The following is a 121,896-nucleotide window of genomic DNA, read 5'->3' on the forward strand; positions in this document are numbered from 1 at the left end:
CATTAAATTCAACTCTATTTCCCGACCATTTCTAATCTCTTCAAGAATATAATTAGTTAACTTTATTATCCTCAACTTCGCACTTATAAACGTCATCTCATGTATCAATCTTACATTACTGAACTGCTTAATCAACTTCAAAATTCTAATCGCTTCTCTCTGACTCATATTCAACTCTACTTAATCAACAGATACTTCAAACTCTTGAGATCACTTGAACACTTCAAATCTCGTCTCATATAAAATATTGCTCCCGAATCAACAACAATTCCAAATCATGAATCAGATACTTTTTCCCATGAATCTTCCACTTCGTTGACGCATAGACCACCACTTGTCCGTCTGTAAAAGCACACTACTCAAACTCATTCTAGAAGAAACTTCCAATAAGCTTTCGATAACAATCAGTTAATCCTAGAAAAATTATAATCTTAGCAACTGATTTAGGCTTTCTATTGCAACACGACATCCACCTTCGACGAATGCACAACTATTCCACCACTCTATAACACATGATTACAAAACTCACTTCATGTAACCAAAACTCACTCTTCGACGACTTCACATACAACATCCTCTTCATATAAGTTATACCAAACGACATTACTTGCATCTGATGACAACTCGATTCCAAATTTCATCTTACTTATCACACTAGCATTCAATACACTGACACCGGCTAACTAATCCATAAAACCATCAAATTGTATCCTCATCCAATTGCTGATAATCACTATAGGTTTTATGTTGTCATCCTTCTTCTTACACAATTACACTGACGTCGTCCACGGCGAAACAATTGGTCCGACAGACTTCTTCTGTAACAGATCTTTCATCTGCTCTCCCAATTCATCCATCTCCAAAATAAACTTTACAATCGTCTCCACTTTACACTTGAACACTTTCCTTCGGCGACGTCTCCACTTGGCTTGATTACTCACTCTCAAGACATCCAAGAAGGGTATAATCTTCTCCCCTACTTATCTTAAACCCACCTACAATCGTCTACTAAAACTCCTGATTCTCACAAATAACTGTAGGTTTCTACGGTTCTAACTTATCTTCCCAAGAAGAAATTAGTATCGACGGTGTTCGCACACATGTCGCATACAAGGGTAACTACGAACTACTACACATGAACATCTACATAAAAAAAATTGCACACAAGCGAACATAACATTTCACATAGATATTCAAGTAACATACATCTTCTATAAATCTTAAAATTAAAAATCGAATCAAATTAAGAAAAGATGAATATTACATAACAACAGTTTCAAATAGTTCAACAATTCATATTCATATACACATGTCATGCAAGAAAATAATTAGCTTAACATGAGAATTATCATGGTAACATAAAGTAGTCAAAACATGTGCAACACATTTACCAAGTGTAACGACCCGATTTTTAGTAAATCGATATTTTATATATTTGCATATATTTTGGGTTAGTGTTAAATATTTATTTACGCGACCTATAATTATTTATCGCGAACATAAGTTTGTGAGCGAAACCTTTGTCGTGTTAGTGGGCTTGGGCGTGTGATAGAAGCTTAGTGGGCTTAGGCAAGTTGGGCTTGAACCAAGAGAATTGGAGAGTAGTATAAGTACCAAGTCAAACCAAGGAATAGTATCATAACTTGTTTTTCATGAGAAGTTGAAGGTTGTGAGCTTAGAAGCAAGAACCCTAGGAGAGCTAGAAGAACTCGAGCAAGGAGAAGAGATTTAGAAGCCAAGAATCATCCTTCAATCTAAGGTGAGAGTGGTTAAGCATAAGCTTGGGTGATCCAAGAGAGGGGAGGTGTCTAGCCTCCATTCCTAAACTCTCTCATCCAATTTCTTTGGGGTTTGGGTGAAGTTTCTTTATCATAAACATGTCTTTTCATCTTAGTATGCTTAATGAACATCTAGGAGGGAATATGTATATGTTTGATGATGTTTTTGCATGTTTATGCAACTTTGCTTATTTTGCAAGAAATTGACATGATTTTGTATGTGTGATGTGTTTTGGTGTTTTTGAATGTTGATTCATGTATATATGTATGGTATATACCTGATTGATCACTTGTTATGCATTTATAACATGTTATAATGTATTTTGGATGGATTTGAATGTTAAACCGCCTTTGGAAAACTCAAGAACAGATATTTTTCTGGTGTAGTTCGCTAAGCGACCAGGAGTTCGCTGTAGCGAACCTGTTCGCCGAAGCTCGCCAAAGCTCGCTATGAGCAGGTGACTTCCTGGTGAGGTTCGCCAAGTCTCGCTAAGGCTTCGCTTAGCGAAGGCCTCAGTGACAGCAATTTTTGCTAATGTTTGTAAAGTGTGTGTATCCATGTATTTGGTTTCGTTTTGGTTTGGAATTATTATATGTTTAATAATTGTGTTGTGTAATGGCATTTATATAAAATGTCAAAGAAGTATATGTATTTTTGTATATCGGATTGTCCGATAAAGAAGAATATCAGTTTGTCTGATAAAGAAGTTTAATGGATTATGTTATCCATGTTGTGAGCAGTAGCTTCGTGCTAAGTGATTATCATATGTTTGGTAAATGCATGGCATTCATAAATTCATGCATTATTTAGGGATATCAGACTTGTCTGATAAAGAAGGATATTGGACTTGTCCAATAAAGAAGAATATCAATGGTAAGTTCCTTGATAAAGAAGATGGTACCACATGCATTAGTCGTGTCTAGGTTGGCATGACATTGAATGTTTGGCATTAGTCGCATTTGAGTAAATGTGCAATTATGTGTTATGTGTTATGTGAGTTCGTTGTGTTGTCCGAAACGACGTGAAACTATCTGGTTGTGTATTTGTGAGTATGTGTTATTTGGTGTATTGCTTATTGAGGCATGTGTGTGAGTTAGTGATACGTGATAGGTTGAATATAGGTGCGTTTCTATATTCGTATGTATGTGATTATGTTTACTAACTCTCTACCTATTTGTTATGTGCTGGACCTTTGGGGGTTCAGGTATTCAGGTCGAGGTTTTCGATCGAGCTTTAGCTGTAGATCGTTTTGGTGTGGAGCACTTTTGGTGAGGAGCTAGTGTAGGCTACCTTTGTATAGTTTGTTAAGTTAGTTTGGTTGTGATGTATATTAGTGCTCTGGTATTTTGTAACATCGAGTCGGGGATGGTTTGTATTCCGTCGTATATCGATGCGAACATCTTAACTTATGTTTTATGTAGATAAATTATCTTTTGAACTATTTTGTTCATTGCTTTGAAAATCCTTTATGTTATGTTTTCCGCTGCGACGTTTCGTGTCGTGTGCACGATCGTTTTATAAAATGTTTTTCCGTAGCGCTCCGGCTACTTATCTTTAAAGAGTTTTTAAGATCACGTTTTTAAGGGTAGCTAGCTGAGGGTGTTACAATAGTTGGTATCAGAGCAGGTCGGTTCATGTGAGCCATTAGGATTTTCTTTCTCTTGTATGAAGCATGTGTTGGGTACACTGTTAATACATTCTAACGTCGAGTTGTGATTCGTTCAGGAATCATGGCTGCTGCTAGGACCAACGCTCAGATTGCACAAGCTTTGACTGCTTTGACTACATTGGTGGTAAGGGATAATGACCCGGGAAGGGATAGTGAGAAAAGATTGGAAAGGTTTATGTCGCATAAACCAACTCTGTTTACCGGAGGCTATAACCCGGAGGGAGCTATCAAGTGGTTAGATGAGGTTGAGATCATCTTTGAAGCAATGTGTTGTTCTGAGGAGAACAAGACTACTTTGGGAACTTATGCCCTTAGAGAGGAGGCAATCGTTTGGTGGAGGAATGTGAGACTCAAGATAGGAGTGGACGGTGTTGCTATCGTTTGGGAAACTTTCAAAAGGGAATTTTTAAGGAAGTACTTTCCGGCTGATGTGAAGAACAAGAAAGTGATCGAGTTCATGGAGCTCAAGCAAGGAAATTTATCGGTCGCCGAGTATTCGGCTAAGTTTGAAGCTTTGTGTGTGTTTAGTCCACACTACAACACGGTGGAAGCCGAAGAGGATAAGTGTGTCAAGTTCGAGAGTGGACTTCGTCCGGATATCAAGCTTTTGATTGGATTTTCTGAAATCAGGGATTTTCCGACCCTTATGACCAAGGCAAGAATTTGTGATGAAGATAGCAAAGCCAAGACCAACTACTATAAGGTTCTGAATGATAGGAAAGGAAAAGTGTTGGCGTTGTATGGTTGGCCTCATTTTGCTAAAACATATGATCTTTCCTGATGTGGAACTACATGCTTCCACCATCCAGTATAAGCAAGATGTTCGGTGCAATGCTTCAACATTGGATACCACATCCAGTAGGCCGGGCATGTGTATGTTGAGATCTCGCGCCTAAGTTCTATTTATGGAATCCACAATAAATGGTCGTTTGTGATAAGGAGCGTTGTCACGCATAATTATTAATGGATCTCGTGATCAAGTGTTGCTTGTTAATCAGATCTTCAAGTTAAGGAAACAAAACATTTGAATTAAAGATTATTTCCTGAAAGGAACCATTAATTATGCTGAGCTATTGAAGCCTAAATTGAAGACTTACCCTGAGCTCGTGAAGGTTATTTAAAGAAGGTTGACTCCATTGTTCAAATCACTGAAACCAGAATTGAGTCTTACAAAGCGTGAGTTTAGGTTTGAGTATTGTGTTTTATTGTGTTCTAAGTCTTGTGTTGATTTCCCACTAGACTAGGAACTGTGTGTTTGTGCATTGTAATATCTCTGGAGCTTCTAAGCAAGGAGATAGTGTGTGTATACCATTCCAAAGCTTTTAAGCACGGAAGTGGCGTGAGTGTTTTATGAAGTGTGTCTTCGCATATTAAATCTAGTATTGTACGATCACAGTGGCTGTGGTCAAGAGGAGGTGAGCGGAGGTTCTCATACCTAGGTGTGTCTTAGGTAGGATATAGCACGGGTGGTGATTAGGTGAGAAGTCATAAACGGGAGGTTTATTGAGGGCTTCAAACTAATACTATCATAGTGGATTCTCTCCTGGATTGGTATCCCCCAGAGTAGGCTTATGCTGAACTGGGTTAACAAATTACTGTGTTAATTTACTTTCAGTTTTGTTTAGTTTATTATTCCTTGTGTATGCGCTGTTGGATGTTGGATCATTGATTCACGCATTAAAAGTGAAATATAGTGGTGAAGCGTTGAGTACAACATCTTAATACTAGTGTGCCAGAATTTCAATTGGCATCAGAGCAGGCACCCTGCTCGAAACTCAGGGTGAGCTTCAGGGACGGAAAATTCTGGTGAGATGGACAAGGAAGGAGGAACGGTTTCTAAACCACCATTGCTAACTGGGCCTGAGAACTATGACTACTGGAAAGCTAAGATGATGGTGTTTCTTAAATCCATTGATAGCAGAACATGGAAAGCTGTAGAAAATGGATGGGAACCCCCTATGGTCATTGATAAGGATGGAAAACTAACAGGTGAAATCAAGCCTAATAAAGACTATTCCAAAGACGAGGATGACCTAGCTCTGGGAAATTCAAAAGCCTTGAATGCCATATTCAATGGGGTGGACATCAACATGTTCAGACTTGTTAAACGATGCACTGTAGCCAAACAGGCGTGGGAAATACTCAGGAAAGCACATGAAGGAACCAACAAGGTAAAGCTGTCCAAACTTCAGATGCTTCGCACAAATTTTGAAAATCTGAGTATGAAGGAAGAAGAGACTATTCATGACTTTCACATGAATATTTTAGAATTTGCAAATTCATTTGATGCCTTGGGAGAACCCATATCAGATGAAAAACTGGTGAGCAAAATTCTCAGATCTCTACCTAAGAGGTTTGACATGAAAGTAACAGCAATAGAAGAATCTCAGGATCTGGCCAACATTCAAGTGGATGAACTAATAGGCTCACTTCAAACCTATGAGATGAGCATAAATCAAAGAAAAGAGAAGAAAAACAAAAGTTTGGCTTTTACTTCTAATACTACAGAAGATGATGAGATAGATATGGAGAGTGATGAAAGTTTATCTGAAGCCATGGTGTTACTTGGTAGACAGTTCAATCGTATCATGAAGAGGATGGATAAAAGAAATAAATTCAATGGTCCAAACACCAAATCTGACTTCAACAATAAGTTCAATGGTCCAAGCACCAAATCTGACTCCAACAAACCTGTATCTACTCAAAGGAGGACCAGAAGTGATGACAAAGGTACTTCATCTAGAGGAGTTCAGTGTCATGAGTGCGAAGGATTTGGCCATATCAAATCTGAATGTCCTACTTTTCTGAAGAAGAAGAAGAGTCTTGCTGTTACTTGGTCAGATGAGGATGATTCAGAAGAAGATGAAGGTGAATCTGCTAAACTTGTCAATGCATTGACAGGTGTCTATGAATCTGATGCTGAATCATGCGATGAAACATCATATGAAGAACTGCTGGCTACCTATAAAGACTTATTCATCAGGAGCAATGAATTCTGCAAAGCCTTGGAAAAACAAAAGGTGACAAATTGTCAACTTCAGGCCGAGAAGAATGAATGTCTGGATATAATTAAGACTCTCAACAAAGAGATTGAAAAGCTGAATGAAGACTTGGAGCATGCTAGAAAACAAGTTAGAGTTTTTGCATCAGGAGAAGAAAAATTTCAAGCCATGCTGCTAAAACAAAGTGCTGGTAAGAAACCTATTGGCTTTGATTACGAGATAGTGGATCAAGAAATGGGTTACAACAAAGCTACAATTACTACCCCCATTGATAAAACTTTTCCTGTTAGTGGTGGGTTACTACCTCCTCACCCTCCCACACATCAGGGAACTGACACATGGTTAAAACCCAAGCAGCATGTCCAGACTAACTCGATGCCTCAACACCCGCCTCACCATCAATACAACAGGTCAAGATCTAGGACTAAAAGAAGGAATTGGAGGTGTCATTATTGTGGTAGGAAAGGGCACATTAGACCTTATTGCTACAAACTGTACGGCTATCCACAGAATTCAAGGCCACTTGAACCCAAATCTGTGAACGTGAATGTCAAGAAAGAATGGAAGAAGAAGGAGGATGGTGTAAGCTTGATAGCTCATACATCACTGCGGGCATCATCTAGACAAGATTGGTATTTTGACAGTGGATGCTCTAGACACATGACTGGAGTGGAAGGGTATCTAGCCAACCTAAGGTCCTATGCCACAAGCTTTGTAACATTTGGAGATGGAGCCAAGGGAGAAATAAAAGGAATTGGAAACCTAATTGATAATGGGTTACCAAATTTAGACAATGTTCTGTTAGTAAAAGGACTTACAGCAAATTTGATTAGCATCAGTCAACTATGTGACCAAGGCATGAAGGTGAACTTCACACAATCTGAATGTCTTGTTACAGATGAAGAAGGAAAACTGATAATGAAAGGAGTAAGGTCCAAAGACAATTGTTACTTGTGGGTGTCTGAAGAAGGAAATTATATGTCTACCTGCCTCATAAGCAAAAATGAGGAAGTCAAACTCTGGCATCAAAAGTTGGGTCATCTACACCTGAGAGGAATGAAAAAGGCCATAGCTGAAGAAGCAATCAGAGGATTACCCAAGCTAAAGATAGACGAAGGAACAATATGTGGAGAATGTCAGATAGGCAAACAAACCAAGGTGGCGCACCCAAGGCTTCAACATCAATCTACTACCAGAACACTTGAATTGTTACACATGGATTTGATGGGACCTATGCAGACTGAAAGTCTTGGAGGAAAAAGGTATGCTTTTGTTATGGTGGATGATTTCTCTAGATTTACATGGATAGACTTCCTTAGAGAAAAATCAGATAGTTTTGAAACATTTAGAAACTTATGTGTGCAACTTCAAAGAGAAAAGGGGTCTGTCATCATAAGGATCAGAAGTGATCATGGAAAGGAATTTGAGAATAGCAAATTCTATGATTTCTGTGCAGCAGAAGGTATCCAACATGAATTCTCTGCTCCCATAACACCACAACAAAATGGTGTAGTAGAGAGAAAGAATAGAACCATTCAAGAGTCTGCTAGGGTAATGCTTCATGCCAAGGGTCTTCCATATCAGTTCTGGGCAGAGGCTATGAGTACAGCCTGCTACATACACAACCGTGTAACACTCAAAAAGGGAACATCTGCAACCTTGTATGAATTATGGAAGGGAAGAAAGCCAACTGTGAAACACTTTCACATTTTTGGGAGTAAATGCTACATTCTTGCTGACAGAGAACCAAGACGAAAACTTGATCCTAAAAGTGAAGAAGGTATATTTCTGGGATATTCCTTGAATAGCAAAGCCTACAGGGTCTATAACACAAAAACCAAAGTCATTATGGAAACAATCAATGTTGTGATTGATGATGCACCATCCACTCAACCATCGGATGTGGAAACTGATGTTGAACCATCTCCTGACAACTCTGATGAGACGACACAAAGTGAAAAGTCTGAATTAAAAGATGATGAATCTGATCAAGACTCTGCACCTGCCCCAGCAAAAGCACCATCTATTAGGACACAGAAGAATCACCCTAAAGATCTAATCATAGGTGATCCAGACCAGGGCATTGCTACCAGAAGAAAGATTGATGCTATCTCAAACACTTGTTTTGTATCAAAATTTGAGCCTAAAAACATAAAAGAGGCTCTTACTGATGAGTTCTGGATTGAAGCAATGCAAGAGGAATTGAATCAATTCAAGAGAAATGAAGTCTGGGACCTTGTTCCAAGACCACATGGAGTAAATGTCATAGGCACTAAATGGATATACAAGAATAAGTCTGATGAGAAGGGTACAGTAACAAGGAATAAGGCAAGACTGGTAGCTCAAGGATACACTCAGGTGGAGGGAATTGACTTTGATGAGACCTTTGCTCCTGTGGCAAGACTAGAATCCATAAGGCTGCTTCTTGGTGTAGCTTGCATCCTCAAACTCAAACTCTACCAAATGGATGTCAAGAGCGCCTTTCTAAATGGATATCTTCATGAAGAAGTATTTGTTGAACAGCCCAAAGGTTTCATAGATCCAAATCATCCGGATCATGTCTACAAACTGAAAAAGGCTTTGTATGGCTTGAAACAAGCACCAAGGGCTTGGTATGAAAGGTTAACTGAATTCCTGATTAACCAAGGATACAAGAAAGGTGGAAATGACAAGACCTTATTTGTCAAAGAAATGAATGGAAACTTGCTGATAGCACAGATATATGTTGATGACATAGTCTTTGGAGGGATGGCGGAACCGATGGTCCAACACTTTGTGAGACAGATGCAGTCTGAATTTGAGATGAGCTTGGTAGGAGAATTAACCTATTTTCTTGGATTACAGGTGAAACAGATGGAAGACACAATATTTGTGTCTCAAAGCAAGTATGCTAAAAATATCATAAAGAAATTTGGCATGGAAAATGCTGCACACAAAAGAACACCTGCTGCCACACATCTAAAATTAACCAAGGATGAGAAAGGTGTAGATGTAGACCAAAGCCTGTATAGAAGCATGATAGGGAGCCTACTGTACCTCACAGCAAGCAGGCCTGACATCACCTTTGCTGTTGGTGTATGTGCTAGGTACCAAGCTGAGCCAAAGATGAGCCATCTTACACAAGTAAAAAGAATCTTGAAGTATGTCAATGCAACCTCTGATTATGGAATAATGTATTCCCACACCAACAATGCTAGGTTGATGGGATATTGTGATGCAGATTGGGCTGGATGTGCAGATGACAGAAAAAGCACCTCTGGTGGATGCTTTTATCTAGGAGAAAATCTTATTTCATGGTTTAGCAAGAAACAAAACTGTGTTTCTCTATCCACTGCAGAAGCTGAGTACATTGCAGCTGGGAGTAGTTGCTCTCAATTATTGTGGATGAAGCAGATGCTTAAGGAATACAATGTTGAACAAGATGCTCTAACATTGTACTGTGACAATTTAAGCGCCATAAATATTTCAAAAAATCCTATTCAGCACAGTAGAACAAAGCATATTGACATTCGTCATCACTTCATCAGGGATTTGGTGGAAGAGAATATTGTGAAATTGGAGCATGTTGCAACTGAAGAACAGGTAGCTGATATTTTTACCAAAGCTTTAGATGCAAATCAGTTTGAAAGGCTTAGGGGCAAATTAGGAATTTGCCTATATGAGGAATTATAGCAGTTAAGGCATTATGTGCGCGCAACCGTTTTTTTCTCCAAATTTTGTCTATTGGCGCACGTAAATCAAGGGAAGACAAAAATAACTTTCCATAACTTCTCTATTACACGCTATCAACTCTCATATCATCATTATTCTTTTCCAAAACCTTCAACTTCCTCTGAACTCCTTGCTGCGACCTGCAAACACAAACCATCATCTCAAATCATCAAAAACTTCAAAAACTTCAACAAATTCTTTGAGAAAATGTCTCAATCTTCCGGTTCCGCTCAGATCAAAAACAAAATTGCTGATACTGTGAAAACGAGATCAAAGTCTAAGAAGGAAGGAACAACTGTTGTGGTAGATGCGATGCCTTTATCAAGTATTCCTGCAACTACTTCTAAGAAGAAGAAATCTGCAAAATCGTCTAAGAAAGTAAGTGAATCGTCTCCCTCTATTAAGTCTGATTCTATTAAGTCTAAGAAGAAGAAACCCCAATCTCCTGTAAAAAGGGGTTTAAGCATGTCTGATCTGTACTTAAGTAAGAACTTTTCTGAAACGGCGAATGTGGAATCGCATGATGTTGCCTCCGGCAAAAATGCGAATGTTGAATCGTCTGTTAAGTCTGTGTCTGACAAAGTGAATCAAGAAAACCCTACTGTAGAGGAAAACCCTAGTTCTGTTGAAACCCTAGGAAAAACCCAAAATATTGCTGAGAATGTTGGTGTGACCAATCATCCGAGTGTTCCTGAGAATATGACAGTTCCCACGAATGTCATAACTGATGTTACTGAAAAATCTCAAGAAAAGGCTGTTGTAACCGATGCTCCAACCGGTGATGAACCATCCTCTATACCAACTGATGCTGAGAAGGATGTTGAAGCATCCAAAGGAGGATCTAGCCCACATGCTAACACTGCCACTGGGTCGTTTGGCAGTAGATCTAATACTGAAGCTTCCACTGAAGAGGAAGTAAACAAAGAAAGTACCCCTGAGGATGTGGCTGATTCTGAGCCAGAGAATGAAGCTGGTGAGGACTCTGAGAAAACCACAAATGAAGAACAGGACATAGTGGATGTTGATGAAGTCCCCTCAGAAGAAGATCTGCAACCTCCACCTACTCAGAAAGGAATTGGGAGAAGACTGAGAAGCAGGACCACTACACCTGCACCTGTTGTTACCACTACCCCTGTTGTCACCAAGAACTCAAAGGACACTACTCTGAAGCCTGTCAAGTATGGTCCTAAGAAAGGATGGAGCAAGCCTATACCTCCTCCTGAAAAGAATAAGGGTGTGCTGAAAAGGAAGAGTGCACCATCAAGTGACTCTGAATTTGCAGCTGAAAAGGATGCCTCAAGCATCAAGCCTCCTGCTAAGAAGGCTATGTCTGCTAAGAAGGCCATGCCTCAATTTGTTGCTCCTGACATTGAAGACTTTCCTTGTGACAATGTTTCATTTCATCTTCCATCTTATGCTCAACGATGGGGAATCATTTGCAAAAGAAGATTGGCTCTGGAAAGGGAACTGGGCAAAGATATTCTGGAATGTGAAGAAATTGTAAGTTTGATCAATGATGCTGGATTGATCAAAACTGTGTGGGGCTTAGGCTCCTGCTATGAAAAGCTGGTTAGGGAGTTTGTTGTCAACATTCCTATAGGTTGTGACAATCCCTTGGATAAGGAGTTTCAGAAAGTCTTTGTTCGAGGAAAATGTGTTACTTTCTCCCCAAGTGTGATAAACAGGTTCCTGGGTAACTCTGATGAGCCACACCCTGATATAGATGTGTCTGATAATGTGGTCTGCAGAACCATCACAGCTGATAAAGTGAAAACCTGGCCCAAGAAGAAGAAGGTACCAGCTGTCAAGCTAACCCAAAAGTATGCCATCTTGAATCGCATTGCTTCTGTCAACTGGGTCCCTACCACACATGCATCCGACATTGCAACAAATCTGGGTAAGCTCATTTATATGATTGGTACTGGTACTAAGTTTAATGCTGGTCTATATATTTTCAATCAAGTTGTGCAGCATGCCAAGACCTCTGTCACCAAGCAACCCATTGCATTTCCAACCCTAATCTGTGACATCATCTTGTCCCAACATCCGAATATAAGGCATGAGGATGAGTCTGCTAAGAAAAGGGCAACTCCTCTGGCCATTCATCAGAAGCTGTTCAGTAAACAGCATGCTCCAGATATTGCTGGACCATCAAATGCTGCTGCTGACATTCCTATGACAAGGAAGGAGATGATTGCTATGCTGGAAGCAAACTGTAAAGAGCTAGATGAAAAGAAGTTACAGTTTGAAAGGATGATACATGCTCTCAGGGTTGAAGAGGCTGCAGCTCAAGCAGCTGATGCAGATGATGATGATTCTAGTGGTGGAGAAGAAGCTGACTCAGATACTGAAGGAGAAGAAAGTGATTCCTCCCCAAGTGCTTCTGTGTAATTCTGATGGTTTCTTATTTGGATTTTGTTTCTTTGTTTTTGCATGTCTGTGGGCTGAGCCCTGAATTTAGCACCTAGTGTGCATGGTTTGTAATATTTTGTCTGCACTTTATGTTCTGCTACTATCTGCACTGCGTTTGGACATTTTTATGCAGTTCCCATTTTGTCTATTTTGTGGCTAAAAAGGGGGAGTAGTTATTGTATGTATGCCATAATCGGTGCTGAGCCCTTGATGTGCCACCAGATGCTGGACCATCTGAATAATCTATGCATGAATTAAGGGGGAGTAAGATTAACTTTGTACTCGACTCTACCTTTGAGGGGGAGCAATATTTAGCACACAATGTGCTACTTCATGTTGAAGCATCATCTGTTCCTGAGAATTTATTTTTCTCAGCTTTGAGGGAATTTATTTTTCCCCAGTGTTTCTTTTATGAGAATCTTATACTCTCTACTGGCAAATTCCTGTGAGGCGAGTTGTGTTCACTATTCCGCTGTTGCATGCCTCTGAAGTTCTAAATTGATACATATTAAAAATGCTATTTTTATATGAGGGGTTATTAAAACAAGCATGTTAAACTATTCTAATTTACTTCATGACTGTGTGCCTACGTTGAGTTGAAGAAAAGGTAGCTTGTGTATCTCTCTAGAACGGTTGAAATAATCTTAGGATGTTTTAGCCAAAAATTGCCAAAGGGGGAGATTGTTGGCGTTGTATGGTTGGCCTCATTTTGCTAAAACATATGATCTTTCCTGATGTGGAACTACATGCTTCCACCATCCAGTATAAGCAAGATGTTCGGTGCAATGCTTCAACATTGGATACCACATCCAGTAGGCCGGGCATGTGTATGTTGAGATCTCGCGCCTAAGTTCTATTTATGGAATCCACAATAAATGGTCGTTTGTGATAAGGAGCGTTGTCACGCATAATTATTAATGGATCTCGTGATCAAGTGTTGCTTGTTAATCAGATCTTCAAGTTAAGGAAACAAAACATTTGAATTAAAGATTATTTCCTGAAAGGAACCATTAATTATGCTGAGCTATTGAAGCCTAAATTGAAGACTTACCCTGAGCTCGTGAAGGTTATTTAAAGAAGGTTGACTCCATTGTTCAAATCACTGAAACCAGAATTGAGTCTTACAAAGCGTGAGTTTAGGTTTGAGTATTGTGTTTTATTGTGTTCTAAGTCTTGTGTTGATTTCCCACTAGACTAGGAACTGTGTGTTTGTGCATTGTAATATCTCTGGAGCTTCTAAGCAAGGAGATAGTGTGTGTATACCATTCCAAAGCTTTTAAGCACGGAAGTGGCGTGAGTGTTTTATGAAGTGTGTCTTCGCATATTAAATCTAGTATTGTACGATCACAGTGGCTGTGGTCAAGAGGAGGTGAGCGGAGGTTCTCATACCTAGGTGTGTCTTAGGTAGGATATAGCACGGGTGGTGATTAGGTGAGAAGTCATAAACGGGAGGTTTATTGAGGGCTTCAAACTAATACTATCATAGTGGATTCTCTCCTGGATTGGTATCCCCCAGAGTAGGCTTATGCTGAACTGGGTTAACAAATTACTGTGTTAATTTACTTTCAGTTTTGTTTAGTTTATTATTCCTTGTGTATGCGCTGTTGGATGTTGGATCATTGATTCACGCATTAAAAGTGAAATATAGTGGTGAAGCGTTGAGTACAACATCTTAATACTAGTGTGCCAGAATTTCAAAAAGGTTTGGATCGCGGTAAGCCGTATGAGAACAAGGGCAATGGAAGTGGAAAGAATAAGCAAGGAAGTGGAAGTTGTTACAAATGTGGAGAGCGGGGTCATATGTCATATGATTGCCCGAGGAGAAGCGACAAGTGTTTCAATTGTGGACAGTTTGGGCACAAGGCCGATGCTTGTCGGGTGAAAGTGTTTTGTTTCAATTGTGGCGAGGAAGGTCACAAGAGTCCGGTATGCAAGAAACCGAAGATGCCGCGTTGAGGGTTCGTTCTTCGCTTTATCTCTTAGGTAATTTCGAGGGCGAAATTCTTTTAAGGGGGGTAGAGTTGTAACGACCCGATTTTTAGTAAATCGATATTTTATATATTTGCATATATTTTGGGTTAGTGTTAAATATTTATTTACGCGACCTATAATTATTTATCGCGAACATAAGTTTGTGAGCGAAACCTTTGTCGTGTTAGTGGGCTTGGGCGTGTGATAGAAGCTTAGTGGGCTTAGGCAAGTTGGGCTTGAACCAAGAGAATTGGAGAGTAGTATAAGTACCAAGTCAAACCAAGGAATAGTATCATAACTTGTTTTTCATGAGAAGTTGAAGGTTGTGAGCTTAGAAGCAAGAACCCTAGGAGAGCTAGAAGAACTCGAGCAAGGAGAAGAGATTTAGAAGCCAAGAATCATCCTTCAATCTAAGGTGAGAGTGGTTAAGCATAAGCTTGGGTGATCCAAGAGAGGGGAGGTGTCTAGCCTCCATTCCTAAACTCTCTCATCCAATTTCTTTGGGGTTTGGGTGAAGTTTCTTTATCATAAACATGTCTTTTCATCTTAGTATGCTTAATGAACATCTAGGAGGGAATATGTATATGTTTGATGATGTTTTTGCATGTTTATGCAACTTTGCTTATTTTGCAAGAAATTGACATGATTTTGTATGTGTGATGTGTTTTGGTGTTTTTGAATGTTGATTCATGTATATATGTATGGTATATACCTGATTGATCACTTGTTATGCATTTATAACATGTTATAATGTATTTTGGATGGATTTGAATGTTAAACCGCCTTTGGAAAACTCAAGAACAGATATTTTTCTGGTGTAGTTCGCTAAGCGACCAGGAGTTCGCTGTAGCGAACCTGTTCGCCGAAGCTCGCCAAAGCTCGCTATGAGCAGGTGACTTCCTGGTGAGGTTCGCCAAGTCTCGCTAAGGCTTCGCTTAGCGAAGGCCTCAGTGACAACAATTTTTGCTAATGTTTGTAAAGTGTGTGTATCCATGTATTTGGTTTCGTTTTGGTTTGGAATTATTATATGTTTAATAATTGTGTTGTGTAATGGCATTTATATAAAATGTCAAAGAAGTATATGTATTTTTGTATATCGGATTGTCCGATAAAGAAGAATATCAGTTTGTCTGATAAAGAAGTTTAATGGATTATGTTATCCATGTTGTGAGCAGTAGCTTCGTGCTAAGTGATTATCATATGTTTGGTAAATGCATGGCATTCATAAATTCATGCATTATTTAGGGATATCAGACTTGTCTGATAAAGAAGGATATTGGACTTGTCCAATAAAGAAGAATATCAATGGTAAGTTCCTTGATAAAGAAGATGGTACCACATGCATTAGTCGTGTCTAGGTTGGCATGACATTGAATGTTTGGCATTAGTCGCATTTGAGTAAATGTGTTATGTGTTATGTGAGTTCTTTGTGTTGTCCGAAACGACGCGAAACTATCTGGTTGTGTATTTGTGAGTATGTGTTATTTGGTGTATTGCTTATGGAGGCATGTGTGTGAGTTAGTAATACGTGATAGGTTGAATATAGGTGCGTTTCTATATTCGTATGTATGTGATTATGTTTACTAACTCTCTACCTATTTGTTATGTGCTGGACCTTTGGGGGTTCAGGTATTCAGGTCGAGGTTTTCGATCGAGCTTTAGCTGTAGATCGTTTTGGTGTGGAGCACTTTTGGTGAGGAGCTAGTGTAGGCTACCTTTGTATAGTTTGTTAAGTTAGTTTGGTTGTGATGTATATTAGTGCTCTAGTATTTTGTAACATCGAGTCGGGGATCGTTTGTATTCCGTCGTATATCGATGCGAACATCTTAACTTATGTTTTATGTAGATAAATTATCTTTTGAACTATTTTGTTCATTGCTTTGAAAATCCTTTATGTTATGTTTTCCGCTGCGACGTTTCGTGTCGTGTGCACGATCGTTTTATAAAATGTTTTTCCGTAGCGCTCCGGCTACTTATCTTTAAAGAGTTTTTAAGATCACGTTTTTAAGGGTAGCTAGCTGAGGGTGTTACACCAAGTTCATCTTAAAGAACCTAACATAGTTATTCACTATATCGCATAGTTAGCAAAACAACAAATCAATATTTCATGGCAATTAATCTAGCACATATCATATAAAATAAAACACAGTTCAAACATATTTTAGAATCCACTTTTACTACCAATTTCTATCCTTATAAAAATAGCATAACCACTTATTATACCTCACAAGGAACAAATCAAGTTTCATGGTAATTATCTAGTGCATGATATAAACAAAACATATATCAAACACATACTAGAATCCACTTAACTTTATTACCAATTATACTCTTCTTATTTATATAAAATTAATTTCATTTATTCAAAAAGAAAATAATTTAGATTTTCGACAAGATTCACATCATAAAGAATTACTACTAGTTCGAAATTTATTTCGTGTCATAAAGAACTACACACAAAGATACACATAAGGACATGCATAAGAATACACATAAACTCTACTACAATAGTTTAATTAAACCTTTAATGTCATTAACTCATTCAAGTCCTATTTGAACCTACGTTGCATAAAATAAATTTCAATATCTCATACAAGTTAGAATAACAAAACCATTACTATCTTTGCATTTAATTTACTCACAATAAAATACAAAGAAAACAAAAAGTCTCATATTCAAGCAACTAAAGCAAAACATCATCTATTATTAATCAATAGGAATCACATCATCATGTCATAACTTTAAGCATATTAAGTTATATCAAGCATAGAAGCATAATAATAAACATGAATTAACTTTCAAACATGTGAAATTAGATAATCATCGCATTTTTCTCATAAGACTCATAGCAATTCAAGTATTAACGAATTAGCATTTAAACAATCATCATTTTAGCAATCAAACATGAAGCGAGAATTATAAGTGCTAAATTCAATATCAATTAAAATACTAGTCTCAAGAATCAAGTAAAACACATGCCAATAACAACAAGATTCAACAAACTAATCACACATATTTGAAAAATAATTAAATAGTGACTAATGTGCAAGTGTAACTACAAAATTACATCACAAGAAGACACAAGAGATACACAAACGCGACTGACACTACGCACACTCAGTCTGACGGCACAGACTTGCTCTGATTGACACACATAACCCACGCAGTCCGAAGACAACGGGGCTCTGATACCAACTTTGTAACACCCAAACCCAATATTAGCCTTATTCTACCTTTAGAATCTTATTTTCAAAAACTACGCAGCGGATCAAATAAGGTCAAAGACTTAAATCAAAAAGATTAATAAAATATTGGTTCGAGATATTACAAATTACTTCAAAACCTTACTAATAACATTAATTGGTAGAATACGAGTTTAAACAAATCTTTGAATTAAATAAATTATTATTAATTATACAAAATAATTAAGACTAGAGGACTCTACATATATAAAACCCCATTTTCCCGTGTCATAATCAGAGCGGAGCTTCATCAATACTCGAACACACGACCTGAGAACCTGGACTCCCAAAGGTCCAACACATACACAAAACAGAGAGTTAGCAAAATATCCGACTAAGTGCAAGTAACTCGATTACTATCCACACTTGAGTAAATAAAAGTAAGGCATAAGCATATATGTTCCTACACAATTCTATCTAATAAGCATACTCATTAACAATATAGCATAGCGAATTAGATAACAAATACACACATAATTATCAAAGAAACACTTATGTTAAATCAATGACAATTATCAAGTACAAATGACACATAATTCCTAAATGCACACTAATGTCAATTAGAAATGTATGTCTCCTAATGCATATCTAATGCATGTGGTACCATTCCTTTTTGGATAAACTTATATCCCTCTGCATCTCTCATTTGCTTACCAAAGCAGTTATGCATTTGACCAATTACATTGGATTTCCAACCTTACCAAAGGCCAATCATACAACATGAGTGCATGAAATGTTCACATAGCAATTATATGATATTTACATCTACACATATACCAATATGTATGTACACTATCAATCATAATTACTATTCCAATTAACTATCAACTCCATGATCAATTAACAATTCATATTATGATTCAATCACAAACATCATTGTCACACATAATGCATTTATTCCATCAATCAACAATCCAATTATCATTGAATAGAATACTAGCATATATTCCTAATTATTCAATCATTTGAATTCACAAACCTCATTTTATTTCCAAATAATGTTTCTAACATAAGAAATTATTAACAAGCAAGCATTATTCCAGAAAACTAACTTCAGATTCGGAATCTACACAAAAAAACTGTGAAAAATAGGTTCGGGGTGCATGAACCATTGGAAAGTCAACACTCAGTCAACAGTCAACGCAGTCTGGTCAAAGTCAAGGGTCAACAGTCAAACTGTCAAACCAACAGTTGCGTCGGTCATAGCGTCGATATATTTCGACGCAAATACCAGTTCATACTGCATAATTATTATGCAGAAAAATTAGCGACGCCATAGCGTCCAACTATTCGACGCAAATACTATATTGCAGATTTTCATAAAAACGGGTTTTGAAGGTGGGTTTGATCCAAAAGTGCTTATTTTCACCAAAATCACTTATTTGAACTTAGGAAAAGTACATACAATTAATACCCAACATATAACTCATAAAACAACTTAAACATAAGTTAAAAACATCAAATCATCAAGATTAATCATTTATCTTCAAGTTATTAGATTTTATCATAAATCTCAAAACCCACCATTTTTGCAAAGCTTGAGCAATCAATCAAAAGCAATGACATCATATATGCATCAACAAGGAATATAAACACATTCTCAATTCCCAAATTAACCACAACCCATAGAGATGAAAGAGTTTGGGTATGAAGAAGAAAGGTTTTTCTCCCCTCTTTATGAACCATCTCAAAATGAATAAATTACTACTCTCATACCTTATTGATGTTGGATTCTCTAGTCCTTCATCTCCTAGCTCTTCTTCAATCTTCCCCTCTACTTAGCTTTCCTCTTCATTCTTTCTCTTCTTTTCTCTAACTTTCTCTTTATCTTTCTTTCTTGAGAGCTTCTCTCTCTACCTCCATCAAAATCATAATTTATGACAACCTCTCTCTAACTTGGTCCTTATATAGTTAGGTTTACCACCTTCTTCTTTTACCAAAATACCCCGCTACTAAATGGGCCTAAAACATATTCTAACACATCACTTCCCTCATTCTATTTTTAACGAGTTATTTCTATTGAAAACACATAAACCAACAATTAACACATAATTAATTAATTACATTAAAAACCACAAATAAAATAAATGCAAATAATCAATTAATTATTAATAATTAAATTTGGGTCGTTACAAAAACCATTGTATTTTCTTCTGTATATGCAATCTTCTTTTTTACTTGAATCCATATTATTTTCTTCTTTTTTATGTTTATAAACCGTACATATATTTTTTAATTATAGAATTATATATCTATTTTCTTTCATGCCATTTAAAATACATTTATATTATTTGTAGGAAAAATATGGAAAATGATGGCTTAAAGAAGATTTTCTTGGTCAAGTTGTGAATAATAAGGATGATGCATACAACTTGTATGAAGAACATGCATTCAAAATGAGTTTTAGACTTTTAGTGTAGGCACTTTTAGAGTAGTTGTAAATATTTTATATATATATATATATATATATATATATATATATATATATATATATATATATATATATATATTTCTTTTTTATTTCATTTAATTCAACCGTAAATTAATTCAATTTCCTTGTGTCACCCACAACTAACACGAGAAATTCTTAGGTGAATCTTCACCTAAGCATTAATGATTAGGCACAACCAATTAAACAAATATAACTCATGAATGTATTAAATAATTACAAATAATTAATAGAGTAGTAATTAATACCAAATCTCAATAAATAAGGAAATGAAAAAGAAATTTTTTTTGTCAAGAAACATGTGTTGTGCACTTTATTAAAAAAAACTTCTAATAGCTCACATATATTTTTGTTCCAACTAAGCTCTGTCTTTTTGTTTTTTTTTATTTTTAATTTCTTTGTTTCAATTATTTTTATGTGAACACTTTGATATTTAATAATATTCTTGAATACTTGTTAAGTTAAGTATAATATCATATCATATTTTGATATTAACTTATATTTACACAATTCATATTTCAAAGAATTTTATGTATGAAATAGTGATAAGCTAATTGATAAACAAACTTATATTGTATAAATTATAACGTAGCTTATAGCTGATAAGCTAGATAATTCAATTTGTATTATTTAGTAAAATTAACGCTAAATTATCTTATTAATATAAAGTACCATACAAAATATTTAATTAATATTTAATTATTTTAAAGTAAGATGATAGGAATAAAATAAGAGAAAAAAATAAAATATAAACTTAGGTGAAATATAAAATATAAACTATAAACTAATTAAATTAGCTTATTAATATAAATACAAGGTTTCAATTAGTAAAAAATAAAATAAAAAAATAAAAAGAAAGCTTAGTATGAAAAAAAAAACAATATCATGAGGGTATTATAAATAAATCTCTATATAAATATAAAGTGAACATGTAATTTTTTTTCCTTTCCTTATTTATAAAGATTTGGTTTTATTAATTACTTGTAATTATTTAATAAATTAATGATTTGTAATTATATGATTGGTTGTGCCTAATTATTAATGCTTAGGTGTGAACTCACCTAAGAATTTCTCCAACTAACACATACAAATTGTTGAGAAATTCTTAGGTGAGTTCTCACCTAAGCATTAATGATTAGGCACAACCAATCATATAATTACAACTAATTATTATATTAAATAATTACAAATAATTAATAGTGTAGTAATTAATAAAACCAAATCTCTTTAACCAAAAAAAATAAATTAAAAAAAACCAAATCTCTAAAAGAAAAGAAAAACATACATGTACACTTTATAATTTATTTTCACACGCTCATTTTTTTTTTCATACTAAGCTTTCTTTTTTTTTTTTTTTTATAATTTGTTTTACTAATTGAATCTTGTATTTATATTAGTAATAAGCTACTAATTCAATTAGTTTATATTTTATTATTTTTTCTCTCATTTTATTCTTGTTATCTTACTTGAAAATAATTAAATACAACTGTTAATTAAACATTTTTTTATGGCACTTTATATTAATAAGATAATTCAACCGTTAATTTAACTACATAATATAAACTGAATTATCTAGCTTATCGACTATAAGCTACCTTATAATTTATACGACATAAGTTTTTTTTATCAACTATCAAATATTTTTTTATCCAACAAATTCATAATAGTTTGGACAGTCCCTAAGTTTTCAAAAAGTACAAAAATAATAATGATGTATATTCTTTGATACACAACTTGTATTATTGGTCACCGCTATTCCATACGCAAAATTCTTTGAAATATGATAAGTTAGTATCAAAATATGATAAGACATTTACTTTAACATGTATTCAGCAATGTATTGACCATCGAAGTGTTTACATAAAAATAATTGAAACAAGGAAATTAAAAACAAAATAGAGAGCTTAGTTGGAGAAAAGAAAATATGAGCAATTAGAAAAAAAAAAATTAATAAAGTGCACAACACATGTTTTTTGATAACTCATTTTTTTTCCTTTCCTTAATTATAGAGATTTGGTTTTAATTATTTATCTACTAATTATATTTTTTTTTGAAGAAGTTATCTACTAATTATATGTAATTATTTAATATAATAATGAGTTGTAATTATGTGATTGTGCCTAATCATTAATGCTTAAGTGAGGACTCACCTAAGAATTTCTCAAAATTGAGATGAATATATGGTACTAAAAATCTGGGGCAAAAACAAGTTACTCACAATATGGGGAAAAAACAAATAATCTGGCACATGAGTTTCATTATTATTTATTTCCCTATTTTCCAAGATTTGGTTAATATTTGTTTTTATTAATACTCTATTATTTACTTATAATTATTTAAAATTATTATTGATTTGTCAAAAAAACCATTAATGTTTAGGCGAATACTCACCTAAGAATTTCTCTGGTCTAAATATATTTTTTCCTTATTTTCCAGATTTGGTCCATATTTGATTTTATTAATACTCTATTAATTATTTTTAATTATTTAATATTTAATTAGTTGTAAAATTTTTATTGGATGTGCCTAATCATAAATGCTTAGGCAAGTACTCACCTAATACAAAATGAGAAACTTAAAAAACTCTAAAAGTATTTGACATGCTTTATTTTTTTTTTGGTAGAAATTTGACACGCTTTATTTATTTTTTAATAAATAAACAATTTGACCGTGGGTTTAACTAATTGAACTATTTGAACCTTGTTCCGGAAGTCTCGTCGGTTCAACTATCAGTCCAATTCTTAAAAGATTGTTTGCACTTCAACCTTATTCAATTATGCAAGAATCTGACTAGTGTATTAATTAAAGTAGTAATTTTACAAGTGTGTAATTTCACTAAGGTGACTATCCTGTTGTCATTAGTTTATATTAACTAATATCCAGACCTGTGTCAAGCACGGGTAAAAATGCGTTTATAGAAATATTGACTTATAAATAATAAATTTTAATAAATTTTACTTTAAATTGAAAAATTAAAATTTTAATTGCTAATGGAAGATTGACAATTACATAAGCCACTATATTTGGTCTAGTAGTGAGGGAGTTGGGTAGTATGCATGAGGTCTTAGGTTCGGTTCTCATTGCCAACATTGTAAACCAAAAAGAAGATTTACAATTACATAAATATTTATATTTATAATCTTATATAATATAATAATTAAAATAACTATGTAAACGGAACAGAGAGCAATTTGATTGACATTTTATAATTTTAGGGGGTATTTGCCTATTTCCAAATTTCAGAGGTGTATTTGACAAATTTTAAAATTTTAGAAGGGTATTTGACAATTTACCCATTAGGAATTATTTAGGATTGAACAAAAAATAAAATAACAATTATAATTGAACTTGCATGTTTCTTTCACAAAGCTCCTCAACTTCAACACATGTAACCATGCCCATTAGATCTAAGTACACAAAAACAAACACACAAAAAAAAGATTAATAATTCATTTAAGAATTCAATGACAAATAAAATAAATAATTTCAAAATGTGGATCCTTGCTTGAAGGAAGAAAAAGAGGAAATTAAATAAAATACACACCAAAGTTTGAAGATAGCACAATTATAAGAAATCTTTTATATTATAAGCTTGTATACACATGCAAATCCTAAACCCTAATTTGTTTTCTCCGTTTTCCCTCCATTTTATCTTGCAATTTTTATTAAAAAATAATACAATTTTGTCTTGACTAGGATTCAAACTTGCAACCCTTCAGTGCAAGACAATATTTCCAACCACTATTATACCAATTGTGATTAAAAGTATGTGCAATAATTGATAAGCACCATCAATTTTAAAAGTATATCATATCAAAATTATTGTTGACTATATTATTCATCACGAAATATTTTTATGTCTTTCCTGCTATGATTTTTTTCTAACGGATCATAAATTTAGAGAATAATTATCATGTGAGATTTGGAAAGTTATCATCATGTGTGATTTGGAAAATTATATATATATATTCTCACACTATAACACCTTCAATAATATTGAAATCTATTAAAAAAAATCTTTCACATTTCAATGTCTCATGTTAACAACTTCACCACAATTCGACTTAATTTACTCAGAGGTGTGTATAAACGTTCATTCTGTTTTGTGATTTATTATCTTTATTCTTGAAATCGATATTGTTTTAAAACTTTATGCTAACTTTATATATATATATATATATATATATATATATATATATATATTTAAACAGGTCCTTTGAATCCCAATCCTTTATCTGATCGGGAGAAGTTGGTTAATGAATTGCAAATTAGATATCAGACCTACTACGTTGAGTTTTGCGTAACCTAAGTTAGTATAGTTCCAAATTTTTTAATAGATTGTTTTTTACACCAAAATTCTCAATTATTTATATTTAATTTTATTTTATATGTTATTTCTATTAAAACTATGATACCGAGTTTGATATTAAGATTTTCACACACGATACAATTCTGCATTTAGTGACAAGTCACAATGATTGTGTTACAACAAATTTCTATACATCTGATAATGAAAGCGACAAGTCACAATGTTTTGATGAAATAAAGATGTATTATGACTGTAGGTATTTGTCGGCATGTGAAGCTGCTTGGAGGATATTTTCTTTTGATATACACTATAGAGAGAGCCTACGGTTGAGCGGCTTAATTATCATCTTGAAGATGAGCAAACTGTTTTATTTGAAGATAACGAGCATATTGAAGACGTTCTAAACAAACCATGGAGTAGCACATCAAATTTTTTGGCATGGATGGATGCAAACAAGAAATTTCTAGATGCAAAAAATTTAACATATAGTCAATTCCCAACTAAGTTTGTGTGGAAAGAAAATTTGCATCAGTGGGATCCAAGACAAAGAGGTTTTTCAATTGGAAGAGTTCACTTTGCATCACCTGGTGCGGGTGAAAGGTTTTATTTGAGGACGTTGTTAAACTACGTCAAAAGTCCTACTTCTTTTGATGAATTAAAAACAGTGGATAATTTCAAATATGATAGTTTCAAGGAAGCCTGTTTTGCAAGGAGTTTGCTGGATGATGATAAGGAGTATATAGAGGCAATAAAAGAGACAAGCCACTAGGGTTCATGGACTTTTTTAAGGATAATGTTTGCAACATTATTGGTGTCAGATCAGCTAACCAGACCAAAAATAGTTTGGACAAGTACTTCACATCTTTTGATTGATGACATTTTGCACAAACAGAGACGCTTGCTTGGTGCTCCAGGTATAAAATATTTTCACCTATTTCTATAAAACCATATTTATTGGTTGTTTATTTTTTTACTCATGTAACCTTGCTTATATCACTTTTTAAATTATTTATTATGCAGTTTGTTAAATTGTCATTTTTTAAAATTGGAAAAAGAATTTTGTCAAAAAAAATGGAAAAAGAATTGATATTTTTTTATAAATACTCTTTATTTTTACGTTAATGTATCCAAACATAAATCAATTCTGTTTAAGTCACTTTTAACAGAAATCAAACCTATCAAACTCAATTATGCTAAATCAATTTTTTTTGCAATACAACCAAACACAACCATTAGGGGTGTACATGGATTGGGCAAATCCGGTCAATCCGGTCAAACCCACCCATTCCAACCTAAAAAATTGGGTTGGGTCAGACAATTTGGTGGATATGAATTTCAAAAGTGAAAAACCCATAAAAAAAATTGGGTTCCGGGTAAAACCGGACCCAACCCAAAAAACCACTAACCCACTAGTGTTATGGTTTTTGGAAATATTTTTTATGAAAATACTAAAAGTTTTGTCATTTGATCGTTAAATATTTTTATAGTTAAAATAATTTATACAATTTTTTAAGAAAATAAAAAGATTGAATAATTTTTATAAACAAATATGATAATTTGTCGCACTATTTTAAAAAATAAAAAGATTGAATAATTTTTATAAATAAATATGACAATTCATTGCACTATTTTTAATAGTGAAATAAAGTTACATTATTTTTCAAGAAAATACAATGAGTGAGTTATTTTTATGAAAAAATATGATGATTCTTTATTTAGATATTTAATATTAAAAAAATAGAAAAATAATTTGGGTAACCCATGATCCAACCCAATCCAACCCGGAAATTAGTGGGTTTACCCAACCCGGCCCAATGTTATAACGGGTGGTTATTTTACTGAACTCAATCCGGAGTAGCTTATATGGTTCGGGTTTTGGTTTTGGCCAAACTCAACCCAAACCGGCCCACGTACACCCCTAACAACCATAGTCATGTCACTAATCACATTCATTATTTGGATTTTAACATTGCAGATTTAATATTAACCGATGATCAATTGATACACTATGCACTAGCAGATATTGAGATGATGTTACGTAGTTGTGGGAAGAGTTTAAAAGATTATCCTCCAATGCCTAGAGAAGACACATCATTAGTTCCTGATATATACAAAATAGTTTAATACACGACGAATTGAATTATAACAGACTATCATTAGCTGAGGAACATGTTAGATTGATGTAAACTATGACTTCAGAGCAACGTAAAGTATATGACACAATCATGACAAGAGTTAATGAAAACAAACCCGGTGTGTTTTTTCTTTGTGGTTATGGCGGTACAGGGAAGACATTTATCTGGAGGGCCATGTCAGTCGCATTATGCTCAAAAGGTGAGTTAGTTTTAACAGTTGCCTCAAGTGGGATTGCTGCATTGCTTATACCTGGCGGTATAACATCACATTCAAGGTTTTGTATTTCTCTAAATGTTGACGAGTTTTCAACATGTACTATAGTTCCTAAAATCCCTTTGGCGCTATTAATACAAAAAGCAAATCTCATTATATAGGATGAAGCACCAATATTGATGCACAAACACTGTTTCGAAGCTGTTGATCGAACTTTAAAAGATATTCTCAAGTTTGTTGATGAAAAAAAATAAACACATTCCCTTCGGTGGAAAAGTTGTTGTTTTTGTCGGAGATTTTAGACAAATTCTACCAGTAATATCCAAAGGTACAAGGCCAAAAGTTGTTCATGCTACTATTAATTATTCGGTTCTTTGGAATTTTTGTGAAGTTTTAACATTGAGTAAAAACATGAGGCTTCTCGGTGGTGCTTCGAGTGCAGACGTTGAACAAACAAGATTGTTTTCTGAATGAGTTTTGGGTGTTGGCGATGGAGAAATTTGAGATGACAACGACGATGATTTAGAACTTGATATTCCATCAGATTTATTGATTCCAAATTCAGGTGATCCTCTTGCTACTATCGTTGAAATCACCTATCCCAAACTTTTACAAAACATGAACGATATAACGTATTTCCAAAATAGAGCTATACTACCTCTTAACAATTCAATAGTCGACACAATAAATGATTATATCTTGGATTTAATTCCTGGTGAAGAAAAAACATATTTGAGTTATGATACTCCACTCACACAAAATGTAGACGGTCAAACAATGGATGATGTTCATACTCCCGAATTTTTGAACACGATTTCTACGTCGGGACTTCCAAATCACAAGTTGAGACTTAAAGTTGGAGTTCCAGTTATGCTATTAAGGAATTTGAATCAAAAATTAGGATTATGCAATGGAACAAGACTTATTATTACGAGATTGATAAAACGTGCCCTTGAAGGAAAAATTATTTCAGGAAGTAATATTGATGAGAAAGTTTTCATACCTAGATTTTCTCTGACACCATCTGACGTGAGAATTCCTTTTAAATTTGAACGGAGACAATTTCTTATAATGATTTCTTTTGCGATGACTATTAATAAGAGTCAGAGACAATCTTTAAAGCATGTTGGGATATATATTTCGTCGCCAGTGATTTCACATGGTTAGTTGTATGTTGCAATTTCAAGAGTTACTTCTAGAAAATGATTAAAAATATTGATTATCGATGACGACGATGAAGATACGACTAAGACTTCGAATGTGGTCTATAAGGAAGTCTTCCGTAATATAACATAATTTTCTTTGTATGAATATTTTTCCAAATTTATTGTTGAACTATCGTTTAATCTTACTCAACTTTTTCATATACCTTACATTATTGGAATTATCATATCTTATTTAATCATTATATATCTTACAGCTAATCAGATCCGTGCACCGCACGGGTCGATGTTCTAGTTATAAGAAATTGTTAGACCATATAATATATATATATATATATATATATATATATATATAACAGAAAATTGAGTTAAGAGGAATTAACAACATTAATTGTCCGTTAAAACTTACCAATTGGAGCCTAAAGGAATAAGAGAAATATTCTTAATTTATGCATTAATTTTCGTTCAAAAAGAATAGACTTTTTGTTTAATAACTTGAATTTGTTTCAATAATACTGTATATGTTTTTCTTTTTTACTAAATAATTAAATGCATTTAATTATTTAGTAAAAAGAAAAACATTAAATGCATTAAATGCATTTAAATAATTAGAAAACAAAAAAAAAGAAAAAGAAAAAAACATTAAATGCATTGATTATCAAATGAATGAGAGAAGAGAATGAATGAGAGGCAAGTTATTTTGAGGAAAGAGAAAGATAAATAAGTTTGGTTTTTTCATGTTTAAGATTAATATTAATCGCTGCAAAAAATCCCACTAACAAAGTCTTGAGAATCGTATTTAGTAAAAAAAAAAAAAGGTTTTGAGAATCGTATAATCATTCTAACTATGTTGGGCCTATTCCATTCTAACTAAGTCGGGCCTTCAACTAATGGGCCTATTCCTTTTTCTTCTTCACGCCGTCGTGAAACTCGCCCTCCACAGCCATGCCGTCGTGAAAATATCCCAAAAATACAAACCCCTACCGCTCCGATTCGTATCGCGCTTCTGACTCGTTATCTCCGAAACTCAATCCTCAAATTATCAATTTCAGATTCCGGTGTGTTTCTTCTGCATTCTCAGTCGGTAGTTCCACCTGCAAACCTCGTGTCATTCAGGTTTGCCTTTTGTTTTGTTTTCCTTTGATTTTTAATTGGTGATTTTGTTTGCATATGATTCTTGATTGTAGCAAAACTATTACTAAAAATAATGTTGTGAACTAATGACTGTGTATGAATGAATTACTTGATTTTTATGGATTTTATTATGAATGTTTACTCTATTAAGCAAGTGAGTACCTTTAATTAAGATTAAATTTATAGTTTTGGGGCTGAATTGATTATTAGGGTAAGGATGAAGGATAGTTTAGAAATCATGAGATAGAGCTTGGATAAATGGATGATAGTTTGGGCAAAGATTAATTAGTTTGTTGTTGTCAATGGTGTATGCAATGCATACTCAATTTATGAAATTAGTGTTACAAATTCTGAAACTTTAGACAACTTAAGGATATAACCTCACTCACTAGTAAAGTAGAATATTCATAACCCAAGTTATTTTGAAGACTTAGACACTATCTATGATAGAAATTGTTCTGTTAATTGATGCTGGATTGTGAAAGTTGTGTGTGGGTTGCTTTCAGCCATCTTGCTATTTTGTCAAATCGTGATGTTTTATTGTTTCGACATGCTTTGTTATTCTCTGAGTACTCTTTATAGCTTATCCAAGGCCCTATGAAAATAGAAAATTAACTGACATTGAAGGATTACTTTTAAGGACAAAGTCACTAATTTAATTGACTGGATAATTTGGAACTATAGAAAAGAATCAGTATTAGATATAAATGTGAGGCAGATTATCCTCTAATAAGAGGAATAGTTATGCAAGTAGATATAGCGGATGCAGGTAAGTGTGGCGCCACTTACACCACTTGATAGCATACTCTACTGCTAGACAAGTTCTCTTGGGTTTACTCACGCCCTAGAAACTTGGCAGACGCATCAGATAAGAAGCATTATTATATATGACGTATACTCATGTAATATATAAGTATTGTTATTATAGCATGTTCAGAATTAGACATTTAGCTGATTAAGATTCTGATGAGGTTTAAAACAGTTTATGGTTTAGTTTAAAGGACTCACTGAGATTTAATCTCACCCTTTATAGTTGTTTTGTTTTTTTAGATGATTTTGAAGATGATAAAAGAACCGAGTCTCAAAGATATTTATATAATTTGTCTAATTTGTATTTTGTTATATTTCTAGATTTGTGTATTACGTTGTTGTGGCTGTTGTTGTAACTTAATCACTCCCTGTAATTATCCAGTACTATATATAACGCTCTGTATTGTATTCTAGTTCTAGATTATAATATGGAGTCTTACAAAAATCATATTTAAACCTTTTATTTATTTAGTGTCCGAATTGAATCGATTGAACCAATTAAACTATGACAGAAGTTCTTGCCGGTTTGATTCATGATTTGATTTTTAGAACATTGTTTTGGCACACATTTTAAAACCTACTGACTCCATTGATAAATTCCTTCATGATTGTAACTTTGGGTTCACTTTCAGAAACTCAGGTTCAATATTTCTAATATTAATTTGACTCTGTATTTTTAATTTCTATCTAATTTTATGTGAACTATGTTGGTGTGTTGCAGAATGGCTAAGGGTTTGATATGGGCAACAGCCGAGGATTTGCAAAGGAACAGGGGCCGAGTTTTGTCCTTATATCGTCAGATATTGCGAAGCCTGAATTCTCCTTCGTTGCCACTGACCTTCGCTGCGAGAATTGCGAAGAAAACGAAGGTGCGTTCAATGTTTTGGGTGGGTTCTGATGAACGGTCTTTGCATAACATTGCTGACCTAATTGATGCTGCCGAATACTCTCTATCCTTTCTCAAAAAAGGCCAATTTCCCCCTCGTCACATCACCTGAACCACACATTCCATTTCGCTCATCGCAATTTGGTATGAAAGTTCATGCTTGCAATTATGATACTATTTGGTTGTTTATATGGAAGAAATAGGCATAAGATATGATTTGTATTTTACCATTTTGCGTTGGCCAATGTTCAAAATTGACAACGGAATACCCAATTTGGTCATTGAAATTTTAGTATTGTTATTGTCTGTGTTGGTACTATATAGACTATAAGGATGTTGAATTGGTAATTTCAAGGATGAATTTGAAATTAAAGTTCAATGTTAATGTCAAAGATGCATTGGTTCCAATATAAAGATGAACTAGATTAACATTATGAAGCTTCAGATCATTTTGTAATATTGATAATGTGGAAGACTAGGTTTATACAATGGTACAATTTCAGACACCAACTTGGATATTTTGCCCATACATATCTTATTAGCCAAATCCAATCTTTTAGAATATGTCAAACCTAAATTCTACTTATTGTATTCTTATAACAACAGTTCCTAGTTAGATCAATTAAGTTATGGATGATCGATATAGGAGGAGATTGTTATACTAATATTTTTCTTTTATTCTTGCTCTTCCAAGTGTTCTTGAGAGTTGGTTATTCTAGATTCTGTTTCATATATTCAGTTGCATGAAAGTGACTCTAACTTTTCTTCTGGGGTTTCTTTTTAGCATGGGAATGGGATTGGCAATGCTATTGTTTGATTGTGCAATGCTTTCTTATTCTTCATTGTCTTTGTGGCTTATGTTGCAGAATTTGGATTTAAATTGATTGACCGACCTTTTCCAATTTGGCTTATGATGCCAGTGTAGACTATTTATTTGATACAATAGTTCTTGTTATCTCCGGTTCAATAAAACAAATTGGTGTTTTGATAAGCATGCTTTAGATGGCTCTTTCATATGTTAAATTTTTGTAAAATATTATATCTATCTAAATACATACATTGCAGAATGTTTGTGACACTTATAATTCTTGAGGGAAGAATCAAAGCAAGGATGGGGGATCTTAGAGTCTAACTTAATACTACAAAAATGACTTATATGATGTGAGAGATGTCGAATTTTTTTCAATATACCCCCTCATGTCCAACAATATACTATTAGGTTTGATAGATGAATAATTTGTTGAGTGACTTGAATAGATAGAATCTATCTAATACCATGTTATGTATTTAAATCAGGCTTAATTCATTTTCATACAAAAACGATTTGGCTTAGAACAGGAAAATTTTCATTTTCAACTAGAAAAAGATGTATGCTCTGACATACAGAAGAGAGGAAGTGGTAATTTTATTTTTTTTCTTGGCTATTGTGTTAATCTGGTTTCTGGACTTGCTGTTTTAGGTTTGATAGTGTGGTTTGTTCTCAGCTTATTAACATTTGCTCTGGTTGATAGTGTTCCATAATAATGTAAATGACATTCTATATGGTCAACATTGTGCACTATTGCTTTCATGCAGCAAAATAAAATTAAAAAGTGAATTGAAACTATTTCAGCGGGGTTGAAGTGTCTAGGTTGATCAGCATGAATTTGTAAACACAATATAACACCGTCTTGTATAATATTCCCTCTCCTTTTTATAAGGAACACTTTAAAAAATTTACAGACCAAGAAAACACATTGTATATAGTTATTTTCATTTAATACTCTTATAAATTTAAATTTATCTCATGTATATCTTGATTTAATTACTCGTAATTCAACTAATTTACTTACTTTTAATATTCTCTCTCTCATAATAAATAAGGGCATAAGTGAAATTAAATATTTAAAAAAAAATTGGTCAAAATTTCTTATAAAAAGTTACTACTTTTTGATAAATTATTATTATTCTTCAATAATAAGTTACTACTTTTTTTTTGTCAGCAGTATCATTCTCCTCTCTTTAGATTCTCGTCGTTTCTTCTCTACCATGGCAAGGGTTTGTTGCGATTCACTCTGCTAAACGCGATTCAAGCAATAATATTGAACGTTGGGTTTGCGACTATGTTAAGCCGCCGTACTCTGCTTCCTCTCTCAAAGGGTTTGCGATCACCTCACGCCGCCACCGCACGCTGCACACGACTTTCACCGATACATGATGCTTTCACCTCTGTTCTGTTAACCATCACCATCTTCGCTTCGCTGTCGGTTCCAATTCGTAGGGATTCTTTCTCTGTTTTTGCGATGGTGTTTAGGGGGGTTTGTGATAACAATTACGGCGCCGCGATTCCGTTTCCTCACCGCGTGTAAGCCGATGGCCCTTCTACCTCTGTTCTGTTAACCTATCCAGCAATATCCTTGTCGCCTCTTAGTTCTGCGATTTAAGGTTCTTTGTTAAGTTGTTTCCCCGTTTTTGCGATGGTGTTTCTATCACCAATCTGATTAGCGCCGTTCACAGTATTGTCTCTATCTCTCGTTAGGCTTGCAGCATAGGCAAAACATTCAAGGGGTTTTGCCAGGGTTATTGGAAATTATAGCAAGATAGCCACGGGGTCTTGCTAGGGATTTGGGGTTGTCTCCGTTGTGAGAGTTGCGTTAGTTTATCTCTCCGTTATCGTGAGAGTTGTGCATTTTTGTTTCCGTTTGCTTTGCTCCGTCTTCCTGTTTGTCACGGTGTGCTTTAATCTTCTGGCTGCGCTGCGTTTTCGAATTCGAAGAGCTGTCTGGGTTGTTGTTGCTTGTAAGTCTGTTCTGGTTTTTGTCAGGCTGTTTTGCGCTTTGTTTTCACCATGGAAGCAAATCTAGAGAACCTTAATCTAGGTGAAGAGGAGGTTTTGAATTTCGAGTTGGAGGAGAATGATACTGAACAAGATGATGTTACCTTATGTTTAGTAGGTCGGTTTGTCCATGACCGTCCTATTAAGTTCAATGTCATGAAGGTGCGATTGGCTGAGGTATGGAGGCTGGTGAAGGGTATGTCAGTAAAGGAAGCTTCACAGGGTCTGTATTTGTTCAAATTCTTTCATCCACTGGATGTTGAAGCGGTAATCAAGGGTGGGCCTTGGACTTTTGACAACTTCACACTGATTGTTGAAAGGTTGAAGGTGGGAGTTGCATTATATGATATTCTGTTATTTCATGTCAACTTTTGGGTCCAAATTCATAATGTTCCAGTAGGAATGATGATTGAGACGGTAGGGAAAGGTCTGGCAAACTATATTGGAGAATTTTTGGAGTATGATAGAAATAATAATACGAGCTTCTGGCGACAGTATATGAGGCTGAAAGTTCGGGTAGATGTTAGAAAACCATTAAAGATCGAGAAGAAGATTGCTGTGAATGGTGGTGAGGGGGGTGTTGTGAAATTCAAATATGAAAAACTCGGACTTTTTTGCTTTGTGTGTGGTATTCGTGGCCACTCAGAAGATAAGTGTGATGTTAGATATGCCATGGAGAGGGATGATGGGAGGCGAAGTTGGTCGAATGAAATTAGAGTAGATGTTCACCGTCCAGGTGGTCGTATGGACTCGCGATGGTTGCGTGAGGAAGGGAGAGGTAGGGCTGATACGTTTACTGGGAGCCAATCAAGGGGAAGTGCAACAAATTCTTCGCATTCTTCCCAATCTAATTCGGAACACCCAAGTGCACATGCTACAGATAGGGAAAGAGAACCAGGTGTTAACTCTGTGGTGCTTCATGACAACAATGACATAATATCTACCTCGTCAATGGTAGCTACTAGACGAAATTCAGTTGTTCCCACTGAACCAGTTGTTATTAGGACTGTTGATACACCGCTTTTAGCCCTCTCATCTAGTTCCACTCTGAGAGAAAGCAGACGGAATACCCCATTGTTAACTGAAGTGGTTCATTCTGAGCAGATGGAAACTCATTTAGAGAAAAAACGCAGATGTGCTGAAGGCATAACTCCAGCAGCGACAAATGAGCAACTTAACCAACATTTTTTATCGGCAGGTCCTGGCAGCTCCTAGGACTGCCGAGACTCATGATTATTCTTAGTTGGAATTGCCGGGGCTTGGGCGGTCCAAGTGCAATTCCTAATCTGTGGAAGATTGCCCGAGAACATAAGCCAGATATTTTATTTTTGTCTGAAACATTATCTCATGCTAGACACCTCGAACCTATTCGGGTCACGTTAGGTTACGATTCTTGTCTGGCCATTGATGTGGAGGGGCAGAGTGAAGGTCTGGCGGTGTTATGGAAGGATAATAGTAAATGTAGAGTTTTGAACTATACGAGAAATTTTATTAATATGTTAGTGGAGGATGAGCAGAAGGGGGAGTGGAGGTTAACATGTTATTATGGATATGCGGAGCGTAGTAGACGAAGACATGCATGGAATCTTTTGCGAGAGTTAGTTAATATGTCCCCTGTACCCTGGTGTATAATTGATGATTTTAATGATCTACTTTCACAGGAGGATAAAAAGGGCATTCACCCACATCCCAATTGGTTGTGTATGGGATTCAGACAAGCGATCAATGACTGTAATTTAATCGATATTCCTCTTGTAGGACACCCATTTACTTGGATCAAGAGTCGAGGTACACCTCATGTTATTGAAGAGCGGTTGGATAGAGCTATGGCTAGTACGAGTTGGCTGCATCTTTTTCCTGACGTAAGACTGTCTAACCTCTTGGCCTCACATTCGGATCATAGTCCAATTTTACTTCAATGCTCTCCTACCATAACAGTCCGCTTCAATGGTTCTTTTCGGTTTGAGAATAAATGGCTGAAGGAACCGAATTTGGAAGAGACGGTGATTGATGGCTGGGGTGCGAATGACTATATTGCGATAGTTGACCGTGTTGCTCATTGTGCTAACAAGCTACAAAGGTGGGGCAAAAGGAAAAGAGTCAAGTTTAAACAGGAGATTGAAGAATGTGTCCGTGAGATGGAGGCGTTGAGGGATAATCAAGGGGAGGCAGAGAGTAGGAGGTTTCAAGAATGCTCTGATAGGCATGCTACTTTACTGGTTCAGGAGGAAGGATACTGGAAGCAGCGAGCCAAGATGCATTGGCTTCAAGAAGGTGACTTGAATACTCGATTTTTTCACATGTCAGCTTCAGCTCGCAGTAAGAAGAAGAAGATTACCAAACTTGTTGATGAAGCAGGTACTGCAGTTCATACTCAAGAGGATTTATGCGAGGTAGCTAAGAATTATTTTAATACTCTTTTCAAAAATATAAGTGGTATTCATGAACCTGTGTTTAATCTTATCCAGCAAAGGGTGACAGAGGAGGATAATCATTTACTTATGGCACCCCTGACCAAAATTGAATTACAACAAGCTTTATTTCAGATGCACCCGGATAAATCACCAGGTCCTGATGGTTTCAACCCAGCTTTCTACCAAAGGTTCTGGGAACATTGTGGGGAAGATATTTTTGTAGCCGCATCTTCCTGGTTAGATAGGGGGTATTTTCCTTCTAGCCTTAATGAAACTAATATTTGTCTCATCGCTAAATGTGAGAATCCTACTTCGATGAAAGATTTGAGACCTATTTCCCTGTGTAATGTCCTCTACAAGATAGTTTCTAAAGTGCTTGCTAATAGGTTGAAGTTTTGTCTGGATAAATGTGTTTCCCAAGAGCAGTCGACTTTTGTCGAAGGTCGGTCGATCCTTGATAATGCCCTTATTGCTATTGAAGTTCTACATGCTATGAAGAGAAAGACTAGAGGATATAGAGGTGAGTTAGCATTAAAAATTGATATTAGTAAGGCCTATGACAAGGTGGAATGGGGTTTCCTTCGTGGTATGTTAGTCAAAATGGGCTTTGGAGAGAAGTGGATACAATGGATGATGATGTGTGTGAGTTCTGTTAACTATTCAGTGCTTATGAATCTTGACAAAGTTGGTCCTATTACTCCGAGAAGAGGTTTACGGCAGGGAGACCCATTGTCCCCTTATTTATTTATTCTTGTGGCGGAAGGACTGACAACTCTAATACATCAAGCTGTTAGGAAAGGAGACATTCACGGTGTACAAATTTGTCGAGGCGCCCCTGAAGTGTCTCATCTCTTGTTTGCAGATGACTGTTTCTTATTCTGCAGAGCTAATGTTGCTGAGGTGACCCAACTTTTGAGTATCCTACATACTTATGAACATGCCTCGGGTCAGGAAATTAATCTGTTTAAATCTGAAGTGTTCATTAGTCGCAATATGTCACAGGCGGCACAAGTAGATTTAGCCGGTATACTTGGTGTGCGACATGTTTTGGGCACATGTATTTATCTCGGCCTACCGTCTATGGTAGGTAGAAGTAAGAAGGCAATTTTTTCCTATATTAAAGATCGTATCTGGAAGAGGATAAATTCACGGAGAGGACGAGCCTTATCGAAAGCTGGAAAAGAGATTATGATAAAGTCAGTACTTCAAGCCATCCCGGCTTATGTTATGAGTATGTTTATCCTCCCTTCTTCTTTTATTGATGACATTGAAAAAATGATAAATGCCTTTTGGTGGGGAGGTAGTAATGGTAATAGTAAAGGTATTCATTGGTTAGCATGGGAGAGACTTGCTTGCCCCAAAGATAAAGGGGGTTTGGGCTTTCGTAATTTTGAAGCCTTTAATATGGCTATGGTAGCGAAACAAGCGTGGAACATCTTACAAAATCCAGACACGTTGGTGGCTAGACTTATTAAAGCAAGGTATTTTCCACGATCTACTTTGTTTGAGGCGTCCTTGGGCTATAATCCTAGTTTTGCATGGCGTAGTATTTGGAAAGCTAGACAAGTTCTTTTACTTAGGTGTAAGTGGAGGATTGGTGGTGGTGACAAGATACACGTCATGTCTGATCCTTGGTTACGTGGGAATGGAGAACGCTGGATTCCTTCGCCTCAACCTGAAGGAATATATAACTTATTTGTTAAGGACCTGATGATAGATAATTATAAAGCTTGGAATGTGCCTAAAATTCGCATGTTATTCCCAGTCCAAGTGGCAGAGAGGATTATTGCGACACCTCTCATTGGGTCGGTTTATGTGGATAAAATGGTTTGGGCGGAGGAACGGAATGGTTATTACTCTGTCAAATTCGGGTACAAGCTTGCTATGAAGTGTATTTTTCGTAATGATAAATACCATGTGGAAGGTAATCGGAAAGAAATATGGAAAGCGCATGCTCCGCATAAAGCGCGTCATCTTCTTTGGCGATTATGTAGGGGATGTATTCCAACGAGAAGTCGGTTATTAGAACGTCATGTTGATTGTGATGTTCATTGTCCATTATGTGAAGATGATGTACACACTTTTTTCACCTGCGTTTCTACTCAATCCAGTTGGCAAGCAGCTGGACTATCATTTGTCTTGGGTTCCGCAGCTTGTCGGCAAGGTAGTGCGACAGATAGAGTGTTTGCCTTGTGTCGGAATGAGGATTACGCTACTATAGGTAGAGTGGCCACGCTGTTATGGAGTATATGACATAACCGGAATGATAAAATTTGGAATGATAATGTTAGAAGTCCAATCCAAATTGGTCGAGCTGCGTTTGATCATTGTAACGAGTGGTTTGCAGTCCATAAGTTGTGAAGTAACAATGATCATGATGTTCCGTTTGTCAGCACCAATCGGTGGGAAAAGCCTCGTATAGGATGGTTAAAGTGCAATGTAGATGCAACATTTTTTGTCGGTGCAGGTAAGACCGCGATGAGTGCTTGTTTTCGTAATAATTCTGGTGAGTTTATGGCTGGAATTACGTAGTGGCAGCAACTGACTTTATCAACAGAGGAGGGTGAAGCATGGGCATTATTGCAAGCTATGAATGAAGCTAAGAGTAGATGATTTGAAAGCGTCCAATTTGAAAGTGACTCTCAAGTGTTGGTTGATGCTATTCATACCAAACGGCGAGGCAACTCAGAGTTTCTTTCAATCGTTAATGAAATTATCCTTGTTATGCTATCATGTGTGAACTTTGAAGTTAAGTTTATTAGGAGACAAGTGAATTCGGTTGCTCACACTTTAGCTAGGGCGGCCAATTCTTGGACTAGTTTCCATAGATTTGAGATTATTCCTTCATGTATTGAACTTTTGATAAGGCTTAATTAGTAAAATGGTCCCTTAAAGACATTTTTGGTTTCAGATTGGTCCCTTAAAAGAAAAAAAAGTCTGAATAGGTCCCTTAAAGACATCTCTGTTAATCAGTTTGGGGACCAAACTGATTAACAGAGATGTCTTTAAGGGACCTATTCAGACTTTTTTTTCTTTAAGGGACCTATTTGGACATTTTTTTCTTTAAGGGATCAATCTAAAACCAAAAATGTCTTTAAGGGACCATTTTACTAATTAAGCCTTTTGATAATTAATGAAATGCAGTAAGTTTGTTTGGTTAAAAAAAAAAAACATGGGCAATATTATTACACGACAAAACCTATTTTTATATATTTTTTTTACTAAAAACCTATTTTTATACTTGAATATGAACCCTTGTCCAATTATCCCACCTTGTGACACGTCAATATGGTGATAATAAATGTCCCCAACATTTTTATTTTTATTCATATAATAATAACTGGTGGATTCTAGGGTGAGAGCTCTATCAAGTCCTTCACCGGTGTACCATTTAATTTCACCGTTAGATCAAATGAATCTACTTGATCTAATATTTCATCACCACACTAGATCCAATTTCTTTCTCTCTATCACTTGAACTTTTTTTTTCAGTTTCTATGTTTCTCTATCTCCATTGCATACACGGTACTCTTAATGATCTTTTTGGCCATGCGAAGTTGGAATTTAGTTTCTGTGACCAACTTGCTACATATATAAAAAAACACTACAATTGTTTGATTGAATTGGTAGTTTATAAATATTGCTTCCCAACTTATTACAATTGCTTTAATTAAGTTCGAAGGATAATAAATGCTAACATGTTTCTCTTTTGGTGTCAATGTTTGGGGAAAATGAGTTCTCACTCACTGATTATAAGATGCCAGTGAGAGAGTTTGGGAAAATATGGTTTTTATTATAGAGAAAAATTTGGTGGAGTTTGTGAAATTTCACCATTGAAGTATCATGGGAGAGAAGACAGTTACAAAATTAGAGAGAGGAATACATATGATTGTGTGTGGGAATATGCAGATGTTCTAATGTTAATTTTTAATGAATCTCGACCATTAAACAAATCTGATGGTGTATTTTATCTGCCTCACCGGTGAGGGACTTAATTGAGCCCTCACCCTAGAATCCACCATAATAACTAGTATGTTAGCCCGTGCCATGCACGGGATTATTTTCTTTTTAATATTATTTATGTGTTTATTTTGATATATTATTTGGGTAATTTGCTTTAAAATTCTATGATAAAATTAAGATAGGTTTTGCATGATATAGGTTTAATGATGTTACAGGATAGTGCGAGATGAAAATTATTATTCCGTTTCCCGTTCTACACTATTAGGAGATAAATTCTTTCTCTTATCTTCATCTCTGGTACCATATAATGACCTTATAAATATAAAATAATTATAAACTCGATTCTCAAATGAAAATTTAATTAGTCAACGATCATTTTTAATAGTGAGGTATAAAGTGCTCTACATTTCTCATTCTACACCTGTTATATATATTCTCTCTCTCTCTCTCTCTCACTCTCTCTCTCTCTCTCTCTCTCTATTTCTATATCTCTCCCACGCAATAATTTTCATTTTTTTAATAATATTTTTTTTTTTTTTTTTGAAGGTTGTCTATTTCAATTTTCCTTTTATATTATTTTGAATATTGTGTATATTTTCCTTTCAATTGTTTATGAGATTGATTTAATTTAATTTACTTGAGGATGAAAATACGATATATGTTTAAAGATGTTATAGAGGCATAGTGGGCGGAAAGTACTCCCCTATTCCTTGTTCCCCGTTCAACAAAACTAAGAGATTCTCTCTCCTTCTCCCTCTCTCCCTCACATATCTATCTCTCTAGGGACTTCATCAATAAAAAATAATTGTAAATTTTATACTATTTTTCAAATAAATATTAACATACTTTGATCATTGTACCACAAAGAAACAATCTTCACACGTGAACGTCATATGAATATTTCATCCTAATAGAGAACATCATATCCTTAAAAACATTGCGAATTTTGAATTTATTTCCTCATAATATAAAAAATGAGATGTTTTTGTCCTCTCAAAATCTCCTATTTTTTGTACCTAATGAACATAGTTTTTTCTTTAACATAATTTTTTCTTTAACATAACTTATATATCCAATTAATTTAGTTGTATATATCCAACCATCCAACAAATATGTGGGAAACGAAGTGGGTTAAAGAAGTGTGTTTTTTTATGAGGAAATAAATTGAAAATTCGCAATATTTTTAAGGATATGACGTTCTCTATTATGATGAAATATTCATATGAGGAAGGGGGCTTATAATGGGTTAGATAAGATTAAATTGAATGTCACGTAAACAAACTCTCTAATTGAATGCCAACGAAGTGAGTTAGAGAAGATTTTTTTTTAATTTTTTTAATAATGGGTTAAAGAAGATTCAATTGAATGCCACATAAGCAAGCTCTCAGAAGATTCAATTGAATGTCACATAAGCAAACTCTTTAATTGAATGTCACATAAGAAATTTCTATTGAGAATGCACGAGAGAGCCCTGTGGGAATCTCCTAATGTATATAATAGAGATAGAGAATGAAATTTTTCAATCAATGACATGTAAAGATGAATTTAAATTATGAACTTTTTGTGATGCCTACCATACTCCGTCAATTTTAAACAATACATTCGCCTTTTATTTCAATTGTGCAAACTTTTAAAATTCAAATCAGGTTAATTTGATTTTATTTTGGTTAATTTATATAAAAAAACAGGTTAAAAGATTTTTTGTTTGAGTATTTTTAATTTGATTTTATTTTTTTGAATTTATATAATTTATTAGTTAAATATATTTAACAAAACAAAAATAGACACTCATATTAATATAAGCATATAAGCTCACTCATATTTTAAATTTGATTACTAAACACATAATTAGTCTTCATGCAAATAAGCTATATATCAGGCAAAAGTGAATTCTAAAGCATATATATTAGAACAAAAGTTTTACGGTTAAAAGAAATCATATGTTACAATACAAAGATGCTATATGTCGCGAAACATATGCACACGACAATTTCACGAACTTTAATTTTTATACTTCTTTCCTAAATGTGAAAAATAGAACAACCATATAGAACAATCATTACTTTGTATCTTTGTAACACATAAAAATCCTCATTCCAAGCACTTTGAACCAAGTATCACTACTGCCCAGCTGATATGCTAATATGTGAAGTAAAATCATCATCTGAAGTTTTCATAGGTTTTCGACCAAAATACACAATTCTTCTAGATTGACCTTCCTCACCTTTTTTCAATTTTAATCAATTTTTTTCACATCCCTCATGCTTAATTAGTACTTAGGCTCTGATTAGTTGAACCTTGTGGTTTCTCTCTTCGAATGGTAGTTAATAAGAGATTCATGTTCCACTTTGGTTAACAATTAGAAAAAGAAAAAAAATTAGAGGTGTGAAAACATACACACTTGATATTGGAGCTTAGATGAAGCGGTTGTTAGTCCACTTTTGTCAGTAGCCATGGAAGATGCGGTCGGTGGTGAAGAAAAAATTTGAGTTAAAATTGTTGGGAAAAACCGGCATGGAGAAAATAAAAGAACGCAATCAACAACACAAGAATATAACGTGGAAACTCCAAAACCGGAGAAAAAACCACGGCTGTTGTCAAAACCGACAACCAGAAAATAAACACTATGTGAAAATTGTTACAACACATAGACTACCTTCAACCTTCCCTTGGCCCCCAATACACCCACACTCTCCAAAGAAAATACCTAACTACATCTCTCAACCCTCTAATACAAGAGTACAAGAGAAAAACAAAAAAGTCAGATATAAGCTTAAAGTGCTACTGACTGGTGCAATTATAAACAAAGAACTTAGGTCCATTATATAGCTTTGATTTCCTCCTTGCTTCACAATTCTAAGCGATGTGGGACTTTCAATAGCTATTTTTAACCTCCTTCTTCTTCTTCATTAGCAATGTGGGACTTACATTGCAATCAATCCCAACAATCTCTACCTTGATTGTAATGGTCTTCAATCTTCATTGTCTACACCGACAATCATAATTCTCATTGTCTATACCGACAAATTAAATTATCATACTCCACCATAAAGAGTATACCACTTGGAACTAAACCATCCCAAGAATTTTATTCACTTGGAACTAAACCATCCCAAGATTTTTCTTCACTTGGAACCAAGTCATCACAAGAATTTCATCTCGAAACCTCGCTGACAATTTATGGTGCAACTTCCATGTTGGCTTTCTCTGGAAGTTCATCAACCATCGAGATAACCGCGCACCTTGCATCAATGCCAACCAATGCCCGCACGCTATCATCTCACACCTTGCATCCATGTCAACCGATGCCCATGTGTCACTTGAACAACTTCAAACATCTGTGAAACCACCTTCAGGCCGACTCCAACAATTTCAGTTTAGTTACATTACCTAGTAAACCTTGTTTCACTAGTCCAACTAAACTCATGTCACTAACAAGCACCCACCCGAAGATCCACAACTTAACCAAAACATGAGAATCACCACTAGTAACAGATGCATAACCAATAATAGTGTAACTATCTAACAAGTATCTACCTACTATCTATGCATCAAAGTTCAAGAAAATACCTCGCATTGTGTTAAAAGAAACTCACCCATACCTTGAACCTTACAAGCTTTCCGTCACCAAGATGAACAACTCCACCTTCAACTAGCTCTATGGATTCAAAAGTATTTCTTCTTCAAACACATGTGATAGGAGCTTCCAAAGTCCATGACTCAACACTCCATCGATTCCCAACTTCCACTAGCGCCTCCGCATCCTCAAAATAAGTTGTTGTTTCAGACGTAACCCGAGTATTCTTAGCACCGCCTCTCCAGACTGATGTTGAGTATTATTACCACCGCATCTCCAGGCTGACCTTGTGTAACCCTAATTGCATCAACACATCCTTGACTTGATTTTCTATAAGCCAAACATCAATTTCTCTAGCCTAAACTTCACAGCGGAACTCCCTCCTCCTGAATCAAACCAAGAGCTCTGATACCAGTTGTTGGGAAAAACCGGCATAGAGAAAATATATGAACGCAATCAACAACACAAGAATATAACGTGGAAACTCCAAAACCGGAGAAAAAACCACGGCTGTTGTCAAAACCGACAACCAGAGAATAAACACTATGTGAAAATTGTTACAACACATAGACTACCCTCAACCTTCCCTTGGCCCCCAATAAAAATAACTACAAATATCATAGATAAATGCAAATCTGATATAAACATAAAATTGTTTTGAATGAAATCAGTTTTTGAACAATATAAAATATTTCAACAATAATTTAAATACCATATGAATAAAAAAACACATAGAAAATTATGTTCTATAAACATTCACCTTAGCCAACAAAATTATTTGTTGTTGGTACCTCCGCATCCATCTTGAAACACGATTATAAAGAATGAATTTAATAATTGTGATGTGCAAGGAATGAGTTATGTATATATAATAGATCATAACTTTATATAAGCTCATATCCATATATATGGTGGCTTCTAGGGTGAGGGCTCAATTAAGTCCCTCACCGGTGAGGCATGAAAAAAATACCATCAGATTAAATCAATGGTTTAGATTTATTTTAAATAAAAATGAGAATATCTGCATATCTTCACACACAATTTTTTTCCCTATTTCTTCCTCTCTATTCTAATTTCTAACCTACCCTTTTCTCTTCCCCATATGATTCCTCTCCAAAATTTACATGAAGATGCAGAGATCTACTTGTACTGCTAACCCCAAACAAAACAGAAAAGAAACATAAGCTTTATTCAATTTCACCATGACGTGTTTGTTTTTGCCGCCAATTAGCGTCACAAGTTTGTGTTGTGCAGAAACACGTGTTTCCTTACTTTGATTGCTTAATCCAATTTATCAATTCACTCATCCACTCCAAAATATAATCAAATAATTAACCTCCTTTTCTAACTTCTTTAGTTTTGAAGAGAGAAAAAAACAAAAAACAAAAAAAAAAAAAACTCAAATTCTTCATCAATATGTCGTATACATGTATGTCCCTCTGCTTTCGCTTTCACTAAAATCCAACCACCGCAAAATAATATACTAATCACCGTCGTCACGATTTTTTTTATTTTCAGAGTCATCTTTGCACAAAATTTTGGTCGAAAGACAGAAATGGAGAAGAAACAGAGAAAATATTGTGTGCGAAAAATGTAGATGTTCTCATTTTTATTTGCAACAAATCTAGACCAATGATTTAATCTAATGGTATTTTTTTCATGCCTCACCGGTGAGGGACTTAATTGATCCCTCACCTTAGAATCCACCCATATATATATATCCGATTAATTTAGTTTTTTTTTTGTTACAAATTAATTTGTATATATCTAACAATCAATACAAAAATAAGTGAGTTACGAATATTTTTTTTTTTCTTTTGATACGATGATTTTTTTAAAAATATTTTTTTGAGAAGATTTTTTTTATTTTAAATAATGAATTAGAAAAGATTCAATTGAATGTCACGTAAACAATTTCTCTAATTAAATGACATCTAATCAATTTCTATAAGAATGTATGAGATTTATGTATATAATATAATAGAGATATTGAAAAAAAAATACACAATATAATTTTACGTCGACATATAATGAACATCTTGCATTTAGCCAAATTATATAGATATTTTAAAAATTGTTGTATTATATAACATATTAGAATAACTGTATCATATCCTGTCTCAATCCAGTGTTTGGTGACAAAACATGATATGATAAGTTAATCCTAAAACTTATTCTATCTAGTTAAAAAATAACAATTCTTTTACAAGGGTAATTTTATCATTTAAATATGTTATACATGTCAAATAACCGATTATCCCAAAACCTTAAGGTTTTAGGATAGAGTCATATCAATGGTTTTATATTATTTCTAACAATACATGTTATCATATTATTATGAGGAAATATGTATTAAAAACATTATATAATAATTATCATGTTTGCTATCCTGTGTGCACCAAACACATGATAGGATAACTGAGGATAATTGTTATCATGCTGATATCATATCATATCCTATCATGTTTTATATCATATCCTGTCACTATCCTATCCATTAAATTTTATATCCAATAAATATTTTTAATAATAATAATAATAATAATAATAATAATAATAATAATAATGGTAGAAGGAGAATCTTTCCTTTATACGTAACGTAACGTCTAGGCCAGGTGAATGACTTTCCCTACACAAGACTGGTTAAATCGGTCATTTGTTGAATGTAACAAAAAAACAACCAGTCATTTGTTGTTAGTTATTGTATTCGTTTAGAAGTCCAATTCTGCGATAACGATAACACTTAATAGTTAATATTGACACATAACAACCAACGAACCAAAAGGCGGTGTTATAAGTATTATTAAGCTTGCGTCAAAAAAAAAAAAAAAGTATTATTAAGCTTGATAGATCGATCTCCCACCGTGCACAAGTATTATTTATCATTAGATTGTGAGGTTTTAAGTATCTTATGATGCATGCATGCATGCATCATCAACACCTTATACTATTATCTTCCTCTCTTTTTGTTTGTTGTCTCTGTCAAAGCAAGATTCACACACAACCACCATATTCTACTCCAATGTTTTATTATTGTTATTAATTTGAAATATTTAATAAGATGATCCAACAGGATATATTTAAAAACGTTTTCATAATATAATAATAATATAATATAATATCTTTTATATTATAAGCTTGTATACACAAGCAAACTCTAAACCCTAATTTGTTTTCCCTGTTTTCCCTCCATTTTATCTTGCAATTTTTATTAAAAAATAATACAATTTTGTCTTGACTAGGATTCGAACCCACAACCCTTCAATGCAAGCCAATATTTCCAACCATTATGGCAAGTATACCAATTGTGATTAAAATTATGTGCAATAATTGATAAGCACCATCAATTTTAAAAGTATATCATATCAAAATTATTGTTGACTATATTATTCATCACGAAATATTTTTATATCTTTCCTGATCAATGATTTTTTTTTCTACCGGATCATAAATTTAGAGAATAATTATCATGTGAGATTTGGAAAGTTATTATCAAACTCAATTCTACTAAATCAATTTTTTTTGCAATACAACCAAACACAACCATAGTCATGTCACTAATCACATTCATTATTTTGTTTTTAATATTGCAGATTTAATATTAACCGATGATCAATTGATATAATATGCACTAGCAGACCAATTGTGATTTAAATTATGTCCACAAAGTGTTAAGCTTCATCAACTTTCATATGAAAGATTTCATACGACAATTAAGCACCATCAATTTTCATTGCACAATTTAAACAATTAAAAACCGATAATCTCTTATATTATAAGCTTGCTAACATAAGCTAACCCTAAACCAAATTTTTTTCCCCTCATTTTCTCTTTCTTTTTATTGCAGCTTTATATTAAAAATATACAGATTTGTCATCGAACCTGCATCTCTTACTTACAATAAAACATTTCAACCGCTAAACACATGTGCTTCAATTATGAAAGAATTTAGGAATCCTAATATGTTAACCCTGTTTTTCAATAAATTTGAACGGCGAAATTAATCACAATTTTTATTTATTTATGGGTGTCTACTTAAGTTTATGTTCTTGATTACATCTTTAATTTTTTTTTTTAACCTTTAATTATCATTAATTTTTTAACCTTTAGTTATCAGCAATTTTTTTTAATAAGTAAACAAAACGATGGGGTTCAAAAATTATTTAAAAAATATATAAAATATAAAATAAGCACATAAACAAATATAGAATAATTAGTCCATGAAATTCCCTATACTACTCTTATTGAAAATGCTCTTAGAATTTTTGTATTTTATTTTTTATTGTTACATATTACACCTAATTAGACTCATGCACCGCATGGGTCAAAGTTCTAGTTAATAGTAAACGTCAATTATCATCTCCAAGCTTCTAGGCTTATGCTGTTGCAGTTTCGGTTGTTGGAATTAAATTAAATGGCTTCATTACAATTGCAGAAAATAAGTGGTTTATGATCAAACACGTACGGCCTCAGTGAAATTAAATTATATACTGATGCATAGAAAAATAAGTGGTTTATGATCAAACACGTACGGCCTCAGTACAAAATCAGTGTTCCACACTACCAATGAAAGAGTACAAAAAGGATTGTTCTACTTTTTGGTAAGTAACACTTTTATAACTCTTTTTCTTTTTTAGCAACACTTTTATAACTCTTGTTGTTAAGAGAAAGTATCTTTTTATGAATTATTATAAACTTCATAACTTGAGAAAATGTATTAAATACATTAATTAAAGATATAATTTTCTTTCAATTTATTCTTATAGCTGAAGGGAAAGGTTAAAGGTCTGACAGATGAATGTAGGGTTCTATTCAAGATTATTCTATCAGCTATCAGTCCAAGAGTTGGTGGTACTGATACTATCTCCTGGCCCCATCGCCATCTGATATACTTTCTTCTAACTGAAAGGAAAGTCAATCTGGGAAAATACTTCTTTGAGAGGATATGTGAAGTCATCTTCTTAAGCAAGTCTCAGAGGAAAACAACCATTGTTTATCCTAGACTGCTTTCAGATCTTCTCTTCCAAGGTCACATCATTCAGAATCTGAAGAAGTTCTATCCAGAACTTGTGGCTCAGAAGCTCTCTCCAGAAGTTCTGAATGCAAGCTTTCTGACAAAGATGCATCTCATTAACACCAAGCTGGTTCAACCTGAACAAGAATTCTCAGTACGTCTTGAAGATCGTCTGTATGTGAATGGTTATCCTGTTATTTATGAATTGGATGCTGAGGAAGTCATTCAAGATTATCTGAAGGTTCTTCAAGATGAAGGTTTTACTGTTGATAGGAGTATGGTTCCAAAGGCTCCAGTAAACATGTATAGACCTAAGAGGAAACTCAAGAGAAAAGCTGATGCTCAGGAGGATCAAGCTAAGCCAGATCTTCTTGCTCAGAAGAAGGTTAAAGTTGAGCAAGCTTTTGCTGAGGAAAGAACCAAGATGAAGCATGAAGCTGCTACTGACAAAACTGTTGAAGCATCGTCCAAAAAGCCTATTGATCTTGATGCTGAGGAAAGTGATTCAGATGAGACTCAGTCTGATGATGAGACTCAGTCTGATGAAGAGACTCAATCTGATGAAGAAACTCTGGGTGCCAGGCTGCGAAAGAAACAAGCTCCTAGTTCTAAAGGTAAGAATCCTAAGTATGTTTTTAATGAAGCTGAAATAGGAGTAGGTTACACTGAACCTCTTAACACTATACTGCCTGAAACTGAAACCATTAACATTCCCTCTGACAATTCAGAAGAACATGATTGTTCCACTGATGAATTAATCAGACAAGGTAAAGAAAATCTTGAAAAATTTACCTCTTCTGATAACATTCAGCAGAAGGACAAACATATTTCTTCTGAAAATCCTCTCTCTGAACTTGAAAAACATCTTAGCCCAGACCCTCTAAATAATCAACCTTTCACTCATGAAACAAACAAACCTTCATCCCCTCCTAAACCAAAATCACCTCAACCTCAACCACAAATAGAAATATCTCCTCAACCATCTACTGAACCTCAACCAACCTCACCTATCAAACAAACTTCCCCCAGCAAATCTCCTGAACCAACTCCTGAACCAACCTCTGAACACATAGCATCTGACCGTAACCCTGACTCAGGTGCTGAACATGTTTCTCCTGAACGTGTTCACACTTGTGCCCCTAGACCTTCAGAAGTAGAGATTATTCAAATTGACAACTCTACCCCTACATCACCCTAACACTCCACAATTCCACATATCTCACCCTCACCTTCTGACCTATTTGGTAACCTCTCCAATCAGCTTTATGATGATCTACTTAGGTTGTCAAATATTAAGAACAGGTTCTTGGCTTGTCCCTCTGATGTGGATGTTGAAGTATCACTTCTCAAGGCCAAAATCTGTAATGCTCTGGATGCAGTTGGTGATGATATCAAGTCTGTTATTGGTAAACGGGATATGGAGGTTGTTCATCTGATGAAGGAAGGTTTAGCACGGGCTAGTTTGAAGAGGTTAACAATGTACAGTCATGAGGAAAATGAGCGTGCTAAGTTTGCTGTTGTGTCTGCTGCTGTGTTGCGTCTGAATGCTTTCAAGGACTGCTGGGTAGATTCCAAATTGTTTAAGAGTCTAAAAGCTTAGAGGATAGAAACTGAACGTCTGGCTGAAGCTGCTGAGAGGCTTGCTCAAGAAGCTGCTGTGCTGTCCCAAGATGATGTTCTCATGATTGATTATCAAGAGGAAGGTGGACCCTCCTCTGATAAGGGCAAAGCTCCTATGGATACAGATCAGCTGAGGGCTCTTCAGGAAGCATTGAGGCAACAACAAGAAGCTCTTGAGAGGCAAAGATCAGATCATCTGAATCTAGAATCAAAGGTGGACAAGGTTGACTCCAAAGTGGACTCTTTGAACGACAAATTTGACATCCTCTTAGCCTTTCTTCAGAAACCCTAGGATTCTCAGCACATTTATGTTATTTTATTTATGTTTATATTTATCTTCTGAACAATTTTTTAGTTTTCTGGATTTTAACTTGGTTATTTAGAATGTTATTTTTTTTTGCGTGGTTTATCTTTATTTCATTCTATTTTTTTGACAAGAACATAAGAACACAAGCAGAATTTAAAAGAAATTTTTTTATTAATGAGCTGCATATGCTGAGTACATTGGTAAAAAGAAAAGACAACCTAAACCTATTCAGATTGATCCTCAGAAGAAATCTCAGATTTCTCCTCAGCATCATCTGATGACAATTCTATAGGCTCTGGGTTATGCTCTTCTTCTTCGTCTTGTTCTTCTTCCGGAACATAGCCAGCCAAGAATTCAGCATAGTCAGCGTCAATCTCATCTTCCTCAGATTCAGAATCTGACGAGATGATGATGATTTCAGCTTCTTGTGGCTTCTTATCTTCTTTATCTCGTTCCTCTCTTTCGAGTTCTTCCTCCTTCTTCCTGTAACACCCCATTTTTCAAAGCATAAAAAGGGGTATTATTATTTTTTTTTTAAAACCAACACGCTTAAATAAAATGGCGCGCATGAACGCCCGCAGCTATCTCGGCAATTCGTCATTCAATAGAAAATAAATATAACATCAACACATTATATTACAGGGCTTCCTCGAAGCAAAGTGTGTACCTGAATAATTTACATACAGCGGATACATTAAGTTCATCAACCAAAAGACACGAGTTATGAACCGAATATATCACAAGGCCAAAAGGCACTAAACATGTCTGAGTATAATGTATAAGACATACAGTCATCCAAAATACAAACTAGGCCCTAAGCCTACCAAAATGTAGCCTAACAAGCGCTACTCCCTACACTCCGGGATAGTCCACGAAGTCCTCGCCATCCGCATGACCCACAGTCTCGCTAGGCTCTCCGTCATCTAAGGTGGGGGATACCCTTTCATTTATCACATACAAAGCAAGGGTCACCATCTGGAAACAGGAAATACAAATACCAAATACCAAATAGAAAGCGGCTAAACACTTATCATTTTCCTCAACACACGCATAATAAATAAAGTGCGCACATAGCCTAATGCAAACCTCTAATGAATGAGTGTGGCACCCCGTCACAGGATCGCCACGGTAACACCCCGTCACAGGATCGTTACATGCATGATTTCCGGAAAAAGGTGGATTACACCCGGCACAATCACTCAGATCAAATGCCAACTCAATTGGTGGATACTCCGGAGTACAATCACTCAGATCAAATACCGGCTCCGTTAACGGCGGTACAATCACTCATATCAAATACCGTCTCCGTTAAAGGCGGAAGTATCACCCGGTACAATCACTCAGATCAAATACCGACAATGTTTGCATGAGCATACGTCCCTACATATACTAATGCAACAAACATACACATATTCATAACCACATGTCAACACATATATTTCTCACATATACGTAAGACAAATAACATCGAAAACAACCAAGCACACAAGCATGGAACCAAAACAAACATAACCACAAGCATACCCTAATGCTATTGACGGAAATAAAAAGGTGCCCTTACCTCGGCAATGCTTCCAACCAAAAACCACAACGTTTCACACTATCTACCGTTTCGCGTTTCCTGAAAATAACGAGCGGACAATGAATAAGTTTCTCCCAAATTATCTTATCGAAACTAAACCTATCCACAAAGGTCTAGAGGTGTCTAAGACACTTCCTAACACTCTCGGATATTATTTCTGAGTCCTCCCCATAGTGATTAAAAATTCCCGAAGTTAAATACACTATTTTTCACAAAACAACACATTTTCGTTTTCAAAGCATACCATTGCTCTCTATGGTTTTAAACTTCAAAGGACACTTTCATACACTACCAAAACACTTGAAAACAACCTAAAAATTTTACGAAAATATCTCGACAAAATAATCGAGTTTTTCTTGCGTCGCAAGTGTAACACCCAAACCCCTTAACGCGTATTTATTGAATATAAATAAATAAAACACTTAAGAAAATTCAGGCGTCACATGTTATAATACAAAACCACTGCATAATTAAAAATCATGCTAGCACAGCGGAAATTAAAAACGATATTTATCATAGTGCATATCATACAATATCCAAATTGTTCACACAATATCCCTAGGCTCTAGGCCATATCAACAACAAGGATATTATGTTTACAACCAAAAAGTAAAGGATTAGCAAAGTTAAATATGCCATCACGGGCTTAATACAATTCAATTCGAATAACCCGACACGGTAAATACCTAATCAGAGCAATTCTATACAACCCAGTCAAAAAGATATATAAAATATATCTAAGGAGTAGTCTAAGCTAAACTCCTCACCAAAAAGCGCACTACCACAAGCACGAGCAACCTCTAACTCTGATCGGGATCCTCAACCTGAGAATCTGAACCCCCAACGGTCCAGCACATAACACAAAGCATGAGAGTTAGATCACATAATCAAATACAAGTGCAAGTAAAAGGGTACTTAAACACTTCTTCTATAATCATGCATATATCATACATTCATCCATATCCATCAACAATCTACCATTCAATTATAAGTACATAAACACATATAATCGAATACTCACACAATCAATTATCACAATTATCCAAGTATGTGTCACATATCACTTATCACATAAATGTACACATATCCTAATGCATTCTAATGCGTCAACTTCATGCAATGTCACCCTAGACATATCTAATGCATGTGGTACCGTTTCGTCTTTATTAGAGTATCTCACCTCTAATATTCGTCTTTATCGGATAAATATAATCCGATATCCGTCTTTATTGGAATATCCAATATACAACAACAAAATTCATGAATGCATGTATATGTTTTTCATGAATTCACCAACAATTATTTAGCATAAAGCTCGTCATTTACTATGTGGAACACTATCCAACATACGTCATTATTAAGATTAACAAAACCTTAATATTCGTCATTTACAACATCATACATGATTAACAATCGTTATAAGCATCAACAAGCATCAACAAGCATCAATAATCATGTAAGAATAAGACACTGGTTTGAAACTACATGCAAAGGAAGATAGCAGATGAAAAATTGGTGAAATATGCAGTATTTCCGCCTGGGGTGGAAATATTTACGCCTGGGGCGGAAATGTTTACGCCTGGGGCGGAAAAACATCTGAAAGGCTGGCTGCTCACTGCTCTGCCGTTTCAGGCGGAAATTATTGTGCCTGAGGCGGAAAAACTTGCGTTTTCTACACAAAAACGCCCAAAAATCCCATTTTTCATGTTATAAATCCCAAAAGAGTTTGTATTCAAGCATAACAAACATGGATGAACACAAAAGGACAGTCCATTTCTCAGATCTACATCATAAACATCGAAAAAGTAAAGATTGAACACTTTTTCATCAAAACTCTCAAGAACACAAAGTTCTTGAGTTTAATCTGTTATAAAACTCGTTTTTAACCATTATTTTCGTTCATTAACCATGTTAAAAGCATGTTAAACATATTAAGAACCTTAGAAACGATTTCCATCAAGAAAATCCATTCCAAACTAAAACGAAAATGGGGTGGAGGAAGTTCGGGTGAGGAGAAATCGACATTCTCCCCTTCCTCGGGTCACCCACGATTATGGAACCTACTCTCATACCTGGATTCGAAGAAAACTCGATGAATGATCTTGAATCTCTCCCTTTCTTCTTGCCCTAGCTTCCAAGCTTTCCAACTCTCTCAAGAACACAAAACTATGAGAAATGAAATGTTCTCTTCTCCCCCTCATGGCCATATGGCGCCACCTCACACACACACAAGGCCCATTGGGCCTCAAGCCCAATTGGCTTGGCCCAATAACACGTTAACCCACTCTACTCGCTTAATAACTAAAGTATTCGATAAATAACTCAAGTTATTAACTTAATTAAATTTCTACGTTAATAAAATATTTTAACACATAAAAATCAATAATTTGAAAATTGGGTCGTTACAGCAAGTTTCAAGTTTTTCTTTCCAAATACAATCCTATAATCAAACTTTGACCCACCTATGATCATTTTTCACAAAAACAAAGTGGCCCTTCCGCTCAAAATTTTTCGCTTCCGAGGGCATGGTAATATCCCATAATACCCCCGAGTCACTAATCCAAGCCCCAAAAAATTTTCCGGGCAAAGCCTCAAATTACGAAAATTCAATTTTTGGTTCTTTAACACACATACAACACCAAAACCATTTTTTACCCAAAATTTTTTGCATGGTAATTCACCCTAGGCCACAATTGTGCCTCCCTCAAAGCCCTAACCAATTTTGAAACCTCTACCACACTTTTCTGAAATTTCTCATGACCAAAAGTTTTGAAAATGTGAACCACACCCAAATTTTTCCAATGCCAATACATAGCAAGCCTCTAATAGTTCACAAGCCTATGGAAATGATCAACTAATTCATTTTGCGGGTCAAAACAAGGATTTCTAAAAATTTGTTCATAAAGTCCTCAAGAACACACACCAAAAATATTTTTCCTTGTTTCACAAAATCAAAGCCATTTTCTAACATCCATTTCCCTACAATGTTCATAAACAACACCAAAAATAAAAGCACAACACAAGTTTTCAAAGTTATGAGCATTTTAAATCAATTTTTCAAACCCTAACAAAAGATTTCATGAAAGTTTTAATCACCATGGAAACCAACATGTGCCAAGCTTAAACAAGCTTATAAACTACTCCTAAACACTTCCCTAGAACCACAAACACCCAAAACTTATTCTAGAAAATTTCACTCAAGAACAAGTCATGACAAACTCTAAAATTATTCTAGAAATCATGACTTTTAGCTAGACAAAAGCATGGAGAAGGTGAGTTACCTTAAGAGGAGTGATTTCCTTGCAAGTTCCTTGATCCAACAAGACAAATCCAAGCTTGAATGGATGAGAAATGAAAAATCAATGGTGAGGTGAGTGAGAGAGAGAGGTGGGCGGCTTATGAGAGGAAGAGAAGAGGCATTGCAATTTTTTTCTAAGTTAAAAGTCTACCAAACAATCCTATGACAAAGTGATCTTGCTCCATCTTAGCCATTGGATCAAAAGACAAAACCCTAGGCCAATCCTAGCCATCCATTTTACTTTAACAAATATCTAGACATCCATTTTACTTTAACAAATATCTAGATATTTTCTCTCACGCCCCACAGCTCTCGCGCGCCGCGACGAGCAAAATTCGTAAAAACAGAAAACTTACGGAACGGAAGTCCGTCTTAAAATAATTCCAAAACTTATCGCCGAATCTTTTTCCGCGACTGTAATTTTCTTCCACACTCTCGAAAATTATTCTCAGGACATATCCTAACTCGCGCAGATATATAAAACTTCCACCCAAAATTTACTGAATTCAGAAACCGTAAAATTTTACGTCGGCGGGTAAAATTTCTACTCGTTTTTCCAAAAGCGAGAATAATCCAAAACTCGTCATTCTGAATTTGCATAAACCTTCTCATACATAAAAGAGGATTACAGCCCAAAAGTCTGTGCCTTTTCAGCGCACGAGCACAAAACAGACTTAAACTCAGCCAAAAATGCCGTTATTCCAACGATACATACAAAACGACTTAAACAAAAACCCTAAAACTTTTATCCAATATTTATTTTCCTTACACAAAATAAACTGTGAAATTACGGGTCTTACATTACTACCCTCCAAAAAGAAGTTTCGTCCTCGAAACTTAAACGTCGTTGAATAACTCCGGATATTGCTCTTTTATTTTGCTTTCAAGTTCCCATGTCGCATCTCCGGTAGCTTCGTTCCAAATTACCTTAACCAATGGTATTTCTTTTGTCCTCAAAAGCTTCATCTTCCTATCCGCAATCTTGATCGGCGGAACCTCAAATGACAAGTTTTCTTTCAAGTGGATATCGTCCGGTTTGATCACATGTGAGGGGTCGGGAGTATATTTTCTCAACTGAGAAACATGGAACACATCATGAATCCGAGATAGTACCGGTGGTAACGCGATACGATAAGCTACCTTTCCTATCCTTTCCGTAATTTGATACGGTCCAATAAACTTCGGAGTTAATTTCTTAGCTTTCAAAACTCTTCCAACACCCGTGGTCGGTGTAACTCTAAGAAATACATGATCACCCGCTTCAAATTCCAAAGGCCTACGATGCTTATCCGCATAACTCTTTTGCCTATCTTGTGTAGCTTTCAATCTTGCCCGGATTTGCTTAACTTTATCTGTTGTTTGTTGCACCATTTCAGGCCCTACAATTATGCTTTCACCATCTTGATACCAACACAAAGGAGTCTGACATCTTCTCCCGTAAAGTGCCTCAAATGGAGCCATTCCGATGCTCGCATGATAACTGTTATAAGTAAATTCCACTAAAGGCAACACATCTTCCCAACTTCCTCGATCATCTAACACACATGCTCTTAACAAATCTTCCAATGATTGATTTGTTCTTTCCGTTTGGCCGTCCGTTTGTGGATGATAAGCCGAACTCATTCTCAATTTAGTTCCCAAAGCATCATGAAGTGTTTTCCAAAAATGTGAAGTAAATTTTGGATCTCGATCCGAAACAATACTAGAAGGTATTCCATGCAATTTCACAATCTCCGCAATATAAATGTCGGTTAACTTCTCCGCGGTGTCGGTAACTTTAACCGCTAAAAAGTGAGCGGATTTTGTCAATCTATCCACTATCACCCAAATTGAATCCTTCCTTTTTCTTGTCTTGGGCAATCCCGTGATAAAGTCCATGGATATACTATCCCACTTCCACTCCGGTATATCCAACGGATGCAACATTCCCGCCGGTTTTTGATGCTCCACCTTCGCTTTTTGACATGTCAAACACGCCGCCACATATTCCGCCACATTTCTTTTCATACCCGGCCACCAAAAATCTTTTCTCAAGTCTTGATACATTTTAGTGGCTCCGGGGTGGATACTCAATTTACTTTTGTGAGCTTCCTCAAGGATTGTGTTCCTCAAATTTTTAGCATCCGGCACACACACCCTTCCATTACATCTCAAAATATTATCCGCCCCCACTTTGAATTCGGTGTTCGTTCCTCGAATTATCAAGTCTCTCTTTGCCATAAGCAATTCATCATCTTGACAATTTGCAATTTCTTCCAACAACCCACTAGAAATAGTAATCATTCCCAATTTCAAAGCGCCCGGTGCAAACTTTACCGTGAGGTGCAAATCTCGAAACATCTTCAACAATTCATGTTGACTAGCCATTACCGCTGAACATGCCGACACACTTTTTCTACTCAAAGCATCTGCCACCACATTAGCTTTTCCGGGGTGATATTCTAATGTGAAGTCAAAATCCTTAAGCGTCTCCATCCACCTCCTTTGCCTCATATTTAATTCTTTTTGATCGAAGAGGTACTTTAAACTCTTATGGTCACTGAACACCACAAAAGTACATCCATACAAATAATGCCTCCAAATCTTCAAAGCAAAAACTACCGCCGCAAGCTCTAAATCATGTGTGGGATAATTCTTTTCATGCACCTTTAATTGTCGTGACGCATAAGCTACCGCTTTCTTGTGTTGCATAAGCACACATCCAAGCCCTTGATAAGACGCATCACAATAAACTTCATACGGCTCATCGGATTGAGGTAGAACCAACACCGGTGATGTAGTCAAAAGCTTCTTCAACAGTTGAAAACTAGCTTCACATTTGTCCGTCCAAGCAAAAGGTTGATCTTTTCGTGTAAGTTGTGTCATCGGCGCCACAATCTTAGCAAAACCCTCAATGAACCTCCGATAATAACCTGCTAAACCCACAAAACTTCGTACATCGGTGACAGTTTGTGGTTGTTTCCATGAAAGTACCGTATCAATCTTAGCTGGATCCACAGCTATTCCCTCTTTTGATATAACATGGCCGAGAAAATTCACTTTTTCCAACCAAAATTCACACTTCGACGGATTGGCATAAAGCTTGTTGTCGCGCAAAACTTGCAAAACTAGGCGAAGATGCTCTTCGTGCTCTTCTTCACTCTTCGAAAATACAAGTATATCATCAATAAACACCACGACGAACTTGTCCAAGAACGGATGAAATACTCTATTCATGTAGTCCATAAAAATAGCGGGTGCATTTGTCACTCCAAATGGCATTACCAAAAATTCATAATGTCCGTAACGCGTACGAAATGCCGTTTTTTGCACATCTTCATCCCTCACCCTTATCTGGTGGTAACCCGACTTCAAATCAATTTTAGAAAATACCGACGCATCCTTCAATTGATCCATTAAATCGTCAATTCGTGGCAAAGGATAACGATTCTTAATGGTCACCTTGTTGAGCTTCCGGTAATCTACACATAGACGTGACTTTCCGTCTTTCTTTTTCACCAACAAAACTGGCGCTCCCCACGGCAATACACTTGGCCTTATAAATCCTTTCCCCAACAAGTCTTCTATTTGACTTTTCAACTCGACTAACTCAGCTGGAGCCATTCGATAAGGAGACTCCGAAATTGGTCCGGTTCCCGGATGCAAATCAATAAAAAATTCCACTTCTCGGATCGGAGGAAAACCTGGAATTTCCAACGGAAAAACGTCTTGGAATTGTTGAACTACTCGCACATCTTCCACAATAATGCCCGAGGTGACTTCTATACTCGAAAATGACATAAACTCTGTTTCCCCATTTCTCATAGTTACTACAAGCCTATTAGCTGACAGATATCTAGCAACTCCCGATTCGGGGAAAAAGGCTAATTTACGAGCACAGTCCAAAATAACATAATGGTAAGATAACCAATCCATCCCGAGAATGATCTCGAGCGACTTAAGGGGCAAACATATCAAATTGACCAGAAAATCCCTATTCTGAATTGTAACACCCAAACCCGTTATTTAATTAACTCTGCCTTTATAAAATCTTTTTCGAAAATACGCAGCGGAAAAATTGAAAATCTGATTTATAAAGCGCTGGTTTGAATATCACAAACTTCATTCAAAGATAATACTAATACATTTATCTAGTAGAATATTCGAATGAACTAAAAACAAAACCTCGCATCGAACGATACGTTATTAGTTATACAAAACGGATACTTTTCAAATGAAAGCTTAAGACCAACAGAGTATACTAAGAGGACTACATGCATATACATATAAAAACCCCTTTTTCCCGTGTCTCAATCAGAGCAGAGCTTCACCATTGCACTCGGACGAGGCTAACACATAACCTGTCAACCTGGACCCCCAAAGGTCCAGCAATTAACACAAAGCAGAGAGTTAGAAAACATAAACATAAATATAAGTGTGAGTAGTATACTACACACTTCACACGCTATCATACATTTCTAACTCACGCACATACATCGTCGAATACGACTACCAATTAATCATTCATTTACAAACACACCAATCATATAGTTTCACGTCTTCTCGGACACTACCAAAGTGTACATTTTATAGTCATGACGGACTCTACACTTGTTCATTTTATAGTCATGACGGACTCTACACTTGTTCATTTTATAGTCATGACGGACTCTACTCATATACCAAGACATGGCAACAATCACAGTATTAAACAATTAGTAAATACCAAAGCTTAACACATACGGAAAACACATTACAATCCAATCAGATAATGTCACATAACAATTATCAAATACATGTGCATTTACCCTAATGCATCTAATGCCAATTATCCAATGTCATGTCATCCCTAGACACGACTAATGCATGTGGTACCATTTCCACGTTGTTCAGATTTCAGTCATGACGGACTGTTCAGATTATAGTCATGTACGGACTGTTCAGATTATAGTCATGCACGGACTCTACATCTGCAGTTTTACATCATGCAGGATAAGCGTCTCACCAATGGTGGACCAAACCAGTTTTACATCATGTTGGATGCTGCTATTCACCCCATTTAAGATGAACCCAGTTTTACATCTTGTTGGATGCTGCTATTCACCCCATTTAAGATGAACCCAGTTTTACATCTTGTTGGATGCGTCGGAACTTACCGAACCACCTTATCTCCCTTGGATAAGCTCAATAACAGTTTTATATCATGTAGGATATGGTTATCATCAACCATCTCTCCCATAAAGAGGAGTCACACAGTTTTATATCATGTTTGGATATGGGCTCCAGATCTCGGATAACATAATCCCATCTTCGGCCACTTTTCATAAACATAGTCCATTTTCATCAATTATTGGAATTCACATGATTCCCATAACACAATTATTCATGAATGCATGATTACTTTTAAACACATCAAATACATGACGCTATCTAGCTCGAAGCTATTCATTCACTGATGCGGAAACACAATTCCAACATCTAACACATTAGGATAACACAATATCCTATCACTCAAATCATAATTATTCACATGATAATTATCTGCATAACCATTTTTATACACATAAAGTTTCATTTACACTTATGTCATAAAACACACATCATTTCCTTAACATTGCAAATTAATGCTAAAACATAAACATAGTCACTTGAACTACAAGTCATTGCATACGCGTGCGAATCATATAACGATTAACAATAAGCATTAACAACATCAACATGTATCAACAAACATGTAAGGATACCCTTAAACCATGTTACAAGTGCCTAATTGCACTTAAAACAATTATCAAAAAGTTGCTGTCACAGTGCTGTTCGCTAAGCGAATCCGTAGCGAACCCGTAGCGAACCCGTAGCGAATCCGTAGCGAACCCGTAGCGAACCCGTAGCGAACTACATCAGAGGGTTGCAGGTACATGGCGAACAAGTAGCGAGCTTGTAGCGAACAGGTAGCGAACTTATTCGCTAAGCGAAGCCGTAGCGAACCCGTAGCGAACTACACCAGAAATATCTGTTCTTGAGTTTCTAAGGCGGTTTAACCTTGAATCCACTCAAAAATCCATCTAGACATGTTATAAATTCTTATAAACAGCTAATTCAAGCATATATGGTATCAAGGAACATTAATCATCCCTTCCAAACATCCAAATACATCAAACAATCAAAATCATGCCAATTTCTTGCAAAATAAGCAAAGTTGCATAAACATGCAAATCATTGATCAAACATCTACATATTCCCATTTTCAACTCCCCAAAGTTGTTTACCTCATCTACCATGAGTTCACTACACATGTTAGGATCAAAAGAATCCATTTTCCATTAAGAAAATCACCCACAAAACCCACAAGAAAATAGAGTGGAAAGAGTTTGGGAATGGAGGAATCGACATCCTCCCCTCTTCCGAATCACTCACGAATATGTAATCTAACTCTCGTACCTTAGCTCGACGAATCCACAAGCTTGCTCTTCTCTTTCTCTCCCACGAGCTCTCCCTCTCCCTCATGAGCTCCTCCTCTTGCTCTTTCTCAAGAATTGCAACTTATGGGACTATTCATTGGTTTGACTTGCTACTTATAGCTCTCTCTATTCTCATGGATCAAAGCCCACTTGGCTTAGGCCCAATGCCTATTCCACGCCCAAAGGCCCAAACAACATAACTTCTCGCTCATTAACTTACGTTCTCGCTAAATGATTATTCGCCGCTTAATAATTTAATTATAAATCACGCCCTCGCATAATAAAATAATTAAATAACGAATACTAAATTTTGGGTCGTTACAACTCTACCCCCCTTAAAAGATTTTCGCCCTCGAAAATTACCCGACTAAAACACAACTCCGGATAAATTCCCTCATCCGATTTTCTAATTCCCAACTTGCATTCAATCCAACGGGTTTTCTAGTCATAATACCTTAGCCGATACGGTCTCTTACACAAACTCCGATTCAAATTCACACTTCTTCCGGATTCGTACCAACAAAACATACAAACTCCAAACCAAACCAAGTTTGACAAAATCAGTCAATCCCAATCGACACAATCTCGTCTACTCATCAACAATAGATCAAGGACAGCTAATCCCTTGATTTGTCGATAGATAGTCAACAATCGTGATGATGGCATAAACCATTCTCATCAAACTACTTAAAACTTTCTCTTAACATCTTACGGTACTCGCAGCACCACTCCAAAACAAAACCACTTAACCCAAAATACTCCGAAAGACCCTTCCGTTGCACACTTCACAACTTTTCAAATTCCATAAGTTCTTAACTGCGTCGAATCTCACTCCAACCATTCATTCGGTAGCACAACTCCTACGCTCATCTGCTGTCTAACTTCTCAAATTTCTTAACACATGCCAAAAATATACTATCCAACCGTCAAATTCTTTTTCCTTGCAATTCCCCAAATCATTGCGTCGAACATTCAACATAACTGTTTTATTTTCCAAATAATCTCTTATCCAATTTCTGACTTCCTTAACATGACCTTCCCGATATCATTTCCTGTCGAAATATTCTTATCCAAAATATTACCTTAAGTCACTCGTCGACTCACTATCATCCCACCGTTCACGACGAAAATATCCATAATCATTTATTTCCTTCCCACATGGTATTACTATACTATTCCCATAGATACGATGTGTCCGACATCTCTAATCTCCACCGACTTTTCCATTTCATAGTTAACTTTTTCCAATTGCTACAAAACATCATTTGACACTTACTTTGAGCATTGCTTCCAAATTCTTAATACACATTTTCCAAACACAACAATCACTTATGTGTGAGATAGTCCTTTCCGCAAATTCTTACTTGACATAAGTCACTTTCTTACGTCTCTCTAATACTCGTGCTTGACACGTTTCCAAAGGCTAACTTTCTTATCCCCAAACATCCAAAGGTAACACTTCGCACTTAGTTTCTCAAATCTTTCCAAGAAATGACCACTCGGTTCAAACATACTCAACCTTTATAAATCCTTCCTAGGCTCTTCTTGATCACCTAGTAATTCTGTATTTAAATCTCAGCTACTATCAAAAGTTGATTTCCAAACAACCATGATCTCCGTCTTGTTGATTCCAACACAACTCTCATCAGATTCCTCTGAAAACTTTTCATCAACAAAGCTTCCATCTTTATCACTCTTCCTCCTCTTTGAGGATGAACCATCAAGTGAAAGACAACCAAACAATGGAACATTCTTGCTACGAGTTCCGCTAGAAACACCACCAGTCCCACTTATTGTAATCGGGTTTTCTTACCCTCGACGCACACGTCTTCTCCGTTTCCCAGCAACGGTGTTCACTTAACATTCAATCTGCTCCATCGTTCCCCAATGGCCACATTCTCCCTACGGCTAAACAACTTCATTCCGACTCACTCCGAAATGATCATCTGATACTTCCTCCAAAATATTCTCCAAATAAGAATTCCACTTCGAACAATGCTACTCAATCTTAAACAATCCACTTCAAGAACATCTCTATTCGTCCTTACTTCTCGCGTTCGAAACATCTTGGAGAGACAAAATCTTCTCCCCCACTTATCTCAAACCCACCTTTACACTTCCACTAGAACATCCGGTGTAAGCACCTAACCGTCCTATCGATTCCAAATATATTCCTCTCAAGAGAAATCTAATACCGACAGCATTCACATACATGTCGTATGCAAAGGGTAAACATAAGGTAAGATATCTAAGCATCTACTCAAAACCCCGGTGCAGTCCTCTTGACATACACACCACTGCAAAATACATAAACACACTATTCCCGTCTATGCTAACGTAACAACCTACGTAACAACTAGCATACATAATTACTACCACATGTCTATACATATATTTATAACTAAACTATATGTAAGACAATGAAACATCCATGTACACAAGACATCGAGTCAAGTACATGCATTACATTTCGTTTGTCCGCATACTTACAACATCTACTCAAACATGTATAAAACATAGCATGTTCTCAAACAAGTTCTCATCATGAGAATACATTCACATAGTTCAATTAAAGAACCACACTAAGTACTAGTAATCAATCTACCACATGTTATAAACAAACATATAACAACACACATTAGGATCTACTTACATCCTACTCCTTTCTCACTCTTGTGAAAAATTCATTTTCACTTACTCAAAAGAAAATAATCTTATATTTTCAACAAAATCTTCATCACATGCAGTTTTACATCATGCTGGATCATCAACTGTTAGCAATAAGCATCTACAAACCAAAAGTTCAAACCACACAAATTTTTAAAACTTAAGCATAAAAATACTCAACCACTACTTGACTTGATAACTTATAACAATGATAAGTATCAATCGCATCAAGTACACACAACAAGAAAAGACAGACACAACTGGCACACACGCTCACTCGATCTGACTGCACAGACCGGCTCTGATTGACACATAACCTCACAGTCCGAAGACGACCTGCTCTGATACCACTTTGTAACACCCAAACCCGTTATTTAATTAACTCTGCCTTTATAAAATCTTTTTCGAAAATACGCAGCGGAAAAATTGAAAATCTGATTTATAAAGCGCTGGTTTGAATATCACAAACTTCATTCAAAGATAATACTAATACATTTATCTAGTAGAATATTCGAATGAACTAAAAACAAAACCTCGCATCGAACGATACGTTATTAGTTATACAAAACGGATACTTTTCAAATGAAAGCTTAAGACCAACAGAGTATACTAAGAGGACTACATGCATATACATATAAAAACCCCTTTTTCCCGTGTCTCAATCAGAGCAGAGCTTCACCATTGCACTCGGACGAGGCTAACACATAACCTGTCAACCTGGACCCCCAAAGGTCCAGCAATTAACACAAAGCAGAGAGTTAGAAAACATAAACATAAATATAAGTGTGAGTAGTATACTACACACTTCACACGCTATCATACATTTCTAACTCACGCACATACATCGTCGAATACGACTACCAATTAATCATTCATTTACAAACACACCAATCATATAGTTTCACGTCTTCTCGGACACTACCAAAGTGTACATTTTATAGTCATGACGGACTCTACACTTGTTCATTTTATAGTCATGACGGACTCTACACTTGTTCATTTTATAGTCATGACGGACTCTACTCATATACCAAGACATGGCAACAATCACAGTATTAAACAATTAGTAAATACCAAAGCTTAACACATACGGAAAACACATTACAATCCAATCAGATAATGTCACATAACAATTATCAAATACATGTGCATTTACCCTAATGCATCTAATGCCAATTATCCAATGTCATGTCATCCCTAGACACGACTAATGCATGTGGTACCATTTCCACGTTGTTCAGATTTCAGTCATGACGGACTGTTCAGATTATAGTCATGTACGGACTGTTCAGATTATAGTCATGCACGGACTCTACATCTGCAGTTTTACATCATGCAGGATAAGCGTCTCACCAATGGTGGACCAAACCAGTTTTACATCATGTTGGATGCTGCTATTCACCCCATTTAAGATGAACCCAGTTTTACATCTTGTTGGATGCTGCTATTCACCCCATTTAAGATGAACCCAGTTTTACATCTTGTTGGATGCGTCGGAACTTACCGAACCACCTTATCTCCCTTGGATAAGCTCAATAACAGTTTTATATCATGTAGGATATGGTTATCATCAACCATCTCTCCCATAAAGAGGAGTCACACAGTTTTATATCATGTTTGGATATGGGCTCCAGATCTCGGATAACATAATCCCATCTTCGGCCACTTTTCATAAACATAGTCCATTTTCATCAATTATTGGAATTCACATGATTCCCATAACACAATTATTCATGAATGCATGATTACTTTTAAACACATCAAATACATGACGCTATCTAGCTCGAAGCTATTCATTCACTGATGCGGAAACACAATTCCAACATCTAACACATTAGGATAACACAATATCCTATCACTCAAATCATAATTATTCACATGATAATTATCTGCATAACCATTTTTATACACATAAAGTTTCATTTACACTTATGTCATAAAACACACATCATTTCCTTAACATTGCAAATTAATGCTAAAACATAAACATAGTCACTTGAACTACAAGTCATTGCATACGCGTGCGAATCATATAACGATTAACAATAAGCATTAACAACATCAACATGTATCAACAAACATGTAAGGATACCCTTAAACCATGTTACAAGTGCCTAATTGCACTTAAAACAATTATCAAAAAGTTGCTGTCACAGTGCTGTTCGCTAAGCGAATCCGTAGCGAACCCGTAGCGAACCCGTAGCGAATCCGTAGCGAACCCGTAGCGAACCCGTAGCGAACTACATCAGAGGGTTGCAGGTACATGGCGAACAGGTAGCGAGCTTGTAGCGAACAGGTAGCGAACTTATTCGCTAAGCGAAGCCGTAGCGAACCCGTAGCGAACTACACCAGAAATATCTGTTCTTGAGTTTCTAAGGCGGTTTAACCTTGAATCCACTCAAAAATCCATCTAGACATGTTATAAATTCTTATAAACAGCTAATTCAAGCATATATGGTATCAAGGAACATTAATCATCCCTTCCAAACATCCAAATACATCAAACAATCAAAATCATGCCAATTTCTTGCAAAATAAGCAAAGTTGCATAAACATGCAAATCATTGATCAAACATCTACATATTCCCATTTTCAACTCCCCAAAGTTGTTTACCTCATCTACCATGAGTTCACTACACATGTTAGGATCAAAAGAATCCATTTTCCATTAAGAAAATCACCCACAAAACCCACAAGAAAATAGAGTGGAAAGAGTTTGGGAATGGAGGAATCGACATCCTCCCCTCTTCCGAATCACTCACGAATATGTAATCTAACTCTCGTACCTTAGCTCGACGAATCCACAAGCTTGCTCTTCTCTTTCTCTCCCACGAGCTCTCCCTCTCCCTCATGAGCTCCTCCTCTTGCTCTTTCTCAAGAATTGCAACTTATGGGACTATTCATTGGTTTGACTTGCTACTTATAGCTCTCTCTATTCTCATGGATCAAAGCCCACTTGGCTTAGGCCCAATGCCTATTCCACGCCCAAAGGCCCAAACAACATAACTTCTCGCTCATTAACTTACGTTCTCGCTAAAGGATTATTCGCCGCTTAATAATTTAATTATAAATCACGCCCTCGCATAATAAAATAATTAAATAACGAATACTAAATTTTGGGTCGTTACATGAATCATCACCAAACAATGTAAACATGCTGTATTAACTACCAAATCTCTAGCAGGAGTAGAAACATTCAAATCAAACGGCAGCGGAGAAACAAGCAATTTCAAGCGATTTGCACAATCCAAAGATATAAAGGAGTGGGTTGCTCCGGTAACAATCAAAGCAGTCAAAGAGTTACCTGCTATCTGACAGTCCTCATGAATAGCATTGCTAGCCTGACCACTCACTTCTGTGCCCATACAGTAGACACATCCTTTGGCGGTGGGTCGAGCTCCTTGTGTTGCATTCTCTGACGGCGCCGCTTTTGGAGCACGGCAATCTTTAGCAAAATGGCCCGGCTTCCGACAATTGAAACATACTGACGCAGTTCCTGGATTCCCGCACTCATTAGCATAGTGCCCCTCTTCACCACACTTATAGCAAGTCTGCTTCTCTCTAACTTGGTTTCCTCGGGTTCCTTGGTTTCCAGAATTTTGTGGTCCACGATTATTCTGTGGGCGGTTGTAAGGCCTAGTCCCACGTCCTCCTCGATTCTGACTCTGATGACTGGGACGGCTAGGTCCCCCAGCACCAAAACTCCCCTGACGATTTACCCTTTTATTCCTCATGTCCTCTATCTCTTGGCACTTCTCCACAAGCACCTGGAACTGTCGAATCCCCAACGGCACCACTGCATCTTGCAGTTCGTACCTCAGCCCTCCTTGAAATCGACGACACATGTATGACTCATCTATGCCATCCCTGAAGAAACGGAAGTGTCGAGACAACGATTCAAACTTCTTGGCATAGGCCTCGACGTTCAAACCTCCCTGAGTCAGTTTCAGGAATTCTTCCCCGTACCTCTCCCTAGCTGTTTCCAGAAAATATTTGGCTAGAAATTTTCTCTTGAAATTCTCCCATGAGAATTCCTCAAATGCAGCTTCCATTAGCAGACTGGTGTTGCCCCACCAATATTCAGCATCCCCTAGCAATTGGTAGGTGGCCAAGTTCACCATTTCTCCTTCCGGGCAATGGATAGCCCCCAAAATTTTCTCAATGGCCTGAAGCCATAAATCAGCAGCAGCAGGTCCTCCGTCACCACGGAACCTTGGAGGATTCTGATGGTTGAAACTTGTAAGAACACGAGTCCCCGCAGCATGGACTTCCCTTTCGCGCTTCTCCAAATCTCTTTGGGTCTTTGCATTAGTCTGAGCTGTTATGGCAGCCGCCATCACATTCATCGAGTTAGCCATACGCTCAACCCGATCATCTTCGGTAACAGGAGCAGCAGGTGCCCGTCTTGGAGGCATGTTTCCTGAAAAACCAAATCTTTTAATCAAATCCTTTTCCAATTCCACAGAATTTTCCACATCCAACATATAAGGATTAAAGTAGCTACGGTATGGTTGGTTGAAGACACACATTAACGAAACGAGTTAATGCACTACTAACTAGCAAACAAGACTCACTACTACCCACTAACGATTCGCTAAACCGACGCGACTCTAATCTTAACTGACTGACCTCAGACTGTTAACTCAAGTACACACTTTCCCTTTGAAGATCTACTGCCGAGCTCTGATACCAAAATGTAACACCCCGTTTTTCAAAGCATAAAAACGGGTATTATTATTTTTTTTTAAAACCAACACGCTTAAATAAAATGGCGCGCGTGAACGCCCGCAGCTATCTCGGCAATTCGTCATTCAATAGAAAATAAATATAACATCAACACATTATATTACAGGGCTTCCTCGAAGCAAAGTGTGTACCTGAATAATTTACATACAGCGGATACATTAAGTTCATCAACCAAAAGACACGAGTTATGAACCGAATATATCACAAGGCCAAAAGGCACTAAACATGTCTGAGTATAATGTATAAGACATACAGTCATCCAAAATACAAACTAGGCCCTAAGCCTACCAAAATGTAGCCTAACAAGCGCTACTCCCTACACTCCGGGATAGTCCACGAAGTCCTCGCCATCCGCATGACCCACAGTCTCGCTAGGCTCTCCGTCATCTAAGGTGGGGGATAACCCGTTCATTTATCACATACAAAGCAAGGGTCACCATCTGGAAACAGGAAATACAAATACCAAATACCAAATAGAAAGCGGCTAAACACTTATCATTTTCCTCAACACACGCATAATAAATAAAGTGCGCACATAGCCTAATGCAAACCTCTAATGAATGAGTGTGGCACCCCGTCACAGGATCGCCACGGTAACACCCCGTCACAGGATCGTTACATGCATGATTTCCGGAAAAAGGTGGATTACACCCGGCACAATCACTCAGATCAAATGCCAACTCAATTGGTGGATACTCTGGAGTACAATCACTCAGATCAAATACCGGCTCCGTTAACGGCGGTACAATCACTCAGATCAAATACCGTCTCCGTTAAAGGCGGAAGTATCACCCGGTACAATCACTCAGATCAAATACCGACAATGTTTGCATGAGCATACGTCCCTACATATACTAATGCAACAAACATACACATATTCATATCCACATGTCAACACATATATTTCCCACATATACGTAAGACAAATAACATCGAAAACAACCAAGCACACAAGCATGGAACCAAAACAAACATAACCACAAGCATACCCTAATGCTATTGACGGAAATAAAAAGGTGCCCTTACCTCGGCAATGCTTCCAACCAAAAACCACAACGTTTCACACTATCTACCGTTTCACGTTTCCTAAAAATAACGAGCGGACAATGAATAAGTTTCTCCCAAATTATCTTATCGAAACTAAACCTATCCACAAAGGTCTAGAGGTGTCTAAGACACTTCCTAACACTCTCGGATATTATTTCCGAGTCCTCCCCATAGTGATTAAAAATTCCCGAAGTTAAATACACTATTTTTCACAAAACAACACATTTTCGTTTTCAAAGCATACCATTGCTCTCTAAGGTTTTAAACTTCAAAGGACACTTTCATACACTACCAAAACACTTGAAAACAACCTAAAAATTTTACGAAAATATCTCGACAAAATAATCGAGTTTTTCTTGCGTCGCAAGTTTCAAGTTTTTCTTTCCAAATACAATCCTATAATCAAACTTTGACCCACCTATGATCATTTCATCAAAGCATGCTCATTTTTCACAAAATTGTGGACTTAGAAAAATTTCATAAATTTCCCCCCCCCCCACACAAGCTAGGTTCGGCCATTGAAAAACAAAGTGGCCCTTCCGCTCAAAATATTTCGCTTCCGAGGGCATGGTAATATCCCATAATACCCCCGAGTCACTAATCCAAGCCCCAAAAAAATTTCCGGGCAAAGCCTCAAATTACAAAAATTCAATTTTTGGTTCTTTAACACACATACAACACCAAAACCATTTTTTACCCAAAAAATTTTGCATGGTAATTCACCCTAGGCCACAATTGTGCCTCCCTCAAAGCCCTAACCAATTTTGAAACCTCTACCACACTTTTCCGAAATTTCTCATGACCAAAAGTTTTGAAAATGTGAACCACACCCAAATTTTTCCAATGCCAATACATAGCAAGCCTCTAATAGTTCACAAGCCTATGGAAATGATCAACTAATTCATTTTGAGGGTCAAAACAAGGATTTCTAAAAATTTGTTCATAAAGTCCTCAAGAACACACACCAAAAATATTTTTCCTTGTTTCACAAAATCAAAGCCATTTTCTAACATCCATTTCCCTACAATGTTCATAAACAACACCAAAAATAAAAGCACAACACAAGTTTTCAAAGTTATGAGCATTTTAAATCAATTTTTCAAACCCTAACAAAAGATTTCATGAAAGTTTTAATCACCATGGAAACCAACATGTGCCAAGCTTAAACAAGCTTATAAACTACTCCTAAACACTTCCCTAGAACCACAAACACCCAAAACTTATTCTAGAAAATTTCACTCAAGAACAAGTCATGACAAACTCTAAAATTATTCTAGAAATCATGACTTTTAGCTAGACAAAAGCATGGAGAAGGTGAGTTACCTTAAGAGGAGTGATTTCCTTGCAAGTTCCTTGATCCAACAAGACAAATCCAAGCTTGAATGGATGAGAAATGAAAAATCAATGGTGAGGTGAGTGAGAGAGAGAGGTGGGCGGCTTATGAGAGGAAGAGAAGACGCTTTGCAATTTTTTTCTAAGTTAAAAGTCTACCAAACAATCCTATGACAAAGTGATCTTGCTCCATCTTAGCCATTGGATCAAAAGACAAAACCCTAGGCCAATCCTAGCCATCCATTTTACTTTAACAAATATCTAGATATTTTCTCTCACGCCCCACAGCTCTCGCGCGCCGCGACGAGCAAAATTCGTAAAAACAGAAAACTTACGGAACGGAAGTCCGTCTTAAAATAATTCCAAAACTTATCGCCGAATCTTTTTCCGCGACTGTAATTTTCTTCCACACTCTCGAAAATTATTCTCAGGACATATCCTAACTCGCGCAGATATATAAAACTTCCACCCAAAATTTACTGAATTCAGAAACCGTAAAATTTTACGTCGGCGGGTAAAATTTCTACTCGTTTTTCCAAAAGCGAGAATAATCCAAAACTCGTCATTCTGAATTTGCATAAACCTTCTCATACATAAAAGAGGATTACAGCCCAAAAGTCTGTGCCTTTTCAGCGCACGAGCACAAAACAGACTTAAACTCAGCCAAAAATGTCGTTATTCCAACGATACATACAAAACGACTTAAACAAAAACCCTAAAACTTTTATCCAATATTTATTTTCCTTACACAAAATAAACTGTGAAATTACGGGTCTTACACTTCCTGTGAAATTCAGCGATACGAGCACTAAACCTTTTCATTCTTCTTACTTCTTTCTTGATATATTGATTTTGTTTATGAAGAATGTTTGTCACAAAGTTCTCCTTTTATAACCTGTTTTGGCGCATTGGTTTTTGTTTTGAAATAAATTCACCTATGTAACAACCAATTCCTAACTTTTTGCTTTTTGATAATGACAAAAGGGGGAGTAGTTACGCATTAATTGATAAGTTGATAAGTTTCTAAAAGCTGAAACCACTATTGTTTGTTATATTTTTGTTACTAAAGTTGTTTTGCAAATACTTGTTTTAAATGCGGAGATTAAGTATTTTAAAACTGAAAATAAATTTCAAAAGTAAGGATAAGTTAAAAGTGCAACTTTAACTTAACCTTATGAGACTTAGGGGGAGAGCTTGCAAACCTCTCGTCCTGAAGAAAAACATGAAATTTGTTTTTATTCTAAATTATTTAAATCTTATACTAAATTAAAATATCATGGATAAAACTTAAAGCTTAGGCTTTATGGAGTATCAATCTTAGGGGGAGCTTGTGAAGGGATTTAAGAGGAGTTTTTCAAAAAAAATTTAATCCTCTTAGCGGAACAATCCCGATGAACGGATCTTGATTAAACCATTAATCACAAATCAAAGAACACAAAACCACAAGTTTATGTGTTTACCTCTTGAAGTGCAGAACCTTTGAAGTAGAAACTGTTTCTGATCACAAGCAAAGCAAAGTAGCGATGCATCTACTCAGTCCACACGAACAGAATTTCTCCGATGATCGGTGCTAGCCAATTCCACGAGAGAGTCAGAGAGAACAGGGTTTAGAGAGCGGCGGCTAGGTTTCACTTTGTGAATTAGGTTAAGCTTACAAAACTTCATCACAAGGGTTCTATTTATAGAACCACTTGTGTGGTCATCAAACCAAGCACTGCACCGTACCTTACGGTGGACCGTATTTCTCTATTTTCATAAATTAAATAATAAGTCATACTTAATTATTTAATTACTAATAAGTCCTACTTATTATTTTATAAATAAGTCTTACTTATTTATTTCTCTCATCTATCTGTTCTTTGTGTGTGACCCTATAGGTTCTCGTAACGTTGGCAATAATATTAAATCACATATTTAATATTATAAACAGTGAGCGGTATCTAGCAACACATCACTGCTACCCAAGTGACGAGAATGTCATGTGATCTGACGAGACCTTTCTATGATAACGATCTTATGTATAATTACCCCTTTGCCCTTATATCTATATTGACCACAAGGCATAGATCGTGTCACCCTTGTATGGTTCAATATTTTATTTCTTGATCCCAGAATATACTAAACAACGAATAAGCTCAATATCTCATAATGACTTAGTTCGGCGTGGCCACGCATTTTATCAGTTATATTCCATCAAGAGGCCTATAGATATTGCTCCTGTTATGTAAGAGGGGCAAATTCCATCTAGGTCACTCATGTCCCTCAGCATGATTTGTAGAGTACCCATCAACCGACTTTATAGTCATCCTGTTACGGACAATGTTTGAACGGCAACTAAGTATTCTACTCCACATCTAGGGTCCATAGTGGTTTCAGGTCGAAGGGTGGTATACACCATTATCACTATGAGAATAACTTATGACACTTTTCATAACATACAATGTAGCATTCTCATGGCGGGTCAATCCAATATAAATATTACTCCTAATATTTATATCTATGTGAAGACTTGATATCTCATATCCATGACTCGTGAGATGAAGTCATCGGTCTACTCACATAATAGTCTCTATGTTTTACTATTATCCCACATCACAATAAAACTTGACTATGGATACTTTAAGAATAGTGTCATTATGTTTAATGGAGTCTCACTATTAAGTCACACTTAATGTTCCATTAATTAGACTAGCTATTCTAGGGACTATTAGTTTGAAACAAACATAATAAAGAAATGCCTTATTATATATATTAAATATATAAATCAAAGTCATCATACAAAAGACGATTCTATCAAAATAGATTGGCTTTTAGGGCTTACTCCAACAATCTCCCACTAGCACTAAAGCCAATCAGATATTTACTCAACATCTATTGGACTAGCGTCATCATCAAGCATCTTCTATGCAAGATTTTCTATTAGTGGATAAGAAACTCTTTCTTATGTTGGTACCCGATACATCTTCCAATTTACACTTTTGATCTTCTATAAAAGGAAATCAAGTGTCAAAACTTGTATTTGAATCGTTGGTGAGATCTGGTTTTCCGTTGCTTGCAAGATTAAACCATTACCATCTTTAATGAGGTCAAGGGAATCTGCAATGTAAGGAAAACAATTTTCTGCCTCATCTTATGAGACAAACGATTCAAATCATATATTTGACCTTTGTAATAGATATATCAATCTTCTGAAGCTTGTAAGCTTACAGATTTGACATCCGAGCATAAAGTTTATTCCAGACTACAATCTGGGTATACTGTTCTTCGGTTTTGGACAATCAATATCATTGTAACTCATTTACAATGATCATTTCCAGATCCGATCAAGAAGTCATTCTTAGTGATTTTAAGATATCCATGGATATTCTTGATGGTGATCTAATGACAATCACTAGAAATAATTGGTACATATTGTTTATACTAATAGCATATAGTACATCTGGTCTAGTACATATGATATACATGATCAATCCAATTGCCAAAGCATTTGGATACTTCTCATGCATCCCTTTCTCATCCAATGAGGTTGGATATTGTCTTTGAGACAAAAAATACATCATGTGATGTATGCAATAATTTCAATAAAATTAAGCACATGAGGTGGTTGTACACTTCATCAAATTTGTACATAGGCTAAGGTTGATATATGTCAACAATCTATCTCTATAGATCTTGATTCCTAACTTTTAGGAAGTCTCACCTAAGTATTTCATCAAGAAACAATTACCTAATCATGTCTTACATGTGTAGTGTATGAAAATTGTCTTGATGATCAGTACGTCATCCACATACAATACCGGATTAATTTAAATACTCCCACTGACTTTCTTGTGTGCACAAGATTTCCTTTATTAATCTTTGTTTTCATAAAACTTGATCAATAAAATTGATAATTCAACTTTGAGAAATTTGAACAAATTCACAAATGAATTTTGTAATTTATATACTTTTCTAGCATCCTTTAGATTAACAAAACCCTATCCATATGTCAAATACATATGTAATGTCATTCCAATTAAGGAATAGAACCTCGTTATCTATCCGCCAGAAGTGTTATGGTGAGGCCATGTCCTTCAACTTTTGATAGGACATATTAGACTCATCTAGTTCTTGTGCTACTCGAACCGGTAGTCCAACAACAACCTTGTGGAATTGATTCGTGTTCCAATTTTGAAAGGACATGTGTTTTGTGTTACTTGAATTTACTCAAGTTTTACGTCACTCCCACTGTCTCTTTTAGAGACATATTTCTTCTAAAGAAATATTTCAGTTCATGTAATAAAACAACTTTTATCCTAGAGAGTGTCGTAAAATTAGTATCCCTTAGGTACTTCCACAAATACACATTCATTCAATTTGGGATTAAGTTTATCTAATAAACCTTACAATCTCAAACTATCATAAAGTCAAATAAGGTACTCTTACCTCCATATCGAATATGGTGTCTTTATGATTTGATTTATTGGAACTTGTTGTGGGTAAAGAATAACTGTAATTAAAATAATTTTTCAAAAAGAGTCGTAAGAGATATAAATGAACTATCTTATATGTAAACATGTCAAACATGATGTAATATAAATAGTTATTATTATACTTCTTATTTAAGCATTTACCATCACGACATGTTCGTATGGTCTAAATACTTTTCAAAATTTCCTTTACTTCATTCATTCATGAATTCTTTGAACAAATTCAAAGAATCATAGTTTGTGTCAAATACACATATTCACATCTATTAAACTTATTAGCAATGTAAATGAAGTAAGAGAAATGAAACAAGTAGTCCTTTTCTTGTCAATACAAGGTTTAGGCTCAATGCTTCTATTATTAAATGAAACTTAATAACAATTATTTGGTTCCATGTCAAACTCAACTTATACGATCAATGAAACTATTTCATTCTAAACGTAAGTTGACTTTATCTATAGTCAAATTTTTACTTCTTTAAAACAATTTCATATTTCAACAAATATGAAATTTGCATCTAGTATCATATACCTTAGATGTAAAAGTAAATAATTTAACTTTCTATAACAAGATGTATGAAGAAGTCTTACTTCTTTCTTCCATTTTGACTCTTTCAAAACTATTAGTAGTTTTTCTCGTATTTGAGAACAATTCTCAATATATGTACCAATTCAGAAACTCTTTTCCGAACCTTATGTCCTTCGTAAGGACCTTTAGTAAAATATAAACTATATGCCAAATATATCTAATTATGAAGATAAGAATATTTGTATCATGATTAAAATATATTTAACTAGGTCTTTAATTAAATATGCTCCCACTATTTTACTCAAAACAAATGACCCTCGACATTTGATTCGGAAAATCCCGTTGAAAATTTTCTAGTGGGAATGAGATCCATATTTCACTTTGTTTTAAGTCAGCGTTGGGCTGATTACACAAAACATAGTTATTTAGGAAGGAAACTGTTTCCAATTGTATCTCATACAACTCTCATATCCTTTCTGTTGGGTGAATAACACTTATTTTAATCCATCATATGGAATAACCCAACATTTGCTTCTAAAGTCATATAATCATATTATATTTTTCTTTAGTTAAGTTAAACCCAATAAATAGCAATCGGATAAACTGGTTATCTCACCGCAACTTATCAATATTGACAATGCACTTTACGTTGGCAAAACCTACATTAATCGATATTGATCTTGAAGGGTGCTATTCTTTGGAAAGCATAAAACTTAATATAGACACATCTTACTAGTATAGAAAATGCACCTTGCGTTGGCAAAACCTACATCTTCAATATTAGTCTTTATGAGTACTTGAAGGATTTTTAATTAAATTTGATCTCACGGACATGTGTATCTTATACACGCGTTTCACTTTACATGACATTCATGTAAATATGCGTTTAATAATTATATAAAACATACATGGCAAATATAATTAAAACATACATCTCATGTATCACATACATAAAATAAACATGGGTAGTATAGTTATGACCTTCTAATAACGAAAGAATTAAATAAACTAATTTATTACAATTCTTTGACCCTCGAGCAGACTTCTCAAGTTACTCCGCCGGCGTCGTTGTTTGGTTTTGTCTCCGGTCATTTCATGAGCAATTTACAATTTACAAAATATTTAAATAAATAGAATAAATTGTCACGACACGCAGGCCGTATTTTTTAAATAAACCACGACACGCAGGTCGTATTTAAAGCAAACAAAATAAAATCAAACAAACTATGGCCATAACTATACACCTCTAATTAAAATTATAGTTATCATTATAAATTAAATTAATATATGTAAATCGGATATTCACGTAATTAATTTCTACTTTAAAATGTTAATGACAATATCAATAATTTTAAAAGCATTGACTTTATACGTTTTGTTTTGGACATAAAGCATGCGTATATCACGCTATATCCAAAGCAGCACACAAAATATGATCATATCATGTATATACTTTATCAAATAAAACAAACCAAATCAAATTTGAATATATGAAATGAATTTAAATAATTAATTTAAAATAGAATCAAACCTTTTGATTCACAATGGCTTTGAAAGTACCTTTGAAAGTACCGAATCAATTAAGTTTAATTCAAATCTTTTAATTCTAAATTAAATATTTGGAATTAAATCCTTGACAATTCTCCAATTATCAAATATGGTAATTTAATCAAAACTCTTTTGATTCATAATCAATTTTATAGTATTGAATCATATCATAATAATTATGAGCCAATCGCAACAAATTACGGGCAATTGATTCAAAGATCTCTTAACCATTAAGAAAAAATCAAATCATTTATTTAATAACATTGATTGCCAAATAAAATCGTATCCCTATATAAGGAAATTTATTTATATGATTATCAAATAATCAAAACACTTTATTTAGCAATAATAAAATAGAAACCAAAATATTTTTGAGCAGAAACCAAAATATTTGTTTCAAAAACAACATGTTTTCTCTCTGACTAGTCATCCACGCATAACTCTTATAACATGAATGGAATCAAGATTTTGAAACAAATTAACATGACAATTTATAAACACATGTGAAAAATAAAATCACATTTAACCGATTTCATGAATGAAATATTTGAGTCAAACTCAAATTTTAACCATATTACCAAAATAATTTTTAATTTTGAACCTGTGACGGATTAAAATATGAGCATCGGTTCATAACCAATTCAAAACACCTTTTGAATTAACTCTTGAATAATCATGACAAGCCATACCAATAACATGTATACATAGTATCTAAAACCAAGTTTTATTTGAATCAAACACAATTATCACATAATCACGTATGCTATTCAAACCGACCTTTAAATATCATATATAGCTAGATTGGTCTAGAAACTGTAATTGGTGTCATATTTTAAACTCAACAATTGAAATTCTGGAAACACATGATTAAACATATTTAATCAAACACATATTCATATGACTGAATCATATTCAATAAATAAAACAATAACGCATGTTTCCTTTTAAATCCAAAACGATTTCAGACTAAAAGTTCAAAGACACGATCGTTCATACATATATCACATATATATAATTTAACGACAGAGCAACCGATTCACAACATGCTCTTATATTGAATCGAATTAATGATTTAATCGGAACCTAAGCTCTGATACCACTGAAGGGATTTAAGAGGAGTTTTTCAAAAAAAATTTAATCCTCTTAGCGGAACAATCCCGATGAACGGATCTTGATTAAACCATTAATCACAAATCAAAGAACACAAAACCACAAGTTTATGTGTTTACCTCTTGAAGTGCAGAACCTTTGAAGTAGAAACTGTTTCTGATCACAAGCAAAGCAAAGTAGCGATGCATCTACTCAGTCCACACGAACAGAATTTCTCCGATGATCGGTGCTAGCCAATTCCACGAGAGAGTCAGAGAGAACAGGGTTTAGAGAGCGGCGGCTAGGTTTCACTTTGTGAATTAGGTTAAGCTTACAAAACTTCATCACAAGGGTTCTATTTATAGAACCACTTGTGTGGTCATCAAACCAAGCACTGCACCGTACCTTACGGTGGACCGTATTTCTCTATTTTCATAAATTAAATAATAAGTCATACTTAATTATTTAATTACTAATAAGTCCTACTTATTATTTTATAAATAAGTCTTACTTATTTATTTCTCTCATCTATCTGTTCTTTGTGTGTGACCCTATAGGTTCTCGTAACGTTGGCAATAATATTAAATCACATATTTAATATTATAAACAGTGAGCGGTATCTAGCAACACATCACTGCTACCCAAGTGACGAGAATGTCATGTGATCTGACGAGACCTTTCTATGATAACGATCTTATGTATAATTACCCCTTTGCCCTTATATCTATATTGACCACAAGGCATAGATCGTGTCACCCTTGTATGGTTCAATATTTTATTTCTTGATCCCAGAATATACTAAACAACGAATAAGCTCAATATCTCATAATGACTTAGTTCGGCGTGGCCACGCATTTTATCAGTTATATTCCATCAAGAGGCCTATAGATATTGCTCCTGTTATGTAAGAGGGGCAAATTCCATCTAGGTCACTCATGTCCCTCAGCATGATTTGTAGAGTACCCATCAACCGACTTTATAGTCATCCTGTTACGGACAATGTTTGAACGGCAACTAAGTATTCTACTCCACATCTAGGGTCCATAGTGGTTTCAGGTCGAAGGGTGGTATACACCATTATCACTATGAGAATAACTTATGACACTTTTCATAACATACAATGTAGCATTCTCATGGCGGGTCAATCCAATATAAATATTACTCCTAATATTTATATCTATGTGAAGACTTGATATCTCATATCCATGACTCGTGAGATGAAGTCATCGGTCTACTCACATAATAGTCTCTATGTTTTACTATTATCCCACATCACAATAAAACTTGACTATGGATACTTTAAGAATAGTGTCATTATGTTTAATGGAGTCTCACTATTAAGTCACACTTAATGTTCCATTAATTAGACTAGCTATTCTAGGGACTATTAGTTTGAAACAAACATAATAAAGAAATGCCTTATTATATATATTAAATATATAAATCAAAGTCATCATACAAAAGACGATTCTATCAAAATAGATTGGCTTTTAGGGCTTACTCCAACAGCTTGCAAACCTCATAAACCTAAGAGAAACATGATAAGTTAATTTAACAACAATTGTCAATTAATACTTATGTTTGTCATCATCAAAAAGGGGGAGATTGTTGGAACAAAATTGATTTAAAAATGTTTGCCCCTAAATCTATTAAGGTTTTGATGATAACAAAGTATTAATAAACAATTGGAAGGACTAAAAATTTAATTTAAGTGTGCAGAACTTAGCTTCAGATAAACTCTAAATAAAGCTCAGAAGACAGGTAATTCAGAAGTTCGCAAGTTCTCAGAAGTTACAACCTTCAGAAGATGAAGCCATCAGAACTTCTTAATGACCAAGCTTCATCAAACTCTGAAGATCTTCTTGAAGTTGGTGAAGATTCTCTTTTGTTAGTCAACTCTTCTACCAATGAAGAAAAGGACCTTTCAAGCTTGATCAGAACAGCTACTCTCATTTTGTCTGTCCACTCTTGAGAACGTGGGACATCAGACTTATTAGCTGAATAAGGAAAGTCTTCTCTGCACATGGTCAAAGTGTCTGAAACTCTTACTCAGTTTTAGAAACAACCAAACTGCATCAAGACAAGCTGCTTGAAGACAAAAGGTTATCTACTTCAACGGTCATCTTTGCAACGACTCTTTTCTAGCTATATATATACTAGAAGAATCAGTTGTAAATATATATAGAATCAATCAAGGATTACACACGCGCTCGAACAAACTCTGAATTACGAATACAAGCTCTGAACCTCTGAAATAGTGTTTTTGCACTCTTAGTCCAAATACTTTGTATTCATTGTATTTGCTCTTTAAGGTTCTCTTAAGAGCAGTTATATTCTTTCAACTATTTTATTATCTCTAGTACTTGAGGAAACTTAAGCTTGTGTGCTTGAGCATTGTTGTGAAGTCTCTTGCTTGTGTGCTTGAGCATTTGTAATCTTGTGTGATTATAGTGAAATCCCTTGGAAGTGCAAGGGGACTGGACTACTCTCGTTTTGTGAGAGGAACCAGTATAAATTGCTTGTGTGCTTTCTCTCTCTCTCTTATCTTGTTATTATTTGTATTACTTATCCGCTGCTAACTTAGTTAAGTTAAGAACTTGGGAAAAGTTTTAACTTGGCTAAAACACAATTCAACCCCCCCTTCTTGTGTTTTCACACCTTCAGACTCATAGCGAGCATCAGCAAACATCAGCAAACTATTCGCTGAGCGAAGGCTTAGCGAGCCTAAGCGAACCTCACCAGGGGATCACCTGCTCATGGCGAGCTGTTCGCCACACGTTCGCTGAGCGAAGGCCTAGCGAGCCTAAGCGAACAACGCCAGGAAGACACCTGCTCGTGGCGAGCTGTTCGCCACACGTTCGCTGAGCGAAGGCCTAGCGAGTGCCTCCTGTCAGGACAGTTCAAAACTTGCGTTTTCTACACCAAATCACCCAAAAATCCCATTTTTCATGTTATAAATCCCAAAAGAGTTTGTATTCAAGCATAACGAACATGGATAAACACAAAAGGACAGTTCATTTCTCAGATCTACATCATAAACATCGAAAAAGTAAAGATTGACACTTTTTCATCAAAACTCTCAAGAACACAAAGTTCTTGAGTTAAATCTTTCATACAACTCGTTTTTAACCATTATTTTCGTTCATTAATCATGTTAAAAGCATGTTAAGCATATTAAGAACCTTAAGAACGATTTCCATCAAAAAAATCCGTTCTAAGCTAAAACGAAAATGGGGTGGAGGAAGTTCGGGTGAGGAGAAATCGACATTCTCCCCTTCCTCGAGTCAACCACGATTATGGAACCTACTCTCATACCTGGATTCGAAGAAAAACTCGAAGATTGATCTTGAACCTCTAGCTCTCCCCTTGCCCTAGCTCCTCAAGCTCTCTCTCTCTCTCAAGAACTCACAAGAACAAAAGAGAATAATGAATTCTCCCTTCCCTCATGGCCATATGGGCGCCCCACTATGCTCACAAGGCCCATTGGGCCTCAAGCCCAATTGGCTTGGCCCAATAACACGTTAACTCACTCTACTCGCTTAATAACTAACGTACTCGATAAATAACTCAAGTTATTAACTTAATTAAAATTCTACGTCAATAAAATATTTTAACACATAAAATTTAATAATTTGAAAATTGGGTCGTTACAACTCTACCCTCCTTAAAGAATTTTCGCCCTCGAAAATTACCTAGAAATAACTCTGGATACGAACTCATCATCTTGCTCTCCAATTCCCAAGTCGCATTCTCACCAGCGGGTCCTCCCCATACCACCTTCACCGAGGCGATATCCTTGTTTCTCAACCTCTTCACTTTCCTTCCTTCAATCCTCAACGGCACAGTCTCGACCGTTAAGTCATCCCTCACTTGAACATCATCCGCTTCAATCACATGTGACGGGTATCTTACATATTTCCTCAATTGTGACACGTGAAACACATCGTGCAAATTCGCCAATGATGGCGGCAAAGCAATCCTATACGCCACTTTCCCCACTCTTTTCAAAATCTGATAAGGACCAATAAACTTTGACGTCAACTTCCTCGACTTCAAAGCACGTCCAATTCCGGTAGTCGATGTAACTCTTAAGAAAACATGATCACCTTCTTGAAATTCAATGTCCTTCCTCCTCTTGTCATGATAACTCTTTTGACGACTCTGAGACGCTTTCATCTTCTCTCGAATCATTCTAATCTTTTCCGTAGTCTCTTGCACAATCTTCGAACCAAGAATCACACTCTCTCCGAATTCGAACCAACAAAGCGGTGTTCTACACCTCCTCCCATACAAAGCCTCAAAAGGTGTCATTCCAATACTCGAATGAAAACTATTGTTGTACGTGAACTCGATCAACGACAAACACGAGTCCCAACTTACTCCTTGCTCCAAAACACAAGCTCTCAACAAATCTTCCAAAGATTGTATTGTCCTTTCCGATTGGCCATCCGTCTGAGGATGATAAGCCGAACTCAACCTCAACTTAGTCCCTAAAGCCTCTTAAACTTTCCCAAAATCTCGAAGTAAACCTCGGATCTCGATCCGAAACAATACTCGACGGAATACCATGCAACTTTACAATTTGCTCCACATAAATCTCGGCCAACTTAGGCACCAAGGTACCTTTCTTAATAGCAACAAAATGTGCACACTTCGTCAAACGATCTACTACCACCCAAATCACTTCATAACCTTTCGTAGTCTTGGGTAAACCTCCCACAAAATCCATCGCAATACTATCCCATTTCCACTCCGGTATAAACAATGGTTGCAACAAACCAGACGGTTTCTGATGTTCAATCTTCGACTTCTGACAAACTAGGCAAGCATAAACAAACTCAGAAATTTGCCTCTTCATTCCTGGCCACCAAAACAACTTCTTCAAATCTTGATACATCTTGGTTACTCCCTGGTGAATACTCATTCCACTCCTATGACCTTCTTCCAAAATCATCTTCTTCATCTCGGGCACATCGGGAACGCACACTCTTCCATGAAATCTCACAACTCCATTCTCGTCAACTTTGAAATTAGCTTCTTTTCCTTCCTCAACTACTAGTGCCAACTTCTCCATTAACTTCTTATCCGTCTTTTGACATTCTTTGATATTCTCTAGAAAAGGATTCGTCAACTTCAACATTCCCAATTTCACACTCTTAGGAGTCACTTCACACACTAGACTCAAATCTCGGAATTCTTCAATCAACTCTAACTCCTTCACCATAAGTGATGACATGTGCAACGATTTCCTACTCAACGCATCGGCCACCACATTAGCTTTTCCGGGGTGATAACTCAAATCAAAGTCATAGTCCTTCAAAAATTCGAGCCATCTTCTTTGTCTCATATTCAACTCCTTCTGATCGAATAGGTACTTCAAACTCTTGCGATCACTAAACACTTCAAACTTCGATCCATACAAGTAATGCCTCCACACCTTCAATGAAAACACAACTGCGGCTAATTCAAGATCGTGTGTCGGATAGTTCCTCTCGTGAACCTTCAATTGTCTCGACGCATACGCTACCACTTGACCTTTTTGCATAAGCACACCTCCTAGTCCCATCTTCGAAGCATCACAATACACAACGAAAGATTCTTTAGCATCCGGTAAAATCAACACAGGCGCGGTAGTCAAGCTCTTCTTAAGCTCTTGAAAACTTTCCTCGCACTTCACATCCCAAACAAACGCTTGATCCTTCTTAGTCAACTGCGTCAAAGGCAAAGCCAACTTCGAAAACCCTTCAATGAATCTTCTATAATAACCGGCCAATCCAAGAAAACTTCTTATCTCAGAAACAGACTCCGGCGTTCCCCATTGCAATACGGCATCAACTTTCGCTGGGTCAACCGCTATTCCTCCACTTGAAATCACATGACCAAGAAAACTTACTTCTTTTAACCAAAATTCACACTTCGACAACTTGGCATACAACTTCTTCTCTTTCAAAATTTGCAAAACAATCCGCAAATGCTCCTTATGTTCCTCTTCGGACTTTGAGTAAACCAAAATATCATCGATGAATACCACAACAAATGTAAGACCCGTAATTCCACAGTAATTTTGTGTGAGGAAATAAATAATGGCTAAGAGGTTTTAGGGTTTTTGGTTAAGTATTTTAGTGAGTATCGTCGCAAAAATAGGATTTTTGCTGAAATGGAGTCTGTTTTGTGCTCGTGCGCTGGAAAGACACAGACTTTTGGGTTGTAATCCTCTTTTATGAATGAGAAGGTTTATGTAAATTCAGAATGACGAGTTTTGGATTATTCTCGCTTTTGGAAAAACGAGTGAGAATTTTACCCGCTGTTGTAAAATTTTACGGTTTCTGAATTCAGTAAAATTTTAGATGGAAGTTTTATATATCTGCGCGAGTTAGGATATGTCCTGAGAATAATTTTCAAGGGTGTGGAAGAAAATTACAGTCGCGGAAAAAGATTCGGCGATAAGTTTTGGAAATATTTTAAGACGGACTTCCGTTCCGTAAGTTTTCTGTTTTTACGAGTTTTGCTCGTCGCGGCGCGCGAGAGCTGTGGGGCGTGAGAGAAAATATCTAGATATTTGTTAAAGTGAAATGGAGGGCTAGGATTGGCCTAGAGAAGTTGCCTTTTGATCAAGTGGATATAATTGATCATGAGCTTATTACATAGGAGACTTTTGACACATTTTGTGGACTTAGAAAATATCACAAAACCTCTCCTCTTCTTTGTCTTGGCCGTGAGTGCCTTTTTCCATTCCCTAACTTCACCAAATTTTCCATTCTTCACCATTTGGTTCCATTTCAAGCTTGGAAGCTCTAAGGAAAAGTGTAGAGAATCACTTGCTTAAGGTAACTAACCTTCTCCCTTCTTTTGTTTGGTTTAAACTCATAGATTTTAGGAGTTTTCCATGATTATGTTCTTGAGGAAAATATTCTAGAATCTAGTTTTAATTAGTTTTGGTTCCATAGAAGTGTTTATGAGTGGTAAACTAGCTTGTTTAAGCTTAGTAGATGATGATTTCCATGGTGATTAAAGTTTTCACAAAATCTTTTGTTAGGGTTTGAAAAAGTTATTTGAAATGATCATAACTTTGAAAAATTGTTTTGTGCTTTTCTTTTTGGTGTTGTTTATGAGCTTAGTAGAGAAATGGATGTTAGATTATGGACTTTGTTTTGTGAAACAAGAAAAATAATTTTTGTGTGTGTTCTTGAGGTTTGATGAACATATTTTTAGAAACTTTTGTTTTGATGCTCAAAGTGGTTTGGTTGATCAATTCCATGGCCATGTGAACTAGTAGAATGATCACTAGGGTTTTGTATGGAAAACTTTGAAGTGTTGGTTTTATTTTCAAAATTTTGGTCATGAGAAAAATTGTGAAAAGTGAGGAGGAGTTTTCAAATTTTGTTAAGACTTTGTGGGAGGCACGATCATGGCCTAGGGCGAATTACCAATCAAAAAGTTTTGGGTAAAAATGATATATGTGTTGTTTTTGTCTTTGGGAACCAAAAATTGATTTTGTCGTAATTAGAGGCTTGGCCCGAAATATTTTTGGGTGCTTGGATTAGTGACTTGGGGGTATTATGGGATATTACCAAGCTCTCGGAAGCGAAAATTTTTTAGCGGAAGTGGGATTTTGGTTTTGCTTGGCCGAACCTAAAGGAGGTGAATGGGGGAAATTTCCAAATTTTTTCTAAGTCCACATTTGAGAAAAAATGATCATGCTTTTGATGAAGTGATCATAGGTGGGTAAAAGAATGATTATAGGATTGTTTTTGGAAAGAAAAACTCGATTATTTTGTCGAGATATTTTTGAAAAGTTTTTAGGTTGTTTTCATATGCTTTTGTGGTGTGTAAATGTCTTCTTCTAAGTTTAAAACCATAGTGGTCAATGGTATGCTTTGAAAACAAAAATGTATTTTGTTTTGTGAAAAATAGTGTATTTAACTTCGGGAATTTTTAATCACTATGGGGAGAACTTGGAATCATTATCCGAGAGTGTTAGGAAGTGCCTTAGACACCTCTAGACCTTTGTGGATAGGTTTAGTTTCGTTAAAATATTTTGGGAGAAACTTATGGATTGTACGCTGCTTATTTTAGGGTGCGCGAAAGCGTAGAATTGTTCGAAGTTGTTTGAAATTGGAAGCTTGCCGAGGTAAGGGCACCTTCTTACTTCCGTATTAAATTCCGTCGATAGCATAGTTGTATGCTTGTTGTTGTGAATGCTTTGTGTGTTTGTTTGTGCACTATTTGTGAGTGCTTGGCATGTTTGTATTATGTATTCTCGATATGAGTTCGTGATGAATACATGAGGTTACTTGTCTGACATAGTATTTGATGAAATATATGTGTTGACATGCTTGTTGGGAGATTACATATGATTGTGATAATATATGTATTGTGGTTGCATTGGTATAGGTAAGGGTATCGTATGCTCATGCGTCCATGGTAAGAGGTGGTTGCGGGAGTGGACCACGGGGTGTGATTGCGAGAGTGGGTCCACCCAAATGGTTGAGGGATTTTATGGGGTTCAATAAGTGGTTGCGGGAGTGGACCACGAGGTGTGGTTGTGTGAGTGGAGTACTTAATCCTACGGGATTCTTGGTGAGCGGAGCTTGGTATTTGTTTGAGTGACTATACCGGTAAGTCGGTATTCGATCTGTAGTGATTGTACCGCAGTTGTTCTAGTCGGTATTCGATCTGTAGTGATTGTACCGCAGTTGTTCTAGTCGGTATTCGATCTGTAGTGATTGTACCGCAGTTGTTCTAGTCGGTATTCGATCTGTAGTGATTGTACCGCAGTTGTTCTAGTCGGTATTCGATCTGTAGTGATTGTACCGCAGTTGTTCTAGTCGGTATTCGATCTGTAGTGATTGTACCGCAGTTGTTCTAGTCGGTATTCGATCTGTAGTGGTTGTACCTCAGTTGATAGTGTCGGTGATTTGTCTGAGTGACTTCACCCGGTGTTTGGTACTTTGTCTGAGTGTGGTTAGATTCCGGGAGTTATGCATGTGATTAACCAGTGGCGGTTGTCGCATTTGTTGTGTTAGAGGGTTACGAAACCAGTGGTGGTTGTCGCATTCATTGCATTAGAGGTTTTGCATTAGGATTATGTGTGCACTTTATTTATTCTTCGTGGTGTTGAGGATGTGTTAAATGTTTACTCGCTTTCCGTTTTGGTACTTGGCATTTGGTATGTGTATTTGGTATTTTTATGCTTGTTTCCAGTTGGTGACCCTTGCTTGTTTGATACGTGAACGGGTTATCCCCCACCTTAGATGATGGTGTGCCACTTGAGGCCGTTGGTCGTAAGGATGGCGAGGACTTCGTGGATTATGCCGGAGAGTAGATGGTAGCTTTGGTTAGGCTACATTTTTGTTTAGGCTTAGGGCCTAGTTTCTTTTGGATGACTGTATAGTATACTCAGACATGTTTAGTGCCTTTTGGCCGTGCGATACATTCGGTTCACGAGTTCTGTTTTGTTTAGGTTTGTGAACTTGATGTATCCTTTTGGAATGTAAATTATTCAGGTGCACACTTTGCTTCTCGGAAGCCCGTGAAATACAATCTTTGATATTGTATATTGATTTCTGTTTGTATGGTTTAATGAATGAGCTTGTAAAGAGTTTCACGCGCACTCTGATAAATATTTTATTTAGCGTGTTGTTTTAAAAAAAAAATAATAATAATGCCCTCTTTTTGGTTTTAAAAATCGGGGTGTTACAACAAACTTGTCCTAGAATGAATGAAAAATCATATTCATGTACTCCATAAAAACACCAGGTGCATTGGTCACACCAAAAGGTATCACCGAATACTCATAATGACCATACCTCGTCCTAAAAGCAGTCTTTGGTATATCTTCTATTTTCACTCTAATCTGATGGTATCCGGATCTCAAATCGATCTTACTAAACACGCAAGCTCCAACTAATTGATCCATTAAATCATCTATCCTCGGAAGTGGATACTTGTTCTTGATCGTCACTTTGTTCAACTGTCGGTAGTCAATACACAACCTCATACTCCCTTCTTTCTTCTTAACCAACAACACAGGTGCACCCCACGGCGATACACTAGGTCGAATAAACTTCTTCTCAAGTAGTTCCTCTAGTTGCTTCTTCAACTCATTCAACTCTGACGCTGACATTCGATACGGTGCCATAGATATCGGACTAGTACCAGGTACCAAATTGATCGTAAACTCTACTTCTCTTTTCGGCGGTACATCTGACACGTCTTCCGGAAATACATCGGGAAATTCACAAATAACCGGTAACTTTTCCATCTTAACTTCACCTTCCATCTTCAAGGATGCAAACAACGCATACAACTCTACAGGTTCCTTCAACGATTCTACTACTTCCTTCTTACTCATCAAATGCAAACTCTCCTCCAGTTTAGGAAACACAACAGTCTTCTCACAACAGTTGATATGGACTCGATTAAATATTAACCAGTTCATACCAAAGATAACATCTATTCCACTAAGTTGGATACACACTAGGTCCATTCCAAAGTGTCTACCAAACACGGTTACAGAACCATTAGCAGGAGTTTCTATTTCCATACGACCAGACATTTCAGACACAGGTATACTAAGACGCTTCATGCAATCAACGGATATAAAAGAATGTGTTGCTCCCGTATCAATAATCGCAATTAAAGGAGTGTTATAGATGAAACACGTACCTCTAATGAGATTATCCCCCTGATCCGCATCATCTCCACTCAAAGCAAACACCTTTCCCATAGTCTTCTTCGGCTTCTTGCACATAGGACTCTTGTGACCCTCTTCACCACAATTGAAACAAGTCACCTTCACTTGACAAACATCCGACTTGTGTCCCAACCTCCCACAATTGAAACACTTGTCCACCTTCTTTGGGCACTCATAAGACTTATGACCCATCTCACCACACTTGTAGCATTGTCCACCACCTCTCTTCTTTCCACCACTTGTTAGCTTCTTCACGAAGTACATAAGTACCCAAGGTTAGCTTACTCTCCTCGGTACACCTCATAGCCTCAAAGACAATCTCAACTTCCTCTATCCACTTGACAGCAGCTTCCGGAGCATAGCCTCCAGTGAAAAGCTTCGGATTATGCTTCATGAACCGCTCCAACCTCATCTCATCTTCCCTCCCGGGTTGATGATCTCTAGCCACGATGTTGGTCAAAGTAGCTATCGCATCTGCCATCTGATTGTTAGCCCTTCCAGCCATGATCCTGAACAACCAACCAATCCAAGAACAGACTTAGAAAGGTAATATCAACAGTGTTATCTCTACACAAGTTGAATATATGGGCAATTAATCCCAATTGGTTCCATATGAACCGACCTTGCTCTGATACCACTATTGTAACACCCAAACCCCTTAACGGAAATTTATTGAATATAAATAAATAAAACAGTTAAGAAGATTTAGGCGTCACATGTTATAATACAAAATCACGGCATAATTAAAATCATGCTAGCACAGCGGAGATTAAAACGATAATTATCATAATGTATATCATACAATAATCATAATTGTTCACACAATATCCCTAGGCTCTAGGCCATATCAACAAAGGATATTATGTTTACAACAAAAGAGTAAAAGATTAGCAAGGTCAAATATGCCATCACGGGCTTAATACAATTCAATTCGAATAACCCGACCCGGTAAATACCTAATCAGAGCAATTCTATACAACCCAATCAAAAAGATATACAAAATATATCTAAGGAGTAGTCTAAGCTAAACTCCTCACCAAAAAGCGCACTATCACAAGCACGAGCAAGCCCTCTAACTCTGATCGGGATCCTCAACCTGAGAATCTGAACCCCCAACGGTCCAGCACATAACACAAAGCATGAGAGTTAGATCACATAATCAAAATATAAGTGTAAGTAAAACGGTACTTAAACACTTCTCAATATTCATGCATATATCATACATCTATACATATTCATCAACATCTATCATTCCATTATAAGTACATAAACACATATAATCGAATACTCACACAATCAATTATCAATTATCAAATACCACAATTAGCCAAACATGTGTCACATATCATTTATCATAAAATGCACACATAGCCTAATGCGACTCTAATGCTTCAACTTCATGAATGTCACCCTAGACATTTCTAATGCATGTGGTACCATCTTCTTTATTAGAGTATCTCACCTCTAATATCCTTCTTTATCGGATAAATATAATCCGATATACTTATTTATTGGAATATCCAATATCCTATTTAATTCATGAATGCATGTATAGGTTTTTCATGAATTCACTCACAAATATATAGCATAAAGCTCTTCATTTACTATGTGGAACACTATCCAACATACTTCATCATTAAGATTTAACAAAACCTTAATATTCTTCATTTATACTTCATACACGATTAACAATCATTTAACGATTAGCAATGAGCGTTATAAGCATCAACATGCATCAACAATCATGTAAGAATACCATTAAACCATGTTACAAGTGCCTAATTACACTTACAAACATTAACAAAAGTTGCAGGTCCAGTACTGTTCGCTAAGCGAAGGGTAGCGAGCATCAGCGAACGCTACCAGAGAAATGCTGACTCATAGTGAGCATCAGCAAACATCAGCAAACTATTCGCTGAGCGAAGGCTTAGCGAGCCTAAGCGAACCTCACCAGGGGATCACCTGCTCATGGCGAGCTGTTCGCCACACGTTCGCTGAGCGAAGGCCTAGCGAGCCTAAGCGAACAACGCCAGGAAGACACCTGCTCGTGGCGAGCTGCAGCGAGCTGTGGCGAGCTGTTCGCCACACGTTCGCTGAGCGAAGGCCTAGCGAGTGCCTCCTGTCAGGACAGTTCAAAACATGCGTTTTCTACACCAAATCACCCAAAAAATCTCATTTTTCATGTTATAAATCCCAAAAGAGTTTGTATTCAAGCATAACGAACATGGATAAACACAAAAGGACAGTTCATTTCTCAGATCTACATCATAAACATCGAAAAAGTAAAGATTGACACTTTTTCATCAAAACTCTCAAGAACACAAAGTTCTTGAGTTAAATCTTTCATACAACTCGTTTTTAACCATTATTTTCGTTCATTAATCATGTTAAAAGCATGTTAAGCATATTAAGAACCTAAGGAACGATTTCCATCAAAAAAATCCGTTCTAAGCTAAAACGAAAATGGGGTGGAGGAAGTTCGGGTGAGGAGAAATCGACATTCTCCCATTCCTCGAGTCGCCCACGATTATGGAACCTACTCTCATACCTGGATTCGAAGAAAAACTCGATGATTGATCTTGAACCTCTAGCTCTCCCCTTGCCCTAGCTCCTCAAGCTCTCTCTCTCTCTCTCTCTCTCTCAAGAACTCACAAGAACAAAAGAGAATAATGAATTCTCCCTTCCCTCATGGTCATATGGGCGCCCCACTATGCTCACAAGGCTCATTGGGCCTCAAGCCCAATTGGTTTGGCCCAATAACACGTTAACTCACTCTACTCGCTTAATAACTAACGTACTCGATAAATAACTCAAGTTATTAACTTAATTAAAATTCTACGTCAATAAAATATTTTAACACATAAAATTTAATAATTTGAAAATTGGGTCGTTACAAACCCTAATCCCCCTAATTCCCAACTAATAAATAACATAGTGTCAGCATCTAAATTCACAAATCAAATCAATCCAAATCAAATTGACAAGCAAAATTTAACATCACTAGTGCAGAAAGGGGTTTCCACTACTGGCCAAATGGACTTTCCACGTCGGGTGGTGGCCAGTAGTAAATGCAGTCGTCGTTGTAAGTATGTACTTTCCACGTCGGGTCGTTTAATACCCGACGTGGTATCCTAATTTCTTCAGTAATTTTTATTTAAAATTATGGGGATTCCACGTCTGGTTTTCCAATTACCCGTAGTGGTATGTATGGTTTTCACGTCGGTTATAATGAATACCAGTAGTGGTATGTATGGTTTCAAATTTTTTAATTTAAATCATGGGGATTCCACGTCGGTTTTAATGAATACCAGTAGTGGTATGTATGATTTTCACGACTGTTAAACTGAATATCAGTAGTGGTATGTTTGATTTTTTTTTCTTTTTCTTTTTTGCATACCTAGGTGACCAAACCTAATCCAATGCAAATGAAACTTCCAAAACAATTATGCAAATACCTACTCCAATACTCAATTTAAGTCACCATTCCACACATACAACTAAACACTCGCATGCAATATTTTGTGAACATAATAATAGAACAGAAACATCCTTTAGCAAAGCATAAATAGATATTCACATTCATTCATCAAAATAGCTGAAAGCAAGTGTCAGCAAGTATTCGCAAAGACCTTTCAGCAAAGGGTAAATATTAACAGTCATCCAAAATAGCTGATAAAAAGGACACATGTGTGAAGACATGTGTCCACAAGTATTCAAGAGACCTGACCTTTCAGCAAAGGTTCAATCCAACAGGCATCAAAATAGTTAAGACTTAGGACTAAATAAAGTTTGATTGTGCAAGAACTACTTAGGATCATAATAACTTGATCAACTCAAACAAAGAACATAGAATTGCAGACGATGTCATTCAACTTGGGCAACTGAGGGAGGCATTGATACCACCACCATGGCTGGAGTTAGTTTCAGACTTATCCTCAAACTTCATGAACTGTCCAACCTGGGAAGCAGCCAAGTGTGCATAGCAGATAGGAGCAACTGCATACAAGGTTTACACTAATATGAGAACTTACTACTCAAAGTTAATTATGCATATTTAACATATCATATAGCACATAGTTAAGCTTTAAAATATTTCTTAACTTTAAACATCACATGATTATGTTTGTAAGACAAGATTATCTAACTATTTGATTTAGAAGGTCATTATTCCTATGTTACACAGGCAGTGTATTTTTATTTGCCATAGTATTCATAAAATTAGAAGTCAACTCAATCATTTTGTATAATACCTACTAGCATATTCTACCAAACAAACACAATAGCAGAACAAAGTACCAACATTCAATTCCAAACTTTATGGGTAAAAATTATCGTTTTTGGGTACGAATTGAAATCAACTTCAATTGTAAATACAAACCTAATCCCCAAATGGATGGTTTATGCAGTAAGAATTCAAAGCAACTTTAACTTAATTAAAAATCGATGGTTTCAGGGTAACAATTTGAATCAACTTCAATTAATAATATAAACCCAAATTCAATAATTTCATAGGGTAAAATATACGAACAATTACCTGTGAAGTACACGACGATGCTTTGAACCATAGAACAACGAACACGGAAGAGTTTTTGGGTGAACAACCAATGCGAATTACAAATTGACCAGGAACACGGATACGACATTGGGTGAGAGGGAAGAAGTCGATTATGCTTTAGTTGATATCAATTAAGTGAAACGAATAAAACTGAAGTCTGACAGAGGGCAGAATAAGACTATGGATGAAGAAGATTAAGACGAAGACGAAGAGTAGTGGAGGAATTTGGGATGAACAAAATGGACGACAACAAAAAAGGAGAAGGACGAAGAAGAAGAAGAAGAAGAAGGACGAAGACGAAGAAGGATAAGAACATGGAGGAGGACGAAGAAGGATGAACAAATTGGATGAAGAACAGGTGGGAAGTTGGGATTTAGGGTTTTTCACTTTCAATTTTAATATGTTCAAATAATAATGTTAAAAATGATAAATAAAAAGTGTAAATGATTTATGATTTTAAATTGAAATTAAAAATGTTTTTGATTTGTATTTTTCATTTGATGGAGGACTCATATGCAATAAACAAAAGTTTATTAAGGAAAAAGAGACTCACCATGGACCTTAGTTGATGTGGCAATTAAATTGAATTCTATTGGTTAAAATTTAGGAATGCACCCATACATTCCAAAACTGGAATGCACCATAGAAGCTCCCTTTGTCTTTTCATGCTTGTATTAATTTTTAGAGCAATGCTATGGTCACATTATTTAACACACTCCTATTGACACACTCACTCTTTTTATTGGTCCATGTCATCTATTTTGTTTAACCCTTTATCTGTTAACCGGCTAAACAAGTTTCTTTATTTCTTTTTTTTTTTTATCACCAACATAAGTTTATCATTGTTTCCACTCTCCACTCCATTTTCCAAATCAAGAATTTTCAGGTGCTGCTAAAGAGAACAATGTTTCCATCGACTTCTCAACTTTATCCAACAAACCGGACCCATTCAGTGAGAACAACAGTAAACCGGTGGTGCAGGGGTTACGAGTGAGTGGAGGTAAAACACGGTGTACTTGAATCGGTGTTGAACGGAATTTGACGACGATACCGGCGAGGGGTTTAGCCGCTCTTCTTCTATTTTAAAGCCTTATTCTCTTCCACTCTCTGAATTTCTTGTTGTCCTTGTTTTGTTCGGAATATTGAATCTTGAAAAGGGATGTGGTGGAGAGGTTTATGGAAATATTTGTTATTGGCATTTTCTAAAAAAATTTAGCCATCATCGTTGAATCTAAAGAACCCATTTACAGTCCATGAAATTGAAAGGAAATATTCAAGTTTTACCAAAATTCATATGCAAATAAAGGGTGTTTAATGGGGTTCAAATACAAAGCAATTGAGACCGAAAGAACTTGAAAGTAAAAAAAATAAAAAAAAATTGACTGTAGAAATAATGATTGTTCTTTACAGGTTCTGTAGTGGAATTATTGAAATGAAAGAGACGGCGGTGGAAGGTTGAAATGAACAGGAAGAGCAAAAATGAACAAGAAGATGAAAGTTTTTTTTTTTATTCAAATAATAATATAAAACAATAAAACAATAATGGTTCAATATGAAACCAGTAGCAAGTTACTATTGTATAAAAAAAGTAAATGACGTGGATGATTGCTATTGGAATGTGTTATAAGAGTGTGTTAAATGATGTGACACTAGCACTTCTTTAATTTTTATATTTTCATGTAACTTTTTTTTCTTTCTTTTTTTCTTTCTTTTTTTCTTTCTTTCTAATATTCCTGTAACTTTCTTACACTTTCAAGTTATTTTACACTTTTTTTTGGTTGGAGAAATAGTCTATTTTACACCAATTATATTATTAAAATTATTATGTATATTATATGTAGCAATTTTAGACCAATCATATTATTGAAATGCATCAGTGTAGGCATTTTTTAAATATATAAAAATAAGAATCATTTATCAGCTTTTTTTTTTCTTCTTCAAGGGTCTTACAGGTATAATTTCTACTATTGAGTCTTTATTTAAATTTAAATGCTTTCTTTTGGGTGGAAGTGAGAAAGTTAAGAAAATTCATTAGGTTAACTAGAATAAGGCCTATCTTGGTCACGAATAGAGTGGTTTGGGTGTTTGTCGGATGATGAAGTTTAATTTATTTTTATTACAGAAATGATGTTGAATGTTGTTAGAGCATTATTATCGCATGAACTTTGGAGTTCCTTCACGGTTCCCAATCAATTTTTGTTAGAAGCATATATATGGATAATTCATTTACAATTGTCGTGCATTAGATAGAACTGTGTGTCTGCATATGACCGTTGCTTAAATGAATTTGTTGACACTATTTAGCATTTTTCTTTAAGAAATGTGGTTGAACTGTTTAAATAATTGGGAAATATAAAATAATATAAAAAAATTGAATGTGACCCACTTAGAGAACCAATATGGGTGCAATGGGAATGGATCATCTCCGATGTCATTATCACCGGAGGGAATAATGTTTAGATCTTGGCCTTCCATCCCTTTTTTTGCACCATGGTCAAGTTGCAACAAAAAAAAACTTGTGGCCGGCCAGGATTTCACTGGATCCACTTTGCAATGGATGATCCTCTCCCTGAGTGCAATGGATAATGATGCTTTTAGAGGATTAACAGTGATTGTAGTTTAAAGTTCTGATGGCTAAATATGATGTGATGGATGAGTAAAAGCGACATGATAGTGGAGGGATTTGAATGATATCAAAGATGATGTTGGTTGGGTTGAATGTAGGACAATAGATTGAGAACAATATAAGGAGAAAGATTGTTAACAAGAAAAATACATTGTTTTTGGAAAGATAAGCAGTCAAAATGGAGAGTCACGATATTAGATTAATTTAATAGACCTTTTTAGCTCTCTTTAGATAAAGATGTTTCAATAATTGAGATGTGTAGGTTGGGTTGGAGTGCGGATTTGGGATGGTTGGAGATGACATAGACACATGTTTGCTTGGGAGAGGGAGTTGATTGATTGTGAAGTGTTGTGTTATGTTGAAAATTTCTTTTTTGCAGGTTGATGTTCCAGATAAATGGAGGTGGAATTAATCTTGATCATGAAGGAGGTTACTCAATGGAAGAAGCTTATAATTTCTTCAGTCATGACACTTAGATGGAGACATTGATGCCAACGAAGCTAGTTTGTAATAATTTCTTTGCTTGGTGATTGCTTAATATTGTATAATCGACAAAAGACTAATTAGCTTGTCATAGTTTGTTTTGTTATATTTGGATCTTTTATCCTGTTCAGGTGAAACCTTCAATCATTTATTCTTTGATTGTGATGTTTTTAGTAATCTTTGGCGAGCAGTGCTGAAAATTGGTCAGGTGTTTCTAGTGCGTTATCGAATGATGGTGAATCACATGATACTCATTTTCGTAGTTCTTATTTATCTGGAAATGCAGTCTAATCATGTTTAAAGGTGGTGTAATTGGCTAGTTGTTGGACTATTTGAAAACAAAAAAAAATTAAAAAAATTAACATGTTGTTTAATCATAAGGAGATGTTACTTGATAGAGTGAAAATCATTGTTGGTGGTCAATCATTAGTGATTAGTTTGAATATACCTAATCAATAGTGATTACCATATTAGTTGGTCGGTGCTTATGAAAAATTATTTTGGGGAGGTCAATCCCTTAAATGAAGGACACACTTGATTTACCAAAAAAAGAAAAAATCTAACAAACAATTTATTTTTTGACAGAACAAACAACTTATTAAGAGTTTTATATTGGACAAGGTAATCTAACAATATATTTATAAGTTGGTGATATATTAGTATTATCTCTTATTCAATGTGAATCTCTTTAGTCGTGTATTCACGCTCAACACAATTGGTCAACAAATTTTAGAGGTTTTGAAATCATCTCGGAATTCAAAACTAAAAGACAAAACAAATTAAACTAGTACTACATCCGTCCCAAAATATAAAGGAAAATTGGTCAAAGAAAGTTGATGTATTTATATCAACTTTCTTCGACCAATTTTCCATTATATTTTTTTTTAGGCTTAATTACTTAATTGGTCCCTTAAAGACATTTATGGTTTCAAATTGGTCCCTTAAAGAAAAAAAGGGCCAAATTGGTCCCTTAAAGACCTTGCCGTTAAACATTTTGGTCCTTTCCGTCCAGAAACTGTTAATTTTTACATGTGGCGAACTGGATGCTTACGTGGCTGCTCACATGGGTGCTTACATGGCTGCTTACTAGGTAAATCATTTAATTTTAAAATAAAAACTTAAAGTTAAAATTTAAAATAAAAAAGATTATAACTTCTCTCTCTTGTTCTTCATCTTCATCATCAACTTCATCAAACAAACCCCAAAAAAGAAACCAAATCCTCAAATTAGAAACAGAAATCCCTAAAAACACCCAAAAAAACCCCAAATTCACTCAAACCACTTTCTAACCATAAATCAAACCCTAAAACCTGCAAAATAAAAAAATAAAAACAAAACAATTTCAAAATAAAAAGCTTAGATCCATTCTGATTTCTTATTCTTTGCCACAAATCCAACTCAAAACCAAACTAAAATCAATATAAACATATGCACAACTTTGCCACAAATCCATTCTGATTTTATTTTTTTTGTCTCTGTTTCTCTTATTGTTTATGTTTTTTCGTTTGATTTGTGATGGATGTGGAAGATGGTTGTTGTGATTGTTGAAAGTGGAAGATGATTGTGAGTGAATAGGTGAAAATGGAGGTGTTTATGGTTACTGGTTTTTGTTCTCAGTTTCCTTTCTTTTTACTCTTTCAATTTCTCTGCCTGTGAATTTGTTTTTGAGTTTTTTTTTTTTTGTTTTTAAGTGTTTCAAAATCTGGATTTGTGTTGATGAAGTTTATGAAGAAGACGGAAGGAAGGAGATGAAGAAAGGAAAATAAAACAAGGTGTTGGTAGTACATTATTAGATATAATAGATATTCAAGATCCAATGGTTTTTCTTTTGATAAGGAAATCCAATGGTTAATATTAAAAAATTATTGAAGTCTATGGTGGAGCACCTGAAGTGTTGGTCCACCTTATACTTTTGGGGTTAAAAGTTAACGGAAGAGACTAAAATGTTTAACGGCAAGGTCTTTAAGGGACCAATTTGGCCCTTTTTTTCTTTAAGGGACCAATTTGAAACCATAGATGTCTTTAAGGGACCAATTAAGTAATTAAGCCTTTTTTTTATTTATTGATAGATGAAATGATAAACTATTAAAAATTTACACACACTAAATGAAGAGACTGAAATTCGAACATCTATAATAACATCCAACCTAACAATTTCAATATTTTAGTCAATTAAAATAAAATTTGTGAACAAATTGTCAAATTTTTTTTTACATGACATATGACCACCCTTTTAAAAAAGGATTTAAAGCAAATGCATTATCGAAACAAAATTGTGTATGAATTGGACTTATTGTGGGGTTCTTGTTGTACATATGAATTGAAGTATTCCCTCCGGTTCTAAATATAAGAAAAAATATATATTTTTTAGATACATTGAGAATCAAATATATATCGTATAATATAGACCAAATACATTAGATTTTTAATAATTTAAAAAGTAGATATCCTCTTATATTTAGGTTAAGAGGAAATATATCTTTACATTTCATCCTTTAGTACTATTTTTTTTTTTTTGACAATAATCCTTTAATACTACTTATACTTGAGGTGGGATTTGTTTGTTTCATGAATATTTTCTTACCTTTCAAAAAAAAAATTTGTACGCGTAAACATCCACTAAAATCTAAAATTTCATTTTTTTTCCACCTCACTCCACAAATAAAAGATATTTTGCCGTGTGTAAAATTACAGATCCATCCGTTATATGGACATAATATTTTCGGTACACATATTATAGAACATGGAATAGTATATTTGTTGCGGTGGATTATTCTGATTGATTTGTAAAAAATATTTATTATTTTTTTTTATTAAATATTTTTTGCGGATCAATCACAATCATCCACTTAAATCATACATCGATACATATCCACAGCCGGAGTGTTCATCGTTAATTAAACTCTTTAAGAATAAAAAAAAAGTAGGTGCCTTTTGAGGAAGAAAAGAACTACAGTAATAAAAAAAACATTTATTATTTACATATAATTATTTACTCCTTAATTAATTACTAATTGGAGTACTTAATACTCCCTCCGGTCCTTATTATAAGGAACACTTTCGGAAAAAAATTTGGTCATTTTTATAAGAAACTTTAACCAATTTTCAAATGTTCTAAATGTTCAATTTCACTTATGCCCTTATTTATTATGAAAGAAAATTTAAAAATAAGTAAGTTAGTTGAATAAAAAGTAATTAAATAAGGATAAACATGAAATAAATTTAAATTTATAAGAGTATTAAATGAAAATAACTATGTTAAATGTGTTTCCTTAGTTTGTGTGATTTTTTCAAAATGTTCCTTATAAAAAGGACCGGAGGGAGTATTTAAGATTATTTTTGCTACATAATCAACATTCCTTTGCCACCGTTCACCAACTTTTATTCTCCACAGAATCACAACAACATAGTCACTGAAAGAGACACTTACAAACGACAGAAAGATAGAAAAAGAAGAGAAAATGGAGAGAAAAGTTATGATAGTGTGCTGCGTTGTGGCCTTCTTGGGTCTCTTATCAGCTGCAACTAGCTTTGCTGCTGAAGCGACAAGGATTAAGGTTTATGTCTTTTTTATTATTATTATTTTTATGTTTTTTATACCTGGGTTTCCCCGAAAACCGACAAAGTAAAGTTTCAATTTTTATCTTAATTTTTGGGGTTTATTCATCACTGAATATTAGCACTAGTAGTTGTGGTTGCTACAAAGTAAAAGGGGGTACTCTTAAATTTTCAATTTTTTCATTTTTTTCTTTAGGCATTTGTTATATATGTTCCTTCTTTTTGCTTTCAAATTGAGAAATTACATTGATCCCCTACTTTTTCTTGTGGTTGATTTCACTGTTTATCTTGAATAGTTTGTTTTACCTATCGTGTATGGTACATTCTATGTGTTGTTCATTAAGCTTTCCCTTTTACTTGTTTATTTATTTATTTTTTTTTTTTTTATATAAGTTACTTGTTGAATATTATCTTTATTTTTTTGAGTAATTTGTTGAATGTCCTTTTACTTTTCCCAATTTTGGAATAGATAGGGTTTGATACTAGAGCAAGAAGTTGAAGCCTGTTTGGATTAACTTATTTGAGTTAATCTATTGACATATACATTTGTGAGATTGTTTGGACGAGCATGAGCTGTTTTGAGCTTATTTCCATAGGTTCACTCACGGGGATATTTTTTGAAAATAGCTTATACTGTAGCTTATAAGATAACAGTTTGATGTTATTTTATCTTTTATTATAGAAATAACTTATTCATAAGCACTTATACGATAAATGCTTATGCTATTAGTACTAACTTAAGCATTATATAGAGATATGACATTAGTTGAAATGGTTTTTACATCAATCTTTTGGAGGTAATATATTGTTCCAATTTCTGGTATTAGTTAAAACAATATCTTGAAGGCTTAGTACCATGTAGTCTTTGTTTAGTTTATTTTGTGGTATAACATTTTAAGGTCTGCTGTGTCAAAATTCACGATGAATGGAAAACGATATTGTTAGAAGTCCCACATTGGCTAGAGATATGGTAAAGATAGCCTTTATAAGTGTAGTGCAAACCTCAACTCTTAAGCTAGCTTTTGTGGTTGAGTATAGGCCTCTAAAATTTAACAGATATAATAAACATAAATTAATACTATTACTATGTAACTTTTTCAGGGTAATCAGATTCAGTTTATCTCACCAAATCAGTGCAAATATCCTCGAAGTCCAGCTCTACCTCTTGGATTCACTGCGGCAATGTCTCTTATGATATCTCAAATTGTCATAAATATTTCAACTGGGTGCATTTGTTGCAGAAAAAGTTTGCGAATCCCTGATGCCAATTGGTCTGTGGCACTGGTCTGCTTTGTTTTATCCTGGTAATTTTCACTTTGTACTTTTTGTTTGTTATAGTGCTGTTTAACTATGCCGGTAGAGTCAATCAAATTATCTAGTGAAGCATACTAACTTATTGATGGATATTCAAGGTAACGATGATAGCTTTTTTCTTTTATGAACAAATGATAATGATAGCTTTTATTCTTTGATTATATGTAAAATATGGTTTTGGTTGCTGCAACTAGTAGTCAATTTATTAAAAATCTATATTGATGCGGTTTACACACAGAAACTTTTGACAATGCACTTAAGGAAAAAGAAGTATTAATATTAGTTTTCGCATCTGAATTTGTTCAGAAGCTCACTCATTCAACTTCTCCACAGGCACAAGTATGCTTACAAGGACTTTTCCATAGGTGAAGAGCCATGAACTTGCATGAATTGAAAAGATGCTATAAGCTAGAATCTAATCTAAATTGGTCTTAAGCCCTATTTCGATAAACACCTTAGTTAAGCAATTGTGTGTTTGATTTGAAAACTCGGGCTAGGTGTTGCGCATAATATCAAAGTCAGACTAGGATTGTAATTATACTCCTAATATATCTTGTTGTTCTCTGTGATTGTATAATATCAAAGTCAGACTAGGATTGTAATTATACTCCTAATATATCTTGTTGTTCTGTGTGATTATAATCTCTGTTCAAACAGGTTCACATATGTAATTGCATTTCTCCTGTTGCTAACTGGTGCTGCATTGAACGATCAGCGTGGCGAAGAGAATGTATACTTAGGCACCTACTATTGCTATGTTGTGAAACCCGGAGTGTTTGCTGGTGGTGCAATTTTATCTCTTGCAAGTGTTGCATTTGGAATTGTCTATTATGTTACCTTGATGGAGGGAAAGAAAGCTAGCAACCCTTTTGATGAATCCTCATATCCAAACCAAGGGACCATAGCCATGGGACAACCACAGATTCCAGCTCAAACTAGTCATGATCCGGTATTTGTGCATGAAGACACATACATTCGACGACAGTTCACATGATTGATGAACAACTGTCTATCCTTATTAAAAGCTTAGGGTTGCATTATTCGGTTTCTGAAACTTGAATCTGGCAATGTGAAGTTTGGAGATTGCTCTAGTCAAAACCTGGTTTATGCGTATTCCTAGGATGTATGTAGTATATTATAACTTATGTACATTATCACCAAAACAACGGTTTGCGAGATTATGAATTTTACTATGTTTATATTTCGATGGTCCATACAACTAAGGTTTCAAATCATGGTCTTGTTGCAATCCTTGATATTGCAGATAATTGCGGTCAAATGCAGCTAATATGATTTCAGTTGCGGTCATAGACAAGTGTGGCTGATATGATCTCAAATTTGGTCACAATGTAGTTGCAGACGGGAAATGCTAGTATAGGCACAACTACAAATGACATGGTGTTAGGCACACTCACACATGTTATTGGTAGTAAGTAGCAAGTAATATGTAAGTTGTTATTAAATTGGAAAAACATGTTGAGATGAATTGGGAGCCAATGCATTGCTGTTCTAGAAGATTATCGCTTGTTTTCCATTTATGTACTTGTCGCTATGCATTGTGCTAGTTGTTTGTTTGTAAAATATGGTGTCTTAGTGTGCGTGCGCATGTAATATTATGTGCTAACATGGTCTATTATTGACTTGATTCTATTAGCCATTTCAAATACCAGGTAGTTGTAGATGTGTTTTCTCTAGTTATGTCTAACTTGATGATCTATTATTTATCTTAAACAAACAATTATAAACCTATTTTTTACTACATATTTTCTTGCATGTTGATGAATGATAATATGTAAGTGTTTGGTACTGTATGATTACGATATAAACACACAATCACAAATGTAGAGCTTTCTTTGGTTTGGTTCAAAAATGTTTTATGAACTGGTTCAGTTCAAAAAGGTTTTCAGATTACGTTGACTTGTTTTTACTCAGATTTTATCCTGACAATTGTCTTTGATCTTCTGTTTCATTCTGTATGTTGGGGGTTTATGATTATGAAGTATAGTTGCAGCATAAATGCATGTTTGCTGCCTATGGGCAAAACAAAAAAGTGCACGAAACAGAGCACACCCGACCCAAAGCAAACAGACCGTGGCGCCAATTATGAACACGGTGGTACGGAGGTCCACGCCGCTCATCGCACCACCAGAGACGAAATCTACATCTTGACTACAAGGTTGACTATGGGGGGAAGGGGCGGCGGATCTAGGTTTGGAGAGAAGGCAGAGGGAAAAAGTTTTCTAGTGGGCGGCGGATCTCTTGTCGTCTACTACTATTTTCTTATTCAAACGAGTCTTTATTTACTTGTACTTTGACTTTCATATTTTTTTTATCTTCTTCCATAAATATAATAAGAGTGAACTGAAGACCCATTTTAGTCTCTCACAAATTAATGACAGGATGATTCAGTTCCTAACAAAAATAAAACTTAAATTAGTCCCTCTATCATACATAGACTAATTTGTCCTCGGTATGAAAATGTCATATACTAATTTAGGTTTTATTTTTATCACGAATTAAATGGACTCGTCAAAAAAAATGTTTTTTGAGGGATCAAAATGAGTCTTCACTCTAAATATAATATTTTTTTTTTAAGGGAGTTAGATTTAACTAAAAAATTAGACTCTTGCAGCATACTTCAAATATTTTGCAATACCGACCAAAATTGAGTCCAACAAAAAGGACTAAACTTACATAATATATATAGTGAATAAAAGTTCAATTTCTCAATAAAAGAGGTACTCTCAATTTAGTGTGCAAGACAACTCTAATAGAATTACCGTCCCATCAAAGGAGCCTATGAGAAACTAAAAGAAAATTGCACACTGAACACAAGGTCCTAAAAATATACAAGCAAAAACATGTTACAAACCATTCCCTTGTCACACAAGTCACCAACACATTTGAGCATAACTAAATGTAAACAAAATAAAGGAGTTAATTAAATATAGGTCCACAACTAATTAAGAAATATATAAAATATAAAAAAAAAAAAAAAAAAAAAAAAAAAAAAAAAAACCTAAACAATCCAGCCAAGGTGAAAAAACTTGAAATTTATTTGTTCTTTCTCTCCCCATTTTCAATAGCATTGAGGAGAAGGATGGCAGCATCCTCTGTCAACACACGTTTTCCAAACATGTCCATCATTGTCACACGTCAACTTCACCTGAAACTTCACCATCTCCGACAGTCCTGGCATCACTGTCTCGTACACCGCTATAACGTATCTTTTGTCAGTTGTAAATGAAACAACAGGTTTACAACTAGTACGAAACAAGCTCCCTGCACGCTTTCTGTTTGGTTCGATGACCACACAACTCAACCTCAATTTTTCTTCCAAGTATTCCACACACCTATCTTTCTTTACCGTAAGAAAATTCACATTACCATTGCCATGCTTACTTAATTCATAATATGTATCCCACCAAAATTAATAACTTTTTATGGGTATGTTTTGAATTTGAAAAAATGAATTAAAAGGTTTTCGTTCTCCCTGGAAAAATATATCAACTGCATAGCCATAGCAGAGAACTGTATTGTGAGGAGGAGGAGGAGGAGGATAATTATGATAGTGAATGAAGGGGAATGGGTCGGAGAAGAAGGAACGATAGCCGCCACCAGGGAACTTGGAGATGTTATTATAGAGAATCATCGGAGCATGCAGCAAGGAAGGGCCACCTGGAGGTGCAAATGTTTAGCCATATCCTGGTTGTTATTTTTGCAGATCAGGTGGCGGAATTCGTAAGAGACTGAGGATAAAGAGAGTAGGGTTTCGCCGTCAGAGGCATGAAATGATGTGTGTAAGAATAACCAGAACATACGGGTCTAAATTATAAATTACGATATAATAATTGTAATAATATAAGATATATGAAATTTTTTGAGTAATATTAAACGATAATTTAACAATAATTTTGGTTAAATATTCATACAAAAGAAGGTATATTACGGAAGACTTCCTTATAGACCACATTCGAAGTCTTAGTCGTATCTTCGCCGTCATCGTCGATGATCAATATTTTTAATCCTTCTCTAGAAGTAACTCTTGAAATCACAACATACAGCTGACCATATGAAAACACTGACGACGGAAGATATATCTTTAAAGATTGTCCCTAACTCTTATTAATAGTCATCGCAAAAGAAATCATTAAAGGAAATTGTCTCCGTTGAAATTTAAAATGAATTCTTATGTCAGATGTTGTTAGAGAAAATTTAGGTATAAAAACCTGATCACCAATATTACATCATAAAATAATTTTTCCTTCAAGAACAAGAACACGTTTTCTCAATCTTCAAATTCATTAGATAATCCTAATTTTTTATTCAAATTCCTTAATAGCATAACAAGAACTCCAACTTTGAGTCTCAACTTGTGATTTGGGAGTCCAAACGTAGAAATCGTGTTCAAAAATTCGGGAATATTTTTTATTGTATTATTTTTTAATAAAAATAAGTTTTTAATAAAATTGTATTATTTTTTAATAAAAATTGCAAGATAAAACTGAAGGGAAAACAAATTAGGTTTAGGGTTTGCTTATGTATCTATATATATAAATCCTAGATAGTTGTGGAATTGCCTATCTAAACCCTAATCCACAAACCAATGAAAACTTTTCATTTAACCACATCATCCACGTACATCCATTTAATGTGGGGTACTAAATCTAATTATTATTATTATTATTATTATTATTATTATTATTATTATTATTATTATTATTATTATTATTATTATTGTTTTGGCTTATTATTCATTTTAATTTTTTTTGTTCATTTTATTATTTTGTGTATTTTATTGTTTTTTTTTCAAAAAAGTTAATGTTTTTGCTAATAATCTTTTGTCCAATCTTTGTAAATATAAGGAGTTGGTCGATTGTCAGGACTACTTTCTAATGTTAGTAAAATAAAAAAAGATAAAATAAAATTTACTAATGGTTGTTATGCCGTGTATGATTTTTATCATATTCGATATTTGAATATGAGTTAAGTTAGTTTATCTTTGCTGCAATCAGTTTCAAATTAATATAAATGTCAATTTCGATAATACAGTAGTTTTTTTGTAAGAGATAATGAAGTAGTTTATCCAACTCAGAATCTTCCAATGAGATTTATAATATAAATAAAAACTTATGTTTCAACATCGATTGTTTTTCATGGTCAATTATATGTTGTCATTTCCATAGTTATTTTGAAGAATAAGTTAATCCACAAACCAATGAAAACTTTTCATTTAGCCACATCATCCACGTACATCCATTTAATGTGGGGTACTAAATCTAATTATTATTATTATTATTATTATTATTATTATTATTATTATTATTATTATTATTGTTTTGGGTTATTATTCATTTTAATTTTTTTTGTTCATTTTATTATTTTGTGTATTTTATTGTTTTTTTTTCAAAAAAGTTAATGTTTTTGCTAATAATCTTTTGTCCAATCTTTGTAAATATAAGGAGTTGGTCGATTGTCAGGACTACTTTCTAATGTTAGTAAAATAAAAAAAGATAAAATAAAATTTACTAATGGTTGTTATGCCCTGTATGATTTTTATCATATTCGATATTTGAATATGAGTTAAGTTAGTTTATCTTTGCTGCAATCAGTTTCAAATTAATATAAATGTCAATTTCGATAATACAGTAGTTTTTTTGTAAGAGATAATGAAGTAGTTTATCCAACTCAGAATCCTCCAATGAGATTTATAATATAAATAAAAACTTATGTTTCAACATCGATTGTTTTTCATGGTCAATTATATGTTGTCATTTCCATAGTTATTTTGAAGAATGAGTTAAAGATATTGCTAATCAATGTTAATGAAGAAAATACCAAAGTAACTTCAAATGTGATGTAAAAATAAGTTTTTTAAATGTATAAACATCTATCTATATCTATCTATATATATAATTCCTAGATAGTTGTGCAACCACTAATCTAACCCTAATCCACGTCAGCCACTTATATCCAATTAAATCACTCAATAATGTCACATCACTTCTACTTACATCATTGTCATCTCTATACACTTTTTCATATGCCTACATTTATATATACCTATGACTTTTCATTATACACTCACTCAACTAATAATAATAGTTTTACTAAATTATACGCACTAATTAATCTTTTATACTATATATTGAATTATAGTGTCCAATTAAGAATCAAATGCACAGTGTATGAGTATGACCACAAACCGTTTTCATAGTGACATGACAATTTATGGATTACCAACTTATTTTGGTAGATGCAATAGGATCTATTGTAATCTTTTCAAAATGTATAAATACATCTTAAATATCTATCTTATATTTACATCACTTTTATTATTATTATTATTATTATTATTATTATTATTATTATTATTATTATTATTATTATTATTATTATTATTGTTATTATTATTATTATTATTATTATTATTTTGTTGTTGTTGATGTTATTATTATAATTTTCATAATACTTATTGTTTCAATTTATACGAATGATTTTTCAACATTATAATATAAAATACCGCATAACACCCGTGCATCGCACGGGTGCGAGACTAGTACAAGGTTATAATATAAGATATAAGAGATGTCTGGAGGTAGCCTACTGAAATAATTCATGATCGATGGAAGAAGAAGAAGAAGAAGAAGAAGAAGAAGAAGAAGAAGAAGAAGAAGAAGAAGAAGAAGAAGAAGAAGAAGAAGAAGAAGAAGAAGAAGAAGAAGAAGAAGAAGAAGAAGAAGAAGAAGAAGAAGAAGAAGAAGAAGAAGAAGAAGAAGAAGAAGAAGAAGAAGAAGAAGAAGAAGAAGAAGAAGAAGAAGAAGAAGAAGAAGAAGAAGAAGAAGAAGAAGAAGAAGAAGAAGAAGAAGAAGAAGAAGAAGAAGAAGAAGAAGAAGAAGAAGAAGAAGAAGAAGAAGAAGAAGAAGAAGAAGAAGAAGAAGAAGGACAAATATGTTGAGGAGGCGGTTTAGGGTTTGAATCTAGATGTTTTCTCTCCCGACCTCCCGCCTTTCTTTTCTACCCCTGAATCTCCGTTTTTGTCCTTGGGGGTACTTTGGTTTGTACGAACCGAATTTTTTTTGTCATGCTCAAAAAATCCAGTTAATAAAATCCGAAATTTTGTGTTCCAAATTTTTTTTCCAGATTTCCTGCATAAATTCAGCATCAGACCCTCAACTTCCACAATTTATTTAAAATACTAAACAATGTCCGATTTGAGTAAACGACCACTCGTTAGAAAGCTTAGGGTGTCAAGATTACAAATATAGTTTTTGTTTTGAGGGTTAACTATCCAATTGGTTCAGTTTTACCTAATAATGAGTACTGGTATAGAAACAGAGCATAAACTTTTCAAACTTTTCTCAAACTTGTAGGTAGATTTTCTCATACTATACTTAATGAAATTTAACAATTCCGGTGTCAATCCTGTAGTAAATTTTGTCTTCTTTACACTAGATTAAAAATCATTAGCATACGACTTATATTTAGAGAGATATGCTAAATTTACCACAGGTAGCTCTACACGAATTTTCACATAAATCTTTCTTCTTTTCTTAACATTTATGTTATTTCAGTTTATATAAACCAAATTTTTTTTCCATGTTTAAAAATTTTGGTTTGTATAAACCGAAATAAGTTGGCCAATTTTTTTAAAACTACAAGGGGCAAAATGAGATTTTTAGGGTATAAAAGAAAGGCGGGGGTCGGGAGAGAAAACATCTTGAATCTAAGATATATATAGCGATGATGAGATTGGACCATCGCTAGCAAATTTAGGGTTTGTTTGGCCCAACTGCTTGCAAGTTGCAATGAAAATTTCTCATCCCACTACCCAGTTTCTCACCCACCCCCTAGAAATTTCATTTTTGTTATTGGTCAAAAAATTCGGAACGCGTTTTCCGAATTTTTTTATTTCAAATTTGTAAAAAATTCGGAAAACACATTCCGAAGTTGTTTTTGAAGGAAAAAAAAATTCGGAAAACGTGTTCCGAATTTTTTGACCAAGGGCAAAAATGGAATTTTCAGAGGGTGGGTGAGAAAGTGGGTAGGTGGGATGAGAAGTTTTCAGTTGCAATGTCATGTCACTTTTTTACATCTTTAATTTATCCCACCAAGTGTTGCTCCCCCCCCCCCCCCCCGCACACAATGTCTACATGGTAAATAAGTGACCATGCCTCCTCCCTTTTATTTTTGTACCATTCGGTTTCGGCAACACACATATCATTAAAGGGAGTGTTTTAAAAAATCTACTATTTGATTTGAAAATATGTTTTCATGTTTTCATTTTATGTTTTCAATTTTAATCACCAAAACTACTATATTTTGTTTAACATGTTCCTTTTTTTCAAATATTTAAACAAAAACTAGCGAAAAAAATAATTTCTTTTAATCTAAAACTGCAAATTTTATTATATAAAAGAATCCTCAAAGTACAAGACTAAAGAACAAGAACTAAAAAAGACCCCAAACCACGTTGATTGACAAAGGGGGTGTTTGTTTCAAGGTTAGGACTAATATTCCTGGGAATATATGGGTTGGAATAAATATACCAATGTTTGTTACAAGGTTGACATGAAATTATTCCTGGATATGAAGTTTTCTTGGAATAAAATAACTTCCAATAACTTCTCTTATTCCCATGATTTTATTCCCAATGAAATGGGTGAGAAATAAAAGTTCCCATGAAAATGGGAATACATTTTAAATAACTTCCAATAACTTCTCTTTTACCCACTTTTATCAGTAATTCCTAGGAATGTAGTTAATATGAACCAAACATGTTTTTTTTAAAATAATTGGGAATAAAGTTCCCATTATTATTTCCTGGGAATATGATTCCTGGGAGTAAAATTAACAACCTTGAAACAAACACCCCCAAAGGGAGGTTGTGGAAGATTGGAAATGGTAGGAATGTGAGGATTTGGAAGGATAAATGGATGTCGGAAATTGATGTATTGATTCTAGAAGAACCAACTGTCCTTTGTCTGATGATGCTTATGTGTTCAACTTGATTGATGATCAACTTGATCTAAATTTTTTATCCTTCAAGAGACAAGTTGTGAGCACCTCGCTGTCCTTTGTCTAATTTTTTTATCTTTTAGATGTAATTGGGACATGGATAGAATGTACTCTGTCGGAATACGAATTTTACAAAACTCATCGTTGGATTGAAAGTTTACATCGTATAGATCACCCATAAATATTTTTTAAAAAATTGAAAATCATTTGATATGTTATTGAGACATATCAAAATTAACGGTTTATGAATTTTTATTAAATACCATTAATCTTAATGGGTCCCAATAACATATCAAATAATTTTAAAATAAAAAATAAAAAATTTATGGATGATCTAAATGATATAAACTTTCCATCCAAGAGTAAATTTTGAAAATCCGTATTCGTTATAAAAATTTTGCCGATTCCAAACCGCCAGAAATTCTTCTTGTTTTTAAGTCTGATGTAATTGTTTGAGTTGTGACTAGTGGTTCACTAAAAATGTTCTTCACTGTGGTAGGTCCAAGCATGTTGAGTACATGAAAATAGTGAGGTATGGAGGGATTGTAAAAAAAGGTATGAAAATAGCCTCTCCCAACTGCCTGAAAGTAAACATTGGGAAGGGGCAATATCACATAAAAGTTTAACTTGTGATTTTTTTAGAGCATAAGGGATGGAACAAGAAGCTTCCCTATTGTCAAACCGTAGGAGACTACCAAATTTGTATGAACATTGGACCAAAAGTGGATGCAACATAATTGACTATAACAGATTATTATATAATCCTTAATAAATTTCAGCAATTTCTTAATTATATAATCTTAGGATTTCCACCAAAGAAATGAAGGATTATCTAATCACAGTCCAGGATCATGCAGTAAAATAACCATCCAGGATCATGCAGTAAAATAAACATCCAGGATCATGCAGTAAAATAACCATTCTTATTGAAGTTGGGGATCATGTGATCACATGTTTTGCAATAAACAAAGAATGGTAGAAGACATACACAGATACACTTCTCAACCAAATAAAAGGGCAAACACCAAAATTAGAATAGACAAACACTGTTATCAGCATGAACAAAAATAGCAATCATGAATTGGAATCTTCAAGTTCTACCACTTATGCATCATTGACCCTCCAGAATTGCCTCTGAGGACTTTTTCAAAATTTGTTTGTTCGAAAAGTTAAGCAAAATTTAAGGTCTAAAAATGGGTTGCCACATGATGATATGCAACCGTACAAAGTCTATCAGCATAATCATTATGATTTCAAATTCATCCATACCATAAATTTTTGGACTATAGAAGCACAAGCCCAAGCTCAGACGACTTCAATGCCTGCTTTACTCTGTAATTGTAAAGATAATAATGAAGTTTACCATCACCTGGTCCAAACTTCAATTCCTTCAAGAAGCTTTCATTTTGCATGACATCCAAAGCGTTGAAAACATCGTAATCCTTCTGTTTTGCTACAATCAGAGCATCATTCATCAGCTGAAGCAAAGGGGTAGTTGTTGAAACGTTGTAAAATGAGTATGCTGCTTTCAAAGTTGAATAATTTGCGTTGCCAAGGATAGATGAAGGAAGTGTGTAAAAACTACAAAAGTCAGTGACCTCATGAGTTTCAGGACTTTCAACTAGATAACTATTAACAACATTGTCCCTCGGAAGAAGCCAATGCTCCACATCATTTTCATCGAAATCAGGCGCAACAATAAATTGACTCAAATAATTCCTAATTAGCCTTGTAACTGCAGGAACATCGTGGATTTCCATCTTTCTAAACCCTGGTGTGACTGTTGATTCCGGTAGCTTGTAAAGCTTGATAGTTCTACTCATTGTCATCCGTGCACCAAGCCGAGAGAAACCAACATCAATTAGCTTCTTGGGATTCAAAGATCTGTGCCAGTATTGGCAAGTTGCCACTGGTGTAGGAAGAACCACTCCGGCAGTGTACGCAGCCTGCCATATATTCTCCAAGTGCACCCTCCTGGTCACTTCTTTGATCATAACAGGAGCAAGCCTCTTTGTTCGAAGCTTCTTGTGAACACACAGAAAGTTAATTTCCGCCATATTAACAACCTCATCACGAACTCGGATACGGGCAGGGACACCTGTTATAAAGGCAACCATCTTCTTGGAAGTTTTAACACGGACACCAATATGCCAAGCCGTGAAGTAGCCAGGAGGTTGAAGAGCCCAGCGCAGAAATTCCTTGGAATAGTTAAACCTAAACATGTTCTCATCATCCTCAACATAATTATTAGCAAGAAGGGTGTATATCTCATCGCACATCTTCTCGTCATGAATGTCACAAGTAACCCATTCATAGAGGTTAGGAAGATTGTATGGTTCCTGTTTGACCTCGGATAAAGGGGTTGGAGATTCGATAGGACCTTCTGGCAAAGCGGGGTTCCCTATATCCTTGAACTGCCCAACAGGTTGGGTTTCCCAAAATTTATGTCTTTGGTCAAGAGATAGAGATTCTTGAACTTTTTGCGCTAGATTATCCAATGCAAGATCACTTTCAGCAGGTGCATTCCCATCTGGGATGGGATTTTGAGTCTCTTCAGGTGACCCAGAGGAAGTATTGCTATCAACCATTTCAAATGCTTTCAGAAATATAATCTGAAAGAAAAATAAACACTTTCCATAAAACAGATTTCATAAAAAAAAAAAAAAAAAAAAAAAAGCAAAATTTTCACTAAACATTAGATGGCTACAAAAGTAACAAGATGCACTAAAATCAAAACTTTCCCTTAACAATTCTACTACTAATCCATCCAAAGTTCAGTCATTTGCTACTCGCTGGTCAGTGTCTTACTGCCAACTACCGAGTCCAATTGTATTCACATCAATGAGAATTAACCAATATTATATCATATACAAAACCAAAACTAATATTTAAGCTGATGTTTGGTTCCACGTTTAAAGCAGCCAAAATTGATTCTGAAGGTGTAAAATTTATTTTGACATGTTTGGTTGCTCTCGAGTAGAGTGATTTTGCCTCCAAAATTGATTCTAACTTGAAGCTAGAATTTATTGCTTTTGAATCTAAACTAGATTTTTAGACTTAAATTTATTGTTCAACACATCAACTCACTTAAGTAAAATCAATTTCACAAAATCAATTAATTCAAGATCAATTTTTATCACCAAAGAACCAAACATGCACTTAGAGCAAATCATAAGTAGAACGAAACGAAACATAAATCGGTCATAATTAGAAGCAAATCAGAGTAAATGAAACGAAACCTGAGTCTGCGTGCGAGAGATTGGAATGGAGGAGGAGAGCGGCGATCTGAAGCGAAGTGAGAGACTGAGGGAAGAATTGTCTTGTTGAAGAATCTGTATGTATCAGCGTCTCCCAATTCTTGTTTTTCAGGTTTCGTATACTTTGTGCGGGCTTATCCAAGCTATAGGCCCATTTGGGTCCATCCAAATTTAATAGATCTCATTTTGCCACCCTACTCATTCTGGCGTGCGCCCTACAAAACATTATATCTTTATAACATCCGATAAGTAGCGGACGACGACATTTTTTTAGAAATTCTCCTTTTTATAACGTCCGCTACTTAAGTAGCAGAAAGGTAAAAAGGGAAAGGCGTAAGACGCGTGAATAACCGGTAGGGTGATAAAAGTGAATCCTTTTTTTAATAAACCAACCACCAAATCGGTCCCCGACTTTATAATTATTTTTTAAATAGATCTCTAACTTTATAAAATATTAGTCCTTCAAAAAATATATCAAGGACTATATTGAGAGAATAAATGGGTAAACTCAATGACTAAATTGATATTAAGTTGTAAAATATGATCGCTTAATTGTTAGTAAGTGGTTAAATATAGAGAGCAAATTTGACAATTTTATAGAATCAGAGACAAATTTAAAATATTCATAATGTCAGAGACCTATTTAAAAATGTCTTACGGAATAGAAGATTAATATGATACAGTGATTTACTTTTTTTTTATGAAAAAAAATTAGGGGAAAGGGGTAATGTGTAGTGGATAAAAATTTAGAGCTGGGAAGCTCACTAAGAACTTACCATTTACATTGCACTTTAACTCAACTTTATTAAATGATGGTTTCTCTCCCGACCCCCCTCATTTCTTTTCTAACCCCTGATTTTCCGTTTTTGCCCTTGGGGGTACTTCGGTTTATACGAACCGAATTTTTTTGTCATGCTAAAAAATTTCGGTTTATATAAACCAAAATATTGTGTTCCAAATTTTTTTCCAGCTTTCCCGCATAAATTCTGCATGAGACCATCAACTTCCACAATTTATTTGAAATACTAAACGATGTCCGATTTGAGTAAATGACCACTCGTTGGAAAGCTTAGGGTGTCAAGAATACAAATATATTTTTTTTTTTTAGGGTTAACTATCCAATTGGTTCAGTTTGACGAAATAATGGGTACTGGTACAGAAACAGAGCATAAACTTTTCTCAAACTTGTAGGTAGATTTTCTCATACTATACTTAATGAAATTTAACAATTCCGGTGTCAATCTTGTAGTAAATGTTGTCTTCTTTACACTTATTAGCATATGACTTATATTCAGAGAGCTATGATAAATTTACCACAGGTATCTCTACAACATTTTGCAGAAACTTTTCTCAAACTTGTAGGTAGATTTTCTCATACTATACTTAATGAAATTTAATAATTCCGGTGTCAATATTGTAGTAAATTTTGTCTTCTTTACACTGGATTAAAAATCATTAGCATACGACCTATATTCAGAGATATATGATAAATTTACCACAGGTAGCTCTACACGAATTTTCACATAAATTTTCCTTCTTTTTGGGGGGTATATGTTATTTCGGTTTATATAAACCGAATTTTTTTTCCATATTTAAAAACTTCGGTTTATATAAACCGAAGTTTGTTGGCAAAAAAAATTCATACCACAAGGGGCAAAATGAGATTTTTGGGGGGTAGAAAAGAAATGAGGGGGGTCGGGAGAGAAAACTTCTTATTAAATTTCAAAACTTCTCTTTCAATATTGAATATATTTATTGAATCTATTTATAAATGATTAGATTATGCAATTTTTTGTCAAGTATCCTAGTAGTTGAAATTTTACTTTAAAGTAATTTCAAAGGTTGGTTTAGTGGTAAAAAGGCATGTCTTGGATCTAGGAGATCCCGAGTTCGAGTCTCGCTAGTAATTTTAGAAGAAAGTAAACGTAATTACATTTGTCAGTGCTCTAAGTCTGAGGTTTTTTTTCGTTCCCTAGATTGGAGCATCATCCCCTCACCCTAAAATTTAAACCAAAACATTGTGCTCATGTAGTAAATAAGCTTCCTTCCCCTAGGATAAATCGTTCGGGAAGACCCAAACCACATATTTTTTTAATTGAATTTGATATTGAGTTAAATCTTTCCAAAAAAATTAATCAAATATATAAACATGCATTAATTGAATATCAAAATCATAAAATACTCGCACGCATCAAAATAACCAACGTTTTAATCAAGTCATTGGGTTAAAGTGGTTAATGAATTTTATCAAAGGACGAATCATTTGCAAGAACCCGAGTTTAGTTTGATATTTATATAGTATTTTATATGTTTCGAAAGTAATCGATCATTGTTATACAACATCATTAAATTTTATTATATTATTATAAGTTTTATTTCGCACCATAAATATCACTCTAACCTGAATTTATAATATATTTTTTTGTTTTTCACTATCAGTTGAATTTGGTTCGGGGGTCAATTCTGACATCAAATGGTTCAAGTCTCCACCCGATCGCAATTGTGGGGGTTCGAACCGCGGTCCTCCCTACCAAGTTCAGCGTCAATCATCACTGAACCAACTAACAATCGGTTGAATTTATAATATTAGTATTAATAAAATATTACTATTATAATTTAGATCAATTGAGTTCAACTTAAATTGCATTTAATTGATTGGAATATTCAGTTAGATGTAAAGGTACTCTCGAGTTTTTGTAACTCAACTTGAAATATCTGAATTTAAATTTGGGTGATTACTTTTTTTCCCCTCGAATTACTCACAAAGATAAAATACACTAATCGAAATTATCTTTCGTAGAATTTTACACTAATGAAAGATACACTTCAAATAAAACGGGGATTCCGAGCAATTTAGAGGGATTTGTATAGAATAAATGGGCCACGTGTAGCAAAAAAAGCCCACATTACTTGAAAAAGCCCACAACAAGCACAAATTCAGAAAACGCTTCTTCTTGTGTCAAAAAAAAAAAAGAAAAGAAAAGAAGAAGACGCTTCTTACATTCTCTCGTTGCTTCTCTTCTCTCTGCTTCTCCTCTGTAAGTTTTCAATTCATTTTTCGTTCATTAGATAGATTTCGTTTTCAGCATACTGATTTCGTGAGATTTCATTCGATTTCGTATGCTTTTTGTTCTCTATATTTTCCTGAATCAGAGGTAGTAGAAAATGACTTAGCTATATGTGTAATTAGTGAGAAATTAAGCTAAATTTTTTTCGTATTGCAATGGTTTCGTGTTGTGTTGCCCCTGACCATGTTCTTGTTGCATCTTAAAAAAGTTAAGACTTAAGACCTTAACTTAGAGGTTGATGGCTAACTAAATACAAATTAACCATTTTCACAATATTTGATGAAGTTTAAGCTTGTTTTTGGAAAGGGTAAACTGGAGTACGAAAATTACTTATAAAAATATAGTTATGACAGAATGAAACATAGAAATAACGTGAAGAATGGGTGGAAAAGGTCAGAAATGGGGCGCCACACTCTTTCTATTGATTAGAAATGATGATAAGCCAAAATGAGGATCACCACAAGAAACTTGGTTTCTTGATAAGATCAAAAGTTTGGTCCAATCTAGAACCAAAAAGAGACAATACTCTCAATTCACACAAAGTGTAAAATTCTGCAAAATAGTCTCCTTTATTCATTGATTTTCGTCCCCTTAAATAGGAGAATTACAAAAGCTAAAAAACTGAGCCAAATCTCGCTCATTATTGCTAATAATTATCATTGACCAGCCAATATTCACTTGGTGGCCAATTAAGGAAGGTATGATCACACATTAAGAGTGAACTAGCTGTTTTCTTGTGTAATTTCACTCATGCTCAGCTGTTTTCCTCTCCCTTGCTCAGCTCTTTATTTGCAAGAAAATAAACACACCAAATGCCTAATTAAAACTTTAAAAGCTTATAATTGGCAAGCAAAATAAACTAAAAATATTCTAAGTGTTTTGGTCTAATTTAGATAATTTGGACCTCACACTTTTATTACAACATGAAATAAAAAATTAAGAAAACTTCAAATTTGGGCAGCATGCCCTGTCCCAATGCCATCTTCACTTGACGTGATCAAATTGATAATTCTTGGCTCTATTTCGTCCGTTTGTTCTTCTGCTCCCATCAAGTTGGTTATTAAGTTAGTTAAACCTTCCTTAGCCTTCTTAGCTCGCTCCCTTGTCATTGGACCTCCCAAACCTTGGATTGCTTCATTAAGGTCTTGTTGGGTAATTTCCTCATCATTCCCTCCCTCTTGAAGAGAATTCGACCTCGAATTTAAATCATCACCTACATCAAAAGGTGTCAAGTCAACAACATTAAAGGTAGCACTAACACCATACTCACCTGGAAGTTTTATCTTGTAGGCATTATTATTTATCCTAGTAAGCACTTGATAAGGTCCTTCCCCTCTTGGTTGAAGTTTAGACTTCTTTTGTAACGGAAATCTTTCCTTCCTCAGGTGTACCCAAACTCAATCGCCGGGTTCAAAAACCAGTTTCTTTCTCCCTTTATTTGCACTTTTAGCATAACTTTCATTCATTTTTTTAATCTGCAATTTTACTTGCTCATGTAACTTTTTCACAAATTCAACTTTAGACTTCCCATCCTTATGCTTCAAAAGAGAATTGTTAGGTAATGGTAATAAATCAAGTGGTGTTAAAGGATTAAAACCATAAACAATCTCAAAGGGTGACTGATTGGTAGTACTATGGACAACCCGATTATAAGCAAACTCCAGATGTGGTAAACATTCTTCCCACAATTTTAAATTCTTTTTAAGAACAGACCGAAGAAGAGTAGAAAGGGTCCTATTCACTACCTCGGTTTGTCCATCCGTTTGGGGATGACAAGTGGTTGAAAACAGTAACTTTGTGCCAATCTTACCCCACAATGTTCGCCAAAAATGACTTAGGAATTTTGAGTCCCTATCCGAAACAATGCTCCTTGGTAGCCCATGAATGCGTACCACTTCTTTAAAGAAAAGATCAGCAACATGGCAAGCATCGTCCACTTTCTTACATGGTATGAAGTGTGCCATCTTTGAAAACCTGTCAACAACCACAAAAATAGAATCTTTCCCATTCTTTGTTCTAGGAAGCCCCAAAACAAAGTCCATTGAAATATCAATCCAAGGAAATTCAGGAATAGGTAAGGGAGTGTAAAGACAGTGGGGCATAACTTTTGATTTAGCCCTTTTACAAACAATGCATCGGTCACAAAATGTTTGCACATCAGTTTTCATATGGGGCCAAAAAAATGTTCTTGTAATAATTCTAGAGTTTTAGAAACTCCAAAATGCCCAATTAAAGCTCCCTCATGCGCCTCCTTCACAAGTAATTCTCTTATGGAACTTTTGGGCACACAAAGTCTTTTTTCTTTAAACAAATATCCATTGTGCCTAAAATATCCATTGAGGGCAGCATGCTCACAAGCTAAATATTTTGAAGAAAAATCAAGATCACGTTCATACAATTCTTTGATATGCTCAAGACCAAAAATTTTGGTTTCAAGAGTGGAAAGTAACACATACCTTCTTGAAAGTGCATCCGCAACCACATTAGCCTTACCTTTTTTGTGCTTAATCACATATGGAAATTGTTCGAGAAATTCAACCCATTTGGCATGTCTCTTGTTCAACTTACCTTGCCCTTTTAAATGTTTCAAAGATTCATGGTCACTATGAATGACAAATTCTTTGGACAGTAGGTAATGTTGCCAAGTTTGCAATGCCCTCACTAAGGCATACAATTCCTTATCATAAGTTGAGTAATTCAGGGCAGCCCCTTTTAATTTGTCACTGAAATAAGCAATTGGATGACCTTCTTGCATCAAAACAGCACCAATTCCAACATTGGAAGCATCACACTCAATTTCAAAAGATTTAGAAAAATTAGGTAATGCAAGAATAGGTACTTGGATGAGTTTTTCTTTAAGGGCAGCAAAGGCTTGCTCTTGTTTCTCACCCCATTTAAAACCAACTTTTTTTTTACAATTTCATTAAGAGGTGCAGCCAAGGTACTAAAATCCTTTACAAACCTCCTATAGAAACTAGCTAAGCCATGAAAACTTCTTACCTCACTTACATTTTTGGGTGTTGGCCATTCTTGAATTGCTTTCACCTTGCTTTCATCAACATGGACTCCCTTAGAGCTTACAATGAAACCTAAAAAAATCACATGATCGGTGCAAAAGACACATTTTTCTAAATTTGCATATAGATTTTCTTGTCTTAGTACCTGCAAAACAGCCCTTAAGTGAATGCAATGGTCCTCTAAATTTTTGCTATATATTAGGATATCATCAAAATACACAACAACAAATTTACCCAAAAATTCTCTCAAAACATGGTTCATTAGTCTCATGAAAGTGCTAGGTGCATTAGTTAGTCCAAATGGCATAACCAACCACTCATACAAACCATATTTTGTTTTGAAAGTCGTTTTCCACTCGCCCCCCTCCTTTATCCGAATTTGATGGTACCCACTTTTCAAATCAATTTTAGAGAATATGCATGTACCAAACAATTCATCAAGTAAGTCATCTAGCCTAGGAATAGGATGCCTATACTTAATGGTAATATTATTAACAGCCCTACAATCAGTGTACATTCTCCAACTACCATCTTTTTTTGGTACTAAAATTACTGGGACAACACATGGACTTAGACTTTCTCTTACCCATCCTTTACTTACCAACTCAGTCACTTGCCTTTGTATTTCTTGGGTTTGTTGTGGATTGCTTCGGTAAGCCGGCCTATTAGGCAAGGATGCTCCCGGATTGAGATCAATATGATGCTCAATTCCTCTTATAGGTGGTAAACCACTTGGTACCTCCTTTGGAAACATGTCTTTAAATTCCTGCAAAAGAGTTTCAACACAACTTGGCAAATTTTGGGTGTTAGGAGTGTTAGCTAGTAATGTCACCTCTTTGCAAAATAGCAAATATAGGGGCTGTTGTGAAACAATTGCATCTTTAACCTCTCCTTTTTTTGCAATCAAACTCTTTTTTTTTTTCATCATTCTTTTTTTTGACACTCTGTTTCTTTTCTTTTTCTTTTT

The 121,896-nt window shown here is 35.1% G+C and overlaps 4 protein-coding genes and 2 long non-coding RNA genes across 6 annotated transcripts; 3 read left to right on the forward strand and 3 right to left on the reverse strand.

Moving 5' to 3' along the window:
* The first annotated feature begins 28,892 nt into the window (after positions 1 to 28,892).
* Positions 28,893 to 31,654, forward strand: LOC123915775. The gene is made up of 2 exons (XM_045967010.1): positions 28,893 to 29,172; positions 30,722 to 31,654. The coding sequence occupies exon 2, from the start codon at positions 30,723 to 30,725 to the stop codon at positions 30,996 to 30,998; it is 276 nt and encodes a 91-aa protein (XP_045822966.1). The 5' UTR covers positions 28,893 to 29,172; position 30,722; the 3' UTR covers positions 30,999 to 31,654.
* Positions 31,655 to 41,951: 10,297 nt separating this feature from the next.
* Positions 41,952 to 44,497, reverse strand: LOC123917099. Its single transcript, XR_006812355.1, has 2 exons — positions 44,416 to 44,497; positions 41,952 to 42,424 (listed from the first exon to the last, which is right to left on the reverse strand). It is a non-coding gene; the product is annotated as an uncharacterized LOC123917099 (long non-coding RNA).
* Positions 44,498 to 59,413: 14,916 nt separating this feature from the next.
* Positions 59,414 to 69,109, reverse strand: LOC123914865. Its single transcript, XM_045966028.1, has 2 exons — positions 67,751 to 69,109; positions 59,414 to 59,449 (listed from the first exon to the last, which is right to left on the reverse strand). The coding sequence occupies exons 1-2, from the start codon at positions 69,107 to 69,109 to the stop codon at positions 59,414 to 59,416; spliced, it is 1,395 nt and encodes a 464-aa protein (XP_045821984.1).
* Positions 69,110 to 85,880: 16,771 nt separating this feature from the next.
* Positions 85,881 to 88,936, forward strand: LOC123913013. Its single transcript, XR_006811515.1, has 2 exons — positions 85,881 to 86,164; positions 88,592 to 88,936. It is a non-coding gene; the product is annotated as an uncharacterized LOC123913013 (long non-coding RNA).
* Positions 88,937 to 101,053: 12,117 nt separating this feature from the next.
* LOC123917763 lies at positions 101,054 to 104,086 on the forward strand. The gene is made up of 3 exons (XM_045969583.1): positions 101,054 to 101,254; positions 102,357 to 102,559; positions 103,227 to 104,086. The coding sequence occupies exons 1-3, from the start codon at positions 101,159 to 101,161 to the stop codon at positions 103,561 to 103,563; spliced, it is 636 nt and encodes a 211-aa protein (XP_045825539.1). The 5' UTR covers positions 101,054 to 101,158; the 3' UTR covers positions 103,564 to 104,086.
* An 8,405-nt stretch (positions 104,087 to 112,491) lies between these two features.
* On the reverse strand, positions 112,492 to 114,981 carry LOC123916429 (glycylpeptide N-tetradecanoyltransferase 1-like). The gene is made up of 2 exons (XM_045967885.1): positions 114,827 to 114,981; positions 112,492 to 114,199 (listed from the first exon to the last, which is right to left on the reverse strand). Exon 2 carries the CDS (start codon positions 114,173 to 114,175, stop codon positions 112,871 to 112,873), a length of 1,305 nt encoding a protein of 434 aa, XP_045823841.1. The 5' UTR covers positions 114,176 to 114,199; positions 114,827 to 114,981; the 3' UTR covers positions 112,492 to 112,870.
* Positions 114,982 to 121,896: the final 6,915 nt, after the last annotated feature.

The sequence above is a fragment of the Trifolium pratense genome, linkage group LG3 (assembly GCF_020283565.1).
Source record: "Trifolium pratense cultivar HEN17-A07 linkage group LG3, ARS_RC_1.1, whole genome shotgun sequence".
Lineage (NCBI taxonomy): Eukaryota > Viridiplantae > Streptophyta > Magnoliopsida > Fabales > Fabaceae > Trifolium > Trifolium pratense.

Excerpts from the sequence above, each read along its gene's own strand:
- LOC123915775 (XM_045967010.1), top strand. The coding sequence starts at position 30,723 with ATGGCTAAGGGTTTGATATGGGCAACAGCCGAGGATTTGCAAAGGAAC.
- LOC123914865 (XM_045966028.1), bottom strand. The coding sequence starts at position 69,109 with ATGTGTGTCTTCAACCAACCATACCGTAGCTACTTTAATCCTTATATG. Across the intron at positions 59,450-67,750 it reads CTACTCCTGCTAGAGATTTG|GGATTTTCTGGTCAATTTGA; the intron begins GTAGTTAATACA and ends AATTCAGAATAG.
- LOC123917763 (XM_045969583.1), top strand. The coding sequence starts at position 101,159 with ATGGAGAGAAAAGTTATGATAGTGTGCTGCGTTGTGGCCTTCTTGGGT. Across the intron at positions 101,255-102,356 it reads CTGAAGCGACAAGGATTAAG|GGTAATCAGATTCAGTTTAT; the intron begins GTTTATGTCTTT and ends TAACTTTTTCAG. Across the intron at positions 102,560-103,226 it reads GTCTGCTTTGTTTTATCCTG|GTTCACATATGTAATTGCAT; the intron begins GTAATTTTCACT and ends CTGTTCAAACAG.
- LOC123916429 (XM_045967885.1), bottom strand. The coding sequence starts at position 114,175 with ATGGTTGATAGCAATACTTCCTCTGGGTCACCTGAAGAGACTCAAAAT.